General features: G+C 36.5%; 11 protein-coding genes and 3 pseudogenes across 16 annotated transcripts; 8 read left to right on the top strand and 6 right to left on the bottom strand.

Annotated features, from left to right (window-relative positions):
• The first annotated feature begins 7,441 nt into the window (after nucleotides 1-7,441).
• On the top strand, nucleotides 7,442-7,939 carry LOC125591977. Its single transcript, XM_048766928.1, has one exon. It carries the CDS (start codon nucleotides 7,442-7,444, stop codon nucleotides 7,937-7,939), a length of 498 nt encoding a protein of 165 aa, XP_048622885.1.
• A 3,650-nt stretch (nucleotides 7,940-11,589) lies between these two features.
• On the top strand, nucleotides 11,590-15,182 carry LOC125591976 (annotated as a pseudogene).
• A 5,725-nt stretch (nucleotides 15,183-20,907) lies between these two features.
• LOC106436291 lies at nucleotides 20,908-21,615 on the bottom strand. Its single transcript, XM_013877248.1, has one exon. It carries the CDS (start codon nucleotides 21,613-21,615, stop codon nucleotides 20,908-20,910), a length of 708 nt encoding a protein of 235 aa, XP_013732702.1.
• A 9,673-nt stretch (nucleotides 21,616-31,288) lies between these two features.
• On the top strand, nucleotides 31,289-32,576 carry LOC106436298 (40S ribosomal protein S11-3). Its single transcript, XM_013877253.3, has 6 exons — nucleotides 31,289-31,414; nucleotides 31,498-31,538; nucleotides 31,621-31,721; nucleotides 31,949-32,093; nucleotides 32,176-32,265; nucleotides 32,372-32,576. The coding sequence occupies exons 1-6, from the start codon at nucleotides 31,403-31,405 to the stop codon at nucleotides 32,460-32,462; spliced, it is 480 nt and encodes a 159-aa protein (XP_013732707.1). The 5' UTR covers nucleotides 31,289-31,402; the 3' UTR covers nucleotides 32,463-32,576.
• On the bottom strand, nucleotides 32,305-34,583 carry LOC106436297 (transcription factor LAF1). Of its 2 annotated transcripts, none has more exons than XM_013877252.3 (3): nucleotides 34,004-34,583; nucleotides 33,663-33,792; nucleotides 32,305-33,331 (listed from the first exon to the last, which is right to left on the bottom strand). In XM_013877252.3, the coding sequence occupies exons 1-3, from the start codon at nucleotides 34,149-34,151 to the stop codon at nucleotides 32,833-32,835; spliced, it is 777 nt and encodes a 258-aa protein (XP_013732706.1). In that variant the 5' UTR covers nucleotides 34,152-34,583; the 3' UTR covers nucleotides 32,305-32,832. The 2 variants fall into 2 exon arrangements, with proteins under 2 accessions (XP_013732706.1, XP_048622043.1); XM_048766086.1 differs by having other exon boundaries at nucleotides 33,663-33,784; nucleotides 34,004-34,142.
• A 20,187-nt stretch (nucleotides 34,584-54,770) lies between these two features.
• On the top strand, nucleotides 54,771-54,898 carry LOC125592232 (annotated as a pseudogene).
• Nucleotides 54,899-55,810: 912 nt separating this feature from the next.
• On the bottom strand, nucleotides 55,811-57,342 carry LOC111203296 (membrane steroid-binding protein 2). Its single transcript, XM_022696887.1, has 2 exons — nucleotides 56,920-57,342; nucleotides 55,811-56,352 (listed from the first exon to the last, which is right to left on the bottom strand). The coding sequence occupies exons 1-2, from the start codon at nucleotides 57,225-57,227 to the stop codon at nucleotides 55,992-55,994; spliced, it is 669 nt and encodes a 222-aa protein (XP_022552608.1). The 5' UTR covers nucleotides 57,228-57,342; the 3' UTR covers nucleotides 55,811-55,991.
• Nucleotides 57,343-60,498: 3,156 nt separating this feature from the next.
• On the bottom strand, nucleotides 60,499-62,356 carry LOC106347454 (F-box/LRR-repeat protein At3g48880-like). 2 transcript variants are annotated; one of them, XM_022687371.2, is made up of 3 exons: nucleotides 62,232-62,356; nucleotides 61,299-61,677; nucleotides 60,499-61,232 (listed from the first exon to the last, which is right to left on the bottom strand). In XM_022687371.2, the coding sequence occupies exons 2-3, from the start codon at nucleotides 61,649-61,651 to the stop codon at nucleotides 60,668-60,670; spliced, it is 918 nt and encodes a 305-aa protein (XP_022543092.2). In that variant the 5' UTR covers nucleotides 61,652-61,677; nucleotides 62,232-62,356; the 3' UTR covers nucleotides 60,499-60,667. The 2 variants fall into 2 exon arrangements, with proteins under 2 accessions (XP_022543092.2, XP_013642437.2); XM_013786983.3 differs by having other exon boundaries at nucleotides 61,299-62,284.
• A 219-nt stretch (nucleotides 62,357-62,575) lies between these two features.
• LOC111203295 (chaperone protein ClpC2, chloroplastic) lies at nucleotides 62,576-67,039 on the top strand. Of its 2 annotated transcripts, none has more exons than XM_022696883.2 (10): nucleotides 62,576-62,731; nucleotides 63,308-63,895; nucleotides 63,973-64,088; nucleotides 64,184-64,306; nucleotides 64,409-64,594; nucleotides 64,685-64,900; nucleotides 64,990-65,207; nucleotides 65,318-65,393; nucleotides 65,483-65,572; nucleotides 65,644-67,039. In XM_022696883.2, exons 2-10 carry the CDS (start codon nucleotides 63,325-63,327, stop codon nucleotides 66,844-66,846), a joined length of 2,799 nt encoding a protein of 932 aa, XP_022552604.1. In that variant the 5' UTR covers nucleotides 62,576-62,731; nucleotides 63,308-63,324; the 3' UTR covers nucleotides 66,847-67,039. The 2 variants fall into 2 exon arrangements, with proteins under 2 accessions (XP_022552604.1, XP_022552605.1); XM_022696884.2 differs by having other exon boundaries at nucleotides 62,641-62,888.
• Nucleotides 67,040-67,068: 29 nt separating this feature from the next.
• LOC106430804 (coiled-coil domain-containing protein SCD2) lies at nucleotides 67,069-71,666 on the bottom strand. Of its 3 annotated transcripts, none has more exons than XM_013871602.3 (17): nucleotides 71,030-71,666; nucleotides 70,754-70,938; nucleotides 70,448-70,523; nucleotides 70,267-70,308; nucleotides 70,121-70,183; nucleotides 69,606-69,655; nucleotides 69,479-69,506; nucleotides 69,319-69,393; nucleotides 69,121-69,231; nucleotides 68,981-69,041; nucleotides 68,712-68,828; nucleotides 68,527-68,639; nucleotides 68,364-68,433; nucleotides 68,053-68,094; nucleotides 67,725-67,765; nucleotides 67,469-67,598; nucleotides 67,069-67,376 (listed from the first exon to the last, which is right to left on the bottom strand). In XM_013871602.3, exons 1-17 carry the CDS (start codon nucleotides 71,423-71,425, stop codon nucleotides 67,243-67,245), a joined length of 1,734 nt encoding a protein of 577 aa, XP_013727056.2. In that variant the 5' UTR covers nucleotides 71,426-71,666; the 3' UTR covers nucleotides 67,069-67,242. The 3 variants fall into 3 exon arrangements, with proteins under 3 accessions (XP_013727056.2, XP_013727057.2, XP_048622042.1); XM_013871603.3 differs by having other exon boundaries at nucleotides 68,712-68,810; nucleotides 71,030-71,610; XM_048766085.1 differs by having other exon boundaries at nucleotides 68,527-68,828; nucleotides 71,030-71,610.
• A 13,503-nt stretch (nucleotides 71,667-85,169) lies between these two features.
• On the top strand, nucleotides 85,170-86,442 carry LOC106430783 (protein bicaudal C homolog 1-B-like). The gene has a single exon (XM_013871584.3). It carries the CDS (start codon nucleotides 85,554-85,556, stop codon nucleotides 86,226-86,228), a length of 675 nt encoding a protein of 224 aa, XP_013727038.2. The 5' UTR covers nucleotides 85,170-85,553; the 3' UTR covers nucleotides 86,229-86,442.
• Nucleotides 86,443-96,323: 9,881 nt separating this feature from the next.
• On the top strand, nucleotides 96,324-97,244 carry LOC125591975. Its single transcript, XM_048766926.1, has one exon. The coding sequence runs from the start codon at nucleotides 96,324-96,326 to the stop codon at nucleotides 97,242-97,244; it is 921 nt and encodes a 306-aa protein (XP_048622883.1).
• A 6,223-nt stretch (nucleotides 97,245-103,467) lies between these two features.
• LOC111203294 lies at nucleotides 103,468-111,361 on the top strand (annotated as a pseudogene).
• Nucleotides 111,362-111,398: 37 nt separating this feature from the next.
• LOC106430811 (probable protein S-acyltransferase 5) lies at nucleotides 111,399-113,733 on the bottom strand. The gene is made up of 5 exons (XM_022696882.1): nucleotides 113,449-113,733; nucleotides 112,857-113,039; nucleotides 112,478-112,777; nucleotides 112,161-112,394; nucleotides 111,399-112,075 (listed from the first exon to the last, which is right to left on the bottom strand). The coding sequence occupies exons 1-5, from the start codon at nucleotides 113,554-113,556 to the stop codon at nucleotides 111,545-111,547; spliced, it is 1,356 nt and encodes a 451-aa protein (XP_022552603.1). The 5' UTR covers nucleotides 113,557-113,733; the 3' UTR covers nucleotides 111,399-111,544.
• Nucleotides 113,734-121,207: the final 7,474 nt, after the last annotated feature.

Genomic DNA, 121,207 nt, shown 5'->3' with positions numbered 1-121,207 from the left:
GGTTTTTAAATTTAAAGAACTAACATAAATATAAAAACTTAGTTATCACAATTATAGACCACAATTTTTTTATCGCAATTAAAAAATGGCAAAATCTAGATTTATGTGCATATTTAAGCAACTTTACTGTGAAATATTAGGTGTTCGATTGTTTGTGGATTTTAAAATATTTTTTTTAGTTTTTGTTTGTGTAAAACTATTATTATAATAATAAAACTTCTGAAAAATAGATTCTTTAATTATAGGAAACCCAAATTTTGTACAAATTTTGTAAATACATTCATTATCCTACTCAAAATTAAAAATACTTTTTATTGGATTCTATTTAATAATCATGTGGTAATTTTTTGTTGTTGAATATTATTTCTGTGTTTATACATTGACACTTGTCTTTTCTGTTCACTCATTTTGATGGTTTTCGTTTTTCCCTGTAAATACTCTCTTGTTAGAAAATCTGGTAGACACTTATTTTTTTTTCTTTTATATATTGTATATCAAAAGAAAAAAACCAATAATATAGCTTGCCATCTTGCAAAAATCTGTTTTGAAACCAAATTCTTTACATCTTTTTGAATCTCTTTAGCGGATTTACAATCCATACAACTGGGGCTTCTAGCTCTGGTGGTAAAGGGCTCACGGTTGTGAGTTCTGCCACCCGGGTTCAAATCCCGACCACTATAGGGAATTCACATGCGGAACCCTAGCGCCCGAGACCGAAGATCGTTCACGGTGACCCACATGGTGACCAGCACATGCTAGGTCCTTGGTCGCTTTGGTCTCTAGTCTGAACCACTTCGGTGGGGCCAGAACATTCGGTTATCAAAAAAAAAATTTACAATCGACACGTACTAAAAAAAAATATTTATTAAATCATCTTGAAATTTAGAAATACAGTTTACTATAGAAAAAATTTCTTTTTTAACTGTGAAATAACTTTTCGGGGTCCTAGCCAAACTCGTGAATGAAAACGTATTATAGACTCTTGTGTTGATTCCGACAATCTTTGTTTAAGGATCTCTCCATAACCTATTTCTAATGCATCAGTTTCTACTATCATAAATGCATCAGGATGTGGAATAACTAAGCATGGTAATGTTGTGACCTTTTTGGCTTTTTCTTAATATCTTGGACTATACTAGTATACACACTAGACCATAGGACTGGATTCTTCTGTCTCTGAAATAATGGTTGCATTATTTTACGTATGTTAGGCAAAGAGTGTGAAGAATAGTTTAAACATTCTAAAAATCGTTGTAATTGTGTTATTTTCTTTTATTTCATGAGGGAATTTATTCATAAATTCTATTGATCTAGAAATAGGTGTTATAGTTCATTCGTAACTATTATGTCCTAACAATCTTATTTTTGTTTGAAATATTTGCATTTTTTGGCAGAAACTACTAATCCATGTTTTTAACTATGTTTAAGAAAGTGTATTATTGTTTGAAATGTTGGTCAATAGACTTAGAATATATTAATACATCATCTACATATACTATATAATATATTAAAATTTCATTCATAATATTTTGATATTCAAAAGGTATATTTTTTAAACCTAATGGCATGACATTCCATTTATAGTGCCCAAAAGGTATAGCGAATGTTGTCTTATACTTATCGTTTCGGTTATTTGAATTTGCCAAAATCCACTTTTCATATCAAATTTTGAAAATATACAAGCATCATATAGCCTTTTTAATAAGTCTATTTTATTAGGTATTAGGTATTAGGTATCTTATCCATTGTAGAAGGCGTGGTGAGAAAACGCTCCCAGACACAAATCTCGAGGTAAGGAAAGCATAGATCCGGCGGGTAATAGATTTGAAAGTGATAACTCACTTTCTTGCCAAGAAAGGATAGTTTCGCATCGGTTCCTTCTCTTCATCTCCCCGGAAGCCCTTATTTGTTACCCAAAGAAGCACCCTCTAAAGCAACATTCTTCCGAAATAGCGAGTTTCATCTTCAGATCTAGCTACTTCTCTTTTTCTGCATCATGTTTCCTCAGAAGATCCACCATTAACTCAAAGGCCTGTACATACAAAGCCCCTTTTTCCCAAGTTTGGTCAAGTTTCTAGTTGTTTCCTCACACCTTCGTGTCCCCCCCAAGCTCTAGTCAAGTGTCTATCTGCTAGGAGTCGACTGATACTCCTCCAGCAAGCGTCAATGGCACCTAGATTCACAGAGGCAGAAAAGGGAAAGAAGCATGTTAGTGAAAACAACATCAAGCACATTAAGGCCCCTAGCCTTGATACATCAGCTCTCATTCGCGACAATGCACTTACTCTCATTGGAAGACTCACCAACCCTCGAGAACAAAAGCTGTGGGCTCTCATCCCAGCCCTTCCACCCAAATGGAACCTACAAGGGAGAGTAGTTGGCTCAGATCTGAGAAATGACTGTTTCCAGTTTCATTTTGAGAGAGAAGATGATCTAAGAAGAGTCCTAGACAACATGCCTTACCACTTTGCCTACTGGATAGTCATCCTCCAAAGATGGGAGCCTGTCATCTCCACCTCTTTTCCGATTCTCTTCTGGACCAAGATAAAAGGACTCCCACTCCACTTATGGCATGATGATATGATTGTTCGTGTGGGTCAGGAGCTGGGGACTCTGGAAAATCATGAACTCACAAGAACTTCTGCGAGAGTCAGAGTCCATGTTGATGCGTTACAGCCATTCATAAAAGAATCAATTGTAGAATTCGACTCAGGAGAATAAAGTGTCATTACCTTGGAGTATGAAAACTGGAGATGCACTGTTCCTATTGTTTCTCTCTCTTCCACCTGAGAAGAAACTGTCCACAAAAATTGGAAGATGCCTCATCATCGTCAGGAGCACCAAACCTGTGATTGGAAACTGCAGTAAGATCTACTGGACCGGCCAGATCTTCACAAGATGTTAACCCAAGGAGTCCAATGCCCCCCCCCCCCCCCCCCCCCCCCCGAGACACTTCTATTCAGAGCTCACAGAAGGAGAATCTAAAAGATTACCGTTTGGACAGAAGCGTTCTTCCCCCAAGCTCTAATCAACAGTCTTTCCGTGAGAGAGTTGATAGACACGGGAAAAGCTTCGGAGACAGAGTCAGCACGAAACAAACTCGTAACCCTCCACCAGAGAGACTTCCAACCCTTAGTGAGAGGCCAAAACTCTCCTGGAGAGAATCGCCTGTCCAGGATAGACCCAGTTCCTACGCTTCTCCTCCATACTCCAAAAGCAGAAACCACTCAGGAGCACCAACACACAGAAGTAGGGATCTTTTCCCCCAAAGGAGCCAAGGCCAATGGAGACCTAAGCAGACCCTTGAGCCACAACAAACTTCTGAGGCTGTGGAAAATTTTGATCATCGTGCACCGGAGAAGACCTTCGCAATTGAGCCACTGCACACAAGAGCCAATGGCAATCAAGTCCTTACCAGAGAAGCTATAATGGAAGATTTACATAAGGTGACAAAGAAATACCTGAGTTGCCCTGACCCAGTGGAAGCATCAGTTAGAAGACAAAGAGTCCTCTACAGTGACGATGAAGGCCTAATGGAAGCAACATCAACAACTATCTCTGCATCCACAACAACCCAGCTCCCCCTTGCAGCTGAGACTACTGCTTCAGACAGTAACCCGGTCACTCCCCCACCGGAGCAAGTAAACCCCCTACAAGCACTCATCTTCCCGCCCAATCTGGTTATTCATAGCCCGCATAGTAGGGCAGAAGAGGACGAAATTTTGGATCCCTACTACAGTGATGTCTCCCCTCATCATGCGCTCCAAGACCAAACAAATGAAGCTGATAAATATACAAAACTGAAATCAATCATTGTTAGTCCTCAACCAACGCAAGTTGATAGACTTATTGAACCTCAAAACCATTTGAAATCACCTGAGGAAAATGAAACGCTACGGGAGTTTCAATCCAAGTTGAGGAAAAGCATGTGCATACGTTAAGAAAAAGATCACCAAAAGCCACTCCAAATATTCTCAGAGGGGCAAGTTCAAAGAAAGAGAAAATTAGCACAAATCCAAAACTCCCCTGGAAGAAATACTGCACTAGCTGGGAAACCTGTAAACAAGAAACAAGCAAGGTTAGAGAAGACACAGATTGATGCGGGACCATCTAAAAACCCCCCTATCAACTTAATCCAAGCGATGTCTAGGAGGAAACCGGATTTTTTGTCTCTTCCACACCAGGCTCTTTAGCCATTCTTAGCTGGAATTGCTATTGGTTGGGGAACCCCATAACAGTCCAGCGGCTAAAGGAGATCCATAGAAGGAATGCTCATGACATCATGTTTCTTATGGAGACAAAACAAACCGATGAAATGGTGGAAAAAAAACTAACATGGCTTCATGATCAAACCCATTTCTCTGTCCCACCGCACTCCCCTGGAGGAGGAGGCTTATTCCTAAGCTGGAAGAACAACATTGATCTCTCTGTTCTATCATCCTCACATAATTTCATAGAAACAGAGATCACAACTAAAGGGATCACCTTTCACGCGATCTTTGTATACGGTGAACCTGATCACACCAAGCGGAACACAAGATGGGATAAGCTATCAAACCTAAAACCTAGTTCAGGAGAACCGTGGTTCCTAACAGGAGATTTCAATGAACTAGTAAACAACTATGAGAAGAATGGAGGCCCCGAAAGAGCTGAAGGTACTTTTGGTTCCTTCCGCATGTTCTTATCACAAAACGACCTCTTTGATCTAAAACACACATGAGATTTCCTAGTGGAGAAGAATAGTAAGAACACACCTGGTCCGGAGAAGACTTGATAGGTCTTTAAGTAATCTGAATGGACTGATCTCTTTCCTTCTTGTCGGTGCCAATACCTCAAGTTTGAAGGTTCTGATCACCGTCCTATCATGTCTTTCCTGGACACTTCCAAAAGCAAGGGTCAACATATTTTCAGATATGATAGAAGACTAAAGGATAATGTAGAGATCAAAGCACTAGTATATTAGATTTGGAATAACGCAGTTACCTCAGTCTGGAAGCCAGACTCTCGCTCTATCGTTGAGCAATCTGCAAATCGTGCAAAATGTTTCAGGAGAATAGTAAAAACTACTAGAAGATCTCAGAGAAGAATTGGAAATTGTCATGTCGAATCCAGTCCCAGAAGAAGAAAGAATCAAGGAGATCAATGCAAAACTCCTAGCAGCATATATCTCTGAGGAGGCTTATTGGAAACAGAGAAGCCATCAGCTATGGTTAACCCTGGGTGATTCAAACAGTTATTTCCATGCAGTGACAAAAACTAGAAAAGCACGAAACCGACTGTTTGTGTTGGAAGATGATGAAGGCATACCATGTTTCGAAGAAGACCAAATCTCAACCCTCATCTCTGCCTATTATGAAAAGCTTTTCACAGCCAAACCAAGGGAACAACGACTCTGAATTTGAAGCTATCCACAACTGTGTTTCACAAAGTGCAAATGAAGCTCTTATAAAAGACCCAACCACCGCGGAGATCAAAGAGGCTTTGTTTGCAATCCATGCAGATAAAGCCCCTGGCCCGGAAGGCTTCTCTGCAAGTTTCTTCCACTCAAACTGGAGCACCATTGTACTTCCATATTCTCGGAGATCCAGAGTTTCTTCGCCACAAGGGTCCTTCCTGCATCACTGAATGAGACTCATATTAAACTGATCCCAAAGATTCATGGTGCTAAAAGAGTGGAGGATTGTCGTTTAATTGCCTTGTGTGATGTTTATTATAAGATAATATCCAAGCTCCTCTCTCTACGACTGAAACCGGTTCTTCCATCTATCATCTGCCTTTTTTCTGGAAGAGCAATTTCAGACAACGTGTTAATCACTCATGAAGTTCTTCACTATCTCAAAACATCTCAAGCACAACAAAAATGTTCCATGGTTGTCAAGATGGATATGTCAAAGGCCTACAATCGGGTCGAATGGGATTTTGTTTCACAAGTACTGCACCGACTAGGTTTCCATGAGAAATGGATTAATTGGGTTATGGAATGCATCACATCGGTCTCCTACAAATTCCTAATCAATGATAACATCTATGGAGTAGTAAAACCTCACCGTGGAATTCGCCAAAGAGACCCCATCTCCCCCTACATCTTCATTCTCTGTAGGGAAGTTTTTTCTAGCTTGTGTAAGAAAGCCGAGAAGGAAGGGGCTCTACAAGGCACCCGTGTGGCTCGAAGCAGTTCCAGGGTGAATCACCTATTGTTTGTGGATGATACTATGATCTTCTGTCACTCTTCCCTGGAGAACTGCCATTCTTTGATGAAAACCGTACAGTTGTACGAAGAGCCATCAGGACAAAAGGTGAATATAGCCAAATCTTCAGTTACTTTCTCAAAAAGACCCCCCAAGATGTTAAATACACATCAAAGAAAATCCTCGGTAATTCAAAAGAGGGAGGAGTGGAGAAATATTTGGGCCTTCTTGAGCATTTTGGAAAGAGAAAGAAAAACCTTTTTACCTCAATAATTGACAAGATCAGACATATGGCGTCAAATTGGTCCTCTCGCTTCCTCTCAAAAGCAAGGAAACTCACGATGTTAAAAGCCATTCTCACAGCCATCCCACGTACACAATGTCTTGTTTTCAACTGCATGTTAGCCTCTGAAAAAAGATGCAATCGGCGTTAACTAGATTCTGGTGGGATAGCTCTACGAAAAAAAGAAAGATGTGCTGGGTAGCCTGGTCAAAACTCACTCAACCAAAAGCAACAGGAGGCCTAGGACTACGAGACATTCAATTTTTTGACCAAGCACTCCTAGCTAAATTGGCCTGGCGAGTCCTAATGGTTCCTGGTTGTCTAGTGGCTAGAGTTTTAAAAGGGAAATACTGTCATAGAAAAAGTTTTCTTGATGCCCCCTTACCTGCAGCGTGTTCACATGGCTGGCACATCATTTTTCACGGGTGAGACCTTCTAAAAGAAAACCTAGGAAAAGCAATAGGCAACGGTCAAACAACTAGAGTGTAGAAAGATCCTTGGATCAATCTCGATTCAAATGTGAAGCCGTTTGGTCCAATCCGTTAAGAGGCTTTAGACCTTCGGGTTTCTGATCTGCTAACAGATGATCTAAAATGGATCAAAAAAAAGAATCGAAGAATTCTTACCAGACTTCAGCCCACAGATTCAATGCGTGAAACCAAGCCTCTTCGGAAGCGAGGATTCCTACGTATGGCTCCCCCTTCAGTCAGGTATCTACTCAACAAAATCTGGCTATAAAACCATTGCAAACTCCACAGCTGTCGAGCCCCATCTCAACCAATTCTATGCATCAAATGCAATACATGAATTCAACTAGATCAAAGATGTTTAGTCTGGCAAGTTTTCGCCAAAGCTTCACCTTTTTTTATGGTTAGTTATACAAGGAGTGTTACCTCTTGGTAACAATTTACAAAGAAGAGGCATCTTGAGCGAATCCTTGTGCCCCCGGTGCAAGGAAACAGAGTCGGCGATGCATGTTTTCTTCATCTGTCGTTTTGCAAAGGAAGTCTGGAAACTCATCCCGTTAAAGAATCCAGTTCACATAGCTGCTGATCTAGACTTCAAGAACGCAATGATTCTCTTCCGAAGAGCCACTTGTCTACTGCCGACAAGAATCAAACATAGCATCCTTCCCTGGGTATGCTGGTTGCTCTGGACTGCTCGAAATAAACTCATCTTCGAAGACAAAACCTCTACACCTGCGGATCTAGCGATAAAGGCTTTAACAGCAGCAAGGGAGTGGGATCGAGCACAACCTACATCAACAAAGTCAGCATCTTTTGGCGTGTCAAACCAAATGTCCTCAAATCAACGAAGCGCTTACCTGTCGAAGATAACATGCAAGGTTGACGCCGCTTGGGATTCCTCCACGAAGAAAGCGGGAATTGCCTGGATTAGGCCTGAGCATCCGGGTCTTTACGTCGGGTTCGGGTCGGGTTTTATCGGGTCCGGGTCCTTCGGTTCCTAGCGATTTAGACCCATATAGGTACCTATAATATTTCGGGTCGGTTCCGGGTCGGGTCTTGTCGGATCCGGGTCGGTTCTGATAGACCATGGATTTGACCCACTTTTACCCATGGTTTATAAGTGTTTTAACTATTAATTATTATATTATAGAGTCTATTTAGTATATTTATAGGATCATGAGTGATTTGGAGATAATTGATAATTTTGGAGCATTTTGGAGATATTTGGAGTAAGCACCCAAGATGATCATCGAGTTCGACCATCGGTCGATATTGAAGAGGAATAATCGATTGATGTTCACATCTTGACATCTATCGACAGCGAAGCGCGCAGAAAGCCCGTTTGGTCACAGCCGACTTGAAGCCCAAGTCTTCACCAATTTACAAGATTATCCCTGACGAGTTTTAACTTAATTATATAAGCTTTGCCAACGTGTTAGAGGCAAAGTGTGTTTTTCTTGTTTTACTATTTTCACAGCAAAGGTTTTCTAGGATTTTGATAGATTGGAGAGAAGATCGAAAGTTATATTTGTGATTGGAACTCCATTGATATATATTTACTATTCTAATGCAGTTTTCATACCTTATTGCTGTTATGAATTGCTTGGTCATGTCTGAGTAGTTCTCTTGTTCGATTTTAGGGTTTAAATAGGTTATGAGGGATTAACCTCAACTATAGATTGTTAAGTTGTGATATTAATCATTAGGATTGTCATTAATGTCTGATTCTAGATTAGCTAGATAGAACTTGCCCTAGGATTGTTAGATATAAGCGGCAGCTTTAATCTCATCCTGAAACCATTCTAATTGAGCAAAGATTCTTGCTAGAGTAAGGCGAGAGCTGATCTAGTGAGCTTAGTGAGCACATTAACCCCGGGCATAAACACTTGACCAATAGCGTCGATCGATATTCAAATAGAATAATCGGTCGATGTTTTGAATAGTGCATCGATCGTTATTCATATAGAATCATCGATTGACACTGGTCAATAGATGAACCTAGAAAACGAGAGTCTAGTTGTTCGTTTATAAGTGTTGAGCTCTAAAATATCATGCATGCAACTTGTTAGGCATCTATAGGATTATTTTTCCAAATTTCCTGAATAAAAACCCTAAGTCTAGCTATTTCCTTTTTAAGCACCAAAACCTCAACCAATCAAACGAGCATTTACTTGCTCAAACAACTGCAACTTTACATTTAAATCATTAAATCACCTTACTTAACAAATCCAATTAGATTTATTAGGTTCCCTAGCTCCATGTGGATTTGATCCCTAAGTACTACAATTGAACCTCTTATTTGAGACAGTAAAATCACTCCTTAGGGTAATTTGAGTGATATCAGGTTCGGGTCTATAATTTCAATACCTGTAAAATACCCAAAATTTTCGAGTATATTTTGTATCTGGGTCGGTTCGGGTATTTACGATCCGAAATAGACCCGAAATACCCGAACTGGACCCAAAAACTCTAAATATATCCGAAGAACCGCAAAAATATCCAAACATTTATCCAAAATAAGATCCGAAAACCCAAAACATACCCGAATTTTACCTGAATCCCCGAATTATATTTTCAAAAAAATCTAAAATTTTACCTGAAACCTACAATTATACCCGAAAATCCAAACTCGAAACTTTTAAAAAAAAATCCGAAATACCAAAAATATACCCAATCACCCAAATATACCTAGTATATACAATTATTTGCGGGTACTTCGGGTACCCGAACGGGTCTCGGGTAGGACCCGGACCTGTATTTTCGGATCGGTTCCGGTTCGGGTCTTCGGGTCCGGGTAAAATGCCCAGGCCTAGCCTAGATCACTAAGGATCCCTAGTCAATCCAACCAGAATCAGGTTTGCTGGCTAACGATTTCGTCTTGTCTCCTCTAATGGCAGAAGCTTTGGATCTTCGCCGAGGAATCGATTCCGCAGCAACAAAGGGGATCTCCAACATCGTCGTCCTCTTTGACTGCTCAACGCTCATCAGAGCAATTAACAGCAAGCATCAGATCAAGGAAAGTTTTGGTATCCTCAAAGATATCGACCACCTCTCCTCTGGCTTTGTATCTATCCATTTTTCTCACATCCCTCATTCTCAGAACAAAGATGCTTATCTTCTAGCTAAACAAGCCCTTAGGGCCTTAACTGTTTCTTCTATTGTATTGCAACCCTTAGTGGCCTAGCCCAGTCGGGCCCAGACTCTTATTTTTTAATATATTTGGTTGCACAAAAAAAGGTATCTTATCCATTGCATAACATTGTTTAGAAGCTTATAGTTAATTACTAAGCGAGGTACTTCTCTTTCTTTTCCTTCTTGATTATTGGAAACAATGGTAAACCAATGAGGTGAACTATATCAATCTTAGTACAAGACTTACCTTTCATAATGCTCTTTTCCAGCTGATGTTTCATAGTCGAAATAAAAGTGGGTACCAGACGTAGCGCTGAGAAAAAGCTTCCCTGAATGTGAAAAGTGCGTAAGTAGACCGTGCTAATGAAGGGTTCCTAGGTGAAAACACGTATCTTACCTCCAACAACTTTGGGATTGATGCTTGTAAAGAATATAACCTTTGGCTCAGAGTTGTGCTCGTCAAACTTAGTTTGGAAAGTTACAGCACGATCATCAAACATACTGACACAAACATTGACATCCCTGATGCAATTTGATGTGTTAGTAACAAAGACGATGACAATTATTGGATAAACAAATATACAGCTTACCCTTCCAAACGCAGAGTCACCATTACACGTTGAGGACCGCGTAGGCCATCGGTGATCGTGCTCCTGACGGAAATTACTTCACCAACGATATCTTGAAAACTTGAAAGAAAAAAACAAACGTTAATAGAGGTGAAAGAATGCACTTGGATAAGTTTATTAAAGAGAAGATATATACCTGGGAGTTCTCTGTTAGTGTTTGCCAATGTCAGAAGCTGTTCGTGGCTGCGAAATCTGAATAACTCAGTCGGAATGTCCTTGTCCGAGTCAGTTTTTGTTTCAAAAAAAGTTCCATCATTGAAGTGTATGGACACCGGAGAGTCAGAGAGTCGGAATTTTGGGTTACTCCATGCGACGTCGAAACCACTGAGAGGGTAGATTGAGCTTTCACTGAGCCGCATCCGGAAAGTGTCAACGCGGCTTGAGTTGATGCTCCCGTGGATCAGCGTAGACTGCGACGAGTCAAGAATAAACCAAACAATTAAACACCTAGGTCTAACTGGCAGAAATAAGAAACATAACACTATCGGATTTACCTGTTCATCGAGGAGTAGCATGTCAAGACTCATAAGCTCTTCTTTCCTGATGTTGCGAGCTTCCTAGAACCTCAAAAGATGCACTTCAGCGGTGTTTGAGCAACGACATGCTCTTAAGTTAGCGAGAAGAACATAGGAAGACATATCGGAAGGCGTGCGTCAGATTGCTTAAGCTATAAATCTCAAAGCTATAGATCCTCATCGCTCTAAGACACACTTATTTATAGCGCCACCTTCGATCTGTTACAAAGCGGGTCGTCAATAAGAGTAAATGAGATGGAGTGGGAAGAGAGGTAGGGTAAAGCTTGATGACTGAATTAAAGATCGATTTTAATTAGAAGCAAGATGTTACAGAGAGGAGACGAAGTCAGAGACGATGGAAAGAGGACAGCGTAGATGGGCAATCTCGAAGAGGGCACATGTAACCCTAAACGCAAGACGGGCCACATATACGAAAGCATGGCCCAAGCCCAGAGAAATGATTTCGAGATGGAGCAAAACAGGCCGCGTTTCGAAACACAAAAAAAAAGAATAAGAACTGAGAAGCGAGATTTCGAAACAAAAGGAAAAGGAGGGGTCGTGTCTGGTCGACACATGGCAGAAAAAGGAGCATGGAGGGATGACGTGGCGCTCTAAGGAGCCTTTCTGAACTACTTTATTAATATAGATATATATATATATATATATATATATATATGAGAGAATCACGATTCTAATGGGAAGTTATAAGTATCCCAAAAGATATTAAACTGGATAGGTATTGATTTAAATTGGTTATCTAACTTAATTTATCGTGGTGCTTGTTATAATGTGAACAATGGAATTATTATATCTATCTTAATAATAACGAAGACTGGACAAAAATTATGGTTGTTCTTTTTTAAATTTGAACTCAAGAATTGTATAAATGGTTTAGCACAAACCATTCCATTATGAACTAAGGCCATGATCAAGGAATTAAATATAGTCAATAGATATATAAAACACATTTGATATAAATCGGATTATTTTTATTTATAATGGTTTTGATAACCAAAACATATACGATTGGTTAAATGCGGTTCATATCAACCAAATAACATGAAAAAAGCTAATCAAATGAATTTAATGGACTCATTTGATTTTAAGCACATTAGCAAAGATTTTGAACCCAATCGTATATGCTATATATTTAAAGACTAGATTAAGATCCGCACCTTGCGCGGAATAAAAATTATATATATAAATTATTTTATGTATTATATGTTCTTACATATTATGAAATAATAAATATATATTAAATAATTAAAAGTCAGTAACTATTACATATATAATAAAATTGGTGCGAACGTATAAATCAATTTTATTAATACAAACAATTTTTTATAAAAATTTGATAGGATATGTAATTAAATTTAAATGATATTAACATACATAGTATATTTTTAATATTAATGTCTATTTTTTTAATGGTGTTTTCTACTCATATTTTTTTTTTGATCATGTGTATCTTTAATAGCAAAAACTTTAAATTACTGATAACAAAATTTTCATTGTGGGACTAATAATTTTAATAATTGATAATTTAAAAAAATTTATCAATGTTAGTTCAAAACTTTTATCAAAAAAATTATTCAAAGTAAATTTTGAAACTAAAATATTTATTTATTCAATATGGTTTATAGTTTAATTTAGAATGATATATATATACATATATATTTTAAATCTTAATGATTAATTAAATTAGACTTTTACTTATATGATTTTGTAATCATTTGTATTTTGTCATAACAAAAATTTTAAACCATGGATCGCAAAATTTGAATGTGAGACTTTTAACAATTTTAGTAATTTATAGTCATTTTTTAAAATTCAAAATATAAAATATACAGAAAAATCTAAATTTTTATAATATGGTTATTTTGTTTTTTTTAAGTTATTTTAATAGTTTTAAATTAAACAAATTTGATAGAAGATACATTTTTTTTATCAGATCTTTTTTATTCAAAATCATTAATTGTCATATATACTTTACCCACATTAGGCAATTCCGTAATCTTTATTTAAGGAAATAATAATTGACATTAATAATGAATTTATGGTTAGTTTAATAAAAAGTTTATTATATAATTAGATGGACCAACCTATTTCTCTAGTAATTCTAAGAATCATCCTAGTGATGACATGTGGCTACAAAAAGAAGTTGTAATGTTTCACAAATAATATATAGGGGATAACATTTTTAATTAAAAGGAAAGACATGAAATGGTAAAAATTTAGATGATGCAAGTGTTATTTTTTAAATGTACTTCAGTTTTAATAGATTAGATAAAAAAAAAATCTTTTAGGGGAATAGATACTCGGCCAATTTAACTTTATATATTTTCAGTAACTTACCGCATTATTTGTTCCTAAGTTTTTTTCTGCATTTTCTGATTATTTTTGGGTGTATGTGTGTAAAATAAATGGTGAGAAGATGATGTTTTGGCTAAACTCGAGACAGAAAAGAGGATGTCTCTCATCAAAGCTTGGGAAGGCTGAGAAATCCAAAGTGGAGAACAAGTGAGTTTTTCTTTTTCTTTTTTCATCAACGAATTGAGTTCTTCTTTTTGTGAGCAAAAAAGAGAGAAAATGAACTTTAAGGCCTTTAATGAATTTATGAAACTTTTGGTTTGTTTTTCTCTACGTATGTATGTAATCTTAACTTGATAACTTTATATATGACGCAGAGCTCAGAAGAAGCTTTCTTCAGTTGGAGCTTGGGAAAACAGCAAGAAAGCATATGCGGAAGCTGAGCTAAAAAAGATCGAGGTAAATAGGATTATTAATTATACTTGTAATATTTTGTTCTTTTATTTTGTTACGTAAAATGATAACACTTGTTAGATTTCTTCTAATTTAGTCCCTTGAAATCGGAATGATAACAGCAACAACTCATTAAGAAGAAGGCCGAGTATGCAGAGCAAATGAAGAACAAAATAGCTCAAATTCACAAAGAAGCTGAAGAGAAGAGAGCCATGACCGAAGCTAAGCGTGGGGAAGAGATTCTGAAGGCCGAGGAAATGGCTGCAAAGTACCGAGCCACAGGAACTGCCCCAACAAAGTTATTTGGCTGCTTTTGAGTTATGTGGATTTTGATGTTGCTTCATTAATTTTAAAAGAGAAAGAAAGGTTTCTTTTGTTATAAATCAATTGATGAATGTCCATAATCGGCCCGGTCTATAATCGGTTCATACACTTAGAGAGAGAGACAGTCCAACCCTAGAGAGAGAGAGGCGGCCACAACATGGAGAGAGAGAGAGAGGCAGCTTACTTTAGTTAGAGAAAAGGAAACTCTATTTCATTTTCCCTTTATGTTTATGATTTGTAATCTTTCCATATTATGTCCTTCAATTTATCTCTTTGTAAACTCCTATATATAAGGGCACCTTATGTTATGATTAATAATACACAGAAACTCATCTTTGGTGGTCCGGTTTCAACAATCATCAAACTAAAGGTAATTCGAATTCTGAAAATATAAGAATCGAATCTGGTTGTTTGTAAAGATTGAAACCCTAAAACCTAATCTCTAAGATGAAAGCCATAGGATAATAGATCAATCCCTAAAGAGTAAATAGATGCTCGAATAAGTTCAATCCCCTAAACCCTAGAATCGAGATTGATCCATTGATCAATTAAAATCAAAGCCTTAAAGGTTTTTGAATCTCAAATCAAATCTCCTTGATCTAAGATCAAATTTCAAAAATCCCTAAAACCCTAAAATTGAAAAATCGATTTTTATTGTTTAAAATTGAATCTTGATTGATTGATTGATCACCTAGAACTATTGATTAAGATTGTTTAAACTTGAATTTGAATGAATTAAGATTGCTTAAACTGAAACCCTAATAACCTAGTCTAGATTATTCTGAAACCAAATCTGAATTGTGGCCGTGTGGCCTTGCTGCATTCTAGGTTAATAATTCTAGACCTGATCATACTCGTGGCCGTGTGGCCTTATTGCATTCATATCCGAATCTGATCACAATTGTTTGATTGCAAATTGCACTTATAACTTTAGGAATGGTATTAAATCAAAATCAAGCAGCCATGTGGTTTGTTATTTGCTTGGCTGAATTTTGTTTGTATTAATTGCATCATATAGAAACATTGAATGTTATGATTGCAATTACATGACAATCTATATGCATAATATCGAACTGATTGCATACTTGGCCGTGTGGCTTGCTGATTGGCCGTGAGGCATAGATCTTGGCCGTTAGGCTTGATTGATTGATTGTTTAAACTTAAAACCCTATTCAGTTAAACCATATTCCTAAAAGATCTAAAGATATTAATCTATGATTTCAGATGTCGAAAATCAACAACCTGGATTTTGCTGCCCTAAATCTCTCTGGAGTAATTTACCTTCAATGGGCGCTTGATGCTAAGATCATCTTGAAATCCAAGGGTCTCGGTGAATGTATCACCGAGAACAGTAATCCTAATGAGAATGATCGTTACAGAGCCATCATGATCATTCGTCATCATCTAGTTGAGAGTCTCAAGGATCAATATCTAACCATTGAGAATCCACTAGATTTTTGGAACGAATTGAAATCGAGATATGATCACCAGAGAACGGTGATCTTACCTAAGGCTGGGTCTGATTGGAGAGATCTAAGAATCCAAGACTATAAGTCCGTGGATGAGTACAACTCAGCCATGTTTAAGATCGTTTCAAAATTGAAATTGTGTGGTGAAAGTATTACGGATGAGGATATGCTTGAGAAAACTTTTTCCACTTTCCACACAAGCAATGTGCTGTTACAACAACAGTACCGTGAGAAAGGTTTTAAGACCTATGCTGATCTTATTTCTTGTCTCTTGCTTGCTGAGCAGAATAATGAATTATTGATGAGAAACAGTGAGATGAGACCTGTTGGCTCAGCAGCACCACCTGAAGCACACACCACTGAGGACAATAAAGAGTCCCGCCATGTTCAAAGAAACGGCTATCATGGCCGTGGTCGAGGGAGTAGAAACGGACGTGGCCGTGGCCAAAGTTCCTTTGGCCGCGGATGAGGGAATCAGAATGGATGAAATCATGGACGTGATCATGGCTCATTTGGAAGAGGCCATGGTCGCGGCCGTGGATCTTCGTTCAAACCTCAACACTCGATCAACTCAAGTAAATCAGTGTGCCATAGATGTGGTATGGGAAATCATTGGGCTAAGACTTGTAGGACTCCCAAGCATCTAGTTGATCTCTATCAAGAGAGTTTGAAAGGGAAGAATCCTGAAGCCCACATGACCTATCAAGACAATGAAAAAGACTTCGATCATGAGAAGGACGATCTTATGGATTATGAAACTTCAGATTGTCTTAAAGACTGAAGTATGATTTCGACATTATAATCTAAAATTATGTGTTCTGTGTTTTGGTGTTTTTAATTTCTATGTTATCTTTTATTTTGAACTTGTTTTAAAGACCTATAATAAAATAAAAGTTTCCTTTATATATGAAGTCTCTAAGTAGCATCATTTTGAATCTTGTTTTAGAAATGAACGAGAACAAGGATGTACTCGTTGTGGACAGTGAATCAAGCCACACGATCTTAAAAGATAAGAGATACTTCATAAACCTAACTCTGAAAAACGCCACCATCTCCACCATTGCGGGTATTGCTAGTCTCATAGAGGGGCACAACCAGGCCAATATCCTGTTGCCTATGGGTACACATCTTGAGATATCAGATGCCTTGTATTCACCCAACTCTAAGAGAAGTCTATTAAGCTTTAAAGACATTCGATTGAATGGCTATCATATTGAAACTAAAGGCGAAGGACACAAAGAGTTCCTCCAGATCATTGATCTCGCCCAAGGTCATACTAAAGTCAGTATGATCGAGGCCAATGCCACTTTTAACAAAGAGGCAATCGAAAAATTCACTTTATGGCACGACCGGCTTAGCCATCCCGGTTCGTCCATGATGCGTAAACTGATCCTGAACTCAAACAGTCATTCCCTTAAAGAGAAACGAATCATCCCTAAGCACCTATCTTGTTTTGCTTGTTCCAAAGGGAAACTCATTTCAAGGCCGTCACCAGTTAAAGTCACTAAGGAGATTATAAACTTTCTGGAAAGGGTTCAAGGAGACATCTGTGGACCAATTCACCCACCTTGTGGGACATTTCGATATTTCATGGTCATCACTGATGCGTCCACTAGATGTTCGCATGTCTGTCTCCTATCATCCCGAAACCAAGCATTTACTAGGTTGCTTGCTCAGATAATTCGATTACGAGCCAATTTTCCAGATTTTCCTTTAAAGACTATACGTCTAGACAATGCTGGTGAGTTCACTTCCCAAGCGTTTAATGATTATTGTATGTCCATGGGGGTAAGTGTGGAACACTCCGTGGCACATGTACATACACAGAACGGCTTGGCCGAATTATTTATAAAACACATACAGCTCATAAGCTCGACCATTACTCATGAGGTCGAGACTTCCGGTCTCAGCGTGGGGACATGCAATCCTTCACGCGGCCGATCTCATACGCATCAGGCCATCAAGTGAACATAAGTATTCTCCATTACAATTACTTACGAGTCATGAGCCAAACGTATCCCATCTTAGGACATTCGGTTGTGCTGTTTATGTTCCAATAGCTCCACCACAGAGAACAAAGATGGGACCTCAAAGGAGGATGGGGATATATGTTAGATTTGATTCCCCCATTATTTTAAAGTATCTCGAGCCAAGTACGGGTGATTTGTTTAAGGCCAGATACGCGGATTGTCATTTTTAATGAATCCGAGCTTCCAACATTAGGGGGAGATAGCAGTAAAATGGTAAAAGAAATCTCATGGAATCAAACATCCATAACTTGGAAAGATCCTCGAACTTAAGAATGTGGTCTAGAAGTTCAAAAGATCATTCATTTACAAAAGCTAGCTAATCAATTGCCAGATTCCTTTGTTGACCCGAAAAGAGTGACAAAGTCATATATACCAGCTGCTAATGCACCAATAAGAATTGATGTTCAAGAAGGACACAATCAAGTTGCTACAGAGTCTAGACAACGTGTGAAACATGGTACACCAATAGGTTCCAAAGATAAGAACCCTCGGAAAACAAAGAAATGTGCAGAAAATGAAACCGAGGTTCATAAGAAACCAGACATGACCATGGCCGATCCAGCCTGTGATGTGGCCGCGTCCAACCCTACGGCTTTAGACATGGCCGGACCTGATGCCACTGATGTGGCTGGCCCTGATGTGCCAAACAATGATTCTTGGGATGCCAAGATTCATGGTACTGATGGTGCAGATAATAATGAGATCTCAATAAACTATGTCTTGTCTGGAAAACAATGGAACAGAAAACATATCGACATGGATGATATATTTGCTTATGAAGTAGCACTTGAACTTATGGATAACGAGGATTATGAACCCACGTCTATATATGAATGCATGCAACGACCATATTGGCTTAAATGGAAAGAAGCCATAAACGTGGAGTTAGCATCATTGAGAAAAAGAGGTGTATTTGGCCAAATAATCCGGACACCTCATGATATCAAACTAGTGGGATACAAATGGGTTTTTGCGAGAAATAGAAATGAGAATGGTGAAGTCGTGAGGTATAAAGCCCGACTTGTTGCACAAGGATTCTCACAAAGACCAGAAATAGACTATGAGGAGACATACTCCCCTGTGGTGGATGCTACGACCTTCAGATTCCTAATGAGTCTGGCCGTGAGAGAAGGTCTAGATTTACGGTTAATGGATGTTGTAACCGCATACCTATATGGTTCACTGGATAATGAAATCTATATGAAAGTCCCAGAAGGTATCGAATTGAAAAACAAAGAGAGTTCTCGAGCACAACATTGTATTAAGCTGAATAAATCTCTTTATGGACTGAAACAATCCGGACGGATGTGGTACAATAGACTAAGTGAGTACCTAGTGAAAGAGGGATATAGAAATGACCCTATCAGTCCATGTATTTTCATTAAGAAATTCGAAAACAAAGGATTCGTGATCATAGCAGTATATGTTGATGATCTGAACATCCTTGTAACCTCTGGAGAGATTTCCCAAACGGTTGAATACCTTAAGAAATAATTTGAGATGAAAGTTCTCGGGAAAACGAAATTCTGTTTGGGATTACAGCTTGAGTACATAAATGATGGTATCCTTGTGCATCAAATGGCTTATACATAAAAGGTACTCAAGAGGTTTAATATGGCCGATTGCCATCCACTGACCAGTCCCATGGTCGTGAGATCCTTCGGCCTGGACACTGATCCCTTCCGTCCCAATATGGACGATGAGGATGTCCTTGGTCCCAAAATGCCATATCTCATTGCCATAGGAGCTTTAATGTACTTGGCAACTCACACACGGCCTGATATAGCCTTTGCCGTGAACCTACTATCTAGGTTTAGCTCTTGTCCGACCCAAAGGCACTGAAACGGTATTAAACATGTTCTTCGTTACCTGCAAGGAACAAAAGACTTGGGTCTGATTTATACTAACCATAACAAAGATGGTTTAGTTGGTTTTGCTGATGTTGGTTATTTATCAGATCCACATCAAGCTCGATCACAGACAGGATATGTCTTTACACATGGAGGTACGGCCATTTCAAAGTGTTCCATGAAACAAACCATCGCGGCCACATCGTCTAATCACTCGGAAATATTGGCCATTCATGAGGCCAGCCGCGAGGTCGTCTGGTTGAGGTCGATGACCCAACATGTCCGATCAGATTGTGGGATGGTCGAGTGCAAAGAACCGACCGTGATGTTCGAGGACAATGCGGCTTGCATTTCTCAGCTCAAAGACGGCTATATCAAAGGGGACAGGACAAAACATATTTTGCCTAAGTTTTTCTTTACCCACGATTTACAAAAGGCCGGAGAGGTCAAAGTGGTCCAAGTATGACCCAGTGAAAATTCGGCCGATCAATTCACTAAGGCACTTCCGACCTGCACGTTCAGGAAGCTCACGCGTCAGATTGGGATGCGTAGGCTGAAAGACCTCCACTGAGGTTTACATCAGGGGGAGTAGTGCATGTTGTACTCTTTTTTCTTTCATCATGGTTTTGTCCCACTGGGTTTTCCTGATAAGGTTTTAATGAGACAACATTAAGCGTATTACAATCCATGTATGGTTATGGCATCCAAGGGGGAGTGTTATAAACCAATTGATGAATGTCCATAACCGGCCCGGTCTATAACCGGCCCATACACTTAGAGAGAGAGAGACGGCCCAACCCTAGAGATAGAGGCGGCCACGACATGGAGAGAGAGAGAGAGGTAGCTTACTTTAGTTAGAGAAAATGAAACCTTATTTCATTTTCCCTTTATGTTTATGATTTGTAATCTTTCCATATTATGTCTTTCCATTTATCTCTTTGTAAGCTCCTATGTATAAGGGCACCTTATGTTATGATTAATAATACACAGAAACTGACAGCTATAAATCCTAAGTTTCACAACATCTTTGTGGTTTAGGTAGTTGGTGCTGGTTTAATTTGGCAATATACGCTCTTAATGTCACGGCTTGGTATGTTTGTGGGGTGGGGTTAATGTTTATGCGCATTTGTTGCATTGGAAGGTTTTTATTTTTTTTTGAACATCATGAAATTTAATTAAGAAACTAGTTTGTGGCTAGGCCCAAACTAGATAGTTTGTTACATAGACAAGTCTTTGCTGCAGCATCAGCAGGCCCATTTAGAGATCTTGGAATGAAAAGAAAGAACAAGCGGAAAAAGAGATGATCGATGATTCAATGTCCGACAAAACTCCAAAGAGTTCCACCGATCTTCGATTCGCAGAGATGGCTAGAACAAGCCCTTTGCAGTCTGAGTGCAGCGAAATTTTGTTGATATGGAGAGAGATTGCATGTTGGAGAGCACCGCGTATTGCCAAAGCCTCTGCCATCGATGGGGATGAGACAAACTCTTGATATATAGATCCTCGTGCGATCTCTTTGTCCCCTTGCTCTGTGAAGATCCATGCCATTCCTGCAGATCTGGTTTGAGCGTTCCAAGAGGCATCTGTGTTACAGTAGATCACATCGTTGGAGTAGGGGAGGGGGAGATTCACTCGTGTCAGTGATGTAGAACTCTTTGGAGACAGAGCTTTAGCTTGTTCCCATTCTCTCATAGCGACAATCGCCTTTGTTAAGACTTCCGAGGGGGTGGAGTATCTGTTTTGGAAGATAAGATGGTTGCGAGCCTTCCAGATTCCCCAACACACCCAAGGGAAAATATTTGTCACTGCTCCAATAGGGGGGAGATTTAGCCTGATGAAAGAGTCTTGTAGTCTTGATCTGAAGTCAGTGTTTGTGTGAATTGTGATCTGAGAAGACCATGGGACCAGGGACCAGGTCTCTGATGCGTAGCTACATTCGAAGAGGAGGTGGGAGAGGGATTCCATTTCACCACATTGTTTTCAGTTGACATTATCTAGTACTCCCCGCCTTTGAAGGTTTTCTCCTGTAGGTAATCCATTTTGAGCACACTTCCAAAGGAAGAGTTTAATCTTAGGGAGTAGATCAGGGTTCCAAATATATTTTTTCCAATCCCACATTGTGTCCTCCAAGAGTGTAGGAGTCGATTGGAGTTTTTCCATATAGGCTGAGTAGTAGCCAGATTTTACAGAGCAAGTACCTGACTGTTGTTCTGTCCAAATGTAGGCATCTTTGGAGCCGTGTAGACTGGGCCGGATGGAGAAGATGAGGTGTGATAATTCTGGGAATAGCTTTTCTACTAGAGCTTTGTTCCACTCCTTGGTTTCTCTTGTCAACAGGTCAGCCACCAATAAATCTTGACTTTGTTCTAGGACCGGGCCAACGTATTTAAAATCCTCTGCAGAGTTGATCCATGAGTCGGTCCAGATATTGGTGTCTTCTCCATCGCCAATGGCTTTCCCCAGGTGGTTCATAAGAAGGTCTCTCCCCTGTAGGATGCCTTTCCACCCATGTGATGAGGAGTTTGTGGGAGCTGTCTTGAGGAACGGCGTTTTATGACAATATTTGCCTAGGAGGATTTTTGCAAGCAGACATTCAGGTTTTGTGATGATCCTCCAAGCGATTTTGGCTAGTAGCGCTACGTTGAAGAGTTGAATATCTCGGAAGCCCATTCCTCCTAAACTCTTAGGTCTTGCAAGTGTCTCCCAAGCAGTCCAACATATTTTCTTCTCGCCTTCACTTGAATCCCACCAGAAGCGTGTTAAGATTGACTGGATCGTTTTGCATAATCCAACAGGTAGCAAGAAGCAGGACATGGCGTGCGAAGGTATTGCTGAGAGAACAGATTGTATCATGGTGGCTTTGCCTGCTGAAGATAGACGTCGGGACCTCCAGCTGATGGCCTTTTGCTTAATTTTTCGACGATAGAGGCAAATCAGTCTTTTTTCTTCCTGCCAAAATGTTCAGGGATGCATAGGTACTTACCTACTCCTCCTTCTTTTGAAATTCCCAGATGAGCTTTAATTCTATCTCTTATTTCTTGTGGCGTCTTTGCAGAGAAAGAGATGGAGGATTTATCGACGTTTATCATATGACCCGAGGCCACTTCATAGCTATGGAGGATGTCTAGTAATGTAGAGCAACTCTGAGGATCTGTTTTAGTGAAAAACATAGTATCATCTGCGAAAAGCAGATGATTGATCTTCGAGAAATTTCTTGCGGCTCTTAACCCAGCTAATGTTCCATTATCTTGTGCTTTCTTGCATAGGCCAGAGAGGACTTCAGCACATAAGATGAAGACATATGGAGAGAGTGGGTCTCCCTATCGAACTCCACGTTGGGGATGCACATCTCCTGTCACTTCATTGTTGACTAAGAAAGAGTAAGTAACTGTGGTTATATATTGCATCATCCATTCAACCACTTTTTGATGAAATCCTAATCTTTCCACGACTTCTCTTATGAATGTCCACTCCAGCCTATCATAGGCCTTACTGATGTCGGTTTTTACTGCCATGGAACAGTTGATTGTGGCTCCTGAGATCTTGAGGAAGTGAAGCATCTCGTGAGTTATGAGGCTCTACCAGGTACAAAGGCTAACTGATTCTCACTTATAATGTCATTAAGAGCAGGATTTAGACGTAAGGAGAGGATCTTAGAAATGGCTTTGTAGTATACATTGCACAATGCTATAGGTCTGTAGTCTGAGATCTTCTGAGGGCTAGATATCTTAGGAATTAGCCTAATATGAGTTTCATTTATGGAGAAAGGCATATTTCCTGATGCAAAAAATTCTTGGATCTCACTCGTGATTGCAGGCCCGAGATTGTCCCAGTTTGTTTGGAAGAAGCTGGCTGAAAAGCCGTCGGGCCCTGGCGCTTTGTCCGGGTGAATTGAGAACATGGCTTCTGATCTCTTGGGAATTAAGAATAAAAAAAGCTGTGTATTGATCTCCTCCGAAATGCAAGGACGCACGGCCTTGTTGATCAGATCAGTAGCTGGTGGGTTTGATGATGAGAAGATATTACTGAAGTACTCAGAGATAGCTTTCGAGATTTGCTCGTCCTCGTAAACTGGCTCTCCTAGCGAGTTTTCTATGACGGTAATCATGTTCCTAGCTCGTCTCCCTTTTGTTGATGCGTGAAAATAAGCAGTGTTTCTATCTCCCAGGGCCAGACTGTCGGCTACGTTGCTTCCAGAAGTCTTCTTCTGCCTTGTACGCGTGGATCAAACTTCTATTCAGTGTTGAAATTTGTTCTTCAGTAATGGAGGTATCTGTCATAGCCACCTCTAATTTATCTTTCAGCTCCGAGATCAATTTTTGGCTATTGATGTAGTGATCTTTACTCCACTTGGAAATGGCCTGCCTTCATTTTCCTATTCTGCTTGCTACCGCTAGATGAGTATTCTCCACCCACACCTTATTGACTAGTAGTTTTATCTCCTCATTATCACGCATTCTCCTATCATAGCGGAAAAGCCTTTGAGGTTTCTTCTTTTTTGGGTCAAAGGAAGAGAATATGGGTCTGTGATCTGATCCTTCAAATTTAAGGTAGTGTGATCGGCCATTTGGGAATAGATTAGACCAAGAGCTGTTCGTCATAGCTCTATCAAGACGACAGAAGACGGTGTGTGTATGTCTCTTACCCCTCCAGGAGAAGAAGTTACCGATGTGTTTGATATCAAAGAGGTCACAAGATGACAGGAATGATCTGAAGAAAGTAAAGGAGCTCTCAGGTAGGCCTGGGTTCGCGGGTCAACCCGCCCCGCACGACCCGCCAACCCGCGGATCGTTTCTTTTTTTTAGTTAAAATTTCGACCCGCTCAACCCGCAAAGAAATAAACTAATACCCGCACCCGCCCCGCTTTATTTTGCGGGTAACCCGCGAGACCCGCGGATTATATTTTTAATTAAAAAATAATTATTTAATTAGTTTTTCTATAAAATAATATATTTATAAGTAATTTTTTATATTATTTTCTAAAAATTTAATTATTTTGTTAAAAAAATAATTATTTTTTTAAAAAGTTAATTATTTTTCTAAAAATTAATTATTTTTATAAAAAAAATTGAATTTTTCAAAAAAAAAGAATTTTTTTTATTTTTTATTTTATTTTGCGGGTTGTCGGGTATCCGCAAATCAAAATCCACCAACCCGCACCCGCCCCGCAAAAAATAGTCTTAACCCGCACCCGCATCCGCGACTTGATTTTTTCAAAACGCTCGACCCGCACCCGCCCCGCGGCGGGTCAAATGGAGCGGGCCCCGCGGGCTTTGATTTAAACTCCCAGCCCTACTCTCAGGTCTCTCTCTCTTCCCCCAGATTTCTCTGTGTTGTCCAATATTTCATTGAAATCTCCTGTTAAGAACCAAGGTTGGTCTTCTCTTGTGCTCTGTAGGTTTGTGAGAAGTTGCCAAACCGCTTGACGATTTGGGATTTCTGGAGCTCCATATACAAAGGTGCTATGAAATGTCACATTTTTAAAAGAGATGAGTGTATCGATATGATTGTGGTCTGAGGATAGAACTTGCAGATTGATGTCGCTTCTCCATAGTAGTGCGAGGCCCCCAGCTCCTTGTCTGTGGGGGGTGACGAAAAAATGTGAGTCGAAGTTCAATTCCTCTGTTTCTTTTAGGACGAAATCATCAGCATCCTGCATGAAGATAATGTATGGGGCTTTATGCCTATTCAGTTCAACGAGCCTTCGGACTGTCTGAGGGTTCCCCATTCCTTGACAGTTCCAGCTCAGAACACCTAAGGAAGCCGACATTGGTCTGCGTGAAAATCCTGCGGATTTCCTTGTGAAGCGGTATTGGCTCGACGAGGTGTTTGTTGTCTACCTGTTGTGTTCTCCTCCCATGGCCTGGAGCATTCTCGACTGGCGAGGCAAATGGAAATCCTTGCCTTGCTGGTGGTGTTTGTAGCTGGTAGAAATTCCTCTTTCTGATGCTCATGCCTGCAGTCGAGCGAGGGCTGGCTGCAACTCTGGTACTTCTAGACGATTTGATTCTCCGAGTTTGTGCATTAGAGGACTCCGGTCTATCATTCCTTGGTATTTCTAGTTGGTTTGTCTGCTCCTCTGCCTCCAATTCAATGATTGTAGTCAAAAGCTGCCTTGCGTCTGCTTCCAGATTTAAAGAGGCTGCTTCAACGATCCTGGCTGCCGTCTCAGCCATCAAGCCTTCCTCTTCACCATGTATGACTCTCTGTACACGAGCCGCTCTCTCGATGGGGTCATTGCAATTCGTGTATTGGAATGTAACTTCTCTTAGCTCCTCCATAACTTCTTCAGTGGTTGGAATGTGGGCCTGTGGAGGAAAGTCATTCTCTGCGAGATTACATTCCAGTGGTGGTCTCTGTTGAGCCATCACAGGTAGGTTCTCCTTTTCAGTTTGACCAACATGGTTTGAAGGTTGTGAGGTTCTTTCACGAGCTCGCCACTGGAGTTGAGGGGTGTGGTTCGTGTTGGAGGTGGTCCTTTGTTGGGGTTCACGAGGGGAGCGGGTTCTGGTGTGGTGTGTAAGGGAGGCTTGATTGTTTCTCTGATATCCTTCCTCAAGGCTATGAGGTGGTGTTATCTTGTTTCTAGGCCCCAGGGCTTGCGAGGAAGGCAATGGGATTCTATCCCCAAAAGGTCTCCCGTGTCTGTCAAGTCTTTGGTGGAAAGGTGTTTCTCTGTTCCGGGGAGCGTTGCGTGGAGATTTGATACGAGTGTCTTGGGTTCTTTCTCGGTGAGATTCAACCATAGTGGAGGAGTTTTTCCTGCCTTCCCATCTGCTCTATTGGCTTGTTGACACACGTATCTCAGCGCTTGGTTTGGTAGGGCAATAAGTTGATAAGTGACAGAGGCTGTTACAAATTGAGCAGTGTTGTTCCAGATCCTCGTATTCAAGGTAGACATGTAGCTCCTCACCTGTATCAAATTCTACAATGGTCTCCTTTGTGATTGGCTCCAGACCATTAACGCACAAGCGTATTTTTGCTGAGGTTTTCGAGATGTGGTAGTCCTCAAGCGCTCCAAGCTCCTGGCTTATATTGTAGATCATTTTCTCGTGCCAATAGTGGAGGGGTAGTCCATGTAGACGGATCTAGAAAGGAATCTCTGAAGGAAAATGCGGAGAGAGGGTGGGTTCCCAACGCTGTATGATCACCATCCAGTGGGCGTAGTGGTAGGGCCTTTTAGGTAGTACCCCAACGAGGTCTTCCTCCAGTTCAAATCTAAATTGGAAGGTGCTTCGTCCCAGATCTGAGCCCATTACCTTGCCTTGAAGTGCCCATTTCCTTGGGAGAGCAGATATGAGGTCTCCTAATGGTTGTTCATGGGCGTTGGTTACTTTGCCTATGAGAGTGAGCGAGTTCTCCTTAATGAGGCTTGATGTGTCTATTGTGGGAGCCTTGATACGTTTCATGGGGTTCTCCGTAGCGTGTATGGTTGGAGCTTTGCCCTTGTCAGCTGCCGAAAGGAGTCTAGTCGTCATAGGTGTCAGAAGAGGTTGGAGTTCTGTGTGCTGTAGGGGATCAATGTTCGTCGTAGCGGAGAGTTTTGTTGTTGCAGGGGGTGGACTGTTGGCCTTAGAGGAGTAACCATCAACTCTAAGGGAGCGAAGTTCTAGTTACTTGAGATCCAGATTCGACGTTGGCTGTGAGTGAATGAGGTGATTGAACTGCAGGGGCTCATGTTTCGTTGGAGGGGAGGGCCGGAGGCACGTCAGGCCGCCGGTGCAAACGGCTACGGATCGCTAATTTTTCAGTTGGTGCTAATATCCAGGATATATAACCCCAAAAGAGAAACAATTTGAAAAGCTGTCGGAGTGAAAGGGACAAGCTATACCAAAAGGGATAAGTCAACTTTGGGAACTATTGGGGGAACAAATGGTAAGGACCTTCTTCGAGTGTGGTGTCTGAGAGCGTTTCAACTCAATTTCACCCCATTGGAAGGTTTTAAAAATAAAGAATGCATTGGATTTTTTTTTCCATTGGAAGGTTTTAATCCTTTTATTTAACAGAATAAAGGTATGGTAAAATAAAAGTTAAGTTACAATTTTAATTTGTTAACCAAAACTATTTTATATTTACGGCTAATGGGTACAAAATTTTAAATTTTATATATGATTGTGATCTAGTTACATTGTAACACAAATGCGGTTAAATATACAAATAAATATATCTTATTATATAAATCTTGGTTTTTCAAAGTTGCTAATTAGCATAATCGTGACACTTGAAAATTATATATTTTAAGATTGTGACATGTGTTATTCTATCTCATAATTAAAAAAATAAATATACTAAAATACTAACAAAAATGAATTTTATTAAAACGTAAATATAAATATTATTTAATGGTAATTTTCCTTTTTAATAGTAGTTTTTCTTTTTCAAAATCCTAACCAAAAGATTATTTTATAATAATTTTCCTTCTAATATTGTGACATGTGTTTAAATATATAATGATTTAAAAATATATATATAATAAGATAATAAAATCTTATAATATAAAGCTTGGTTCTTCAAAATTGGTAATTAACATAATCGTGACACTTGGCAATTATATATTTTAAGATTGTGACATGTGTTAATCTATCTCATAATTAAAAAAAATATATACTAAAATATTAACAAAAATGAATTTTATTAAAAAGTAAATATAAATATTATTTAATAGTAATTTTCCTTTTTAATAGTAGTTTTCCTTTTTTAAATCCTAACCAAAAGATTATTTTATAATAATTTTCCTTCTAATATTGTGACATGTGTTTAAATATATAATGATTTAAAAATATATATAATAAGATAATAAAAATGAATTTTGTAAAAACTACATTTAAAAATTATTTAATAGTAAAAACAAAATTTTAAAAATATTTAGTAGTATTTTAAGATTATAGAAGTTGCTAATTAACATAATCGTGACACTTGGCAATTATATATTTTAAGATTGTGACATGTGTTAAGCTATCTCATAGTTAAAAAAAAATATATTAAAATATTAACAAAAATGAATTTTATTAAAAAGTAAATATAAATATTATTTACTAGTAATTTTCCTTTTTAATAGTATTTTTCCTTTTTTAAAAATCCTAACCAAAATATTATTTTATAATAATTTTTCTTCTAATATTGTGACATGTGTTTAAATATATAATGATTTAAAAATATATATAATAAGATAATAGATATGAATTTTGTAAAAACTACATTTAAAAATTATTTAATAGTAAAAACAAAATTTTAAAAATATTTAGTAGTATTATTTTTAGAAATTTTCTTTTTTCAAAATCCTAAAAAAAATAGATTTGAAAACAATAGATTTAATATAATTTTACTTTTCTAAAATTTTAATGAAAATAAAATTATAAAAGATTATATTGATCGTGATTCTTCAAAATTGTTAATTAATATGATTGTGAACATGTCAGTTATCTATTTAAAAATATGATATGTGTTAAACTATCTCATAATCAAAAATATATATACTAAAATAATAAAAATGAGTTTTCTTAAAAATTAAATATGAATATTATTTATTATTATTATTATTATTATTTATAAAAAGTTTGCTTCTTCAAAATTGGTAATTAACATAATTGTGACAATGTCAATTATATATTTGAAAATGTGATATGTGTTAAAGAATCTCATAACCAAAAATATATATACCAAAATAATAAAAAATATTTTTCTTAAAAATTAGTTATAAATATTATTTAGTAGTTTTATTATTATTATTTATTATAATGTTTGTTCTAAAAGATACTAAAAATAGAGAATTATAAAAGATAAATATTAACTTTTAAAACAAATGTTAAACAAAAACGAATTGTAAAATCCTACAAGTACAATAAATTATTTAATAAAAACATAAATAAAAACTAACTTTTAAATAAATAATATTACATTTTTAAAGCCTAATTAAAATAAAATTATAAAAGTACTCTTATTATTTTCTTATAAGTAACTAACTTTTTTTTTAATTGATAATTGTATGTTAAAACAATTATGACAAAAAAACTACAAATATTTCACATCTATATTTAGGTTTGATCTTCCACAAAGTATTTTTACAAATCACAATAGTATTTACATGGAAAGTATTACCTGAGTATTTGCTTTTAATATCTTGATGCAACTCAACTTTTTATTATCCTTATTATCTTTAATGATGCTACCATAATTTTTATTTTTGATGTTGTTGTCGTATATGAGTATGTGTAAATATGATGAATATGTGTTTGGGTGTATAAGAAAAAAATATATAAATAATAAACAGATTTTTTTCTATTAAAAATAAAATATTTGTATAAAAATCTAAAAGAAAAACCAATTATAAAATAATTAATTACCTTTTTAAAAGTTTAAGTAAAATAAAAAATAAAAAAATTCTTATAATTAACTAACTTTACATTTTAATAATTTTGTGTTAAAAAAATATAAACCAAAAATTAACTTCAAATATTTCACCTGATATGATTGTGACATGTGTCAATTAAAAAAAAATAGATTGTGAATGTGTCAATAAAAACTGGCATTATGTGAAAATAACTTTTTCTTTTCCTAAAATTCTAAATAAAAGAGATTTCTAAAAACAATATATATTTTTTTCTAATTTTAACCAATTAAGATTTTTTTTCTTTTTTAAAAACAAAATCCTAACTCGAGAGAATTGTAAAATTTTATTTAATAGTAATTTATACTTAAAAAAAATAATGATAAGCATGATAGTAAAAATTATTATATTAAGAATTTTAAAAATAGAAACTTTTAAAAATAGTTAATATTAACTAGAAATAATTATTTGATAGAAATTTTATTTTTCTAAATCGTAGAAAAATTATAATTGTAAAAGATTATGTAATATTAATATCTTTTTCTAAAATCCTAAAAAACTGTAAAAGATTATTAGATAGTTATTTTATTTTTTTATAAAAAAATCCTAAACAAAAGATATTTGTATCATATTTTTAATTCCTAACCAAAAGAGAATTGTAAAAGTTTATTTGGTTACTAAAAATTATTTAATTAACAAAAGAAGTGTAAAATTAATATTGATACGAATTGTAAAAATAGTAATTTTAATTTTATTTATTAATAACTAAAAATAATTATTTGATATCAATTTATTTTTTTCAGAAATTCTACAGAGAATATAATTGTAATAGGTTATATGACAATAATTTTCCTTTTCTAAAATCTTAAACAAAATTGTACAAGAGTATTAATATTATTTTTTATTTTTTAATTGTAAGTAAATAGGAGATTTATAAAATAGAATGATTTTTCTTTTTTAAAATTCTAACAAAATAAAATTTTAAAGACTTATTTAATAAAAAGTTAAATTAACACATAATAACATGTATAATAAAAAGTTTAATTGTATTTGAATTTCATTTTTTTTTACTTTTCATTCAATTTTTTGTATATATATAAAATACGGTTAAATATTCCGATCTTGGTGATATGACCATGTCAATGCCTAGATGGCCAATTGAGTTTCAGGAAGGAAAAACCCTAATGGGCAAGTGACAATAGTAGGATATAAAATACGGGCTTATTGGGAGACGTAAATGAAAACTGAGTTATAAAAGTCCTAAGGCCGAACATATTAAGGCCCAAATATAAGGGCCCAATAAAGTTGTGGTATGGAAGGAACGAACTTATTATATAAAGATTCTTGTACATTAGGGTTTTATCCTTCCCGAAGCTTTTGCCGTCGCTGCCTACAACCTTGCCTCAGAGCAGAACAGCAGCAGCCATGGCCGAACAGGTTATTTGATCTTCTTTCACTCTAAATTGTTATACGCTTGGTGATGATTCTCATCATGTCTCTCCTTCGTGTGTCATTTCCAGACTGAGAAAGCTTTCCTAAAGCAACCTAAGGTCTTCCTCAGGTAAATTTCCCAATCGATTTGATTTAAAAGTTGCAATCTTTTCAAATAGTTATGATTGATTTGTTTGTGTGTGTTTTATCAGCTCGAAGATATCTGGAAAGGGAAAGAGACCTGGAAAGGGTGGAAACAGATTCGTGAAGAACATTGGGTTGGGCTTCAAGACTCCTCGTGAAGCCAGTCAAGGTTTGTTTCCGATTCTCGTAGCGTTTCTCTTTCATGTTGTTCAGATTCTTGAAACCCTAATTGGATCAGTCTGCTTTCTCTCTCTGTTTACTATAGATTTTTAAACTTATTTCTGATCTGTAATTAAACTTCTCTCGAGCTTTTTTTTTTTGATATAATCTTCTTAATTATTAGATCATTAAAGTTAAGGTTCTTTAGCGTGTGGATTTGTTTTTCTGACGGAACAGGAACATACATTGACAGTAAATGTCCCTTCACTGGAACTGTTTCGATTAGAGGACGTATCTTAGCCGGTACTTGCCACAGTGCCAAAATGCAGAGGACCATTATCGTCCGAAGGAACTACCTTCACTTTGTTAAGAAGTATCAGAGGTCTGTTCTTACATCGATTTGTCTTTGTCGATGTTAATTTTACATTGAGGTTAACAAAGTATTGACCTTTTTCTTTTTTCAGGTATGAGAAGAGGCATTCGAACATCCCTGCTCATGTCTCACCATGCTTCCGTGTCAAGGAAGGAGACCATGTCATCATTGGACAATGCAGGTTATGCTTCTGTTTTGGATCAACATAAATGTTTCTGTCAATTCTGGTTTTTGAGCGATTGATTTATTCTTTTTTTTTATTTTCTTATTGTTGTTGGTAACTTCAGGCCTTTGTCCAAGACTGTGAGGTTCAATGTGTTGAAGGTGATACCAGCTGGTGCTTCTGCTTTCGCAAAGAAGGCTTTCACTGGTGCTTAAGAGTGCTTTTTTATGTTTCTTGATAGAGCTGAACTCTGTTATTACCCTTTTATTTTAAGGATATTTTTACATTGAAGTTTCACATTTTAATTTTTGATGCACTTATTTTGTTTACTTTCCTATAGCATTTTCGTCCCATTTTTGAGATCTCGTTTTTTCTCTCAAACAGTTAAAAAGTCTATTAAACTGATCGCTCCAAACCGGTTTGATCTTTATTAGATATACAACAATTAGAACGTTTTGAAGTAGTATTAAAAATGCAACTTAAAAAGGAAGTCTAATTAAAATTATGTACGCTTTTATTCGCTTCTACGCACGTAATTTACTCAAGACTCTTCGCATCTCGAACATTTGTAGGCTCGCTACACATTTACATTGACCCTTGTTCACTTACGAGAGCGTCGACCAAAAAGCTGTCTGAAAATGAAGTACAGAACTCAATGTCACCCTCCAACGAAAAGCCCGAGTTTGGTATGAAGTTATCCAACGAGTTGTTGTTTTCGTAAAAACCCTGGCTAAACGTTTCAACGAATCCACTCTGTTGCGGCACAATATGGTCTTGAACATAACTATATTTTTGAGGTGATTGATCCATTACCAAACTGTCATCTAACCATTCGGAGAACACGAGACTTGGCGAAAAGTTTGATACTTTGGCCCTAAATGAGTCCCCGAAGTTGCTGCATGAAGAAGATCTTTCGGATGTACTTTCAAAGGCCTCAAGTGAGTTTGCGACTGAATGTGTTTGAGGGGTTCTTGTGGTTTCATCTTTTCTCGAAGGTACTACACTCTTCTTTAGATAAGAATGCCAATAGTTTTTTATCTCGTTGTCGGTTCTTCCAGGTAAATATTTTGATATATGTGCCCATCTTGTAAAGGAAATATAGATACAATCATGAAAATAGTATACAGTTTCATATCATAACTACGAAAATACAAAATATTATTCAAAAAAATTTAACTAAACATAAATATAAACATCAAATTTCAAATCTCAAAACTTAAGCCTCTAGTAAGAAATAACCGTATAAACCACAAACCCTAACTCTTAAAAATTCCTAATGGTAAAAATAGCATTATTTTCTTTATTTGATTGTTTCAGCCTATTTCTTCATTTAGTTTTTCTTTTTCTTTCATACAGATGTACCTTCAAATTGACTTTGAAAGTAGAGTGGTTACTACAAAAGTTGAATGACTTACTTGTTACCCAATATGGAATGTAGTGAGAGAAGTGTGGTTTCTTCTTCTTTAGTGAACGCACTCTTCTTAAGTCCAGGTCTTAAATAATTAACCCACCTTAGTCTACAACTCTTCCCATTCCGCTGCAATCCTACGTTATGTAAAACCAATTAAATATTTTGCTTAAATCATGTCCTTATAAAATTCCAAAATTACTTCTAAGCAAAATACTTATTTATTTGTTGACAGTATATCGAGACAACCTATCCTTATAACTCTGTATTGAATTGTTGTATAAAAATCATCCGACTCTGAAAATAATGATAACTCAAAGCCTATAATGTGATATTATTAAGAATTACCAGCTTGAATAGGAATAGTGCTCCAGCACACATGGCCATACTTGAGCACATGACTCCTAAGCTTCTCATCTTCTTCCGGTGACCATAATCCCTTGCTTTGCCTCACCTTGTTCAATTTCCTGTTTGATGTTTCTGATTTACACACCATTTTTAGAAGTAATATACTTGAATATATATTATATTAAGTATATACGTATATGATACTGAAAGGAAGTATATATAAAATATATGTAGATTGGAGATGACTATCTTTGAGACTGATACGTGGTTCGAAATGGGGGAATATATAGGCAGCTTTGAGGATACGTTTTTTTAACAAGATTAGCAATAAAAAGGAGTTTTCTAATTCATAATTATGTTGAACTATTCATATGAAAGAGGGCTTGTTCAACACGAAAAGAAATATATATATATATATATATATATATTTTCTGAAAACAAATATTTTATATGATATCTAGCATTTGAAACACCGCACCTAATCTTTATTAGGTGGAGCCAAACCCTTTGAATTTCAGTGTCATAATTTTCAATACGACAATGTATTAAATTAAATAAAATAATAGTATTTGTGTATAACAAAATTATTATTTCTGTTTCGACCAAAAAAAATTATTATTTCTGCCAACTCAGACAAACTTCATAACTTAGTCTTTCTTTTGCCTGCCTTCTCAAATTGCATTAGGGTAGCTAGTGGGGTTATTTTTTTGCTTCTAATTAATTTTTCATATGTGAAAAATAAAATGCTTGCAATTGATTAGTAACTTGATTAGCCTCTGAGTTTTCTTTCTGTTTAACTTTTATTGTTAATCATGAGACGACATGGCCGGTCTAATTTGAATGATACCATAACAAATGCTATTAAAACGACTAAACTGTGTAGTAACATAACTAGATTGATTGTTACAGTAAGTATCATTATATGTGATCAAAAGTACCCGATATTATAAAACGTATCATTAGATGTTGTACGTAATGGATTAACGACTAACGAACGATAGCTAATGTTATTCTACTAAATCAAAATATCTACAAGATAATTAGACGACGGATCTGATGATTAAGTGGTCTACTAATTAATTCAATTGATTTTCATAAAATTGAGACGGTTTATAAAACGACTAGCAACTAGTCGATCAGTTTTCTTAACATGCATTATTGACACTTTCAGTTATTCACCAACACCATGCAGAAATCAATTAGAAAGGAAACACCTAATTTATAACGGCAGTTTGCCAGTTCTCTACTTAAGTCTAGTAAAATTTGACAAAAGATATATTTAATGAGCATTTCACGACAAACTGGCAGCACATCCTTATATTTGTCTCATATCGGAACAAGACTTAACACGTTCTACGATATATGTTTTTATTTTACGATACGTGTTTCAGCCCATAGCTTATACTATCTGGAGGGAAAGGAACCAGCACAGACATGGAGAAAATCCATCTACGACAATAAGATTGATCAAACACATTGATAAGGGAGTTAGAAACAGGCTTCTTCCGATCAGAAAGATAGAAAATTACGATTATGTTGAGTACTTGAGTTCTGATTTGGTACAAGACCAACCAACTAATGCAGTTGATATACATCTTTTATATTTTGCATTTGATGTAAACCAAAAGCTTTGATTTGAATAATTTTAACATTCAATTCAATTTGAAAAGAACTTTGAACTATTCTTATTGGTTATACACAGAAATATTCTTCTAATTCAACTGTTTGCTGTATTATTTTTCTTAAGGATAGAGTTGAAGAAGACTTTGCAATCTTTAACTAACACATACTTGCCTTCCTCTATAGAAACTCTTGTAAGATATGAAAAACAAACAGAAACTATTGGTGAACTGGCTTTTGTTTTTCTTCTTTATATGTCACTTATAATATAGATACTTGTTTGAATTACAAAGTTATTAAATTAATAAAATATGGTTTGATGATGACATTTAGTATAATAACAATTTATATTAGTTTTGTTCTTGTGTCACCATACAAAATCAAATTCAATAGAATCTGCGCATCTTATCGACCGGGAATAGATTATTGGTTCATATGTTGCACATAAGCTTCACCGAAGGTCTGGCTACCACTTTGGAATCGGAATCAGAACTTTATGGAAACTTACGAAATCTTATTTCTAAAACGCTTCTAAAATATCCTATTTAAAAACACGCTGGAATTAAGCTTACGGTTCCGTTTTTGAATCACACTTCCGTTTTAGGAAAAAACACAATGTCATAAAAAAAATATAAAATCATATTTTTTTTGTTTTCATATAAAATCTAAAGTTTAATAGTACAGAAATAGAGATAATAGAAATATATATACAAACATTAAAACTAGTACTATAAATTATCTTTACGTATTGAGGCTTTTATTAGAGATATTATATATATGTATTCAAATATATTGTGTCAATTTAATTTTAAATACTCCATCTCTTTCATAATAGATGATGTTTTAGAAAGTTTTAGTTGTCTCATAATAGATGATTATTTGACATTTCTATGTCAACTTTAATTTTATTGAAAACTATTTAACCAATTAGTTTATACATCTTCGTTTATAATTGGTTACATTGTTTTTAATTTATATTTTAAAAATTGCTTTTAAGAGAAAAGTGAATTGTTTTAATCGTTGCGCTTTCTTTCAAAACAGCAAGTATAATGAAATAGATGAAATATTAAAAATATTATAAACTTAATTTATTTTTCACAGTTTTAATATGAAATAATTTAAAATTATTATAAATTGATAAAAGTTTATTTATTTTGAATCATATAATTTTTAGTCATAAATTTTATAAAAATTTCTTATATATATATATATATATATATTTCCAACACGTTCCTGTTTCTTAATGTTTTCAACATCTCGTTTCTACGCTTTCATACGATTCCGCTTCTGCATACCCGTTTCTAATTTCATGTAACATACTTTAGCATTAACTTAACACCACAAGAAAACACTCCGAATTCCGACGGAGCTTCCGTCGGACACCAAGGTCGTCGGACATTTGCGACGGAATACTGACAAATTTCCGACCAAATCCAAAAAAATGAAGTCGTCGGAATTCCGTCGGCCATTTCCGACGGAATTCCGACGACATACGGTTCGTCGGAATTTTCCGACGACTTTTCGACGACATTCCGATAAAAAATGTAATTGTTGTAGTCGTCGGAAGTTCGTCGGTATATTCCGACGGAATTCCGACGACATTCCGATTAACAGCAAAGTCGTCGGAATTCCATCGGTATTTTCCGACGGAATTCCGACGAACCATGTGACCGTTGCCGACAAATACATATGACCGTTGTATAGCCGTTTGGGATTGGACAATTCCGACGGAATTCCGACAGACTTCTTTACATCCGTCGGAATTTCGTCGGAAAGTCGTCGGAGGTTCGTAAGCAATTTCCTATAAATACAACCCCTCCTCATTCAACTCATTCACACTTCATTCTCTCTTCATTCTCTTTAGTCATAACAATTCCGTGAAAATCATGTCTTCAGAAGTTTATTATCGTTCGTGGATGGATAAACCTCATTTGGATCCGAACACCAATTTGCTTACGGAAGAATACGTTCAAGGGATTGGAGAATTCATGAGGCTTGTTCAACAGCAACCGGATGCAAAAAGTGGTATGTTAAGATGTCCCTGCTCTTCTTGCAATAATAATAAGGTTATAAAAGAATTTGATGTTTGGACTCATTTGTATATGAAAGGGTTTTCACGTAATTATAAAGTTTGGTACCTTCATGGGGAAACTGGTTATGAATATGGTAGTACTAGCGAACCTCAGCCTGTTAGTGAACCTCAGCCTGATATTAGGTTAGAAGAATCTAGAACGGATATAGATTATGGTGTAGGTACTGAGCAGATGGTACATGATCATTATAGAGGGGAAGAACCAAACCCCGAGTCTAGGGGATTTTTTGACATGTTGGATGCAGGAAAACAACCTTTGTATCAAAATTGTAGAGATGGTCATTCAGTCTTATCATCTGCAACTAGATTAATGGGTATTAAGACAGACTATAATTTGGCTGAAGAATGTATGGATGCGATTACTGATTTTGTCAAAGGTATTCTACCTGAGGATAACCTTGCACCGGGTTCATACTACGAGGTTCAGAAACTTGTTGCAGGTCTTCAACTACCGTATGAAGTGATAGATGTATGTATTGACAACTGCATGATCTACTGGAGAGCGGATGAGACATGGAATGTATGCAAATTTTGTGGGAAACCTCGTTATCAGGAGACGAGGGGAAGACTTCTGATCCCATTCAAAAGAATGTGGTATTTGCCTTTGACGGAAAGATTGAAGAGGTTGTATCAGTGTGAGCGCACAGCAAAAGCAATGAGATGGCATGCAGAGCATTCCACAAATGGTGAGATTAGACATCCTTCAGATGCAAAGGCTTGGAAACATTTCCAGTCAACATATCCAGAATTTGCGGAAGAGAGAAGAAATGTTTATCTTGGATTATCTACTGATGGTTTCAGCCCATTTGGAAAGCATGGAAGGCAGTATTCTCTATGGCCAGTTATTGTGACACCGTACAACTTACGGCCGAGCTTGTGCATGCGACGAGAGTTTTTGTTTCTCTCAATTCTAGTCCCCGGGCCAGATCATCCTAAAAGATCACTAGATGTGTTTCTTCAACCACTAATATATGAGTTGCAACAACTATGGGCGCATGGTTTTGAGACATACGATGTTTCGCGCAAAGAAAACTTTCAGATGCGGGCAGTACTTATGTGGACAATAAGTGACTTTCCAGCATATGGTATGTTATCTGGATGGACAACACATGGGAAGCTATCATGTCCATATTGTCAAGATGACACAGATGCTTTCCAACTAAAGAACGGAAGGAAAACGTGTTGGTTTGACTGTCACAGACGATTTCTACCACCTGATCATCCATACCGCAGGAGTAAGACTTCGTTTACGAAGAACAAGCAGGTGACGGACGGGTTCGTCGGAAATTCGTCGGAATAGACCGATTCCGACGAATTTCCGACGATTTCGGCCATCAGAATCCCCCTGTTTTCTTGTAGTGTAAGCGATTTGAGTTTTTTCTGTAACAATGGGTGTGATTAGGCTAACAAGATGACATATATAATATGTTCATTTTGGTAACATATAGAATGTATTTAGAACTTATTTTGTTATACATAGTCTAGAATTATATTTGATTAGCAGAGTCTTGACTGGGTTTGTTTATGGTGATGACAATAAATATGTATTTAGCTTCTGCCTTGCTATATACAAGTTCTACACACACAAAAAAAAAACTGAAAATGATGTAATATCGTGGCAATTATATGATTGATGATTGATTGATGTTTTATCAAAAAAAAATTATATGATTGATGGTTCTATATATATTATGGTAGAAAATGCATTTACTGTGAAATGAGTTTAGAAAGATGATATAAACAAGTCATTACTATCGCTTTTTGTAGTATCTTCATTCTTCAACTACAAAAACATAAAATTGTTTTAAAAATGCCTCTATATATATATTGATATTGATAAACATAATACATCCACTGCAAACACCTAAGCAACCGACACTTCAATGACGTTATCTGCGGATGAATTATTTGTCATATATTATTTTAAAATAATTACATAGTTTTATTGTGTTAGTTCAAGATTCCATATCGTTTTCTCTACTATGTACAGTTTCACTACCATAGTCACGTATGCCTATGGTAAACTAGTAGTATTAATTAGCATTCAACTAATAGAAAAACGATATTGAAACTAAAACAAGTATTGTTTGGAGTCAACCCTTATCCCCATTTGCGGATACAAATTGACCCAATTTCCACTTGTGATATTAATAAGTTTATACTTATGTTATTTTGTCAGTGTCAGCTAAAATACTTATGTTCTTAAAATCACCAAGAGGTGCGGATCAAGGAAAATTAATTAAGAAACATAACTGTTCTGTTAATCAATGAAGATATAGTTTTCGTTAAATACTTCGGGGGGTTTTACTTATTGGTGTATATATTAATAACATAGATATCCCACGTTGCCTAAGTTATTTGAGTCAACTATGTAAAAGTCGTGGACACAAACATGTTTCAGAATCTAAGGGTGTAACCGGTTTTTCCGTTGTCACTCGCAAATAAAGTTTTGTAGTTAGTTATCGATTGTTGGCGTTTTATAACAAATTTCAAATTGTTCCATACTTTCTAAAATCAAAAACTAATTTTTTTTACGGTTGTAGATAAATAAGCATATAAATATTTTCTATAATATTTTTATTTCTTTAATTTAACTTTTAAAATTAAAATATAATAAATAAAAGTATATATACATTTCATATTTTATTTTAAAGTCACTAACAGTATCATAATTTATTTTGTAAAAACTATAAACCAAAATTATTCACTATAATTTTTAAACATTAATATATATATATATATACATATATAAAAATATATATACATACATAAATGAAACAAAATATTCTTCTAAAAGTTCTAATATAAATCTTCAAATTGAAATTATATCATTTAAACTACAAAAATAAATAAATAATATAATATTATTATTAATAATTATATTTATGATTAATTTTTTTTTATCATAATAGTATATTTTATATTTGGGTTTTCTGCAAAAAAACCCTTAATGTGATTTTTTTTTGCAAATTAATCCGCGAACTCAAAAACCCACGGGTCAACCCTCCAAGTGCCAGTCAAACCGCAATATAACCCTCGGCCATATTTATGTGTATTTGACTGTGTATAATTTTAACATTTTTTCAATACTAGGTCGTTTTGGTGCTAATTTTTTAATGAAAAAAATTTGTTGAACACCACCTTCATTGTGCATTTACGCAAGCTCCCATGTCCGAGAAAAACAAGGTCATTTCGTTTTAGAAATCTATATAATTGCGTTTGTTAAGTAAACAAATATATTTGTTGGCCGAGATGGTTATATAGCATGCACATGGTATTTAAGGTTCAAATTTCAAACCACGAGCTCAACAAATTTTTTTCATTAAAAAATTAGCGCCAAAACGACCTAGTATTGAAAAAATGTTAAAATTATACACAGTCAAATACACATAAATACGGCCGAGGGTTATATTGCGGTTTGACTGGCACTTGGAGGGTTGACCCGTGGGTTTTTGAGTTCGCGGATTAATTTGCAAAAAAAAACCACATTGAGGGTTTTTTTGCAGAAAACCCTTTATATTTTTATAGTGTTACAATATGTTAATATTTTATTATTAAACCGATGTAATATTTTATAATCAACTAGTCATAAATATTCTGTAAATGCACTGATTTCTAACCGATGTACCAGTCGTACAAATCGTTTATTAATGTTAGAAACCGCAACCATTCACATTCACAAATTTCTACGACCGCAACTGTAACCGCTGTGTTTCAACTAATTTGGATTACAAACAGCTTCATCACTAATACATAAATACCGGCCGTTTATTTTAAATGATGTTTTGTGATGGTGATTAACGATAATTATTAAAAAAAACATTTTTTTTTGTTTGTTGGAGTTTGAAATAATAATCTGACTATAAATACTGCGTCTTTATCTTTTATATCTTGTTCCTTTTCTACTTGGGTTGTCTCTTTCGTGAATCATTTTTTTTGTAACCAAAAGATTTAAGACCAGTGTCCAAACTAAGCATCGATGTCTACATCCGTCATATAAATATGCGATGGCCAAAAAGAAGAATTATCTAGTAGCAATTGATTTCTAATCAACAACAAAATGACGATGGTCTGAAGTTCCATCAGTTGGTTACTTTTTTTTTTCCTGGGCTGCAGTTCAACGTTTCATTAATCAAAATGCTTATACAATAAAGACTTTTCTCAGCTTCTATAGAAGGCTTTAACCACTAATAGGTAATATTTAAGGGCACAGATCACCTGTATAGACTCCCTTAATTAACCACTCTATCGGCCTGGAGTTTAGCATCATAAAAAGTTAGTAAAGTTCATTAAGCCTCGTGTAAGGGTTGGGAGCACCTGCCAAACCAACTGTTCATGCTAAGCGAGTAACAAATCTCTTGAGTCAGAGTCAAACACTACCATTGAGTAGCCAAGTTCGCAGATTGCAAGAATTGCCTTTTATCAATTGTTTACTTTGGTTCTTATTTACCACATATTGAAACTGTTAAACAAAAGTCTTAAAAGTATTCAAAATCCAATCAACGTTTCAGCTCAAGTTCAGTTTAGGTTTCAATTCAAGTTCAATTTATAATTTTTATTTTATTTTTTGAATGTCTATAACAAAATATACTTTTAACAATAGACTATGGATATTATATAATATTATATCCATAGCTAACCTTAGTATTTAGTTTCAGATTCTTTTTTTTTTCTTGAACATATTTAGTTTTAGATTCCTCCGCCCATATATATGAATTGGACACCTCTTAATTAGTTTAAATTGGTATCTCCAAAGAGTAGAAAACCATTTGGTGTTGAAGTATAAAACTTTCAAGTTGTGTACTACATTTGTTAAAGAGGTTTTCTATTCAACAAAATTAAGGACGTTTTATTCACAACTCATCTTTTAGTTTTGAAACAAAGTTTTCTCTGTTAAGAACTTTAACACACCTTCTCTTGATTTCGTTTTTAGACTTTCAGGTAGTAGATATATCGTGACTAACTAACAAAATTACTAATTTTGTAGATACTCAGTTACAACTATTTTTAATATAGTCAGTGTATACACCTCTCCGACAATCTTTAATTTTATAATGTCTTCTTGGAAAGAGTCTCTCATAAATTTATTTATAGGTACATTTTGACTTGTCGTTATGCATATAAAAAAGTAAATTGTTCATTGATGATGCATGTATAAGAAAATTAATTAAAGCCTCTAGCCATCAAATCAAACAATAAGTAAAAAGGAGATACGGGCTCCATTGAGCATATCCACGTCAGCATGGAAAATCAACCAATGAGATGAATTGGTTTTGCCACGTCAAGAGAAGGTGAAACTGGGTCTTTCGTGTAAGCTGTTTTAAATCTTAAAATTTTAATTCGGCCCACATCAAACCCACGTCGACAAACCTTTTTTTTTCCTCTAAAGCTTTGAGTCCATCTTTTAGGACTCTTCCACTTCGTCTTCTTTGTTCTATTCTCTGAATTTTCGGTTACTTTGAGCCACTTCTTATCAATTAATGATGATCTTTAAATTTTTTTTGAATGTTCTGTTTCGTTCCTCTTCCCCTTGATCCTCTTCCTATATAAAGAGCTATAACATACTATGAATAGTTACATCCATACTATCAAACCAATTGAAAGGTCAAAGTTTTCCTTTTTCATCATCTTTTTTTAATGACGAGGTTTATGGTGTCGTTTTCTTTTCCAAAGTTACTACATTCGAAAGGAAGAGCTAATCATGCATCAACTGATTGTCTGAACCTCTCTGCGTATCTTTCACTATCAGTGACGCCTTCGCTCCTCCTCTATAGGTAATTCTCCAATAGCTTTTCCCATTCTATAGGTATAATCCTAAATCTCACAAGTTTTGGATATGCAGATCCAGCTGTTATATTAACTTTGATAGTAATTCACGCCGAGAAAGAAATCTCATAAGATTCTAGCATAGTAACCCGTTCTCTAGTTTTATGATTGTTATTTGTGGGATTATTAGGATTCACTGTGATGGGCCATGAGAGAAGATATACTTCAGACCTGAACAAGTGAAGGTTGTGATCAACTCTTGTGGTGGGCTGTGTTCTGGTTTCAGTGATGTCACATATATGTGAGTTTATAATTTCGAAAACTTCTCTATTATAGTGAGAGAGAGACAGTGTGTGATCTTTTTGTAGATGTTATGAAAGTTCTTATGATTGTTGTTTGATAAATTATTGCAGATTGTCATCACTCTTGAGATTTGTGGTGTTAAGGAAATTGTTGAGATTCCTTCTGATTATCATGGCTTCAATACATCATTGTGATAAATTTTCAGTGTGAGATTGTTGAACACTAAATCTCTGTTCCTCTTCACCTAACCATATGATTTTGTTTATCTTAATTACAGAACGTGTGAAGGAGATTATGATGGATTCGAAAGGTGGTAAAAAGAAGTCTAGAGTAATAGTTCCGTATCTTATGAAGCCCCCCTTGGTTACAGCTTTGAAGATGTTTGTCCTAGCAATGGAATCAAGAAACTCAATTCTTCTGATTGTTACAATGCAACTCAAATCTTCTATTTGGTTACATTTTATGAAGCCTCCTCCTAATATAGTTTAGCTTTCTTCAATTTCCATTTTATAATTTATTTTCTTCTAAGATTTTTTTCTGCTGATTCCTGATGGTGTTTATGGCTTATCCGCAATCGTTTTCGAAGGTTACGATAAGCGACTTGAGGTTTCTTTCTTCGAGCCAAGCATCTTTCAATACTCCAAGGGACGATGTGCCCTGACCAAGTCCCAGTTGGACGAAATACTCACCTGCATGCATGCAAGATAGTGTCCCCTTTCTACAACGATCACTTGATGGGAAACGATGAGACTAACAAGGCATGTCTATGCTGCCTCTGCTCAGTCCCCAGTCCCCTAGCAACTGCAACAACAATGTCTACACAAGGTATTTTACGAGAACGAAAGTGGCAAGACCGGATCAATGACTGACTAGTCTGGAATCAGAAATGCAATCTCCATTATCCTTGTGACTTCTGAAGATGGGTTTGGGTACACTAGCTTCAAAGCTGTAGGTTATGAATTCAACACTATCCACCTGAGTCAGCTGGTGACAAGGGTTTTGTCTTGCTAGGAGCCCAAGAAACTGTAGCCGTACACTTGAGTGTTGGAATGAACGAGTACAAGCCGGAGATCAGTGTAGTGGCGGAGCTAGATCTCACGTTTATATAGGTCATAACTCATTTATTAGAGACAAAAATATACATCTATGTGTTTTGAACCTAGGAACACGCGGGTCAATAGGAGAGATCTTGACCAAATTACCACAATAGCAACATGTAAAATAGCCTTACAAGTTTATATTTACTAATTTCACATGGGTCATTTGACCACCATGCTTCTTGTGGGAACCAAAATTCGCACTGTCGATTTCCGTTTAAATTAGGAAAGTAGGAGAACCCTAGTTTCCCAGAGGTCCCGGATATCTACTAATACCACACGCCAAGCAATCAGAACACGAGATAACAACGATGAAAATATAAGAAATCGTAAAAAGAGCAAAAGGTGTCTTATTCCGAATTCGCGTATGAGCGTTACAACAAGGTAGAAGCCTTGGCTATGAGAGCTGTCGGCGAGATCCCTAATTCTAACAACCTAAGACTGCAAAACCTAGTTGAGTCGCAGCTCGAAATAACACAAACGAAAAGTTGCCTTAATAGCTCTAAGTGCTAAGTTTTCTCTCCCAAAAGTCCTCTTTATGCCTCTCGCCTAGGACTCCTTATATACTCGCTCCTAGGTCGGTTTACGCTTTTCCCCTTCTGCCCTTATGCCATCATAGCTCAAAAATGGAGATATTCCATTTTCCCGATCTTCGTGATTATCTTCGAAAACTTCAGATTTATCCGCGGAAACTTGACATTTATCTTTCCCTGTGAACCAAGCATAAACCGCCATACGGCTTATGGGCTGTTTGGTTAAGAAATTGTAAGTGGGCTTCAAGTCATGTCTTAGGTCTCTTTGGGCCGTCTTTTGACTCGAAACGTTTATTACGGTTTCTTCGATAAAAACGAACTTTCCGCGGTTTTTATCGTAAAGTTTGATCAATGACTTCGAATGACGAGAAACATGAAATGGTTCAGCTACGGTCTTTGGGATATAGCATTAAAGAGTAGACGAGAATGCATGAATTCGCGTCGTATCGACGTTTTGGGAAAGCTCGATCGCTTCGTAACGATCAAAATGTGCATGTGCTCGGTCACTACGTAGCGACCGTGCCGTGTGTAGCGAACGAGCTCGAGCCAAGCTCGGTCACTACGTAGCGACCGAGTAGTACGCGCGCCCGGTCACTACGTAGCGACCGAGCCTGGCTCGATCTCGGTCGCGCAGAATGGTGTAGTAGAACGAATGAACCAGACATTGCTAGAGAGAGCAAGGTGCATGCTCTCGAATGCTGTTCTGGATAAGCGGTTTTGGGCTGAAGCAGTCAACACAGCTTGTTACTTGATAAATCTCGGTCTCCACACAGGCATTGAGTGCAGGATACCTTCTGAAGTGTGGTCAGGTAGATCTGCTGATTATTCACTTCTAAGAGTGTTCGGTTGCACTGTTCACTATCATGTAAGTGAAGTTAAACTAGAGTCGAGAGCAAGGAAGGGAATTTTTATGAGCTACGGCGATGGAGTCAAGGGATACAGGGTCTGGTCTCCATCAGAAAACCGAGTGATTCTAAGGAGGAATGTTTTCTTCGATGAAGCATATATGGTTAGAAGCTCATGGTCCAGTTCTGAAGTAGAGAAAGGTAGCACTGATAAACAGGTGGAGCTGCAAGATGATCATGAAGTGATCAATGTGCAGGAACACACTAGAAAATCAAGAGGAGCGTGTAGAAGAAGTTCAGTTGGAGTCTACGGAGACTCAACCGCCTGATGCGACCAAGAAGGGTTGATGTCAGGCCACCAGAGAGATATCGTTTTGATGATATGGTGGGTTATGCACTTCAGGTTGCAGAGGAAGTGGATACGTATAAACCATCCACTTACATAGAAGTTGGTTCTTGTCCCGAGTATGAGAAATGGCATGCAGCAATGGAAGACGAAATGGAGTCTCATGAGAAGAATCATACATGGGATTTGGTCACATTACCACCAGGGAGAAGAGTTGTTACATGCAAGTGGATCTACAAGATTAAGGATGGAGCATCGCCGACAGAAGGAGTTAAGTATAAATCTCGGGTTGTTGCAAGAGGTTTTAGTCAGAGAGAGGGAGTAGACTACAATGAGATATTTTCACCAATGGTCAGACATACTTCCATCAGAGTGTTGCTAGCGCTGGTAGCACATCAGGACTTGGAGCTTGGGTAACTCGATGTGAAGACTGCGTTTCTTCATGGAGAGCTTGAGGAGGAGATATACATGACTCAGCCGGATGGTTTCCGAGTTCCTGGAAAAGAAGACTATGTGTGTAAGCTTCGGAAGTCTCTTTATGGACTTAAGCAGTCTCCCAGACAATGGTACGAGAGATTCGACAGCTATATGATCAAGTTGGGCTACATCAAAAGTCCTTATGATTGTTGTGTCTACATGAGAAAATTGAAAGATGACACATTCATCTATTTGGTGCTCTATGTTGATGACATGCTGATAGCTGCAGAGAAGATGTGTGACATCAAGAAGCTGAAGGAGCTTCTGAATTCTGAATTTGAGATGAAGGATTTGGGTGCAGCAAAGAAGATTCTAGGGATGGAGATCTTCAGAGATAGGGAGAAGAAGAAGTTGTTCTTGTCACATAAGGTGTTGACAAGGTTCGAAATGTCTTCCTGTAAACGTATTAGTACTCCGTGTGCATCAAATCTTCATCTTACCATGTATGAGGTTCAGTCTGAAGAAGAGATAGAGTATATGTCTCGAGTTCCTTATGCTAGCGCTGTAGGTAGCTTGTTGTATGCAATGGTCTGCACAAGACCAGATCTGGCACATGCAGTCAGTGTGGTTAGCAGGTTTATGGGACAACCTGGAAAGGAGCATTGGGCAGCTCTGAAGCGGATTTTCCGGTATCTGAAGGGTACATCTGATGTTGGTCTCATCTATGGATGCGACAATCCGCGATTGGTAATAGGCTATTCTGATTGTGATTATGCTGGAGATGTGGACAGCAGAAGATCTATGACCGGTTCTGTGTTCACCTTGGACGGCTCTGTGGTTAGCTGAAAGGCAACTTTATAGTCTACAGTGACATTGTCTACTACTGAGGCAGAGTATATGGCGCTGACAGAAGTTGTGAAGGAAGGAATATGGCTTAGAGGATTGGTTAATGATCTCGGTTTTGCATCAAGATCAGACTACTGTGTATTGTGACAGTTTGAGCGCTATATGCTTAGCCAAGGACCAGGTTCATCATGACAGAACGAAGCATATTGATGTGAGGTATCACTTCCTGAGAGATGAGAAACGAATTGAAGTGAAGAAAGTAGGAAATGCAGATAATCTTGCTGACATGTTCACAAAGTCGGTTCCTCACAGCAAGTTTAAGCATTGCTTAGACTTGCTAAACATCTCAAACTTTTAGTATGGCCCTAAGGGGCATATGGCCCGAAGGGGCATCTGGCCCGCTCGGGCATCTGGCCCATTGGGGCATCTGGCCCGTCGGAGCATCTGGTTCGCAAGGACGTCTGGTCCGTAAGGACGTCTGGTCTATTGGGACATCTGACTGATAACAAACGTCTGGCTCTAGTTGAGCATCTGGCCGTTAAATGGCGTCTGGTTCGTCTAAGCAGCACATCTGGTCCGAAGGGACATCTGAGGAAAAGAGAGCGATGGTACATCTAGCGCAGAGAAGCGCATCTGGTACATTTGGCACTTGAAGGTGCATCTGGTACATCTGATACATCTGTTATTGAGAGGATTCAAGTCAAGGTGGAGAATTATTGATATGCCTTGAATCTGGATGTTACATCTAGGCGATGGATGTTATATCACGTACATCATACCGACTCGGTTGCATCAAGAACGTTGCATCAAGTTATTATGGATGTTACATCTGATCGTGGGCTTAGGCCCATGACTCCATTTAGTCTATGGTTTTAGATGCGAGATGTTACTATATATATCTTGTTTTCGAAGTAACCCTGAACTGACACTCTGTAAACTCAGTATCGCCTCCAATAATAAGATCTCTCTTTGCCCGTGGACGTAGCCAAGTTAGTGAACCACGTTAAATCTCTGTGTCATAGTTACATCGTTTTATTCATTTGTTTCCACATATGTTTCTTCTCACAATTGTTACAACAATGTTGCTATACACGTGGTTGGGAATCTTGTTTCCTTTTGTCTTGTTTGATGTTGTAATATTCTTGTTAGACTATAAATTCAGCCAAACACACAAATATTTAAATTCATGTCATTTCTTTCTTCCATATCTAAATAAATAGAAAAATTTTGTACGATAGCCTTTTTTAATTTTTTGTCACAAAAATATGACTTAATGAAGAAAATAACCAAAATAAGTTTTATTAAAAGGTAAAAATGAATTTTCAAAATTTTTACCTTAAGGTTAACTAATCTAGAGTTAGGGTTTAGGGTTAAAGGGTGGGGTTCTGAGCATAGGGTTTCAAATTTTAAAATATAAATAATTAAATTAAAATTTTCAAAAAATAAAAAAGCTATTTTGGTCATTTTTTATAGCTATTTTTGTGACAAAAACTTAAAAATTATTTGAGAGAATCGATCATCTAAATATACATTCACCATTTATAAAGTTCACTTTTCCAGGGTAAACGGGTATACATGTTCTTCAAAGCTTGATTTCTTTCGGGAAATAGTGGAGGCATTTGATTCCATATTGTGTTCATATGAGCTCTATTGTTACTTTAAGTTATCAGTTTAACACAAAAGAAACATCACTAAATAATAGTTAGAACCTCCATAAGTAGAAAATGTTGGATAAGCTTCAAGTTTACTTGTTCGACAAGCTATTGAAGATAAGGATGAATAGCTTAATATGTTTAGGATAAAGATAAGAATTCCTAGATATACTTGTAATAGGAGAAGTCAAGAATGTCCTATATATAGAGAGGTCTAATGTAAGATGATCTCTACAACAATAGAAAGAAAGTTAAGAAAGAAATAAAACAAAAGAACCTGTTTTATAATTTCTGTGTCTTTGAATACTCTATTTTGGTATCAGAGCCTGAGGTTCAAATCAATCGAAGAACTTAGATACAGAGAATTATGGAAGATTCAAAAGCTTTGGTGAAAGTAAAAGATGGTGTGCCTACCACCGTGGTTTGTCCGATGTTAACGACATCAAACTATACGGTATGGGCGATGAAGATGAGAGTGTTAATGCGCGTGCATAAGGCATGGGAAGCGATCGAACCTGGAGTTGAGGATGAAGAGAAGAACGACATAGCTACATCGCTCTTGTTTCAATCGATATCTGAAGGATTAGTTTTGCAAGTTGGTGACCTAGGTTCCCCTAAACTTATTTGGGAAGCTATACGATCAAGGAACTTAGGTGCAGAACGAGTTAAATCAGCTCGACTATTAACTCTAATGAATTAATTTGATCGATTGAAGATGGATGACACAGACTCTATTGACACGTTCTCAGGGAAGATATCTGAACTCGCCTCTAAAGCAAGTTCGTTAGGTCAGAGCATTGAGGGATCAAAGATTGTGAAGAAGTTTCTTAATAGCTTGCCACCTAAGTTTATTCATATGACGGCCTCGTTGGAACAGCTATTGGATTTGGAAACTACAAGCTTTGAAGACATAATTGGAAGACTTAAAGCTTATGAAGAGCGAATCAAAGGTTTTGAATCATATGAACAACAAGGGGCTCTTCTGTATTCAAATTCAGAGAAGTCATATGACAATGGAGGAAGAGGCAGAGGACAGAACAGAGGACGTGGTCGCGGTACCAGAGGAAGAGGACGTGGTAGAGGTAACAATGGCAAGAGGAGTAAAGAGAAAAGAAACTACTCTCAGATCATATGCTACAATTGTAAGAAGAAGGGTCACTTTGCTTCGGTCTGTACCGAGAAGAAAGATAACGAGGAGCTAAACAAAACCGAAACAGAGGTAGCAGAAGCAGCCTTATACATGCACGATGTAATATTCCTCAACGAAGAGAAAGTTATACCAAAGAAGCTGGAATTTCACGAGAAAGAAGAAGGTGTGTGGTATCTTGACAATGGCGCTTCAAATCATATGACAGGAGAGAGGTCCTACTTCTCCGAACTAAACGAAAACGTCAAAGGAAAGGTAAAGTTTGGGGATGGATCATTTGTCGAGATAAACGGTAAAGGGTCGATCTTGTTTGAAGCTAAGACAGGGGAGCAGAAGCTGTTACAAGACATCTACTATATCCCGGAGCTAAAGAGTAACATCTTGAGTCTGGGACAAGCAACTGAGCAAGGTTGTGATGTTCGAATGAAAAACAACTTCTTAACATTAAGAGACCCTGAAGGGAGGTTACTAGTAAAGGTATTGAGGACTGCAAATCGACTGTACAAGTTGAAATTGAAAGTAGGAAAAGCGACTTGTTTGCACGCAAGACTCGAGGAAGATTCATGGAGATGGCACGCCAGACTTGGTCATGTAAGCTTCAAGACTGTAAAAGCCATGGCAACTCACAATATGGTGATTGGATTGCCAGAGATAAAAGAAGAAAAACAACTCTGCGATTCGTGCTTGGTAGGCAAGCAAGCTAGACAGTCTTTTCCCAAAGCAACGGCGTTTAGATCATCTCAACCACTTGAGCTATTGCACGCAGACCTTTGTGGTCCTATCTCACCAGCAACACTGTCGCTAAACCGCTACATCTTTGTCATAATTGACGACAGCACAAGATTCATGTGGACGATCTTATTGAAAGAAAAGAGCGATGCATTCGACAGGTTTAAAGCGTTTAAGAAACTTGTCGAGAAAGACTTAAAGAAAGAGATCATGACGCTACGCACAGACAGGGGAGGTGAGTTTACCTCACACGAGTTCAATACGTTCTGCAATGACAACAGCATAAGGAGGCATCTAAATGCACCCTACACCCCGCAACAGAATGGCGTGGTGGAGCGTAGAAACCGGACCCTTATGGAGATGACTCGCAGCATACTCAAGGCAATGGGTGTGCCTAATTACTTATGGGGAGAGGCAGTGCGTCACGCAACGTACCTGATTAACAGAGTGCCTACAAGAGCCTTGTCTAATCAAACTCCCTATGAGTGTTTAAAGGGAAGAAAGCCGAGTGTATCACATATTCGGGTATTTGGCTGCACAGCGTATGCTAAGAAGGATGGAGGACATTTAAAGAAGCTCGATGATAGATCAGAGGCTGCAGTTCATCTTGGCATTGAGCCAGGATCGAAAGCATACAGACTCTACAATCCCACTTCAAAGAAAATTATAGTAAGTCGGGATGTAGTTTTTGATGAGAAGGCTCGTTGGGATTGGAAGGGAGATGTTAAGCAAGTCCAAAGCAAGCCTGGGATGTTCCATATGGCATGGGGAGCTATAGAAGACAATGGAAGTGGTCCGTTTGTGGTTGGAGTTGCAACTGAAGAAGCTGCTACGAATGATGCGGAAGAAGTAGTCGACTCTGAAGCAGAAACAGAGGTGATACACTCACCTGCAAATGCAGAAGATCAGAACCCCGTTCAAGAGTTAAGACGCTCAACAAGACAAGTAAGCAAACCTGAGTATCTTAAAGATTATGTTTTGTTAGCTGATGTCGAGTGCGAAGTACTACTATTGGCACTGAATGACGAGCCAATGACGATACAAGAAGCGCTTAAAGACAAGAGATGGAGAGTTTCATGTAAAGATGAAATTAATTCTATTGATAAGAATGAGACTTGGGTGCTTGTAGAGAAACCACAAGGAGTGAAGCTGATATAGGTCTCAAGTGGATCTTCAAGGTCAAGCGTAATGCAGACGGTAGCATTAATAAGTTCAAGTCAAGATTGGTCGCAAAAAGATACGTGCAAGAACAAGGTATAGACTTTGATGAAGTCTTTGCTCCCGTGGCTCATCTTGAAACAATAAGACTCCTGATAGCTCTTGCCGCCGCAGAAAAGTGGGAAATACATCACATGGATGTAAAGACAGCTTTCTTGCATGGCGAGTTGATTGAAGAAGTTTATGTAACGCAACCGGAAGGGTTTGTGAAGAAAGGCGAGGAACACAAAGTCTATAAACTGAAGAAAGCTTTGTACGGTCTGCGACAAGCTCCTAGAGCATGGAACACGAAGCTGAATCAGATACTGAAAGAGTTAAAGTTCGTAAAATGCACTAAGGAGAGCTCAGTCTATCGCAAAGAAGAAAGAGGAGATCTTCTCATCGTGGCTACCTATGTAGATGATCTATTCATCACGGGAAACTCAATGAAAGCAATTAAGAAGTTCAAGGAATCGATGTCTGAGAAGTTTGAGATGTCAGATTTAGGTTTGTTAACCTATTATCTCGGCATAGAAGTGAAACAGAGCAAGGAAGGCATTGTGATCAAGCAAGAAGCATATGCTCGACGCATATTAGAGGAAGCAAATATGAGTGACTGCAACTCGGTAAGCATACCAATGGAGTTTGGCGTGCATTTCTCAAAAGCATTGAATGAACCTGAGATTGACGCAAGCGACTATAGAAGAAAGATAGGTTGCTTGAGATACCTGATGCATACGAGACCTGACATGGCGTTTAATGTTGGGATATTAAGCAGGTTTATGCATTCACCGAGAGAGTCACATGGAAAGGCGTTGAAGCAAGTTCAGAGATACTTGAAGGGTTCTTGTGGTTACGGTTTAAGGTACAAGCATGGAGGATATGATCTTGTGGGATACAGCGACAGCAGTTACAACACCGATCCAGACGACGGACGAAGCACGACTGGATACCTGTTTTGTCTCAACGATACACCAATATCATGGTGCTCGCAGAAACAAGATGTGGTCGCGTTATCTTCTTGTGAGGCCGAATACATGGCCGCAACTGAAGCTACTAAGCAAGCGATATGGCTTCAAGAGTTACTAAGCGAGATCATAGGAGGAGAAGTCAAGAGAACCTTGATTCGCGTCGACAACAAGTCAGCCATTGCACTTGCCAAGAACCCGGTATTTCATCGACGCAGCAAACACATCCACAAGCGTTTTCACTTCATTAGAGAATGCTTGGAGAAGGAGTTAGTCGACGTGGATCACATTGCAGGAACAGAGCAACGCGCAGACGTGTTAACTAAAGCATTAGCAAGGATCAAGTTCAAAGAGATGGTGGAACTGATCAAAGTACAAAACCTAAGTGAGAGTGGACTGAAGCTTAGAAAGGAGAATGTTGGATAAGCTTCAAGATTACTTGTTCGACAAGCTATTGAAGATAAGGATGAATAGCTTAATATGTTTAGGATAAAGATAAGAATTCCTAGATATACTTGTAATAGGAGAAGTCAAGAATGTCCTATATATATAGAGGTCTAATGTAAGATGGTCTCTACAACAATAGAAAGAAAGTTAAGAAAGAAATAAAACAAAAGAACCTGTTTTATAATTCTTGTGTTTTTGAATACTTTAGAAAACTGCAAAACAAACAACATATCTTAATTCACGAAAACGTCACTGAAGAAATGGAGAGTAGCTGAATTATTTTTTTGAAAATATTTTAGATTAAAATACAAAATCTGCTATATACCTCTCTCGTATATTTTTAGTGTTTTTTTTCAACATTTTTAGTATTAATAATAATTATCTTTTGGTGAACTATCAGAATAGAAATGCGTTAGAATATATGAATGAGATTCATTGGGCTTGATAAGAATACGTGACTGAAAGGGTACAAACCCGTCATAGCTGGGCGTGTGCCGGTGGTGACAGCAATCACCAATGAGAACAGAGGATAGGCCATATCTGAATATCTGATAGTGATAGCGATCAGCCTTTGGCAGATGAAGACCTCTCTATACGCATATAAAGCCCAAACTTATTTGTGGTCATCAAAACCCACCAAGAGGATTATTAAAATGCGTAGCGGTCTTTCTTTTCAGAGTCCCGCATCGATAAAGTGGGAGAACTGACCAGCAGAAGCTCGCACTATAAATAAACCTCTCCTACGGTCTATGCAAACCACGCAGCCATGTGGTGAGTACAAAGCTAACTATTTTTTCGACTTTTACTAAATAATACCATGGGCTCTCTACGCTAAGTGGCATACGCCTAGAGGTTTCCATTTTTGAGTGGACCCAACAACATTTAGTTGAAAGTTTACCTCAATGGATTATAATTGACTAACCCCGGCTTTGGTATAATACCCAGTTGCAATTGTATTATACTATTTTTCCAATTTGTAGTTTAAGGCATTTTAAATTTGTTAACCATTTCCAAGTTCCTACAGTATTCAAAGCTTTTACTACGGCTCTATTCGTTTACGTGTCGCGCGATCAGTCGCTGTTTTCTCCGACTTGAATGGGAACTCGTGATTGGTCGTGCGATCAGTCGCGCGACATCAAAACAAACAACAACTTGCGACATGCGACCAATCGCAGGTCGCATGTTAAGCGACATTAAAACGAACAATAACCTCGCACGATAGGTAAACAAACATGGCCTACGTTATATCTTTTTACTCTTTTACCTGTTTCACTTTCCTTTACATTATCTGTTTCATGTTCCACTGTTCGAAAACGAATCTCTAATTTGCTATTATATCCAATGAACGCTTCAATCATATTAATTTAGTTACAATCGTGTATCTTGTTATTATTTGTTCTTTGATTATAGACTGTATAAACTGAAAATCTTGTTTATCTATTTTGCTAGTGTACGTTTATTATCTTGGCTCTAAATTCATGAAGGTATCATATTGAACATTGTGGTAGGGGGGTTCAGTTGTTAGCTAGTGTGCCATCAAGATAATCACAAGGAACCTCAATTGCCGTGGTCTTTGTATTCCTATCCTTTGGCCAAATATTGTCTACCTCTACTAGGCTGACCATGTGTTTGAGTTTGTGACTATTATCACGCTAACTTGTTAGATTCCCTTGTCTAAGTTCGCATTTATGGTGCACATACTTACTTCAACTCCAGGCCTTCATAACCAAATCCAGAGATATAAAGTTAGAATTTTTCATCTTTTGATAGAGAAAAGAAATATCGATATATCACCGTAGACATAATGTAATCTGGAGCTTTTCATAACGAGATTTAGATGTCATAAATTCCAAAAGGTACACAGAGTCTTACATTTTTAATTTATTCATTGAGTTTGCTTCTTCCAACTTAAAAAGCTATATACGACTCTTAAAACGAACCACACTAATTTGTCATGAGAAAGTGCTGCTTTGCTTCATTGCCTTAGTCCTCCTTTGCCGCATCACCATTTGCAACATCCTTCTTCTCCGTGGTTTCTTCGGTTTTCTCTTCTATGCTTCTAGAAGTTTCACCGTGGGCAACCTCGGGGGAAGCTTCTTCTACAGTGTTGGTAGAAGGTTCAGCACTTTCTTTGCCTTGTCCATCATTCTTCTGAATGGTCCCGACTTTGACATACTTGCTCATGAACTTGTACTCCCAGTCTTGCAACGCATCAAGCTCAAACGGACCAAGACCAGAGATGTCTCCGGTCAAATCGGTTTCCTCAAAGGACATCTTAGCAAGAGCTCGGCTTGCGTCTTTCCCTGCAAACAGAGCGTATGGTCCAGCTGGTCCATAGAACATCCTGCACAAATTTTAACAGATGAGATGATGTGAGTAAGGGGAAGTAGAGTGAATACTGAAAAACCTACACTTTAGGGTGGTCATATATGTAGCTTAAAACTCAAACTTGAACTTATAAAAGTAGTCATGGAACTAGGAAAATGTGGATAATTAGTTAATGAAGGAATCTCCCTCTACCCAGGACCAGATTCAGACAACTGTAACACATAAGCAAATTAAAAGCCAGACCCTTTTGTAGGTTATCATTCCCAAATGTACTTGCTACTACTAGTGCAAGGATGTTTTCGTAATAATAGGTTCTCCCAGTACGGGTAAAAGTAGGGATCTTTAAACTAACTCGAATACAAGAAAACAAATGAGAAAACAAACACTAAGAATGTTAGGGACGAACAAAAACTACCAAAAAAGTTATCAGCTTTACGAAACGATGTAGATGATCAGGAGCACAAGTACAACCACATCATCAAAGATCAAACCCCCACAAATCTAGAGACTCTGATAAACAATTAGCGCTAAAGAGAATCTGGATTCAATCGTGTTCTGAACAAGTTAAAAAAAAGGAGCAAACCTGCTCTGGGAAACATCGTAGATCTGGCCTTTGATGGCCATGAGAAGGGGCTTTTTTGAATCTGAGCCGTCGTACTGCTTAAGCTCCTCCTCCGTGATTTCTCCGAGCTGAACCGGAGGCGGAAGGGGCTCCGGCTCAGGGTAATCCTCCGTGGAGCGAGGACGGTGTTCCTCGGGAGAGACGAAGAACCCGGAGACAACTTGATAGACTGCGAAAGCGAGAGCTAAGACGGTGAAAAAGGCAGCCGGAGATAGTCCGGTGTAAGCTGTGATGGTTTCCTTCACCGTCTCCCATACTTCAACCACCATGATTAAGAGAGAGAGAGATAATCGGTGGTCACTGGTTAGAGCCGAACAGTCCGTAACGTTTGTTTCTTTTTATTAGAAGGAACAATCAAAATTTCCTCTTAATTTATAATTATTCTCTATAATTAATTACTAGACGTAATTTAGATATTAAAATAACATAAATGGTCAATTACGCAACAAAAATTAAGAAAAACAGAGCTGTCAATAAATGACCGTTGATTTTCAAGGTAGAACAGCTGTAAAATGTTTTTTTTTTAATAATCTAAAAATATTGTATGTGATCTTATAAATTCATAAACGTTTTAAAGAAGATAGTTACACCTAACAAATGGTGGTTTAGTTTAATAAACGGTGCCGTTATTGCCGCCTTGAGCTGAGTAGTAGTAGGTGAGAAGTAGATGATAGCAAAACAAAATGTGACTCTTATCTTCTCTTTGTTCTATAAAATTTAAAACATGTGTCCAAATATAATTGGGCTTCTTTATAAATCTGTAGTACCACCAATAAAGAACCGGAAGTTGTAAGATTATAAAACTATACTTACTCCGCTTAGATTTTGTTTTTGTTCCACAAAAATAGATTTTTTATATTATTTAGATGTTTTTTATAATTTTAAAGAACATTAATTAAGAATATTTGAATTTATTAAATTTCATTGGTGAAAAGTTATTGGAAAGTGTATAATAAAGTAAAAAATAAATTAAATTATAAACATTTATTAAATTCTTAATAAGCGTGTATACTCTAAAAAATTTTACTTTCGGGAACATAGGTATTATGTACTATTATATATCTTCAGTATCAAATCTATTATTTTTAAGTCTACAATTTTAGGCTCTAGATGGTGATCAAAGAAATGAGTAGTAATAGTAAATTTCTTATCATTCCTTATAATTTACACCATTTACAAAGAATATTTGTTATTCTTTAATATTTCTTAAAATTTAAGGAATAATAAACTACAATTATTCCTTATCAAATTAGGAAAGAAATAGATTCTGACTTATTCTTGGGTTCACTGACCAACCAATAGGATTGTGTTATTTCATATTCGATATCTTTTATAAAAGGAAATAAAATATTGTCAAGTTATATTATGTTTAAAAAAAAAGTAGTAATTACAAAAAAAATATTTTTAACGTCGTCAAGAAAAAATTAAACCCTAAATCCTAATCCCTAAACCTTAAATCCTAAAACCTAAACCCTTAGGTAAACCCTAAACCTTTGGATAAATTCTGAACTCTAAATAAAAAACACTAAACACTAAAACACTCGAGGGTTTAGGGTTTAGGATTTAGGGTTTAGGATTTCAGTGTTCAGTGTTTTTGATTTAGAGTTTATGATTTATCCAAGAGTTTAGGGTTTAAGGTTTAACCAAAGATTTAGGGTTTAGGGATTAAGATTTAGGGTTTAATGTTTTGCTTACAAAAATTGTTTTTTCTGTAACTACTAGTTTTTTACCTTTTATTTTAAAAACATAATATAACTTGACAATATATTTTTTTTTTTCTAAAAGATATTGAATCTGAAATAATGAAATACCATTTCATAGATTTTCTTCTTGTTTTATTCTTTTTCATTCGTTTTTTTATTCTTTATATTCGTTTAATGGTTATCAGTTAAAGCCTTAGGGTATGAATGGTGACCAAAGAATGAAGGAGAATAATGCATTCTCTAATGTTCCTAAAAAAATCAACATTCACAAGGAATAATTTTTTTTTCTCATTTCCTCTTATTTTTTTTTTGTAGAAAAATAAAGAACAAAACTATTCCTTGTTAAATTTGAGAAAGAACAATCATTCCTTTACGTTCTTCCTATTTTATTCTTGTATGTTCATTTCCTATTCGTTCATTTTGTTTTCAGAATGGTCACCATCAACATTTATTCACCAGTAACTATTGATAAAAAAATCAAACAAAAACTATGCAGAGTTAAAAACTGTTAACTTACTTTCCTATTCATACTTAAGGCTGGTGGTAACTTGCTGATTTTAAGCAAGAGCTTTGAAGTTATAATCTTAGGTTCTTTTATTTACTACGTATTTTCTTTCACCATGTGCAATTAATAAAATATAATTTAAATTATATTTTAAAATAAAATTTATTAATATTTTAAATTTTATTATTTTTTTACTAATATTCCATATTGAATTGCAAATACAAAAATGACAGAATCTTTATTGATTAGGCTAAATTAATTGGATGGGGCTAAAAAAAATGAAAGAAGATACCAAAGAAATAAAATAACTATCTATATGTAATTTGTAATATAAATTATGATTTTATTAAAGATAAATAAGATAAAATAAATACTTCTATTATTTTAATTTATATTTAAGAATATATATATATATATATATTTGAAATTATAATTTAGATTGGTTAACATATAATTAAATCAACCTGTATAAAATTAAGAAAAAAAGTTTGCTAACCAAATTATATAATTATCAAAAAGTAAAACTAAATATTATTTCTAAAATTTGTAGATCTCATATGGAAACTAATGGTATTAGGATTAAAAAATATTTTTTTAATAAATTGCATAAAATTTCAAAATTTGTAAAATATTGTTATATTTATTTTATTATATTATTTAATGTTATATTTGAATAGTTGAACATGTTTACTTTAATGAGGATTTATTGGTTATTACTTTATTGTAAGAAGTTTACCAAAAAAATAAATCAACATTAAATATAATTGTACATGTCACAATTAGATATAAGTCATGTCATAATTGACGGTGTGTCATGTCATTTTCTAGTGAAAATGTTTGTAGAAATGACACATAATTTTTTTTTTTTGAAAAATCACAATCTTTAGGGGGTTGGAGGAGACCATATCTTCCTTTGTAGGGTTTGGTAATGTATTCTGTATTCACACAATCTTATAGCGTCTTTCACATATTCACTTCCATATATCAGATAAACTCTTAAGATTTGTAAGCGAACTGAAGAAAATTATAGAGTAGACTCTAAAGAGTTTAACTGCTCTATATTTATTAGTAGTCTTGGCTTGGAGACTTCTTTATACGTGTACATAATCTTCTCGAGTCTTGAAAACTTGCACACTTTCTTATCATTCTAGGGGGTGACAGCGTTGGGCCAGATCATCTTCTGCGTGTCTTTTTCATGAAGAAGGGGAAGGTGTTGCAGCCCGTGTCTGGGAGAGTTTGGGTGCAGATCATAGTGAAAGCAAGTTACTGAATGCATCACCTCTTGAATTCTCACAATCCTTATTATGACTCAGGAACAAACTCTTGATTGCCTTTTGAGCATAATTGAAATTATTTATTCTCAAGGTTGGTGATATATAGTATTGTCACAAAATACAAATTTTACTATTCTAGGGATTGCCTACATCTATATACACACAATAACAGAGAGTAAAAGATGAAGTAGCAAAGTTTCAGAGAGACAAATAGTATTAGAAAAACATCAAAGATGAAGAGAGCTGACTTCATCAACCTTCCAGTCATCTTCATCATACTTATACCATCTCACAATCCCTTCATCATTCTCAGTCCTCTGACACATGACACAAGTGTCATGCTCCATACAAGTCAAGAACCTCTTCAGCCTCGAAGCTTTCTCCAGTATCCTCTCATCCAGCTCTCTCACAATCACTTTCTTCCGCGGCTGCCACCCACTCAACTCCACAAGGTAAGAGTGCGATATGTTGAGCACCTCAAGATCCTTTAACCCGTCAAGAATTTTGATCAGTGCCTCCCTTTTTATAGCGGAGCATCTGAGGCTGAGCGTTTTGAGGTTAGGGAGGCAAGTGATGAGGGTGTCCGCAAAGAAGATCTCGAACGGACCCATGATCTTTAACTCCTTGAAGTTGCTGCAGTTGTTGGCGATCTCTGTGAAGAGGTAAGGCGGGTTAGCGATGCTAGGCATTGTTAGTGACTCGAGATCTTTCCAGATCCGTATGGCTTTGCAGATCCCAGTCTTCTTTATTCTGTTCCAAGCTGGTAAGACGAGTCGTCTCAACCCTGGACACCTGCAAAGACAACGGATACACTTTTTAGCATTTAGAAGAAGATTGAACTCAGTTACAAGGCATTACCGTTCAGCTGTGTAAGTAAGCTGATCATCACTCAAGAACAAGTTGAAATGGAAAACCAATGTCCTCGTGTTTCCTCCGCTAAGATTCATGGAGAGTTTGAGGATGCGAGTGAGGGACTCATCAGAGCGACGTTCGACGTAGACATAAGGCCCCAGTGGGATCTTGATGAAGCTAGATCTCATGTGTGACAAATCAAGAGTCTTCCAGAGGATGGGATCGCAACAAACCGTTCTCCATACACTACAAACACGAGCCAGCTCAAAGACGGTGAACTTGTGGAAAATCTTCACTAAGATGTCTGCGTCCAACTCTTCCCATTTCCTTAACCGACGACTCTCATACTCTTCTTCCATTTTTTTTTTTTCTTGATTATGATTCCCTAAGCAACAAGTAGAAGCAATCATTGTTAACAAGTAGAAACACTGCTTATCCTTCACAAGGATCCAATATTGTTAAATAGGACCAATCATTGATTGCTGCTATCAGAAACAAAGCAAACGAACGTTTTCACTGGAAAAGTTGAAAGATGTTTTTCCCTTAAAACCGGTAACATCTTTGTCAGAAACAGAGTATTAAGACCCTTTTATGAAAAGCTATTAGGAATTTGAAATCAAACAAATAGAACCAATGAACCTAAACAAAGCTTTATAGTTGTGTTTATCTCCAAAACCAAACAGGAGATTAAAGTAAAGAGACAAATTGTCCAGGAAAGTGAAGATGGGCCAGAGGAACACAAAACAATATGTGAAGAGAGAGAATTTGTAAACTCAGAGGAACTAGGATTGATCTGATCTCTCTCGACATTCCTTAAAAGTTTAGACGAACTTGACACAGATTTTGAATCAACATATCTCTCAATTCACAAAACGAAACAAGAAAAGGATTTAGATCAACAAACAAGAAACGCAAATGGGCACCGAGAAATTAAACAACCTTGTGGTAGAGCAAAAGATCGATGATGACGTCAGACGAGGACAACGTTACTAATCTCTCTCTCTCTCTAGCCAACGGAAGTAGATATGAAAAAAGACAATGATCAGTAGTGTTTAAAAAAAAAAAAAAAACAGTCACAGTGATCGGTTTAGGTTGGTTTATTTATGTCTTTTGGATTTTGATTTCTTTTCCGGACAAAACCGGTCTCTTATCCTTGAGACCGAGATTCTCATTATTGGGGGTGGACTTAGTAATTTAATCCGACGGTGGAAAACACTTAAGAGTAATCCAACGGTGAGTATTAGGTAGGTGAGAGATGATATGGACGGCGGCGATGCGTGTAGAAGACGAGAGCGTTAAAAAAAAATCACTTTTGTGTCGTCTTGGCTTTCCTATCTCTTTCCTTCCCCACACGGGCCGACCATTAAAAGAGAGTCTCTTTTCCTCTCTCTCGCTTTCTCGCACTTCTCCATCCAAAGGGCCAAAGGTGTAGTAGATAGGTAAAACTTAAAAACCCTTTCCTTTCCTTTCCTTTCCTCTCCTACTCTACTCACTCTCCCTTTCTCTGTCTTTCTTTTTCTTCAATTTTTGTTTTTGTTTTTTTTTTCCAACTGAAGAAAGCTTCCGTCTTTCTGCTGTATGAACTGAACTTTTAAGGTGGAGTTTTCATTTTGAGTTTTAGGAATCTGGCTACTCTTCATTTGCTTCTATGGATTTGAGAAAAAAAAAATGCTGACTTTGAGATTAGGGTTTGTGTGAATTCCTGTATCGATTTGTTCATAAAATGAATGCTCGGTAGTTGAAAGGGACTTTACTAGTTTCGTTTCATTGCCTCTATTTATTAAGCTTTGTGATATTATGTGCCTATGCTGTTTCTATCAACGAGGATGAGTAGCTTTTTAGCCTTTGACTTGCTGCTGATTTACTCAACAATTGCAAGATAACATATATTAACAACACTTGTTGGATTTTTCAAGTATAAGCACAAAGCTTTTTGATTGCCTTTGAGTTTATGATGTTTTCCTCGTGGTCTTAAGCCTATATAGAGCTAGAACTAATATGACTTATTAATGCAGCCTCCAACTCTTGCATCATGGCTAGGCTCTTGGCTAATTCTACATCCCGTTCTTTACTTGGTTCCGGAAGAGATTTTCAGTCAGAGGACTACAGAAAACCAAGAAGATGCGTGAAGATGATGATGTACACTTCTCAAACATCCGTTTTGAGTATCCAGAGCTTCTCCGGTTTAAGGGCTTCTTCCAATGCACTGGATCGTGTGGCAAGGCCTAGCCACGACTTTTTCGGTAAGGTTAACCTTCAAATCTCCTCCTCACGTAAAGGCAAAGCTAGCCGAGGTGTAACAAAAGCCATGTTTGAGCGGTTTACCGAGAAAGCAATCAAGGTCATCATGCTCTCTCAAGAGGAAGCTCGGAGGCTTGGCCATAACTTTGTTGGCACTGAGCAAATACTCTTGGGGCTGATTGGGGAAGGCACTGGAATCGCTGCAAAGGTTCTTAAATCCATGGGGATCAATCTTAAAGATTCTCGTGTGGAGGTGGAAAAGATCATTGGCAGAGGCAGTGGTTTTGTGGCTGTGGAGATCCCATTTACTCCTCGTGCAAAGCGTGTCCTGGAGCTCTCACTTGAGGAAGCTCGACAACTTGGTAAAGGATCCCATTTGCTTCATATAAGTTGTTCACTAATACTTTACCTTTCTTAACTAATGATCAAAGTCTTGTAGGGCATAACTACATTGGGTCAGAGCATCTTCTGCTTGGTCTTCTTCGCGAAGGGGAAGGTGTTGCAGCTCGTGTCCTGGAGAATTTGGGTGCAGATGCTAGCAACATCCGGACCCAGGTAAATGCATAAACTCTGCTGAATCATTTAATGTCTTTGGTAAACAATATCTTGAATACATTTTGAGTATATATATTTTTTTTGCTTTTTGTCAGGTTATACGTATGGTGGGAGAAAACAATGAAGTGACGGCAAGCGTGGGTGGAGGATCTAGCGGAAACAGCAAAATGCCAACACTAGAAGAGTATGGGACCAACTTAACCAAACTAGCAGAAGAGGTAACAAAAATAGCTTACTCCAATGTTCATCTTGAAGAAACTCTTAAGTGTAAATATTAATACTTGATTGAAGGCTTTGTTTTTCTCAACTCTCTGTTTCAGGGTAAACTGGATCCAGTTGTTGGAAGGCAGCCACAGATTGAACGAGTGGTCCAGATCTTGGCTCGAAGAACCAAGAACAACCCTTGTCTTATTGGAGAACCTGGAGTTGGTAAGACTGCAATAGCTGAAGGGCTCGCACAGAGGATTGCCAGTGGAGATGTTCCTGAAACAATTGAGGGGAAGACGGTAAATATTCTCCCATTGGATAATGAAAAGTGTGCACATGTTTATATGTTTTAAAGTATTTATTTACCTCTTACATTTTTGTTTGTCCAGGTTATAACACTCGATATGGGTCTTCTTGTGGCTGGAACCAAGTACCGTGGAGAATTTGAGGAAAGATTGAAGAAGCTTATGGAGGAGATCAGACAAAGTGATGACATAATCCTGTTTATTGATGAAGTGCACACGCTGATCGGTGCAGGAGCCGCTGAAGGTGCCATTGATGCTGCTAACATCTTAAAGCCTGCTCTTGCAAGAGGTGAATTGCAGGTAAGATTGATTTTCTCCTTCTTTCTATTGGTCAAAATGCAAATTAATAGAACCAGAAACTCAAGTTTTTGTTTTAACGGTTGTTGTAGTGTATTGGTGCAACAACATTGGATGAGTACAGGAAGCACATTGAGAAAGATCCTGCACTGGAGAGACGGTTCCAGCCTGTCAAAGTACCTGAACCAACTGTAGACGAAGCTATACAGATCTTGCACGGTCTGCGTGAGCGTTATGAGATCCACCACAAGCTCCGCTACACTGATGAAGCTTTGGTTGCTGCTGCGCAGTTGTCACATCAGTACATCAGGTACTCTTGTTTTCTCTATTCTCACTCTTCCACCAACACACAACATTTTGACAATGTCTTAGACAAATTGGAGCATTTTCTCAACCTACTTTCTTCTCTTGAATGAACAGTGATCGATTTCTTCCTGACAAAGCCATTGACTTGATTGATGAAGCTGGATCTCGGGTTAGGCTGCGTCACGCTCAGGTTTGTGTTCGGATGTTTCTTGCATTATCATAAACTTGTCCCTTATATTTATTAGAGCCGATTGAGAACGGAAATGTTTTTTTGTTTAGGTCCCTGAGGAAGCTAGAGAGCTTGAAAGGCAACTCAGACAGATCACTAAGGAGAAGAATGAAGCTGTGCGAGGCCAAGACTTTGAGAAGGTGAGTTTTTCTTAATGTTAGATAAAATCCAAGATTAGTGTTTGCAAGTCACTGAGTTCTTCTCACGACAGGCTGGTTCTCACCGTGACCGAGAAATAGAGCTTAGAGCCGAGATAGCTGCTGTTTTAGCCAAAGGCAAAGAAGTGAACAAAGCTGAGACTGAAGCAGGGGAAGAAGGAGGACCTACTGTCACTGAATCCGACATCCAACACATTGTCTCCACCTGGACAGGAATCCCAGTAGAGAAAGTCTCGTCTGATGAATCTAGCCGTCTTCTCAAGATGGAGCAGACACTTCACACAAGAGTCATTGGCCAAGACGAAGCCGTCAAAGCTATTAGCAGGGCCATCAGACGTGCACGTGTTGGACTCAAGAACCCGAACCGCCCCATAGCAAGTTTCATCTTCTCTGGTCCAACCGGTGTGGGAAAATCAGAGCTTGCAAAAGCCTTGGCTGCTTACTACTTCGGTTCAGAGGAAGCAATGATCCGTCTCGACATGAGTGAGTTCATGGAGCGACACACGGTTTCGAAACTCATTGGTTCGCCTCCTGGTTACGTAGGATACACGGAAGGAGGCCAGCTAACTGAAGCTGTTCGACGCAGGCCCTACACGCTTGTCCTCTTCGACGAAATCGAGAAAGCCCATCCCGATGTTTTCAACATGATGCTTCAGATCCTAGAAGACGGGAGACTAACTGACAGCAAAGGAAGAACCGTTGATTTCAAGAACACGCTTCTGATCATGACATCGAACGTAGGAAGCAGCGTGATTGAAAAGGGTGGTAGAAGAATCGGGTTTGATCTCGACTACGACGAGAAAGACAGCAGCTACAACAGAATCAAGAGCCTTGTGACTGAGGAACTGAAACAGTATTTCAGACCAGAGTTCTTGAACAGGTTGGATGAGATGATTGTTTTCAGACAGTTGACGAAGCTGGAAGTGAAGGAGATTGCTGATATAATGCTTAAAGAAGTGGTGGTGAGGCTTAAGGACAAGGAGATTGAGCTTCAAGTGACTGAGAGGTTTAAGGAGAGAGTGGTGGATGAAGGGTTCGATCCGAGTTACGGTGCGAGGCCGCTTAGAAGAGCGATTATGAGGCTTTTGGAAGACAGCATGGCGGAGAAGATGCTTTCAAGGGAGATTAAGGATGGAGACTCTGTGATTGTTGATGTTGATGCTGAAGGAAGTGTGGTTGTGTTGAATGGTAAGAACGGAAGTGGTGACGGTTTTGTTGCTGAAGAAGCCATGGAGGATCCAATTCCTGTGTTGTAGAAGGGAAGAGGAGAGTTATAGAGATTTTATTTTTCTTCTTAATCTCTTTGAAGTGTTGTTGAACTGTCTCATTTGATTTTGTTTTTGCATTTTTAAATTGTTTCTGGATATTGATTGCTCGGGAACCATGGTGAGCTTCCCTCAACACAAAAAAAAAGAAGAGAATAATATGGTCAGAGCTGAATCGAGTTTAGTTGCAGTGTTATTTTCTTTAACCAAAGCTTGTAAAACTTGAGTTGCGAATTTAAGAGTACCAAAGCTTACACAATCCAAGTGTGAAAAAAGAGAGCACAGATTCTTCGTGAAACTTGCATGAAAAGAAATAAATATACAAACCGAAAATTTCATATACCGTAGTGAGGAAGCAACAAATTACAGGAGAGGAAAAAGCTTGAACTATGGATCAGCATCGAGATCGTGATTCGAAGGAGAAGAGGTGGGAGATGGAAGCTGATCAATTTCTCTTCGAGAAGCTTCCCATAACTGTTGTTCTATTCCCAGTTTCCTTAGCTCTATCAATCCTCTTTCCACTGAAGGAAGACAGAAAAAACGAAACATTTTAGCTTTCATCATTGTGAATCGAAAAGCTTTTCAAGCGATAGTCAGTAGGTGTGATTTTTACCATCCAAGGAATCGTGAGAAGTAGTTGATTTCCCGTTGCTACGGCTGATCCATAGCTGGACACGTTCTTCTGCGATGTCTTCTTCCACACCCAGTAACTTGGCTCTGCCCCAGAAGTACATCAGCCATGCCTGCATTATGTAATTGTAGCAATCAAGACTATTTTTTGACTGAAACCCGTGTATGTTCCATTGCTCTATATGTCTTTCTAAGCAACTGAAATCAGGATACACGTGTATTTGATGATGAGAAAGTACCTGCTTAAAGGCAACATCTTCTTGTTCCGCTTCACCCAATTCTGCAATTAAAATAAGATGGGAATATTGTAAAAAAAAATTAACGATATGGCTGATGACATTGACATGTGACTATTATTGGTCCGAAGAGGGCATATATAATTATTGGTCCTATCATTAAACCGGCCTAGTGTCTCCAAGTTCGTTTTTCTCAACCACTTTCTCTACTAAATCGACAACTCCATGCACTATCAACATCCACTGGTTGAGGCTTCGACGCCCAAAGAACCTCTACGTAAGGGTGGATCACAAAGAGAAGAACAAAAGAACCTGAAAGTTTTTTCCTTACCATATGCATCTACAAATCTGGATTCTCCATGACCTTTGTGATCTGTAAGACATAGGAAAAAACAAATAATCACATTTGCTTTTAGCTATGCAGGATGCCAAAGATATATACCATCGTCTGGATGTGACCAGAGACATGCCATTACTGAATAATAATAATAATAACTTTTGAGCAGAAACCGGTGCAGCTTCATTATAAGAGCTTATGGGGTGTTTCTTTAGAAGACAATGCTCATAGACATTTTAAGAATAGAGGCGGAGAAAAAGTGTAGCATATATTTTGGTGTTAAAAGCTCGTAATTCCATACATACCAGAAACAGTTTGACGTATCAAACTTGGTTTTCTCTGCTGGGCAAATGCAAGAACGATAGCATCCTCAACCTGAATATTTAAACAGAAAAGAAGATTTTTAAAACGTTGTCTTTAGAGATCTATAGTTAAAGTTAAAGGTAACTTAGAATCAAGAGCGGACACCTTTAATGATGCTAGCTCTCTCAAACCCATCTCAACTGAAAGCATACTTTCAATATTTCCTTCTCCAGTTAGATCACTCAAATCTCTAGCAGCTCTATTCCGATCATTCCCACCTGCTTCATTGCGAACAAAACAATAAGCAAGGTATACGTTACAGTTTAAACTAAAGCAGAATTTAGACGAGCCTTTATCCCAAGATAAATCCTTGGCCTTCTGTGCTGCAGAGGTGACAAGCTCAAATGGAAGAGGAGCCAACGCCGACCAATGCTCATGCCTGGATAGTGCTATATCCGCAAAAATGTCTACAAAAGGTTAGAATTGGAAGAAAGCACATATCAGATGTACTACATGTATAATTACCACACCATATATATGTGAAAAATGTATTAACAGATTATTATTTTAGTTTAGATTGAACTCTTTTGTTTTTAAATGGATAAGCTTAGCTACCTACCGTATTGCACAGCCAAACCCCAATATCGGGCAAGCCAACATCTCTTCAGGACTACTTCTTCCTATATGAGTCAATAATTGATAAATTCAGAAACTTATAAATGATTGATAGAATAGGAGACCTAGGCTTTCTCGACAAACCATTTCGTCCTGTGTTAAAATCATCCTTTGAGTCATTGTGCGAAGAGATTTCGCTTCAGACTCTGCTTCTTGAAGCCGTTCTGCAGCGGTAGTAGCCTCGTCTTTCAAGCTCTGAACATAGCAGAGACGAATAAGACAAGGTTTCATCAGGCAAATAAAAATGTTGCAACAAATGAAACCAATACTCCAGTGTATTACCTCAAGTTCTGACCGTAGAGAAACAAGTACATCATCCTTCCCATTGTTTTTCTGTTTAGCAGCATTTAGAGTAGCCTGTAACAGGAACCATTTTCCTCCACAGCTTAGATAATATTTAATTTTTACATAAATAAGCTACGTTATTTATGTTCACACTAACCTCTCTTTGACGCAATGCTGCTTCCTTCCTATAGAAAGACACAATTAACATCAGCGATCATAAGTACCACCCATGATTCTGGAAAAGAGAAACACAGAGAGAAGCAAAAGAAAGCACAAGCTTTTACCTGCTTAACAGTTTTGCCTCCAGAGACACTCCTTCACCAAGAGAGGCAACCTTTTAGGGGAAAAGGATAAAACAAATGAAACCTTGCACAACTGCCAATACTAAAGCACATGCGATTTGAAGTAAATAAATATGCAAATCACTGAAACTGCAAGTGCTAACATATGAGAATAGATCGGTCCATTTGTAAATGATTTATCAAAATATAATCTGCATCACCACCTATATTTTCACAAAGCCTGCTTATACTAGATATAAGTCAGAGTAAGTTCATAACATTTGTATACACTCAACATCTCCATCTAGATATTAGGCAACTATTTACGTCCTCCCCTAAAAATATAGATAGCGCAACAAGGCAGGAGGTTGTATCAACAAGATAACAATTGCTGACTTGAGTCTAATAAATATTGTCAATAAAGGGATGCAAACGAGTGGCGAATCTTTTCCCTTCGGGGTTTTAAGAAGGAAAATGAGTAAAAAGAATGAACTCATCAAGACAACTGGTTCCAAAACCTGTTTCTCAAGCTCCTTAGCCCTAGCTTCTGCTTCCGCCTTTTTTTCCTCTGCACGGCGAAGCTGTAATCAAGAGCGAACGTTATGCACAACGGAGGTGAACAGCTTTATTAATTAAAAATAAGTTTCAATGTCAGACATCAAACCTTCTCCAGTACAATCTCATTCTCCTCTTGTAGCATATCCAGCTGCAGTTAAAAATTAATTAGCCTCAAGTCAAGACATCTTCCGACTCGCGCACAAATTTTGATTTTGACTATAATTTTCAATATGCAAACACAGAAAATTGACCAGATACCAAAAAGGCTAAAAGAAACAATCACATACTTCATCACGAAGAGCTGAAGCTTCCCGCTGATCACCCTTTTCTTTTGAATTTACTGATGGTAGATCAGCAAAAAACCTATGAACATTAAAAATCTGGACATTAGACGAAAGGGGGGAATCACTATATCTTTGAGCAAGGAGGCCATTGACTTCCCATTTCTTATAAACCTCTATATCAAGCTTGGACTAACCACATTTCTAAAACCATCTCCAACCCAATTCTATATTTTTCCTCTAGGAATACTGAAAATTGGGGTGAGTTTCAGTCCAATGGACTAAGAAGTTGAAAAATGAAAAAGCAACAACCTTTTATCTCTGTTCCTAGTTGGAGGATCAAGTGGAGGAATAGCACTCGGAGCTTTCAGCGACACCCTGCTTGGGGGCATTGGATTAGGAGTCGGAGTCGGAGTCGTGGATCTAGTCGATATCGACGGCCTTCCGGCTGAAGCAGAACGAACCGAAGGCACTTGCTCAACGAAGTTCCTACCTAACTAATCAATCCATAAAAAAAAAGAAACAAATCAAAGCTCATAACATATTCAAAATCAAAGCTAATTTTAGAAACAGGGATACGGGATTCACCGCAGGCGACGGCGATCTGTTGCGGAGAGCGAAGGAAACAGCCGGCGGTTTACTATCTCCGTTGCTGTTATTGCTCCCAGTGGAGGATAGAGAAGAAGGTGCGTGACGAGCGGGTTTCAGAGAAGCAGGTGCGAATCTGAGGCTTAGATCTTCATCCTCGTCTTCCTCATCTTCGTCTCCGTTGTCTTTGTTCTGCAAGGCCATCACCTTAGCCAATCTCTGAGCCGCCGCTTTGGCAGCAACGTTTTGAGACCGCTTGGCGGTGGAGAAACCTCCCACGCCTCCCAGTTGTTTCCGGTGAGCAGGAGACATCGTCGGCGACGACGATTCGGTACTGTTCGATGTATCGCTCCACTGGCGACCATACACTGGGCTACCCGCCCTCCTCCGATCCATAAGTAACGTTCCTCAAGTTACCAGTAATCCACTGATTAAATCAGAGAGAAAAATCGAATTTCTCGGGAAAAAGCTAGATTTTCTCGAGAAAAATCAAAAGAAGAAAACCGTTCGGTGAGATTTGGAGAAAAGTGTTGGAATAATTGAGACCCCCAAACGACATCGTTTGAAGCGGAGAAGACCCATTTGCGAGCATCGCGGGAGAACCAAGTGACCTGAACACCTTGGCTCTGGGACCCAGCAGTCAAGTGTTGGTGGATTTTTCCCTTTACATAATTTAATATTCATTATTTAATTTGAATTCAAAGGCAAGTTTGAAATGATATTGATCTAATATGGTTCATGATTTTTAATTGAATATGTCAACTTAATCCGCGTGGATGATATTCTATTTGTGGATGATATTTTAGCGGAAAAATATAGATCATTTTGAAAATAATAAATCATATTTTTATGATATAATTATTTTTTTACAAAAATCTATAAAATTTAAATGTATTTTAGATAGAAAAGTCAACATGATGATAGAAATCACATTTTAGAGGTGTTTAAAAATTCGGTACAATCGCATCTACACCGCAAATTGGATATAATATTTTTAAAATATATATTTTTGAAATTGGTTTAAATGACGTTTAAGTGATTTTAGTACTCCTATTGAGTTTAGCAATTTCTATTATATTATTTAAATAGTTAGTATTTTATGTGTCTATTCACATTATTTCTCACATTGACCAGTTACGTTGATATTATTAAAGGCAATTCTTTCAAATAGTTATTTTTAAGTTTTTGTCATAAAAATAGCTTTCAAGAAAAAATGACCAAAATAGTCCTTTTTTATTTTAAAAATTTTAATATTTATTTTTTAAATTTGAAACCATATCCCAAAAACTTCATCTCTTAACTCTAAAACCATAAGTCTAGATTAGTTAACCCTTAAATAAAACTTATTTTGGTCATTTTCTTTATTGAGTGCTATTTTTGTGACAAAAACTTAAAAAGAGCTATTCTAGGTAATTTCTATATTATTAATGCGTTAGTTCTTATAACTAATCATCATTGTTATATTTTACAATTTTTAATTATTATTATGTTTTACTTTATATTAGTTTCTAGACGTAGTAAAAAGGGAATTTTTAAAAAATATTTCTAAAACTATTTGATATATTTGTTTTTCTTTTGAATTTCAGTTAAGTTGAATCTTGAGATTCAAAGCATCTAGTCTATCACCATGAGAATGCTGGGTTCAAAGAAGGAAAAATCTTTATCAACCAAAAAAACAGATTTTAGAGTGAAAGAATGCTCATCAAATAATCATATTGCAACAGAAGCTTGACAAAGACGCATATGTCTCATCATATTTGCTTAGCAATCTCTCGGTAATGTATTGTCACATAGCAAAAATACAGTCAACTGATTTTTCTCAAGGATCCAAATGTTTTCCTTGAGTTCTTAAAGGGTTCAGTGAAGACCCAGACCCACAAACTAAAGCTTCCTTCCATAGACCCACAAACTAAAGCTTCCTTCCATGTGATCACAAGATTCCACATATACCCACCAGATTTGATGCTTCTAGTCATACTAACACTACAAGAAAACAGCAAAGATTCTGAGGGAAAAAATCGTCGGAATTTCGTCGGAATATCGATATTCCGACGACATACCGACGAAACAAGTCCTCGGAAATAATTCCTCGGAATTTCTTCTTTCCTCGGAAATCCCTCGGAATTTTCCGACGGAATTCCGAGGAAACAAATTTCCAAGGAAATTCCGAGGATCACTAGTTTGTCAGAAATCTCCTCGGAATATACCGAGGGAGAACTTCGTCGGGATATTTCCTCGGAAGTTCATCGACCGATGCGTTTTTGGACATATATACATCGATCGATCGGAATATACCGAGGGACATGTTCCTCGGAATATACCGAGGGAAAATGTTCCTCGGAATATTCTGAGGGACTTGTTCCTCGGTATATTCCGAGGAACCGTTCCCTCGGTATATTCCGAGGAACCGTTCCCTCGGTATATTCCGAGGAACCGTTCCCTCGGTATATTCCGAGGAAAGGTGTCCCTCGGTATATTCCGAACGTTTTTTTATAAACAGATCGATCGATGAATTTATGTACAAAAACGCATCGTTGATCGAGTAAAAAATATAATTAATTTCCTCGAAATGTAAAAAATATTAATTTTTTTAATAAAATAAAATTTCTGAAATTTAAATTCGAAAATATAAAATTAAAATTAAAATTGAAATCATATTAATTAATATTCAAAGTTTCACAAATAAAAATAAAACATTCCGAGTTTTTGGAAAAAAAAAAAAACTACGGGTCTGGCACGTCCGGGAACACCTCGTTCGGGTACATCCTCTGCATCATCTCCATCATTTGCTGGTTCAGCCTCCTCTGTGCCTCATAGCCCGCCTGTTGAGCCGCCATCTGGGTCTCCAACAAAGATATGCGATCATCTTTGTCCTTCAACTGAGCCGTAAGTACTTCTGGATCAACAAAGGGCGGTGGTGCAGAAGAAGGAGGAACCGACCGGGTGCGACGACCCAAACCGACCAAACGTCCCTTCTTCTTTGGAACCGACTGAATAGAAAATAGCCAAATTTACAAATTTAAACCAAGAAATAAATGAATTGAATTTAAAAAAAAAAGAACTTACGGATTCAACGATTTCGTTGATTCGAAACCGGGACAAGTTGGTCGAAGCCGTCGAAGCGTCATCCTCGGTTTGAAGCTGAGACATTTCGTCTACCACCTGAGTTTGGACCAGGTCGACTACATCCCTCACAAGACCGTCATCAATCTGGTTGGTCTTCTTGTTGGTATACGCCCTCCTCATTAGTGCGAGATCATCAACCGGCTCGCCATCATTTTCTTCCGCCTTGAAAAAAAACATAAATTAAAGAAACATTAGAAATTAGAAGAAATCCACAATAAATTAAAATTCTGAAACTCAAATAATTGAAGAAAAAGCGGTTGAATTTACCATGCGATCTCCCAGAGTGGCAATAGATTGAGCACCCAAGTTATGCTTGTAGATGCCCTTCCTTTTACGTTCGCTCCTGCGGTTGGTGGAGTTGGTGGAAGAAGTTTCTTTCGTCACTTCCTTATCCCAACGCGCACACAACTCCGTGCAGACCGTGTCGTTCATCGACTTTGGGACCTTTTAATAAAAAAAAAAGAAAATAGTTTAATAAATTAAAAAATAGTTTAATAAATTAAAAAATAGTTTAATAAATTAAAAAAATTGTTTAATAAATTAAATCGAACCTTATTGATTTCCCACTTCTTCTTCCACTCGTGGATCTGCTTCCCATAGTTGTCCATAACTTTATGGACGAAGTGGTGATAGATAAAGAGCGTCTCATCGGAATTCCAGTTGAACTTTTGCTGGAAAAAAAACACAATTAGTAGAAAATTTATATTAAAGATTAAAAATATAAGTAAAAAATTAGAATACTTACTGCAAACTGACGAAACCACAGAACCTGGTTGTCGGTAGGGAAGTGAGTGAAAGTCGGATGTCCCCTGTTGAGGGCCGAGTACATCATACGGTTGATCCATGCGCTGATCCCGTTCCCTGATCGGTTGAACCTAAAAAAAAGAACAAACGGTTAATAATGAATCCAAATTTAAAGAAAAAAAAAATGTTTAATTACCATGTTTGACTCCGTCCATGTGGATACGGAGTGAGATACGGAAGATGGTCACGACCGGGCTGTTGAACCAACTCCGCAACACTCATCACTCCCGGAGGACCCGGAGGAACAAGAGCGGATGCAGCAGCAGGAGCGAGAGGAGCAGCAGCAGGAGCGAGAGGAGCAGGAGCGGGTGCAGCAGAGGGAGATGTATGGTTGGAGCTGTGGGGCGAGGGTGAATCCTGAAAATGGCTGGAATCCCGAGACTGGCTCCCCGTAACACCACGACCACGACGCTGTCGAGGCCGGGTCTGATCATCATGAGACCTGTAAATTAAAAAAATATATTTAATAAATACAGAAATATATAAATTATTTTTTTAAAAAAAAATTCCAAATAATTTAATCACAAAAAAAGAATTATATATATTAAAAATATTTAATAAATATATAAAAATAGTTCTAATAAACAAAAAATAGTTTTAATAAATAAAAAATAGTTTAATAATTACAAAAAATAGTTTTAATAATATATATATATATTAAAAATATTTTTAAATCCCAAATAATAGTTTTAATCACAAAAAAGTTTTATAGATATTTAAAATGTTTTGTAAAATCCAAAAAATCGAATTTATATACAAAAAAGATTTTGTAAAATCCAAAAAATCGAATTTATATAGAAAAATCTTTTTTTAAAATACAAAAATCGATTTTATATACAAAAATCGATTTATAAATACAAAAAAAAATAAAAAAAATTATAAAAAAATTATAAAAAAATTATAAAAAAATTCTAAATCAATTCAACAAAACAAATTATTCAACCAAATCACAATTCTAAACCTATTATACAACCAAATCACAATCTTAACCAATCACCCTAACAAAAATCTATCAAAACTACACAAAAACCTAACAAATAGAACCTAAAAGAGTGGGATAGGGTCCTTACATGATTTGGGTAAGAGAAGGGGGAGATCGCCGGAGATATCGTCGGATTTCAGGGGGAAACAGAATGCGTGTGTGGGAAACAGAATTATAAGGCAAAACCCGAGCTTTTTGGATCAAAACCTCAGAACTCTCAACCCCTCCGATTTCCCCTATAATTCGCCCCCCCCCCCTTTTTCTCTCTATAATCATCTGATTTGAACAATTTTGGGCTCTATTCCCCTTGATTTTCTGAGCTCTACCTGATTCCTACACTCGTTTTTACCCTAAGACAGGTATACTCCGCGAATCTCCACATTCTGAAATCGTGTTCTTGAGCAATTTTTTGGGTTTTGTGAATTTCTTATTTCCGTGTTGATTCCTTGATCAAATATGCATGAAACAGATGTTTAAACATGGAATAGAACACAATTGTCTGTGATCAACGAGTTTGGAACAGGATTTGAGATGATTTAGGGATTGAGAATTTTTTTCAATTTGGTTTTTTTTATCACAACTCGATTTCGCCTTTCATTTTCATGTTGCTTTGAGTTCTTAATTGATTATAACCATGTTGAGAGCAATGATTCTATTTTGTAGAGAATGAAGCGCACGAAAACATCAGCAAAGAAGAACACACAAGAAGAGGGTTCGTCTCAGCGAGAGAAGCAAAGACGAAAGAAGTGGGATAAGTCTGATACCACCCACTACAACAACATGAAGAAGGTAGCCGTTCCGGCTACACAACTAGCATGTCCTGAGACGATGACAATATTGGGAATCAAATCAGACATTGAAGGGCTGTTCCAGAACATGGGCCTAGGCCAACTATGCAACCTCAACGAACCCACTTATCCGGAGTTGGTACGCCAGTTCATAGCATCCGCATATGTCAGCCGTCCCGATGATAGCCATCAGGAAGGTTTTCTGGCATTCGTAGTGCAGAAAGTATACTTTGAGGTATCTTTCACAGACCTCTGCGGACTATTTGGATTGAGTGCAGGGGAGAGGACATCTGGTCTTTATTGGACTTCAGAGCTGTTGAACTTCTGGGAAACGATTGGCACAGGGGTTTATAGATCTTCTCAGGCAAAGGAGTCACTTATCCGGAGCCCAGTACTGAGATATGCCACACGCCTCATCGGTTCATTGCTATACGGGACAACCACAGCCGCATCAGTCACGCAATGGGAGTTGTGCCTCCTGTACCAAGGTGTGAGGCATTTGCTACCGGCATTTGGAAACTCTATATTCCCACCTGCCACTGCCTTCAACATGGGAGCGGTGCTGGCCGCAAACTTAGCAGGATACAAGGGGAAAGTAACCAAATCCAAGAGCAATGCATGTGGATTTGGTGCTGTGATTACTCGGATCCTTACACATGTGGGTGTAGATTGCGAGAACCATCAGGTAGCACTGGACAGATCGAACAACATTGCTTGGAACTACCTGGATGTCATTTCTCTAGTAAGTAAGGAGTTCATAGCTGGTCCCCACTCGAGGATCGATCGGGATGGTCCTTACGTCTACGTATTCCAGGACCGAGCGAAGAAAACACTCTACTGCCACCTGCCTCAGATCGGCCTGACTGCTCTACTTTCAGAGGCTGCAGTTGAGTTCCTACCCCCTGCTACCGCACTAGTAGACAAGCCATCCTTCTTCACGCCAAAATATCAGACCAAAGGCAAGGCCGTGGTTGATGAAGAAGGAGAAGATGAGGCTGCACAAGCCATTCCAGATGATTCACAACCCCATCAGCTACTCCCATCAGACTCCAGCCAGTATAAGCTGCAAGAGCTTCCACCGAACGCCACTTCGCGCCAGCAACAACATTGGAGAGATAAGAGCATAAAGACAAACAACGACATGCTACACAAGATCTGGGCTACCATTTCACGTATCTGGCCGTATCGTTGCCAAAAGGATGATGTAGTTCATCGGGACAACTCTCCATCCAGCTCTGGTTCGGGTTCGAGTGGTACACACAGGGTAAGAAAGAGGTCCAAGAGACCCAAAGATGCAGGAACATCTGGAGCAGGAGACGAGGAGTAGGAGCTATCACCGGCCAGTATTGCCATTTGATTTCCGACCGCGCTATTTTATTTTCTTTTCTATTCTAACGTTTTATGGTCTTATTTTCTGTTAATTTTGAACTTAGTTTTTTTTTTTAATTTTTTTCTTAATTATGAGTTCGTATTTCTTTTACATGGTTTCTTCGTTTTATTTGGTTGTGCTTTGAGTAGTTTTTAATTCGTATTCAGCTTTGCCTTGCTAGATAAACCAAATAACTAATATCCGAGGAAAGAAGTTATATCAAGTGTTCCTCGGAATTTTCTCGGTATTTCTTAAAAAAAAAAAAAAAATCAATGGTAGTCTGTTTCCGAGTCATCATCACCAGATGAATCTGAATCTGGATCTTGGTGAAACTCTCCAATCACTGGTTCATCCTCTACGTGAACGACGGCTTCCTCTCCAAAGTCGGTTAAATCAACTACAAGGCCAACTCCAGCTAAATCTTCTGCTGCACTTAAGTTGCCGGATGTGCTTGGTTGTAGTGGGTCTTCCAGCTCAGAACTTCCCTGAACTCGGCCTCTCGGGTTGAGTCTTGTAACAGTAACCCATGGATCATCTCTGTTCCTTACCCGGGGGTACTTGATATAACAAACCTGTAACATTTAGAAAAATTATAAATTAATACACATGATGATGAATCATTCTGAATAATTAACATTTAATTACCTGATCGGCCTGAAAAGAAAGAATGAAAGTATCATAATATTACAGCTTTCGCCTCGAATTTACTGATGTAACACCAAATCCATCTGTTCTCACACCTCGATCTGGAGTGTTGTCGTGCCAATCACAATAGAAAACAGTACAGCGCAATCCAACCTTGCCCAAATACTTGATTTCCAAAATCTCATGTATGTCCGTAGTATACATCATCTCCTGATGCAGAACAAACGCCAGCATCATAAGTCGTACTCGAACGTCTCCTCTTCTGAGTTGTGAATGCATATCCTCGAGTACAAAATCTCGGATATGACTTCACAACAAAGTTTGGTCCAACGACCATCTCACGTATCCAATCGTCAAATGTTTCACCTCTGGCCAAACCAGCAGACACCTATTAATAGCACATATATATATGTTATATCAATAAATGTGAATTAGTATAAATATGTGATAAAATATATTTTAATTTGTTTAAAGCACTCACATAAGTAAACATCCATCCAGTAAATTCTCTCTGCTTCATTTCTTCTAGTTCGTCCTCTGTGGCGTATCTATACTCGAACCGCTTTTCTGCCATGAAAATCTTGTATATGATGACAATAATGTAATTAATTAAGATTTAAATTTCAACTTGTTAAAATAAAAATTTGTAAGCTCATTTATTTACCTCTCATATTGAAGAACGTCTTCGCAGTTGGTGAGCAAATATGTTTGCAAATGACTGCGCTCCTGCTCAGTAAGTCGACGGTCCTTTGGTTTTCCGCTAAGTCGTCCAACGTCTGTGAAAATGTCTGGAACCGTAACATGATATGTTGCCCGTTCGCCTCTATCATCATGCCGAGCAGGTCTTCTGTTTTTGGTCTGAACTTCTGCTGGAAAGTAGTACTCGGCAAAGTTTGAAGTTTCTTCATTGATCATCTGTGCGACTATAGAACCTTCCACCCTACTTAAATTTTTCACCATCTTCTTCAAATGGAACATATACCGCTCATACAGATACATCCATCTATACTGCACAGGACCACCAAGTTCCAATTCTCTTGCCAGGTGAATAACAAGATGCTCCATAACATCAAAAAATGAGGGAGGAAATATCTTCTCAAGGTTGCACTGAATCACGGCTATGTTAGTCTTCAAATTTTCAATACCTTCAAGAGTCACTGATCTCGTGCATAAATCGCGGAAGAAACCACTTATCCCTGCAATTGCTTCATGAACATTTCGTGCTAATAGTTCCTTGAAGGCGAACGGAAGGAGGCGCTGCATCATTACATGGCAATCGTGGCTTTTCAAGCCAGTAAACTTTCCTTCCTTTCTGTCGATACAGTTACGCAAATTTGATGCGTAACCGTCTGGAAATTCCACATCGTTTGAAATCCAATCAAAGAACGCATCTTTTCCCTCTGCATCAAGTCGGTATATGGGAAAAGGAGCCCTACCATTCTCATCAACATGAAGTTTTGAACGAGCACATATATCGACTAAATCCAGTCTTGACTTCAAATTATCCTTTGTTTTACCTTGAACATTAAGGATCGTGTTCATGAGATTGTCAAAAAAGTTCTTCTCAATATGCATGACATCTAAATTATGCCTTAGCAGATGATCCTCCCAGTATGGCAGATCCCAGAAAATACTTTTTTGTGCCAGTTATGTAGTTCTCCAACAGCATCTACCGGAAAACGCTCATGTCCACCGACGTCTGGCGTCCTTTCTGCACCAAAATCTCTTAGTTGTATCTTCAAATCTTTCCCACAAATTTCCGGAGGTGGACTGTCAAACACCCTCTTGTTCTTCGTAAACAAATTCCTACTCCTACGATATGGATGATCAGGTGGTAGGAATCTCCTGTGACAGTCAAACCAACACGTTTTCCTTCCGTGTTTTAGTTGGAAAGCATCAGTGTTATCTTGACAATATGGACATGATAGCCTTCCATGCGTTGTCCATCCAGACAACATACCATATGCTGGAAAATCACTTATTGTCCACATTAGTACTGCCCGCATTTGAAAGTTTTCTTTACACGAAACATCGTATGTTTCAGCACCTTGAGCCCATAGTTGTTGCAACTCATATATTAGTGGCTGAAGAAACACATCAAGTGATCTCTTAGGATGCTCTGGTCCGGGAACGAGAATCGAGAGAAACAAAAACTCTCGTCGCAAGCACAAGTTTGGGGGTAGGTTGTATGGTGTAAGAATGACGGGCCATAGAGAATACTGTCTTCCACTCTTGCCAAACGGACTGAAACCATCAGTACATAATCCAAGGTAGACATTTCTTCTCTCATACGCAAAGTCGGGATACTTTGATTGGAAATGCTTCCACGCTTTTGCATCTGAAGGATGTCTGATCTCACCATCTGTTGAGTGCTCCGCATGCCATCTCATTGGTTGCGCTGTGCGTTCAGACAGATACAACCTCTGCAACCTTTCCGTCAAAGGTAAATACCACATCCTTTTATATGGCACTGGAACTCTTCCACTCGTATCTTTATAACGAGGCTTTCCACAAAATTTGCATGTAACCCGCTGTTCATCCGCCCTCCAATAAATCATGCAGTTGTCGCTGCATACATCTATTACCTGATACGATAAACCAAGACCAGCTACGAGTTTCTGAACCTCGTAGTATGAACCAGGAGCTACATTATCCTCGGGTAGAATACCTTTTACAAAATCAGCAATCGCATCCACACAGTCTTCAGCCAAATTATAATCTGTTTTAATGCCCATCAATCTTGTAGCAGATGATAAAGCTGAATGACCATCTCTGCAACCTTCGTACAATGGTTGCTTTCCAGCATCCAACATATCATAAAATCTCCTAGCTTCTGCATTGGGTAAATCTTCCCCTCTAAAATGATCATTTACCATCTGCTCAGTACCTACACCATAATCTACATCCGTTCTAATTGGTTCTTCTAATCTAACCGCTGGCTGAGGTTCGCTAGTACTACCATGTTCATAATCAGTTTCCCCATGATGATACCAAATTTTGTAACTTCGTGTAAACCCACTCAAATATAGATGAGTCCAAACATCTCACTCTTTAATAACCTTTCTATTTTTACAATTAGAGCAAGGACATCTTAACATACATGTTTTTGCTTCCGGTTGTCGGTGAACTAACCCCATGAATTCGGTTATACCTCGTTGGTATTCTTCCGTAAGCAATCTCGTGTTCGGATCCAAATGAGGTCGATCGATCCAAGAACGAAAATAATTTGAAGAAGACATATTTTTTATGAATCAAATTCGTGTGTAAATAGAGTAAGAGGGAGGATGAAGATATGGAGTGAATGAAGAGGAAGAGCAGTGCTTGTATTTATAGTTTAAATCCTGCCGACAGACCGAGGAAATTCCGACGGAATTCCGACGGAAAAGGCTAGTTCGTCGGAATTTCCTCGGAATTTTGTAAAATCCCCCAACGGCTCTCCAACGGCTATAATATTTCCTCGGAATTCATCGGTTTTTTCCGAGGAACACATTTTTCCTCGGAATTTCCTCGGAATATTTCGACGGATTGATATTTCCTCGGAATTCCGTCGGTATATTCCGAGGAAATTCCGAGGAAACCCAATTTTGTGCTTCCTCGGAAATTCCTCGGGATATTCCGAGGATTTCATTTTCCGTCGGAATGTCCGTTAGAATACTGCTGTTTTCTTGTAGTGTAAGAAGCAAACGGTTCCCAGAAAATTTGAGCAAGTTTGAGTTACCAACTTACCATTTGGTAAACTGACCATGAGGCACTGGGCGGAGCCACTTAAGAGGCATGGTGGTCAACTGACCCATGTAAAGTCTTTAAATATAAGTTTGTAGGCATATTTTGCATGTTGTTATTATGGTAATTGGTAAATTGGTTAAGATCCCTCCTTTTGACCCACATGTCATAGGTTCAAACCTCATAGATGTTTTTTTTTTGTCTATAATAGCTCGGCCACTGGGCACATGAGCTCAAGTTGTCATCAAGTATAAAACGTCGAACCCATATATTTCGTGTAGCAGTACTTGGTAGTTGGTACAATCGCTTCACTTATTATCCTCTCAAGAAGAAATACTGCACCTTCTCTACAAATTAGACTTGCATAGACCCATAGCATGTTTGTGTATGAGATAACATCAGCCCACCCACTTTATTCCTCCACATGAAACTTGATTTAACATTTGGACTGTCCTCTCAGCTTTCCCACGCTAAATTATCATATTCCTCGTGACCTCATCCGGAGGTTACAATCAGCCGTCAATTTCCGTGCTAGCTGCAAAGCTAACCCGGGGGGACCTGTATTGCTAATCCATGTAAAAGCGTTTTGAAAGTCGTTGAGTCCACTCCAGACTTCTTATGGTATCACTCGGGTGAGACCATAAGCTTCTTCTTAGGTTCGTCTTTGAGAGCCCATCTAATAGTGAGTTACAATGTTGGAGGGCACTTGTATAGCTGCCCCATTTCTCTGTACACTTCTACCCATTCAAGCCTCCTTGCATCGCACAAACCTTTCAATTGAAGAATATATCCATTATAAAACTATAACCATACAGATACATGAACAATTTTCTTTGCACGTTAAGAGAAGACATCAACACTTGCACAAATCAAATTCTAAAGTTTATGTCACTTAACCAATATACATTTATTTGAACAGTTCTTGGATCTTTTTAATTTAAACTAGTTCATGACCCGCGCTTCGGAAACGCGAGATATTTTACGATTCAAAATTCTATTAATTAATAGTGTTACAAATATTTTGTTAATTTATAAATTTTTTTATCTATTTTTAAAAAACTGTATTTTAATCAACACTTTAAATCTAACTTAGATCATCGAATCAGTAAACCCGGTACAATCAATTGGTTAATGAGTAATATATTGCATGGTGATTATCGCATGTGGATATTGGATGGTGGTTATGAAATCTCAAGTTTGACATTATTGAACGTTGGTTATGAAATCGATTGGGCAAGGAAATATTTTTTTGAATATAAAGAATATGAGCCAACTGATAAAATGAATGTATATAAGGTATTAAGTTAGCAAAATAGAATAAGGAAATAATTTACTAACATTAATTGTTAATTAATAGGATCAGGAAATATATCATATCTACTAGTAAGTCCAACTTAAAAATCCACCAAGAAAAAGTCACCATGTTTCTGTTTTAATGTTTTAATAAGATACTAGGTTAAGATCCGCGCCTTGCGCGTGATCAACATTATATATATAAATTATTTTATGTATTAAATTTTTTTACATATTATGAAATAATAAATATATATTAAATAATTAAAAATCAGTAACTATTAAATATATAATTAAATTGGTGCAAACATATACATCAATTTTACTAATCCAAAAAATATTTTTTTTTATATTTGATAGGATATGTTATTAAATTTAAATGATACTGGCACAGATAATATATTTTAGTATATTTTTAATATTAATATCTATTAAATGATGATTTCTACTCATATAATTTTTTTGATCATTTGTATCCTTTATAGAAAAACTTTAAATTACTGACAACAAAATTTTCATTGTGGGATAAATAGTTTTAGTAATTTATAATTTTTTTAAAAAAATAAGTTGTCAATGATCGTTCAAAACTTTTATCAAAAAAATTGTTCAAAGTAAAATTTGAAACTAAAATATTGTATTTTATATGGTTTATAGTTTAATTTAAAACGATATATATATATTAATCTTAATAATTAATTAAATTAGACTTTTTACTTATATAATTTTTGTAATCATTTGTATTTTGTCATAACAAAAATTTTAAACCATGGATCATAAAATTTGAATGTGAGACTTTTAACAGTTTTAGTAATTTATAGCCGTTGTAAAAATTCAAAATATAACATATACATAAAAATCTAAATTTTTATTATATGGTTATTGTGGTTGTTTAATTTATTTAATAGTTTAAAATTAAACAAATATGATAGAAGATACACTATTTTTTATCAAATCTTTATTATTCAAAATCATTAATTCTCATATATACTTTAGCCACATTAGACAATTCCGTAAATTTTATTTAAAGAAATAATAAAGTACATTAATGAAGAATTTATTGTTAGTTTAATAAAAAACTTATTATATAATTAGATGGACCAACATATTTCTCTAATGATTCTAAGAATCATTATAATGATGACATGTGGCTATAAAAAGAAGTTGTAATGCTTCTCAAATAATATATATAGGGGATAGATTGTATGCATGATTAGCTTTAAAAACTATTGATTATATTTGATCAAATAAAGAAAAAGTATAAATGTAAATAAGATTTGTGTGGTCATTTTGCCATAAAATATCTATTTATTACTGGAATAATCATATCAGCTTATATGGTACAAGTATACTCTATTGATGCATTTAACTTACAAAACATCTTTATCAATAAATAATATACCTTTTAACTGGCGGAATCTAAAATCTTACCTCTTTTGAATCTGCACAAAACGTTTTCATCATTAACGTTAATTGAATGAAGCTAAAAATGTATTTGAGGGATAAAAATTGGAACTGTCGGAAAATCGAAAGGATTTGCTTTTCATTACAGAACTCTCTCATAGTTGTGCACGAGCGTACGTGTCAAAAAAAAAAAAAAAAAAAGAACATCCCATCTTTCTCTCTCCTCGTCCTAGTTAGTAGATTCACACCTGATGACGATTATCTTTTCTCACATCCCACGCCTTCTGACCTCTCCAGATAAAACCTAAAATACCTAAGCAAAAAGATTTGACCTTTCGTCCTCTCAACTAGCTTCTACACTCTCTCTTAAAGTGAAACAAGAAAGCTCTAGAAATGGCGGAACTGCAACCAGCTGACAACAGTAATCAGCAACCAAACGGCGGCGTCACTCCTTCGGTTCCTTCAACCTCAGCGGAAGCGCTGGCGATCGCCGGCGGCGGATCGAAACGACTGAGGAGACCAAGCGTTCGATTAGGCGAAATCGGCGGCGACTATCACCACGCGCCGTACGATCCTCAGTCGAGGAAACCGAAGTGGGCACCGACGGCGACGGGTAACAAGACCAAATCGTCGACGAGGACTCGGGCCCTGACGAATATCGGAACCCTAGAGGATGAAAATGTGGATTCTTTTGGTGTGGTTGGGAGTTGGCGGGTCAAGAAACGGGTCGGGTCATCTACAACAGGTGCGGCGAAGCGGGTAAGCTCCAATTGGGAAGAATTGGAAGGTGGGTTTAGGGATTTCAGTAGACAAGATTCAGAGAGTCCGGTAAAGGAGGAGTCTTTAGTGAGAGACGGTGGTGGGTTTTACGGTAGAGAAGGGGTCAAGATTTGGTTGCAAGAGTTAGGGTTAGGGAGATACTGGCCTATGTTTGAGATACATGAGGTTGATGATGAGGTTTTGCCTTTGTTGACTTTGGATGATTTGAAAGATATGGGGATTACTGCTGTTGGGTCGAGGAGGAAGATGTTCTCTGCCATTCAGAAGCTTGGTAGGGAGTTCTCATGATAGTGGAGAGTTTTGATCGGTTTAGAAGAAAAAAAAACATGTTTTATGTTGTTGTTGTTGTTTTAGTTGGTGAGATAGTCAGTCATGGTAATGTAAGCTTGCAATGTCTGAAACCACGAATGAGAAGCCTTTTCTTCGTTTTTGTTTGTTATGGTATTTCATTCGACGATTGTTTTTACCTTTGTTGCTGCTTGTTTCATTGTAGAATTAACTACGGTTTTATTAGTAGAAGTAGAAGTGGGAAAAGAAGAAGATGATGAAGAAGATGTAATGAGAAGGTTTTCTTACAGTCTTTGATATTTCTCTTGACTTCTTTTGAGATGTTTCCATGGATGGTCTCTTGATGATAATGAACTTGTTGAATAGTTGTATTGTTGTAGCTTATATACCGATTTGCAATAGGAGTTTGAAAGATATGAAACTGAATGTTTTCAGTCTAGCTTTTGATTAGCATTGTTAAGTATTTAGCTATCTCATTATGTAAAAACAGGAACAAGTACTTAGATTCTTCTGTTCACACAGCTTGGTTTTTTTTTTGGTATGTCGAAACATGAGACGTGGATATGAAAAATTCAGGTTTATTGCGGATTAGAGTTAGACGTGGATATTGTCATTTGGGTTGGCAGTAAAATCATTGAGAAGCAAACGGTCCTATAGAAATAAAATGTATCATTGTTTTCTCATATCAGGAGAGGTACAGTGAACCTATAAAACATGTACTAATTTTAGCTAAAGATTGGGTCTTAGTAAGTATATTGGAGTTTTCTTAACCCAAAACCTACACAACCAGAATTTCGGATTTGGCTCGACTAAATGTTAGTAGGAATGTAATACAAAGATTTGCAAAGACAGAACGCGGACAAGCTAGGCTTCTCGGCCAATTTTTTATTTTTTTGGGTTCTCCAGCACCGCTAAGGCTACTTTCTTTGCCCGGTCCACTGAAAAATGTATTCTCTTCCTAAACATGTTTCCAGCCTTAGTTGATTCTCTTTTGTTTTGGTTTTTGCTTAACCTAATAATTTTTCTTTTTATATCATTTGAAATATAAATTTAAAATTTATGAGATAATAAAAGTTGCAATAAGGATTAGGTTTGTGAGTTCAAAACAAAATTGAAAGCATTGATGAAGAGAGGATTTCCGGGAAATCTGAAAAAAAGGGTTCAGGTTTTTTATGTTCAAAATGATAATCAACTTTATTAGACTTCTCCAATAGTTTACTTCATTTTTTCTTCAAAATGAGTTTGTATTTTGCTATAATAGTTTCTCTCATTTTCTCCTTTCAAAAGAATTTTTAAATCTATTATATTATTACTACTTAATATTAGTTCCAAAATGTTTATTATTTTATAAAAATTACAAATTTTTACCCAAATAGAATTTATTTAAACTAAATCTTCATTATATAGTATACCAGGGTCGGCCCGCCCTACGGGCAGGATATAATTACCTGTAATCAAGATTATTATTTTTTATATGATTTGTGGTTTGTGTTTTAATTTTACATTTGCAAGAGATATATATGAGATATTCTATTTTCTTAATTTAAAATTAACCAAAAAACTAATTTTTACTATTAGCATAATTTCTCTCTCTCTCTCTCTCTCTCTATTTAAGCAACGGACGTGTTAGTAACCAAATATACATAAATATATCAGTTAAAGAGTATTTCAAAATGTTTAGCTACTTAAAATTTAAGGTGATATTAACTTTTATTGTTTATGTTTTGTTATTCTTGTTATAGATCATAATCATCTTAATATTAAAATGTTCATGAATACATAATAGTTTTACATATTTTCGTTTATTCTACTGTAATTATGATAATTTTAATAATAAGTAAAATAATTTTTAATACAAAAATCTTAGATTATATATTTTTCTTATGAATATTTTTAAAATTTATGTCTTTGATATTAGATTATTAATTATGTGCTAAAATATTATTTTTGGTTGATGTCCAATGAAACATTATTTTCATATATATATATATTTGAAACTATTGTTTTTCATATCGTATTAGTTCTAGTTGTTTTTATCCGAAATAGGAGGTGCGGTTGGACGAATTTTCTTTCAAATATGTCAATGCTGTGATTATTTTTTTATTAGGTTAGTAGGTGTCATTTGTCGAAAAGAGAGTACATATGTTATGGGAAGTGAGTGTTCTAAATAAGGCATAAGTTAGTATTTGGACAAAACTACAACGCTTCAATTTCATGTAAGAACATGTTTGGTATTCCACACTCAGCTCATTCGTCCACCGTCCTCATTTTATTGTGATACTAGGGGCATGTCCGCGCTTCGCGCAGAATATTATTTTATTATTGTTAATTATTATTTTTTGGATGATAAAGCTAGCTAATTATGTGATCGTCTTTATTTGCTAAGAACATTATTTGGTATTTTTATTATGTTATGTAGTAATAGGTGATATGCTAACATATTATGTGTTTGTTTTTTTAATAGTGTGTTGGTGTGGGTATAATAGTACCTTATTAGTGGTGGAGTGAGTTTGTGATGTAATGCATATTGAATTTCAATAATTTTACATTTAGGCATTTGTTGAATTTAAGACTAATAGTTTCAGGGTAAAAATTAATATTTTTTCTAATTATTTGAACATTACCTTTTAAAGATGTTTTGTGCTCTCTTCCTATATTTTTACATTGAGCCGGCACCATCTATGCATTTCGTTTACCTTTTTGTTATGTTGTGATTCTCGCCATCACCGAAAAAGACTCACATGTCCTCTTGTTTTTCCTCACCTTTTTCTCCTCTTTTTCCTTAGATTTCGGCTCATGTTAGGAACTGCATCTCCTTGGATTGGGTCAGAGTTTAGTCATCTTTGAAGTTGTTTTCCTCGTCGTTGGCTTACCATCGATAATCCCTTCTCGTCTTATTTTTCAAGATATGGTTTTTGGTGATCTGACTTCTATAGCTCGAGGACGGCTCCGCGATTGAATGATTTCGTTTTGTCTACCCTTCCATCTATGTTCCCCCATCTCGTTGCAACTTTCATGGCTGCTTGCATCTCTGTGACTCTCCCTTTCGCCATGTTTGCCATTCCAGATTTGGATAGTGTTCTCCTCCGAATATGCTCTGTAGATTTGGAAGATTGTTTCTGGTCTCAAGTCTGGGCTCTGGTTTCTTGGGGGTTGGCTTCCGTTCTCCCTCACTCAGGTTATTCTCTTCTTCCCTTGCCTCCCTTAGTATAAGTGTGTGGTATTTGTCTCTTGGAGCTTTGGTCCCTTCTATCCAGAGTTTTGTGGTCCTTCACTTGCATAGACGTCTTGTTTGTGCTTGTTTAGTTTGTGAGGTGATTCCTACCTCTTAGCTGGTGGTTGTCCTTATCGTTCGTTATGTATGTATCTTCCTGCTTCGTGGTGATTTTAGCCTTCTGTCGATTATTTTTCCTCTAACCCGCTTTCTTGGTTCTTTGCATTGGTCTTTGATCACGCTCCTTTGTGTTCGAGCGATTGCTTTATCTCAAGATTATCTTTCTTCATTTTTCTGACTTTTGATTGTTCTGGCCAAGACAATCAATGATAAAGTGGGGTAAGTTAATTTTCGTTCTTGATCGCCTTTGAGCTCTGGACCTTTATTGAGTTAGTGTTACTATGGTATTTTTTTCTCTATGATTATAGAGGTTTTATGTTTAGATTATGTATTTTGCTTTAGTTTGGTTAATATTAAGGTAAATATATAGTTGTAAATGAAATAATAGAAAATAGTAAAAAATAATAAAATAGCGAAAGTTTATGTTATTTTTAGCAGTGAATAAATTAAATATTAAAATACATTTATATTTTTTACTTATTTCTTTATTCGTTTTGCAATTTTTTGAACAATAAAATAGATTATCAAACTTCAAATGATGATAGTTAGTGTGAGAAGGATTAGATAGTGCATAATTAGAAAATAATGAACTAAATTGCAATAGTATAAAAGAAGAAGGATCTAAAATGTAAAACGACAAAAAAAGAGGACACATGTCAACAAACCTCCATTCCACATGTCATAAGAAGAGAGAAAAGTCTACTTTATATATATAGATAGATATGCAGACTCAAACTTGGAAGTATAATAAAAAAAATGCATTCTATGTATATATCAAAAGGGAAAATTCCTTTAAAATACACGGACTAATTTTCATTTGCTAATAAAATACACGAACTATTTTGGATCTCCGTTTAATACACAAACTAATTTTTGTTGCCTATTAAATACACAAACTTTTAAAATTCGTAGGTTTTACACATAGTTTTAGACGGCGTTAACTATATTTAACGGCAGTGACGATGATGTTAGTGTTTGATTAACACTTGTTTAAATTTTGATTTTTTTTTTTTCAAAATACACAAACTATTTTTCATTTGCTAATAAAATAAACGAACTATTTTTAGATTCCCGTTTAATACACAAACTAAATTTTGTTTTCTATTAACTACACAAACTTTTGAAATTTACAGATTTTACACATCGATTTAGACGATGTCAACTATGTTTAGCTGAAGTGAAAAAACTATTTAAATTTAATTAAGCATGTGTTCAGCAGAAGTGAAGAAAATGTTTAAATTCTTAAACGCTCACCCTCAGCCAATTAAAATTAATTTGAGTTAGTTTCAATTCGAGTTTGGCACTCTAATATGTTCCAACCTCTTTTATTCTCCAAACTATGTTTCTTTTCTTCTTCTTTACTTTGATTTCCCTTTATATCAATTCAAAGTGGAGTCGATTTCCATGTCGTGAAAAAAGACGAAGAAAATAACATAATTTTAAACGAGTTTCTGATTTTGGAATTAGTTTAGTGTTATGCATTTCTAATTCTTGTTCTTCGCTTTGATAGTAGTGATAATGATTCAAGGTTAATTTACACTATGATAAATAAGTTTAGTGTTATGAATTAAGTTCTACACATATTCTTTCTACTATGATAAAAAAATTTGAAATTTCATAAAAAAAAATAATTTACACTATGGAAGCGTAATGGAGAAGAAATCTAACAATATAATCTATCAGAGGATATTTAAGAATTTTTTTCTTCACAGTTTAACCACATGCTCAATTAAATTTAAACATTGTCTTTACTTCTACTAAACATAGTTGACATCGTCTAAATCGATGTGTAAAATATCCAAATTTCAAAAGTTTGTGTATTTAATAGAAAACAAACATTAGTTTGTGTATTAAACGGGGATCCAAAAATAGTTCGTGTATTTTATTAGCAAATGAAAAATAGTTTGTGTATTTTTTAAAGAAGTTATTTTCAAAATTTAAACACGTGTTAGTTAAACACTAACGCCGTCGTCACTGCTGTTAAATATAGTTAACGCCGTCTAAAACGATGTGTAAAACCTGCGAATTTCAAAAGTTTGTGTATTTAATAGGCAACAAAAATTAGTTCGTGTATTAAACGGAGATCCAAAATAGTTCGTGTATTTTATTAGCAAATGAAAATTAGTCCGTGTATTTTTAAGGAATTTTTCCATATCAAAACTCAGCCAATTTTGGAGACACAAAAGCAGCCAAGTTAAATAGAATTCACAATCCAGTAGTCGTTATGGAAAAGATGTAATTGAAATAGACTCACAAATCATAATCATGTATACTCACACATGATTCTATATCCATAAGTGTCTGCACTTACTGTTGTATCCTTGAGATCAGGGCCAACAACCTTTTAGGGAGCCACAGCAATGAAAAATCAACACCAAGATGTTGGAAATTATTATGAGCTAAAGATAAATAGATCTTCTAAAAAAAGGTTCACTAAAAAAAGTTATCTGCCCTCTTCTATCGTCTTTCTCTTTTCTCTTCTTCTCTCTTTATTTTGTTTCTCATCTCATTTTTTATGTTTCTTATCACTTTTCTGTCACAATCCGTCAAGTACAACAATGAGCTTAACAAATTTTTTTTCATCACCTTTTTGTGTTGTTTATTAAGAGAAATGAACTCATGATTTTTTTGGAAGAAAATCTTCATATTTATAATGGAGGATTAACACAAAGGAATGAATGAAGAGATTCATTGAATGTGAGATCGTGTGAGAAGTAGAGAGTAGATATTAATGTGAATGTTAATGAAGATGCATGAACCAAGTTAATTTCCGTAACGGCTCCGGATTAAAGAAGTCTATTCGGCTTCCGACTGACATTGACCGGAATCGTTCGTCACCGGTGAAACCGTTGGATTTCTATTGACAGTTGACTAAACGGGTATTGTTGCTCGACGGCCACTTTCCCTAAGTTTCATATGCCGTTTTTAGAGAAGATGTATTTGGACCGTGGTAAACACATAAAACCCATTAAATTCAAGAATTAACGAAAGATTAACTTTTGATTGACCGTGACACGTGTCGTCACCGTAGACACCGAATTAGTGACATGGAATCTGATATGAATGGCCTAGGAGTGAAAGAAACCATTCTTTATATATATAGATACATATAAGTTTAGTTTCTAAAAAAGATATAATAATTTATACTCCCTCTGATTATAAATGATGTATGTTTTAGAGTTTTCACAAAAATTAAGAAAACATATCATTAAATGTATTTTTTTGTGATTAACTATTTTCCATACTTTATAGCCAATCAAAATTCAGTAAATACAATTAATGTCTTCGAAGTTTACATTTTACCATTATCATATGCATTGAAAATATGAAATATGTATCTTTTAGAAACAATTTTTTTTTCTAAAACATGGATTATATTGAAACAGAGGGAGTATAAACTTGTAATTTTATTACTAAAGTATTGATAATTTCTCTAAAGTACAAAACATAAATATCGAATCCTTTTAGATATGTAAAAAAATTAGAAAAAAGTTTAAGGACTGATTTATAAATATAAAAGCTTGACACTAAAATAAGTTTGTAAATAGTATTCTCTTAAATTTGAAGAAACACTATTCATAAGCTCATTTTTTTTAAAAAATAATGCATCATTGGAGAAGATTTTCCCTTATTTTTTTAATATTTTATCAAAATGGGAGACTATTAGGATGGTCAAAATAACCTCTTTTTAAAAGAAAACCAAACAAGTGATAGTAAAAATGAGCATGTTAATCTATTATATATTACCAGGACCGGTTCTGATCTAAAGTTGAGGAAGCAGGTGCTTTATGCGCCAAAATAGGTTAACAATTTAAGGGCATCATAATTGTCAAAAGTTGTAGATATTCTAGTGGGGTTCTGTTGTGCAAGGCTCGGTCAAGGGTGTGCGGTTCGAATAACCTGGGGCGCTAAATAATTTTTTTTTGCTTCAGGCACTACAAAGTACTGATAAGTCCCTTTTGTTTTTTTTTAATGTGGATTTTTCTCTTATTCATGTTTTTTAACGTTTTAAAATTAGGATATTACTATAATTATCATTAATGAACTTTTAGTCAAACTACTGGAACACCTTTCTCAAAAAAAAACAACTGGAACCAAAAGGCATCCACAAAAATTGATCTCTTATTCATGTTATGAGAAGTATATATAGATGAGCTTGTGAACCCTAAGGAAATATTCAAACGTATCCTACAAGCATGGGCAGAGCTACGTTACTTAGAAGGGGAGCAGATGCACCCGGTAAAATTAAATATTTGTGAAACTTCTTAGCCAAATAGGTAAATATACTAGATTAAGATCCGCGCCATACGGGGGTTGAGAATTATATATAAATTATCTTATGTATTATTATTTCTATATATTATGAAATAATAAATATATATTGAATAATAAAAGTCTGTAGTTATTACATATATAATTAAATTGGTGCAAACGTATAAATCAATTTTATTAATCCAAAAAATAATATTTTTCTATTTAATAGAATATATAATTAAATTTAAATGATATCAATATACATAATATATTTTTAATATTAATGTCTATTAAATTATTTTTTTACTCATATGGTTTTTTAATCATATGTATCATTTATAGAAAAAGACTGTATCATTTATAGAAAAAACTTTAAATTACTAATAACAAAATTTCCATTGTGTGATTAATAGTTTTAGTATTTTATAATTTTTTTAAAACTATGTTGTTAATATTTGTTCAAAGCTTTTGTCAAAGAAAAATGTTCAACGTAAATTTCAAATTAAAATATTTATGGATTTTATATGGTATATAGTTTAATTTACAATGATATATATATATATATATATATCTTTTATTTTTAATAATTAATTAAATTAGACTTTTTACTTATATGATTCTGTAATTATTTGTATTTTGTCATAACAAAAATTTTAAACCATAGATCACAAAATTTGAATGTTAACAGTTTTAATAATTTATAATCATTTTACAAAATTAAAAATATAACATATACAAAAAAAATTAAATATTATTATATGGTTAATGTGGTTTTTTAATTTATTTTAATAATTTGAAATTAAACAAATATGATAAAAAATATACTGATTTTTATCAAATCTTTATTATTCAAAATCATTAATTGTCATATATAATTTAGCCACATTAGGAAATTTCGTAAATTTTATTTAAGGAAATAATAAAGAACATTAATAATGATTTTATGGTGAGTTTAATAAAAAACTTATTATATATTTAAATATATCAACCTATTTCTTTAGTGATTCTAAGAATCATCATAGTGATGACACGTGGCTATAAAAAAAATCGTAATATTTCTCAATTAATATATAGAAGATTCTATGGATCAGTTGACAATTCCCCCAACAATGTTTGTTCGGTCCTTTTTTTTCACGGTTTCAGTTAGTTTTTTTTTTCTTTTAGTTAAAACCAACTATTGATTATTTCTTTCTATATGTGCTCGCTCAACTTACATATATAGCAGCTTTTTTTATTCATACTTTGATATTTTTATTTAAAAACTTGTTCTTTAATTTAAAATCTGGGCTCATTATATATCTTTTAGTTTGCTAATATTTTTAAAGTGAAATTCTGTTAATTTAAATCTCCATTTGTAGTTGCGTGTTCATTTTAAAAAGAATTATAAATATGTATTTTTTAACGTTTGGTTAATTGTGCTATTACAATGACAAAAAATATTATATAGAAGATTGTACAGCCGACAATTCTACCACCTTATGAGAATACACGTCTGACTGCATCACTCCGAACCGCTCTATGAGATTTATGTCTGATGGTACGCTCTGCATCATGCTGAAGATCTCTTGTTACTTTTTTTTCTCTATAATCTTCATAATTTGGATTTTCTGTTATTTGAATCCTAGACCTCTTGGTGTAGAAGAATTAGTGAACTCTTAGTCAAACTGCTGGACTAAGTAGGATTTCACAAAAAAAAAACTTTGTATATTTGTGACAAAGATACTAAATATATATATTTGTCATATAAATAACATAATTTTTGTGTGCTTTTAAAATATTCACTTTATTAATTTATGTAATGTGATATAAAAAATAAGTATTAATATATAAATATGATCATAATAGAAATAAATAATTTTTCCCCCACTAAAAAATATTTCTAGATCCGCCACTGCCTACAAAATATAATATCTATGAATATGGGAAACATGTAATAACTATAGATATTTACACAATACTCCTCAACAGAAAGCATCCAAATTCCCTAGAAAATAGTATGATTATCACAATACTCCTCAACAGAAAGCATCCAAAATTATCATAATTATCAAAATTATATGTTGTTATCGGCGTTGCTGCTTTTGTAGCGGTGTTGATATAATGTAAGAAATGTTTATCAGGTGTACCGAAGCTAAACCGGTCTGGGTTAGAAACTGCTTGTGAATATTTCAATAACATCATTGAAACATATGATCGTTCTGATCACCATGTCACCAGGCTTGTTCCCTCCCTTACAGCTCACTCCTAAATGAACATGATGAGTTGTTGTCATCTGACTAATGAGTTGTTGTCTACTTAGTTTAAGTTTGAGTCTAAGAACTAGATGAGTCATCTCTCTAATGAGTTGTGCTTTGTTGTTTCTGTTGTTTGTTGTGTTTTAAGTTTCGGTTTCTTGTTCTGGCTATGGCATGAAGTCATTGTATTTCAAAAGTTGAATGAAATTTAAGTTTGACCAACTTTACTCAATTAAAGGTATTAAGTGGATTGCATCAGGAATTGGTGAACCGATGCTCACTAGCAGGCCTTGGCTAGATCCTACTCAGATGGGAGAGGCAAAGATTTTAGTGGAGGTAAAGTTTGACAAACCATTTCCTCAAAAGGTAGCATTGAAAGAAATAAGTGGTAGAATCACAATGGTTGATGTGATCTACTTGTGGTTGCCATCAAAGTGTAGTAAGTGTGGTCATTTAGGCCATAAAGAATCCAGATGCTTAGGAATAGAGAAAAATATTGCTATGGCTGCTGACAACTCTGCCCCAATTGATTTAGATGTTTCTAAAAATGCTCCTATTATAGCACAGGAAGCGAGTATTGTTTCAGGTCAAGCGTATATTTCAGAGTCGGTTTTGAAGACCAATGTTCAAGGTGTATTCTCTGCTACGAATACACCTACTTCACCATTAAAGGATGTCAGTTTCACCGAAGTGCTTGCAGTACCGGAAACAGGGAGAGTTTTAGCTGATCCACTTGTTGGAGAGAAGATTGTTCAATCTTCAGATAATGTGTTGAGCCAAAATGATTCTCTACTTACAACTTCAGATGAGGTTGTCCAGTCTTTCCAAACTACTGATATTGTTATTACAGATGCTGAACATACTGTCCCATCTTCTTGCCGTTCTGGGAAGACTACTAAATCAAGAAAAGAAGCTTCAGGTTTCGCAACAGGAAGTGAAGCCAATGTTAAATCTTTGAGAGGTGAAAGTTATTCTGCTAATCAGTTTGCTGCTTTGGATTGGGGTTCGGATATGGGGGAGTCAGAGGATCCAGAAGATGATATCAGCACGAACCTTACAACTCCATTTACCGATAGCCTTCTTCGGGATAGACCGGTGAAGCTTTCCACAAAAGCAACAGAGATGGCAGCTACTTTACATGCAACTAGGGGTAGAGGAAAGCGTGGACGTGGTAGACGTGGTCGGCTTGGCTAAGCCAATTCTGTTAACCATGGATACTAACTAAACCTTTTCATCTTATGTCCTTTTGTCTTTTAAGACGAAAGTTTGTGTGTTTTGCTCTACTTGCTTTTGAAAGCATTTCTTACATTTGTAAAACTGTGTGACTATATGTCATGGCCTATATAATATTATATATATATTTTTTAAAAAAATTAAGTTTGAATTGAAAACTAGTTTCATAGCGTTGGGTTTAGTTTTCTGTTGGTTTGTGATTATGAACTAATAGAGGAGATGATGCATTTTTTTTAAGAACTCATAATTAAGAAACTAACTTTGGATGACAAAAAGGATGATGCCTCTTAACTAAATTCTTAAGTTACATTTATTATTAAAAAACTCATTAAAAGACTTTAATGGGGTTCTTGGGTTAATCATGCTCTCAGTACCAACCATATTTTATGAAAGAAAAAACATGTGATTAGATTTGTTTCTCCGAAGTGATGTAACCGAAGAAAAAAAAGAAAAAAAGTAAGAATTGCCAAATTACAGACATGCAAAACGACGTTGTAGACAACGCGGAAAAAGAACCGGTTGGGTTTATATTGGTATTGTAATAGTTCAGGACCGGTTCGATTACAAAATACACCGACTCAAAATTAAAATATAACCGTTAGGAGAAACGCGTGTTTAGCAAAGCACTTCTTTCTTTCTTTCCTTTTTTTTTTTTTTCCCAAGAATGTGCTCGATCGAAGTCGACTCTATATAACCATTATGAGACGCGATTATCAAACGAATTTTTCTTTTGGTATTTGCTCTCTCCTTATGTTTCTTCGAATAGTTTTATCGATCGTCTCTTTCAGAAACAGAGAGTCGTTTACTTTCTCAGATATGTAAGTGTTTCGATTGCTGTAAATCGTGAATTTTGTATCAAGATTTCTAAGTTGCCCCTGAAATATTTGATTTGCGATTTGGTTTCTAGGGCTTCAAAGTTTGTCTAATCGGTTAATTTGATCTATTGATCTTGATCAGAGTTTCTTTCTTTTTTCTCGTTAGTCGTCTCAGTCTATTATTTTAGGGTTTCTAAGTTTCGTGTAAATACTTTCGCGATTTGATTTTAATTTGTTTTCGCTGGCTAGAGTTTAAACTGTATTCTCCGTCTGTGGTAAGAGTTTCCCGTTTTGTTTTTTAGCTTTATTATTTGGTTTTCGTTTTGAGATTCTTTGTTTCATGTCTTTGGGGATTTTGAAATCAAACTTTGTTTTTTTTGGTTTTGTTGTTTTCACTTGAAACCCAAAAAAGATCATAGGCAGACACTAATCTAATAGTGTTGTGTCAGATTCTTCTTATTTGGGAACATTGGACCGATAATATTGGGTTTGGTAGTGCATTGTATTAAGGAAGGATGTTAGGGGATGGCAAATAAGACCCACTCGGCTCTATAAGGCAAAAGACTTTTACTTACCCACGGCTTGGTTCAAATCTGTTTTCAGTTCTTTGAATGTGACGGTTTGAGAAAGTCTTTTTAGACAAAGACTTAAGAACTGAAAACAGATTGACAAATACTTACCCACGGCTTGGTTCGAATCTGTTTTCAGTTCTTTGAATGGGATGGATTCTATGAGAAAGTCTTTAGACAAAGACTTAAGAACTGAAAACAGATTCTTGACTGTATTACCCACGGCTTATAAAAGTTGACAATGGATCGGTGAAAAGACTTGTTGGATGAAATACAATGACAATGGGGGCAGTTTTAAGACTGGATGAATATTAACGACCAGTGGCTTAGAACATATCATTACGGTTTGGCAAATAGTACCACACGACTCTATGGTCTTAAAGACAAAAAAAAAAGACTTTACTTACCCACGGCTTGACTCAAAATCTGTTTTCAGATGTTAGAAGGGAAATGGAGTTAAAACACTACCGGTTTGAGAAAGTCTTAAAGACACAAAGACTAAACTGAAAACAGATTTTTGATTTCTGTCTTTAGACAGATTCAATGACAGTCCCACTCGGCTCAATATATAGTCTTAAAACAAAAAGACTTTACTTGACTCAAAATCTGTTTTCAGATGGTAGAAGGGAATGGAATGAAAGACCCAAAGACCCAACGGTTTGAGAAAAGTCTTAAAGACAAAAAGACTACAAAATAAAAACAGATTCTTGATTGTACCCACGGCTTATAAATCCTCTCTGTCTTTGACATATTCAATGGCAATGGGACAGTTTGGAAGTTTACTTGATGGAATAAACGAAAGCTTCTTAGAACAAGTGATTGGAGGCAAACAAAACCACACGACTTAAAAGTCAATAGACCCACGGCTTATAAAATCTTTGGACAAAACAAAGTATCTGTTAAAAAAGTCTTTAGACAGATTCAGTGACAATGCCACAGTTTGGAGGTTTACGTGATGAAATAAACGAGGGGACAGTTTGGAGGCTTGCTTGGTGGAATAAACGAGTAGCTTCTTAGAACAAGTCATTGAAGTATGGCAAAATAAGACATACACGGCTCAATAGTCTTAAAAGACTTTACACTTACCCACGGCTTGGTTCAAATCTGTTTTCAGTTCTTTGAATTGGATGGATTTTAACGGCCAACAGTTTGAGAAAGTCTTAAGACAAAGACTTAAGAACTGTAAACAGATTCTTGACTATATTACCCACGGATTATAAAAGTAGACAATGGATCGGCACTATAGTCTTTAAGACAAAAGACTTTACTACCCACGGCTCCGTTCAAATATGTTTTCAGTTCTTTGAATTGGATGGATTTTAATGACCAACAGTTTGAGAAAGCCTTAAGACAAAGACTTAAGAACTGAAAACATATTCTTGACTGTATTTACCCACGGCTTATAAAAGTAGACTTTTTGGATGGAAACATTATTATAGGAAATACAATGACAGTGGGGGCAGTTTTAAGACTGGATGAATATTAACGACCAGCGGCTTAGAACATGTCATTACGTGTTGGCAAATAATACCACACAACTCTATGGTCTTAAAAACAAAAAGACTTTACTTACCCACGGCTTGACTCAAAATTTGTTATCTTGAATGAGATGGAGTTTAACCGACAACGGTTTGAGAAAGTCTTAAGACAAAGACTAAGAGCTGAAAACAGATTGTGCTTACCTTACACACACCACCCACGGCTTTACAAAAGTAGACGATTGATCGGTTAAAAGACTTGTTGGTGGATGGAAACATGATAGGGGCTCAGGACTGGATGAATAAAAATTAACGACCAGCTTCTTGGAACAAGTCACTAGGGGATGGCAAGGAGAACACCACACGACCCTTATGGTCTTTAAGACAAGACTTTACTTACCCACGGCTTGACTCAAATATGTTTTCAGTTGCTTGAATGAGATGGAGTTTAACGACAATCGGTTTAAGAAAGTCTCAAGACAAAGACTAAGAACTGAAAACAGATTCCTTACCTTACTACTACACCCACGTCTTTAAAGACAATGACAATGGGGCAGAATCAAAGACTTGTTGGATGGAAATTAACGACCATCTGATTAGAATATAAGTCGTTTGAGGATGATAGATGACAGACACCACACGGATTCTTATGGTCTTAAAGACAAAAGACTTTACTTACCCACGGCTTGACTCAAATCTGTTTTCAGATATTAAAAGGGAAGAGAAATGGATCAATGGTTTGATGAAGTCTTAAGACAAAGACTTTAAACAGAAAACAGATTCTTGAAAGTAAGTACTTACTTACCCACATCTTATAAGAGTCTATAGACAAAGACACCAATCGGTTAAGATTCTTTACACAGATTCAGTGACAATGGAGCAGTTTGGAAGCTTGTTCGGTGGGAACAAACGAATAGCTTCTTAGAACAAGTCATTGAAGGATGGCAAATAAGACCCACACGGCTCTGTAGTCTTAAAGACAAAAGACTTTAATTACCCACGGCTTGACTGGACTCAAATATGTTTTTCAGTTACTTGAATGATATGGAGTTTAACGACAGGAAAGTCTTAAGACAAAGACTAAGAACTTAAAACAGATTCCTTACCTTACACCCACGGCTTACAAAAGTAGACAATGGATCGATTAAAGACTTGTTGGATGGAAAAATAATAGGTGAGACGATGACAAATAACACCACACGACTCTTTATGGTCTTAAAGACAAAAGGCTTTACTTACCCACGGCTTTGACTCAAATCTGTTTTTCAGTTACTTGAATGAGATGGAGTTTAACGACAAAAAGTCTTAAAACATAGACTACAAACTGAAAACAGATTCTCGACTGAACTACCCACGGCTTATAAAATCTCTAGACATGGACAATATCGGTTAAAAATCTTTAGACAGATTCAATGACATTGGGACCGTTTGGAGTCATTTGAGGATGGCAAATAAGACCCAGACGGCTCTCTCTAGTCTTTAAGACAGAAGACTTTACTATACCCACGGCTTGACTCAAATCTGTTTTTCAGTTATTTAAAGATCAATGGTTTGAGAAAGTCTTAAGACAAAGGCTTCAAACTGGAAACAGATTCTTGAATGTAAGTACTTACCCACGGCTTATATAGAGAGCCTTATAGGTGTTCAGCTTTCAGCTTGTTGGAAGGAACAAACAACCAAGGACAAAGACACAATCGTTTCTCTACCACAAGGCTTATAAGTGGGGGTTTGTTGGATGGAAAAAAAAAAAGAGAACGACCAACACAACTTCAAAATATTACGCATTAAATGTGATTCTTTACTGTACCACTTATGTCATGAAGACAAAAGACTAATTCATGATCTGGGAAGTAACAGAGGTAAGCAAGGGGCATGCTACTTGATCTAAAGACTAATTACCTTTTTTATTTCTTCAGGTTTGTGCTTCAGAAGGTCTTCAAATCGTTAGAGATTCTGAGGACATTCCAAGTGTATCAGACTTCTGCGACAGGTATATGCTTTTCAAACCTCTTTGTAATTAGTTGAGTCTCATGTAGTTTGTGGTTTTTATTTGCTTAACTCCATTATTTGCTTAAAAAAATAATTTTTTTTCTTTTAAAATCTAAATATCCGAACCTGATTCAAAATAACCGAACCCGAACTAAAAATACCCGAACCCGACCCGAAGTATAGAAATACCCGAACGGGTTCTCTATCCCTATACCGAAATACCCGACCCGAACCCGAATAGGTATCCGAACACCCACCCTTAGAAGGGGAGCAGATGCACCCGGTAAAATTAAATATTTGTGAAAATTCTTAGCCAAATAGGTAAGTATACTAGATTAAGATCTGCGCCTTGCGGGGGTTGAGAATTATATATAAATTATTTTATGTATTATATATTTTTATATATTATGAAATAATAAATATATATTGAATAATAAAAGTCAGTAATTATTACATATATAATTAAATTGGTGCAAACGTATAAATCAATTTTATTAATCCAAACAATAATATTTTTCTATTTAATAGGATATATGATTAAATTTAAATGATATCAACATACATAATATATTTTTAATATTAATGTCTATTAAATGATTTTTCTACTCATATGGTTTTTTGATCATTTGTAACAAAATTTCCATTGTGTGATATCAACATACATAATATACTTTTAATATTAATGTCTATTAAATGATTTTTCTACTCATATGGTTTTTTGATCATTTGTATCATTTATAGAAAAAGACTGTTTCATTTATAGAAAAAACTTTAAATTACTAATAACAAAATTTTTATTGTGTGATTAATAGTTTTAGTATTTTATAATTTTTTTAAAACTATGTTGTTAATATTTGTTCAAAGCTTTTGTCAAAGAAAAATGTTCAACGTAAATTTCAAATTAAAATATTTATGGATTTTATAAGATATATAGTTTAATTTACAATGATATATATATATATATATCTTTTGGTTTTAATAATTAATTAAATTAGACTTTTTACTTATATGATTTTGTAATTATTTGTATTTTGTCATAACATAAATTTTAAACCACAGATCACAAAATTTGAATTTGAGACTTTTAACAATTTTAATAATTTATAATCGTTTTACAAAATTAAAAATATAACATATACAAAAAAAATTAAATTTTATTATATGTCTAATGTGGTTTTTTTAATTTATTTTAATAATTTAAAATTAAACAAATATGATAAAAAAAATATACTAATTTTTATCAAATCTTTATTATTCAAAATCATTAATCGTCATATATACTTTAGCCACATTAGGAAATTTTGTAAATTTTATTTAAGGAAATAATAAAGAACATTAATAATGAATTTATGGTGAGTTTAATAGAAAACTTATTATATATTTAAATGTATCAAACTATTTCTTTAGTGATTCTAAGAATCATCATAGTAATGACACGTGGCTATAAAAAAATCGTAATATTTCTCAATTAATATATAGAAGATTTTATGGATCAGTTGTTTTTCGCTGTTTCAGTTATTTTTTTTTTCTTTTAGTTAAAACCAACTATTGATTATTTCTTTCTATATGTGCTCGCTCAACTTACATATATAGCAGCTTTTTTTATTCATACTTTGATATTTTTATTTAAAAACTTGTTCTTTAATTTAAAATCTGGGCTCATTATATATCTTTTAGTTTGCTAATATTTTTAAAGTGAAATTCTGTTAATTTAAATCTCCATTTGTAGTTGCGTGTTCATTTTAAAAAGAATTATAAATATATATTTTTTTAACGTTTGGTTAATTGTGCTATTACAATGATAAAAAATATTATATAGAAGATTCTACGGCCGACAATTCTACCACCTTATGAGAATACACATCTGACTGCACCACTCCGAACCGCTCTATGAGATTTATGTTTGATGGTACGCTCTTCATCACGCTGAAGATCTCTTGTAACTTTTTTTCTCTATAATCTTCATAATTTGGATTTTCTGTTATTTGAATCCTAGACCTCTTGGTGTAGAAGAATTAATGAACTCTTTGTCAAACCGTTAGACTAAGTAAGATTTCACAAAAAAAAAAACCCTTTATATATTTGTGACAAAAATACTAAAGATATATATTTGTCATATAAATAACATAATTTTTGTGTGCTTTTAAAATATTCACTTTATTAATTTATGTAATGTGATATAAAAAATAAGTATTAATATATAAATATGATCATAATAGAAATAAATAATTTTTGCCCCACTAAAAAAAATTATAGATCCGCCACTGCCTACAAAATATAATATCTATGAATATAGGAAACATGTAATAACTATAGATATTTACACAATACTCCTCAACATAAAGCATCCAAATTCCCTAGAAAATAGTATGATTAGGGTCCAACTGGTGACCTTTCTAGAAATAACAGGAACAAATAGAAAAAGAAAGTAGAGGAATAAAATTGCAAAAATGAAAAGGAATGGGTGTTCTATCCCATATTTAACAAAAAAATAACTTTGTTCTTTATTTTTCTAAAAAAAAAAAAATAGTAGGGAATGAGAAGAAAAATTTATTCCTCGTGAATGGTAAATTAAAAAAAAAAAGTCACGGAATGCATTATTCTTTATGGTTACTTGGTCCTTTCATACTTTCTAGATTTTTAACTTTTGTTTCTACGGAATACGATAGTCAATTCGTCGACTAGAATTCTCACAAAGTCAAAAATCAAGACAGAGGTCAAAGCTTTTACGCAGAGCCTTCTTAAAAACAGTTCGATCAAACAAACCCTAGAATACACTCCTCCCATTTAAATCTTCTCCTCGTCTTTTCAGTCCAGTCAGACAGAGAACAGATTTTTTTCTTCTTGAAGAAAGTTATAAGATGTCTAAATCAGAAGACATGTGGTGGGAATCGGGAGTGTTGAGTAAGAGGGAAAACTGAAAAGAGAAGCACTTGAAGTTGGTAATACATGGCCGGTTGTGTCGGAAAGTGGCAGGCATTTTCTCCCTAGGAAACAGCGGAGAGAACGAGCACCACCACCACCACAGACCCAACACTAATATCTTACAGAACTTATTTAGTCTATTCATTGCCCCACTCGACAGGAGGAGCTAGCCAAATCGTTTTAAAGGTCTAAACATGTTCATATATATCATTCCTCTTAGAATCATATGTTTTTTTTTTGCTAAATACTTAAAATCATATGTTGACTGTGTAAACCATTGATATTGCTATGCTAGGTTGGTTCTTTTTTATCTTGACATCGAAACAATAAGAGAGTAAATACATTTTTGACTTGTTAAGTATTCAGATGTTTAATCGTGCAAACATGTTTACTTTTTTTTTTTTTTTTTAACTTAAGTATAGAGATGGGGACGAATAGTGTAAGCAATACAAAGCAAGATAAATCTTCGCAAGGCTCCAATCCTCGTACTAACCGGAAACAAGATTTGACGTGGAACTATGTTAGTGAAGCTGTTGATTCAAAGGGGAAGAAAGTAACGGCATGTAACTTCTGCGGAAAGCAATACGTTGGAATCAGCAGCATGAAACAACATTTGGCTGGTCTGAATCAAAGTAAAACTGCATGCAAGGAAGTTTCTTCAGAGGTTCGAGATTCTATCGTAAAATCCATGAAAGAAAACAAAGAGAAGACGAAGGAGAAAATTGTTGTGGATCTTGAGATGACAGACTATGAAGTAAAGGATGGTCAAAGTTCTCAACAATCTTGCACTTCCCAAATTAGAAAAAGAAAGGTTAGTATCCACTTAACATGTGTACCTTAAAAAGAATGGATACAAAGTTGCACTGCTTTTGTCTAGTTAACTACACAGCAGTGCAAGTGTTATAGTATGTTTGGTCTTGTTTTGGTACAAGAGTGTCTCATCATCGTTTACTTCAACTCTATGTAGAATCCTCACTCTCTTTGGTTCCTCACATCACACGCAGAGAGAAGCTACACCAGGAAAAGAAAAGATGGCTGAATCAGAATCAGCAAAGCAACACATTGATCGCATTCGCAGGACTAAGTTTTCTATCGGTGGAGACGAGAATCCGTTGACGGAAGATCTTCATCAGGCTGTGAAGAATCTCTCAGCTGAGCTCTATGCCAAGGATGTTCACTTCCTCATGGAGCTTATCCAAGTAAGCATTCTGCTGGATGTAGAAACCATGTTTCTTGTATTATTTTTTTTGTCAAAGGAGTTAAATGTTCCATTTGGTTTCCAGAACGCTGAGGATAATGAGTACCCGGAAGGTGTGGATCCATCTCTTGAATTTGTGATTACATCTGATGACATCACAGCCACTGGAGCTCCAGCGACTCTCCTTATCTTCAACAACGAGAAGGGCTTTTCAGACAAGAACATAGAGTCCATTTGCAGTGTTGGAAGGTCCACCAAGAAAGGAAACCGAAAACGCGGTTACATTGGAGAGAAAGGTACCATAAGACCTCAAATACAAAACTCAACTTTCAAAAGACCCTTGTCCTTACATATGTGTGTTCTTTTTCAATCTTTGGCAGGAATCGGATTCAAGAGTGTGTTTCTGATTACTTCTCAGCCTTATATTTTCAGCAACGGGTATCAAATTAGATTCACCGAGGCACCTTGCAGCCACTGCAGCCTTGGTTACATTGTTCCCGAGTGGGTTGAGCAACATCCTTCTCTTGTCGACATACAAAGGATCTACGGTTCAGGTTCTTCTCTTCCGACCACAACCATCATCTTACCACTAAAGAGTGACAAAGTAGAGCCGGTGAAAGAACAGCTCCCTAATGTTCACCCTGAGGTTCTCTTGTTCCTTTCCAAGATCAAGAACCTATCTATCAGAGAACACTGCCAAGATCCTAACCTCAGCACAGTGAACTCCATCGGTATCATAACCGAGACGGATTTCATGACGAGGAAGAGCATTGATGCTGAGTCTTACACAATCCATCTCTCTGCTAGTGAAACAGACACAGAGAAACAATGCAGTTACTACATGTGGAGACAAAAGTTCCCAGTGAAACAGGAGAACCGTGTTGAAAGAAGAACCGAAGTCCAAGATTGGGTGATAACTTTAGCCTTTCCATTAGGCGAGCGTCTTAGCCGTGGAAACACCTCTCCTGGCATCTATGCCTTTCTTCCTACGGAGACGGTAACAAACTTCCCATTCATCATCCAAGCAGATTTCATCCTTGCGTCATCAAGAGAAATTATACTACTTGATGATATATGGAACCAAGGGATTCTCAGCTGTGTTCCATTAGCCTTTGTGAACGCATTCACCACCTTGGTGAAAAAGACCGATGCTCCTATCTCTAGCTTGCTGTCTACTTTTAGGTTCTTGCCTGTAACACAATCTAGCTACGCTAAGCTGAATGTTGTTATAGATTCCATCAAGGAAAGAATCTGCGCTGAGGAGATTGTGCCGAGCGTGTCACATTTAGGACAGAAGTTCTTTCACAAACCATGTGAAGTTGGTCGGCTCATCCCTGCCTTCTGGGTCATCTTGGAGAAGGCGAGAAGAGAAGGCGCAAGGTTACAGAACATATCATCACATGGAGTCTACATTTTGGATTCTTCTTTTGACAAAAAAGAGAATGACTCCGTTCTAAACTTCTTGTCTTTGAGAGAAGTCAGCAACGAATGGTACTCAAAATGCATTCAAGGGTGTGATCTTGTGACTAGTGTATCAGAAAGTACCTACGTGGAGATTCTTCTCTTCATAGCTCAGAACTGGGATTCGAGATTCAAGAACACAAACATGGTTAAGGTTCCTCTTATCAAGTACCATGTTCAAAAGGGAGCGACTCATCTCACCAGCTTGGAAGAGTTCAATCCTCGGACGTTATGCCTCGTCGCAGAGAAGAATCACTCATGGTTGCTTGATTGGAATGGTGAGTTCAGATGCATGTCTGATTGTGTTTTTCTTCCACATGAAACCAGGAAAGCGTTGAATGCATGCTCTACTAATATTGAAGTAATACGTAACTGGCTTGGAGAGAAGATTACTTTGATGGATCTTAGTGTCTCTCTATACGCACAATGTCTCTTGCGTAGTCTTAAGAAAGACAACAGGCTTGTGGTGGCATACGCACACTTTCTGCATCACTCAGTCACCAAGGGGTTTCTATCAGTTGATGAGGCCAAGAAATGTTGCCAAGACATGCCGCTTGTGGACAACTATGGGAATGTTAAGACGAGTACCTTCGGTGTTCTTGTTCCCGCTAGCGCAGGTAAATGGGTTAGCTTAATAACCGGGTCGAATCCTTGGAGGCAGGACGGTTACATAGAGCTTTGGGAAGAGTATATGACATCTGGCGTGTTCGCTGGTGTTCGGTCTAAACAGAGAGAGCTTCTTGGGTTCTTGAAAGAATATGCTAAAGCTGGAGATGTACCTGAAGTAGCACCACCGAATGCTGCTCTACCTGCGTTGTCCGGAGCTCTTCAGAAACAGAATGTTTTTCCTCTTTTGGAGTGGATTAGAAGACATAGAAACTCTCTTCCTTCAAAGTTTCTTGATTCAGTCAAAGGAGGAAGCTGGCTGAGAACTAAGATGAATGCAAGCTATGATTATCGCCCGCCTTCTCAGTCTTTTTACCATACTTCCTCATGGGGAAGCGTTCTGAAGAACGGATCAGTTCTTGTGGATGTTCCACTTGTTGATAGGAGCTTCTACGGTAAGAAGATTGAGAGCTACACAGAAGAGCTGAAAACTGCGGGAGTTATGTTTGAGTTTAGTCAAGCATGTACATTTGTTGGTGAACACCTTATGCGTTTGGCTGGGACCTCATCGCTGTCAAGAGAGAATGTGTTTTCTATTCTTAAGTTCATCAGAAACTTGAGAGAGAAGCTCCTCTCGCCTGATGATTTCATCACATCCATCAAAGGTCGCTCTTGGCTGAAGACAAGTTCAGGTGACAGATCTCCAGTGGGAGCTGTTCTGTTCAGTGAAGAGTGGAAAGCTGCCTCTCTGATAAGTGAGATTCCGTTTGTTGATGGAGACGCCTACGGTGAATCTGAGATCAGTGGGTTCAAGGAAGAGCTGAAGCTGCTAGGGGTTGTGGTTGAGTTTCCTAACAATCACGGTCTCATAGTCTCTCATTTGAAGCCTGAAAAGCTGAACTATCTTACAGCAGATGCAATGATCTTACTACTTGAGTGCATGCGTAACCTCACTTCTCAGCATCTGGTTGATTCCTTAAGAAGCTCTCAGTGCCTCAAGACAAAAGGAGGCTACAAGTCACCTGCTGAATGTTTCATATCTGATCCTGACCAGACTTGCTTTCTGACAGTCTTCGATGATGTCTTCCCATTAGTCGATGATAGTTTCTATGGAAGCAGAATCAGTTCCTACAAAAAGGAGCTAGAGCAGATTGGTGTTGTGGTTCAGGTTGAAGAAGCTGTGAAAGCGTTTGTGAGAGCATTCAAGCAGAAAGCTGCCTCATCTTCTCTAACACGAGACAACCCTTTGTCTCTTCTGTCTTTCTACAAGAAACTGATGGGAAGTGATCACAAGTTTCCTGAAGAAGTTATGAAAAGCTACACAGAGTTACAATGGCTGCAAACAACACTAGGCGGCTTCCGTGCACCAGAGGAGTGCATTCTCTTTTGTTAAGAGTGGGAACCTCTCCGTCTTATAGCCAATCTCCCCTTTATAGATGATACCCCAAAGTGGTACGGCAAGAGTATACACAGCTACAAGAAAGAGCTAAGGAGCTTAGGAATCACTGTTGAGTTAAAACAAGGAATGAACCATTTGGTTAGCTCCTTAAGTCTCCCTGATGAGTCTAGTAGCATCACTCCTTCAAGTGCTCTGTCTCTTCTTAAGTGCATCACGTTCTTGATTGAGGATGGTAGAAAACTCACTCAGGAGTTTCTAGACAAGGTCTCTGTCAGATGGTTGAAGACACATGATGGTTACAACAGTCCTAAAGAGTGTCTTTGGTTTGATAAAAGCTGGGAACTAGAGCCTTGTGATGGTCCCTTCATCGATGAAAAGTATTATGGCTCTAAGCTTAAGTCTTTCAAGAGAGAGCTTATTGAGGTTGGAGTTGCTGACGATCCAGACAAAGCTAGGCAGTTGCTTGCTACACACGTTTATACTCATTCTGACTCTGATGCAATTTCCCGGATATATAGATTTCTCAGTAAAACTGAATGGAAAAAAGAGAAAGACTCGTCGTCTTCTTCAGTCAGGATTTGGATTCCGAGCGATGAGAAATGGGCAGATGTTTCTAGCTGTGTGGTCAGTGATGAAGACAAGCTCTTTGGATCACACCTAAACGTTCTTGAAAACCATTACAAGAGTTATGAGCTTCTTTACTTCTTCTCATCTTCATTTAACGTGAGAATAACACCATCAGTTGAAGATTACTGTGCTTTGTGGAAAGACTGGGAGAGAACAAAGGACAGATTGTCAAGCCATGAATGCTGTGCGTTCTGGAGCTTCCTTGTGCGACACTGTATATCCGAGGACTTACTCTCTGAATCATTCTCTCGTTTGCCGGTAAAGACAACAGATAGCAGCAATGATGAAGAAGGAATCTTGTTGTCTAGCAAAAGCGACGTGTTCATAGCTGATGACTTGCTCTTGAAGGATCTTTTCATTGACTCCCCTGTTTTTGTATGGTACCCAACTCCAAGCAACCCTAGATTGTCACAAACGAAGCTTATGGAGCTTTACAGGAAAATAGGAGTCAAAAACATCTCTAAATGTGTCGAGACTTCAGAAGCTAAGTTAACAGACCGAACCAAATTCAAGAAGCAAGAGAAGAGTTTGATCGGACCAGGGCTAGTGAGGCTGGTTCTAGGGTTTCTCTCTGATCCATCTCTTAAGATAGAAGCTGAGGAACGTTCAAGAATCATAGAAAGTCTTGTTAGCCTCAGTGTTCTCCAAACTCCGGAGACGATCTCAACGGATTACACTCTGAAACTACCGTCAAAGGGAGAGAAGCTGGTGGCAAAAGCTAAGAAGGTGATGAGGTGGGAGAGAAAGGAAGGAGTTGTTTATGCGGAGAAGATGAAAAAAACTTGCGGGAAAAGAAAAGTTTTGGAGTACGCCACGTGTTTCGCTGAGGTGATTGCTAAAGGAGTGATGAGTGGTAGGGAAGATCTGATTGAAAGGCTATCAGAGCTAGTGAAGATGGCTTACTTGGTTGAGTTTGATGAAGACGCTTTAGAGTTCCTTATGAAGTCCAAGAACCTTGAGGTCTATGAAGAAGAAGAGAAACTTATCTCAGATGCCTTCTCCCACAAGTAAAACTAATCTCAGATGCTTTCTTGTTTGTTCCAAACAGTCATTTTAAGAGCTTCTTTTTTTTTCAAATTAAAACATTTACTTTACACAAACTCGTTACAATGAGGTAAACAAACCTGACCGAATCACAATCTTGTTTGATCTTCTTCAACCTTTTAAAATAGTGTAATTTGCTTAAACCGGACACTATAACCGTCCTATACCAGTTCCGGTTCTGCTTCTAACTGTTGCTGCATCAGATAGTAAATCTCTGGACGCATCAATGCCTGAAGACTCATCATCTCTGGTTCTTAAATCTTCGTTAACACGGCCTGATAACTCCCAGCTACCTCCTCTCCTTCCCCTGCTAGACTCTCTGGAATGCATAATCCCACGTCCTTCGGTCTCTTCTGGTGGAAGCATTCTGCTCAAATCCCGCGATGTAACCGATGTTTCCATGTCCTTGTCCATGTCACCGAGCTCCTCATCTACTGTCTCGTGCCACACCGGTTTTCTCCCCATCTCTATGTCGTGGGAAACTTTCTGCAAGCTCGGGCTCGACATGGCTCCGTTCACAATCCTTGGTGGGATCACTGGCTCCTTGGATACCTTTGCCCTGAAACTGTTCTTAGATGAAGCAACGGTTGTGCAGAACACTTGCATGAAGTTCCTAATTATCCCCTTGTTGAAAGGGTTCTCGTGTCTATCATAACGATACCTAAAGTTTTCGTAAGTCGACTGCAATAACATAAAACAACAGTTAACAAGCAGCTTACTTTATCCAACGGTCTCAGCGTGTGTATAGTGAAGCAAGGGGGCTTACTTGATTGGTGCTCATTAGGTACAAGTGGAAACCAGTAAGGCCACCAACGAACCAGACGCAGATGAAAGTGTAGATTATAAGCGCGATGGAAGCAGGTGTCTTGATTAGCGACTTCCAGATGCTTATCTTCTCACCATCCATTATGCGTTTAACGTATATCCAGCAAAACACGTGGACGTAAACGCAGAGAAGAGCCGAGCATAATATAAACATGAAGTAGAACCTGTAGTTTCTCTGCATTTAAAAAAAAAAAAAAAAAAAAAAAAAAAACTGTTTAGTGTCTCATGAAATGATTTTAAAAAAAAGGATTCATTTACCAATCCAATGCATTGACCAAGCCAAGGACAGTGGTGATCAAATTTCTCAACGCAGTTGTTGCATATGGAGCAGTGAGAAGCGCGGGGAGGTCTGTAAAGCATGCACGTGTCACAGTATTTGATCTTCACAGTGATTCCATTCACAATCATGTCTTTTGTCCGAGGCAACCGGCTCTGAGTAGGAGTATGAGCAAGGCGCGGTTCTCCACTAATTTCAATACCTTCAGGCTCAGGGGGATATAGGTTACGAGGTATGATTCCTGGGTCTCTCCCCGAGGTTACAAGAAGAAATATAAGATCCTGTGGAAAGATGGAAACTTATCATCAAGATGCGTGTGTAAGCAGTAGCAGAAGAGGGAACAAACGTCGTTAAACTCACTACTAAGTTGAGACCAATGGCGACGGCTAATACGGATACTCCTCTGTGGTGTGGGAAGTCATCAATAAATTTTCTGCCGACGAAAACACAGAAGATAATGACAGGAGCTGTAATTAAGAAGATGGTGATGAGTATAGATCGAGCATCGGGCCCAAACACGAGCCTTCCTCCAAAGAAGAACACCTGGAGGGAATATATCATTAAAGATAAGTAAAATATCAATCCTAACCAAAACAGTTGAAATACAAACAACAACAACTCTTGTAGCTATGAATGAGACAACACATCTTGACTGAAAATCTGATGTAAACCAAAATTCCATCAGCTTAAGAGGATACAATATTCAAACAAGTGTAGAACCCCTAGACAATTAGGAATTCAAATTCAAAATTAAGAGCAAAACAATAACTTTTCTGCAGAAAGTCAAACATAAAGTTGTAAACTTTCTCAAGAATGAACCAACCCAGAAAACACAAAGAAAGATAGTGATTAACTTCCGGGCAAAAATCTTGAGGATTTGGATTCAGATCTTAGTTAAAGTCCTTAAATCTGCTGACCAAGAAAGCAAAGAGATAAAAAGAGAAAAGCTCACGTTATTGCCTTTCCAACCCTTATACGTTCTGATCATCTCATCTCCTCCGCCGCCGCCGCTTGAACTCGGACCTCCGGGACGACGATCTGACGGCTGCAACTCTAACATAGGAAACCAGAAAAAAGTCTCCTTTTCTTTTTTTTGGGGTTACAAATGGCGTTTGTTTGTTTGAAAAAGGAATAATTATTGAGAGAGAAATGAGAATTGGTACTAGTATGTTTGAGAGAGGGCTGCTTGGTCCTCCCTCCAGTCACCTTTCCCTTTTTACCAGTCAACTAATTTCAATCAATCCCGTTTTAATTAGTAATTTTACTTTATTGCGATATTTTGTTTTTTCTTTGTCGGCTAATGGATTTGTTTTTGTTTCTGTTACAAATTAACGGCCGTGTTAATACTCCCTCCGTTTATTACTTAGTGCATAAAAGACTACAACATCTAATTGGTTACACCGTTTTTAATAAAGTTAAAAATAACATAAAAATATCAAAACATTATTTATTTTAAAACAACAAAAATCTTCTAAAACATCATCTATTATGAAACGGAGTGAGTATTTTTTATAACTATATGTGTATTTTTATTAAATCATTGACTAAATACTAATGGATTATTATATTCAGATACATCAAAAATATTCATTTTCATCTCTCAATTTTAAATGATTTAACTATTTTTTTTTTTGATTTTTTTGTCGCCTAATGTGAATTATTATATTTAAGGCAGCTGACAAAAATAATATTCACCTTGATCTCTAAATTAATATTTATTCCTAAATCAGATAGATAGATAAAATATTTACCTTTAAACTATAATTATTTCAAAATTTGTAAATTTCAAGATCGTTTCTAATTACAGTGAAAATAAATTGGATAGTTGAATAAATCGTTCTTAAATTTTTGTAAGCTACAATGTGTATGTGGATTAGATACTGAACGGTAAACATAATTGGAATACCTTTTACCAAAAAAAATAATAATTATAGAACAACTTGCACCTGTCTACAAAGGTATCTTTGTATATCGTCGTTGCTGGTTGATTAATCATCACCACTTATTATGTCAACATTTGGATGCTTATCAGACTATGTATGATCTGTCTTCTTTCATTTTAATTTCTATTGAATTCACATTTAAATACAGGCCAACCAGCCATACAATGTATAATCCAATACGTGTTGAAGAGTTCTCGTCAATTTTGGTCTCTTTTGTTGGACCCTCTCCTTGTTGAGTTTTAACTAAAAACAAAACAAAACGAAAAGCTATTCTTTTGTCCCAATTCGGAAGAACAAAAATGCAATATTGTGAAAACTTAATATTTGTTACGAAAAGAACTGGAATTTTATTGTATCGCGAGAATTTAAATAAGGACAAAATTTATATCCGTAGAATTTATAACACTGATAGAAAGATTATTACAGATGGAAGAGAAGAGTGAATGATGCATTTTCAAATGATCGAAATCGATCATATATATAGAAAAGAAATTTACTGTGCAAATAGTGCAGCGGGCCCCACATCTTTTATATTTTCAACGAAAACGGCTCCTCCTCCTATTTTTGACTTTCGTAACACTCCCCCTTGGGGGCCGGTGTCACTATCCGCTCTTGCTTAACGTCTTTGTTGCCTCGTTAAAAACCTTTCTAGGAAAACCCTATGGGAAAACCATAGTAAGGTAAAAAGAGTACAACTACGTAAGCTCCCCCTCGAATGAGCAGTCATAGATCCTTCTGATGACGCATTCCAATGTTGTGGATGTGTTTTCTGAATACCGAAGTCGGAAGTGATTTTGTGAAGAGGTCAGCTGCATTGTCGCATGATTGGACATATCTTACTTCAATCTCTTTCTTCTTCACGAGCTCTTGAGTGTATGAGAAGAACTTCGGATGAATATGCTTCGTTCTATCGCTTTTATATATCCGTCCTTTGTTTGAGCAACACATGCTGCATTATCTTCATATAGAATAGTTGGCTCCGTATTTTCGTCAATCCCGCTGCTTGAACAGATGTGTCGGCTCATTGATCTCAGCCAAACACATTCTCTACTTGCTTCATGGAGTGCAATGATCTCAGCATGATTTGAAGAAGTAGCCACAAGCGTTTGTTTCTGAGAACGCCAAGATATAGCAGTGCCTCCGATCGTAAAAACGTATCCTGTTTGCGATCGGGCTTTGTGTGGATCTGAAAGATATCCTGCATCTGCAAAACCAACCATTTGACCTTTTGAACTTTTAGGATAAAACAAGCCTAAATCAATGGTCCCTTGGAGGTAACGAAAAACATGTTTAATCCCATTCCAATGTCTTCGAGTTGGAGATGAGCTGAATCTTGCCAAAAGATTCACAGCAAATGATATATCAGGCCGTGTACAATTTGCAAGGTACATCAGCGCTCCAATTGCACTTAGATATGGTACTTCCGGACCAAGTATCTCTTCTTTCTCCTCAGGTGGTCGAAATGGATCACTTTCAATATTAAGTGACCTAACGACCATCGGGGTGCTAAGAGGAGTTGATTTATCCATGTTAAATCGTTTCAACACTCTTTTAGTGTATGTGGATTGATACACAAATATACCATTTTGTGAATGTTCTATTTGTAGGCCAAGACAATATTGTGTCTGTCCAAGATCTTTCATCTCAAATTCTCCTTTGAGATAGTCTGATGCCTTTTGTATTTCCTTTTGAGTTCCGATAATGTTAAGATCATCAACATATACCGCGATTATTACAAATCCGGATATTGTTTTCTTGATGAAAACACATGGGCATATAGGATCATTCACATATCCTTCTTTTGTTAAATGATCACTGAGACGATTATACCACATACGTCCAGATTGCTTTAACCCATATAATGATCTTTGCAATTTTATTGCACATAACTCTTTAGGTTTGGAACTTAATGCTTCTGGCATTTTAAATCCATCAGGAACTTTCATGTAGATATCAATATCTAATGATCCATATAGATAAGCTGTAACAACATCCATGAGACGCATCTCTAGATTTTTATCAGCTGCTAGACTCATCAGGAATCTAAATGTGATGGCATCCATAACTGGAGAATACGTTTCTTCATAATCGATTCCAGGTCTTTGAGAAAAACCTTGAGCCACTAGACGAGCTTTGTATCTCGTAATCTCATTTTTCTCATTTCGCTTTCGAACGAAAACCCATTTGTACCCAACTGGTCTCACATCTGCAGGTGTGAGCACAATAGATCCAAATACTTTTCGTTTATTAAGCGAATCAAGTTCAGCTTGTATTGCATTTTTCCATTGTTCCCAATCATGTCTCTTTTGACATTCATAGACAGATTTTGGTTCTGGATCATCGATTTCTTCATTTATTTCACTTGACACAATATATGAGAAAGCATCATCAAGGTCATTTTGTTCATTTCTATTCCATATCCTTTTATTATGGATGTAATTAATAGAAATCTCATGATTATCTTTCGATTCATGATGCTCTGATTGATGATGCTCTGATTCATCAGAATCCTTATCATTTATTTCTTCCAAAATATTTTCTGCTATTTTGGGTGCATCATATATTTCAGCTTTCTTCTGTTTCCTAGGATTCTTATCCTTAGAACCAACAGGTCTACCACGCTTCAGGCGTGTTTTTGGCTCTCGTGTGTCATCCTCCTTTTCTTGTTCATTTGGCATTTTGATACGAGCAGGAGCATTTGCAGCTGGTATATGAGATTTAGTTACCGTCTTGGTATCTACAAATGCATCAGGTAGCTGGTTAGCTATACTCTGTAAATGCATAATTCGTCGAACTTCTAGTTCTGACTCTTTAGTGGGAGGATCAAGATATAACAATGATGGTACACTCCATTTTATATCACTTCCAACATTTTTGTTTTCTCCCCCTAGAACTGGGAATACATTTTCGTCAAAATGACAATCAGCAAAACGTGCTGTAAAGACGTCACCAGTCTGTGGTTCTAGGTATCTAATAATTGATGGGGAATCAAAACCAACATATATTCCCAATCTTCTTTGTGGTCCCATCTTTGTACGTTGTGGTGGTGCTACAGGCACATATACCGCACAACCAAAGATTCTAAAGTGGGAAATGTTTGGTTCTCGACCAAACGCTAACTGTAGTGGGGAATACTTATGGTATGCACTCGGTCTGATCCGAATGAGTGCTTCTGCATGCAAAATGGCATGTCCCCATACAGAGGTTGGAAGTTTTGATCTCATGATCAATGGTCTTGCAATCAATTGCAGACGCTTAATTAAAGATTCAGCCAAACCATTTTGCGTATGAACATGAGCAACCGAATGTTCAACTTCAATTCCCATTACCATACAATAGTCATTGAATGCTTGGGATGTGAATTCACCAGCGTTGTCTAGTCTAACTCTTTTAATAGTATAATCAGGAAACTGTGCTCGCAGTTTGATTATCTGAGTTAGAAATCTCGCAAATGCCACATTTCGAGATGATAATAGACAAACGTGTGACCATCTACTGGATGCGTCAATTAATACCATAAAATAGTGGAATGGTCCACAAGGTGGGTGTATAGGTCCACATATATCGCCTTGAATTCTTTCAAGGAACTTTGGTGATTCTTTATCGATTTTGGTTGGCGATGGCCTTACGATCAATTTTCCTAGAGAACATGCAACACATGTCATTTTATTCCCTTGAGAAATCTCCTGGATTTTCAGTGGATGACCATGTGAACTTTCTATGATTTTACGCATCATTGTAGTGCCTGGATGGCCAAGGCGATCATGCCATAATGTGAACTCTTCTGGGTTCTGTTTTACTAAAAGATTTGATTCGATCTCATCGATATAAGTATGATGTAGTCCCGAAGGAAGTTCTGGAAACTTTTCTAATATGTGTTTTCTGCCACATTTCTCAGAAGTTACATACATGTATTTCTTTCCATCCTCAGTTGCAGACTGAGTATCATATCCGTGAAGATATATGTCTTTAAAACTCAACAAATTCCTTTTAGAACTTGGAGAATATAGAGCATTATTTATGGAAAATTTTGTTCCATTCGGTAAAGTAAAGTTTGCTTTACCAGTTCCTTCAATCACGTCTGCAGGACCTGATATTGTATTGACGACAATTCTTGTCGGTTTTATATTAGAGAAATATCTCTTTTGTCTCAGAATAGTGTGCGTTGTTCCACTATCTGGTATGCATATTTCACGAATCCGTTTCTTGGATTTTGCTCCATTAGCATTATGATCCATTTCTGAAATTGTCATAAATATAAAAGAAACATAAAATTCATTCATATAAAGAAAAAAAGACACAATAATTATACAATAAGATGACGTTAAAAACATCATTATTTGTTTAAAACATGAAATATAATAATTATACATGGTAATACTGAAAACTATTCAATACTCTTATCATAGGCATTTCGATTCTCTTCAGGAGTAATCTAGTCCAGCTCATTAGCGAAGTCGGAGGATTCAAGGTATGAGGTCCCTTCAACATTTTCCGTGAGGTTCACCTCTTTAGCCTTTCCTTTCGTGGACTCTTGATATAACTTACAGAGATGTGAAGGAGTACGACAGGTACGGGACCAATGTCCTTTACAACCACATCTGTAACACACTGTCTCACGCTTCTGGGTGGTATCCTCTTGAGTTTCTTTACCCTTGGAAACTTGCCCGGGTCTAACCCACTTATTAGATCCCCTCCATATGGGATTGTAAGTTTTTCCACGTTTGTTGTTGAAACGGCGGCCATGACCTCGATTGGCATGGTTTCTTCTTTCCGAATTTTCTATCGCCGTAGCATTCACTTCAGGGAATGCTTTGGCTCCCGTAGGCCGGGAATTGTGGTTTTTGATTAAGAGCTCATTGTTCTTTTCAGCTAACATGAGCGCAACCATCAATTCAGAAAATCTCGTGTACCCGCATTTTCTGTAAATTTCGGGTAAGAAGTGAAGCTGTTTGTGGAAAGTGATGTATATTTTATTCATCATTTCTGCCTCAGAGACAGGATTACCACAATACTTCAGGAGTGCAACTATCCGCAGGACAGCGGAATTGTAATCCTCAACCTTTTGAAAATCTTGGAACCTCAGATTTTTCCACTCTTCTAGAGCGTGAGGAAGGTTGATTTGTCACTGGTTATCGAACCTTTCTTTTAAAGTTTGCCACAGTTCAGCTGGGTCCTCGACGTTTGCATAGTCGTGCGTTAGACTTTCATCTAAATGCTTCTTCAGGAAGATTATCGCTTCGGCTATATGTTCGGGTGGTGATTTGTTACCGATTACAATTGTTTCGGTTATCTTTTTCATCACCAGATATGGTTTCACGTTTGTGACCCACCCGACGTAATTTTCGCCAGTTATTTTCAGGGCCGGGAACTGGAGTTTTTCGATGTTTGCCATTTGTAATTCTAAAACACAAAATAATAATTGTATTAGAACTTCATAATTAAAAACCGTTTACATTAATCATACAAACAATTACAAGGAGAAGCGATGTAAAGAAAATTAAACCGATATTCATCTTAAATTCACTCAAAGTAAATTCTCCAACGAATAAACCATAAATAGAAACACAAATAAAAATGGCACATAAAAACAAAAGTGGGCGAATCATCTTTCTTGAAATGAAAAATCGGAGGAGAGCGATTTGAAATTTTTGAGAGAAGATGAAATGTTTTGGATGATGAAATGGAGTGAAAATGAGTTGTATTTATAGGTGAAAAATACTGTTCATAACCGTTGGAGAAAGGGGAAATTTTTGAAAAAATTCCTTTGTGACCGTTGGGGTTAAATCGAGTGCACCAAAAATTAGTCTGAAAATATCGTATTAAACGGTCAATCAAATCTATAAAATTTCATAAAAGTAAAAAATTATGACAATAAAATATTTATGTTATGACAACAAATCATGCGACGGCTCAGCCGATCAATGCAGAGTAATAAATAAATTATACGGCGGCTCGGCCGACCAATTAATAATAAACAGAATATAAGGCGGCTCAGCCGACCAATAAATAATAAACAGAATATGAAGCGGCTCGGCCGACCAATAAATAATAAACAGGATATAAGGCGGCTCGGCCGACCATTAAATTAATTAAATTACTAATAAATAATATATACGGTATTCCGGCCATTATAACATGATATAAATAATAGTAGAGGCGGTATACCGACCATTATAACAGGGTATAAATGATACAAATAAATTTTACCGAATCGCAGAGTGATCGTGTTGATAACGTGTTATGAAAAGAACTGGAATTTTATTGTATCGCGAGAATTTAAATAAGGGCAAAATTTATACCCGTAGAATTTATAACACTGATAGAAAGATTATTACAGAGGGAAAAGAAGAGTGAATGATGCATTTTCAAATGATCGAAATCGATCATGTATATATAGAAAAAAAATTTACTGTGCAAATAGTGCAGCGGGCCCTACATCTTTAATATTTTCAACGAAAACGGTTCCTCCTCCTATTTTTGACTTTCGTAACAATATTGTATTTGTTTGAAATATCTCTTTCAAATAATGTGGAATCAAAATCTATATAAAACTAAAATGAAGCAGAAAAAAAAACCATTTCCCCTTGTATTTTCTCTGGTCTTCACGCTGGCCATAAGCCATGAACTTTCATTAGCCGGCCCTACCCGAAAAACAAGTCTTAGAATATTTTAAAATTTCTATAGTTTAAAATTTCTGTAGCTTTTTTTTTTTTACTTGAAGATATTAAAACTGAAGTTTTGCAATTTATGGAAAAGTGAAAAATT

The sequence above is a fragment of the Brassica napus genome, chromosome C8, assembly GCF_020379485.1.
Source record: "Brassica napus cultivar Da-Ae chromosome C8, Da-Ae, whole genome shotgun sequence".
NCBI lineage: Eukaryota > Viridiplantae > Streptophyta > Magnoliopsida > Brassicales > Brassicaceae > Brassica > Brassica napus.
Note: the sequence above shows the minus strand (reverse complement) of the source record. Positions and strands in the feature narration are given on the sequence as shown.

Coding starts and splice junctions, on each gene's coding strand:
- LOC106436298 (XM_013877253.3), top strand. Junction 31,539..31,620: donor CAACCTAAGGTCTTCCTCAG/GTAAATTTCCCA, acceptor GTGTTTTATCAG/CTCGAAGATATCTGGAAAGG. Junction 31,722..31,948: donor TCCTCGTGAAGCCAGTCAAG/GTTTGTTTCCGA, acceptor CTGACGGAACAG/GAACATACATTGACAGTAAA.
- LOC106430804 (XM_048766085.1), bottom strand. CDS start 71,425: ATGGATCGGAGGAGGGCGGGTAGCCCAGTGTATGGTCGCCAGTGGAGC. Junction 69,507..69,605: donor GAGGCAAAACTGTTAAGCAG/GTAAAAGCTTGT, acceptor GTCTTTCTATAG/GAAGGAAGCAGCATTGCGTC. Junction 67,377..67,468: donor TTCTCACGATTCCTTGGATG/GTAAAAATCACA, acceptor GTCTTCCTTCAG/TGGAAAGAGGATTGATAGAG.
- LOC106436291 (XM_013877248.1), bottom strand. CDS start 21,615: ATGGAATCCCTCTCCCACCTCCTCTTCGAATGTAGCTACGCATCAGAG.
- LOC106430811 (XM_022696882.1), bottom strand. CDS start 113,556: ATGTTAGAGTTGCAGCCGTCAGATCGTCGTCCCGGAGGTCCGAGTTCA. Junction 112,778..112,856: donor CCATTGGTCTCAACTTAGTA/GTGAGTTTAACG, acceptor ATCTTTCCACAG/GATCTTATATTTCTTCTTGT. Junction 112,395..112,477: donor TTGGTCAATGCATTGGATTG/GTAAATGAATCC, acceptor TTTTAAATGCAG/AGAAACTACAGGTTCTACTT.
- LOC125591977 (XM_048766928.1), top strand. CDS start 7,442: ATGCATGTTTTCTTCATCTGTCGTTTTGCAAAGGAAGTCTGGAAACTC.
- LOC111203296 (XM_022696887.1), bottom strand. CDS start 57,227: ATGGTGGTTGAAGTATGGGAGACGGTGAAGGAAACCATCACAGCTTAC. Junction 56,353..56,919: donor TACGATGTTTCCCAGAGCAG/GTTTGCTCCTTT, acceptor AAATTTGTGCAG/GATGTTCTATGGACCAGCTG.
- LOC111203295 (XM_022696883.2), top strand. CDS start 63,325: ATGGCTAGGCTCTTGGCTAATTCTACATCCCGTTCTTTACTTGGTTCC. Junction 64,901..64,989: donor TTGCAAGAGGTGAATTGCAG/GTAAGATTGATT, acceptor CGGTTGTTGTAG/TGTATTGGTGCAACAACATT. Junction 65,394..65,482: donor TTAGGCTGCGTCACGCTCAG/GTTTGTGTTCGG, acceptor TTTTTTGTTTAG/GTCCCTGAGGAAGCTAGAGA.
- LOC125591975 (XM_048766926.1), top strand. CDS start 96,324: ATGCTCACTAGCAGGCCTTGGCTAGATCCTACTCAGATGGGAGAGGCA.
- LOC106436297 (XM_013877252.3), bottom strand. CDS start 34,151: ATGGTGTGTAAATCAGAAACATCAAACAGGAAATTGAACAAGGTGAGG. Junction 33,793..34,003: donor CACTATTCCTATTCAAGCTG/GTAATTCTTAAT, acceptor TACATAACGTAG/GATTGCAGCGGAATGGGAAG. Junction 33,332..33,662: donor CATTCCATATTGGGTAACAA/GTAAGTCATTCA, acceptor TTCCTTTACAAG/ATGGGCACATATATCAAAAT.
- LOC106347454 (XM_013786983.3), bottom strand. CDS start 61,702: ATGATTGCTTCTACTTGTTGCTTAGGGAATCATAATCAAGAAAAAAAA. Junction 61,233..61,298: donor CTTACTTACACAGCTGAACG/GTAATGCCTTGT, acceptor TTGTCTTTGCAG/GTGTCCAGGGTTGAGACGAC.
- LOC106430783 (XM_013871584.3), top strand. CDS start 85,554: ATGGCGGAACTGCAACCAGCTGACAACAGTAATCAGCAACCAAACGGC.